Below are 144179 nucleotides of genomic sequence, written 5' to 3' on the forward strand. Positions count from 1 at the left end.
GGGATTATACCGGGTTGTTGTTGTTGTATTCGGAAACATGAATTAATAATTTCATATGGTTCCAAATAACATTTCAGTAACTTTATAAATTCTAATACCATAGTTTTAATAACACATAAACTACTGCATTCCTCAAAAGTTCTGTCGTCAGTTGTTACCGAGTGAATCGAGGACTGCGTGGAGTCTTTGTTTCCAAAGCCGAAGAGAATCCTCAGATAATGGCTCAAAAGTGAAAGTCTTCCTCAACGGAGCTCCGCCGTCACCACCGCAGCAAATTCCAGCTCCACTCTCAATGACAGCGTTGATTTTGATCCGAGAACCTTCGATGATGAACCCTAGGACATCTTTCTCAATTGATAAACACCGGTCAGGCCATCGGAGTTGTCCTCCGGCAGTCAGAGTCAACGGAACGGAAATTCCGTTTATCTGAACCCGGTTCGATAGTACGGGAGCTCCGGCGTCCTTCTGGTCCATCGTTTTCTCCTGCTAATTAAGGCTCGTCCACTTTAGCGCAGCGATTTATTTGTAAGGTGAAAAGCCGGTTCAGTGTAGAATGAAATAAGATGTAGATTTTGAGGAATTTAGCTTCGCATTGTAAATCGCGTAAATCTTCTACTCAGTGGGACCCGCAAGTTTACATGTGAACGGCAGATATTGCCGTAAAAGTCGCATAAGTTTTTGATTGACTTATTAATAGTAATACTAACTCCGTTCTAAACTTATTTCTTTTTTTGTCCGTTCCAAAAAAATAACTTATTTTTAAATTTAAAAATAATCCGGCTTAAACTTTCAAATTTAACATCAATGAGAAAGTTTTATAATCACACAAATACTCTGCAACCCATTTTAACTTGTTTAGAACCACATATTTCAAAATTTTCGTTCAAACAGTTTCACATAGATTATATTTTTGTATTACCACATGGAACGTGATAGCATTTTAGCTTTATCAGCATACTTTCCTCCAGATGTTAAACTGAAGAGAATTTCATTCAAGGCTCTTTCAAACTTGTACGCTAAAGTGAAAAGTTCCACTAACGCAAGTAATCGTTCGCTTCTCTCTTTATTTTCGTCTTTCGTTTTTTTCTAACACTTGAGATCTTATAATTTTAATTTGGTATGTTACTTCGTTACATGTTTGTTTTCTTTATTTTGCTTCGATACAATCCAACAATTTTTATGTTTCTTATTCATTATTTGTTGTTTCTTTTAATTTTTGAGTTTATACACAACAAAACTTTCAAAAATTAAGGAAAATTGATGGTGACGGATAAGATTATGTTTGAGTTCACTTAGTGACATATGAATATAGGTCTTTGAATTGAGAAGAAAACCTATGTAACCTTCATACAAGAAAACTTAGTTGGTTATAAACTCTTAATTGATCATCTTATTTGGTGATTAATGTTATTTGCTCGAGGACGTTGGGCGCTAGGTTGGGGATCCTGAAGTTCAGTATATTTTAGCTTTTGTGAGGTAGAAGCATTGATGAAAAAATATATTACTTACTGACATAAGATATTTTAAAATTCTCCTGTTGCGTCACTATAATTTTTATCAAGTCCAAAAATTTAGGAGCATATATCTATACTATATTAAAAGTACTTAGCGAAACGTCGTTCGCCTTTTTTAACCTTCAAAATTAAAGTTTACACTAGACAAAATAGTCGTTCAATTATTTTTCTATATTTAGAAATATTCATTTAATTAATTCCCTACTATTTAGGAATAGTCATTTAATTAACTTCCTAATATCTAGGACTTTAAAATTAACTAAAATTTGACTTATTAGTAAATTTTTCCTTATTTTAATTATGTAGATTAATCCCACCAAAACTTTTTTGTCTTATAAACGTGTGTAGTTAACATTATGACTTAAGGTAGTAGTCACTTTTTTTATTTTGACATTTTACTTAAACGAGTAATTAATTAAGTTGAACTTATACCATTCAAACTATTTGTTTGTAAATTTTTTCCCTTTATTCAACGTATATAGACATTAGGAATGAGCATTTGATAAGGATTTCAATGTTAGTTTAATATTGATTTATCTCCTTTATTAATTATTTTATATTTTTAGATACACATTTTATTCACGATATTTAATTATTTATTTAATATTAAAAATTTTAAATCAACTAAAGTTTTAGTTATTAAATAACTCTTTATTTGAATTAGATAAAAAATTATAATATTTTAAATTTTGAATCAATTAAGATTTTACTTTAAATAAATTATTTACTTTTTTGAAGTTTGTACCATAATTATAATACATTCCATGTTAAATGTTTTAGTATTTAGCATTTTAAAATTAATTAAAATTTTATTTTTAAAATTTTTTATATAATATTTAAAGCTACACTCAATAATTTTTGACTTGCAAACATCATCTATAAATGTATAGAATTTACTCAATAATTATAAAATAACATATAATCAATAAATATTTTTTTATTGACGTATGCAAACTTGAAATAATAGAAGATGAAATATATTCTAAATGATTTATTGTTAATTATTTTTCTTTTTCTTTTTATAAATATTCTAACAAATGACAACTCCGTATATTTTTATATATTAGTTTATTATTATAAATTATTCACTCAACAATAGTCATTTTAAAACTTAAATTTTCACTTATTAAATTTTATAGGAATTACAGGCCAACTCGTCGTGATAAAAGTAATTATTTTACTTGTTTGTTCGATATTAAGGCATAAAAATAACAAAAAATTTCATAAGATATTCTTACAAAACTTAAGTACTTTCATTGGGTTGGATTTGGGATCAATATATATACTTTTACAAAGTTATATATTTTATTTTTATTAGAACTCAAAGATACTGTTTAATATAATACTTATGTGAGTTTTTGAAAATTATTTACTTAATGATGTGGGGAACACGCGCAACGCGCATACCCTAAGACTAGTATAATTTAAATTTTTTTGGCCATATTTTTATAGTACATATACTTTTCAAACAAAGAAGATTTAATGAGCTCTCTTTTTTCAGCCTTGCTCTCCGACTACCAAAACTATCCGTGCATTACACGAACATAAAGACTAGTATCAATAAATATTTGATGATCGACCTTGAAATTGCTATAGGAGTTAATAAACTTAAATTCTTGGATCCAACTCTGACCAAAACATGACAAAGTGAGGCAAATTTAAGATTTGAAGATCACAAAATATTACTCTGCTTACCACAAACCTATCACTAGCTCCAAAGAACAAATAATGTTTTATTCGGTTCGTTCAATTTGTTTTGGATTAATTAAATTATTTCATGAAACATTCTCTTATGAACCAATTAAACCAATTTTAATCTATTATTTTAACTCAACTTCAATTAAATAAAAATTTAAAAAGAACTTAAAAACTAAAACTACATTTAAAATAAGAAATTACACTCCTTCAATCCAAAAATAATGTAATTAAATCTCAATCAAAAACAAAATGTGGTTAAAATTTTTAAATCGACAGTCGCATATTTCTTCAGCGACTTACCGTTAAATAGCGTCAGGGGATGTAATACTCCTTATACTGGGTGACATTCTTGCTCCCGAAACTCCAACCCGATTGAAAACCCTGCCCTTATTATAACCCTGAAGGTTATGAAGTTGAGCGTTGTAGATGTCTGATTACTCCCCACATGGGCGAAGCTATGTTGGCCGAAGGGTGGTCAGTTGACCACCCTTCGGCCAAAATTTATACTACGTATAAGGTAAAATATTACTTGTTATTGATTAAAAATAGACTTTGAACACCCTTGCATAGTCCACCGTCAAAGGGTGTTCAAATTTTGAGCACCCTTATTGAATTTCCTGACTTCGCCACTGGTTTCCATTATATGTAGCCTATTAACACAATATTGAAGGTTGCTCAGCTTCTGAAATTACTGTGAGCTATATACATTTTCTACTTCTTACTTGGATATTTTCTTGCTTGTTGAACGCAATTTTGAATAGACTTTGAAATACAAGCATACCGAGTGTGGATTTAATTATATATGTTTGTTCTTGCTTCACGATATTAATTATAAGGCAATTCGATAATTAGGATTTATGTATAAGTAGTCTTAGACTGTACAGTTGTCACGAATTGCTAGGGAGTAGATTTGGGACTGGCTGCCTGGTATGGTTTGATGGAAGTAAAAATGATACTCTTTCAATTCCCAAACGAATAAAATTATAATATATGAGAGTTCTAATATTTTTCCTTTGACTATTATAATTTTTTTCCCCCAAAAGCTCGTGATCAATAGAACGTTTAATATAATTTCAAATATTATAATGTTTACTTCAAATTTACTGAAGCAATGCAAAAATAAAATTTTATATCTCAACTTCAGACTTTTCATTCTTTTCATAACGAATGAAGGCATGCATATATTTTTTCCATTTATTCTTAGACGATGAAGTGAGAAATTAATATGCACATCTTTTGTTTTAATACTATGACCGTTCTTCTTTTATAACTATACAATTGATTAGGCTTACTAAAAGATTGACTTTCATTTATTCTCATTAAGTTAATCTGAACTAAAAAAGAAAACATACCTAAAACTATATGTGAGCACATTATACACGCTAAGAGAAATGGAGGCATACATGCCCTATCTTTTAATAAGGCCTATGCTTGATTCATGCCTTCTTGGTTTTAGCTTGAACTTAATCGAGTATAACCATGCATTAAGCAGGGGCGGACCCACATGGTGTCATGGAGTTCGGTTGAACCCGATTCGTAGAAAAATTATATTACGTATATTGATATATTACATTTAACAGAGAATAATTAATACTATAAAAAACGTTTGAACCCACTTTAACATAAACATGCTCCTAGTGGAGGTGGCCGAGTGGGTTCAAAGTGTGAGAGAGGTGCTAGGATCTAATCTAATTTGGGGCATTTCCTAATTAGTTTTTTTTAATCCATACTTAAATGAAGTGTGTGCAACTGAAGACCAAGACCATCTTTGTTTCAAATTAAACATCATCCTCCAAATTTATTACTCTCATGTTCTCTCCTTTGTCATTTTACTATTTCCTTGACTTCTATTTCTCTTCTCTTTTCTCTGCAAATAGCTTCTTATTAGTAACAAGGAAAACTCTAGATTTATTTAAATATCTTGGAGTTAATAAAAATTTGTTAAATTAAATAGACAAATTTCTTAGAATAGAGATAAATAATTTCTTTTAACCTTCATAAAATATTTTCAGTTTTGTTAAAATTAAAGAGTACCAACTTTAAAATGATTTCATTTTGATATTGTATTAAGAGCAAAAAAGATAATAAAATGATCAAACCCTACTTGTCATACCCGACACCAAACCACAATTTATGCTATTAGATACCTTCGTCTTTGACTGAATCTGATTGAGCAAAATTCTAAATCCGTCTTACAGTAAGAAGAAAAGAATCACTTTATCTACAATAAGAGGATATTACGGCTTCGAGTCATGAGTATGATTTTTTTTATTGACAAAGAGCGCATGTTTTTTTTAACGAGCCTCACACGACATAAATTTAAATTAATCCGAGTTTTGCTTGTTCCAATAAAATGATTGCGCGTGGGGATAAACTTAGAATGAGACGGGGAGTGGGCTAAGTTCTGCCAGGCTGCTAGCGAACTGGGCAACTGACTAATAATTGGAACCCCTATATCCCACGTCACATTATTTGACACAATTGGAACAGAAAAAGGAATCAACCTTCGACACGAAATCGAATGCAAAAATTAATGTCACGTGGACGGGATCCAACAATTATGACTAACTGTCGCTCCGTCTTTAAACCAACGACCACGATTAATCCTTACCGCCGTCCACATACTTATTTTATTCGCTGGATACGCAATTAGTCACTTAATTAATTACACCCGCCAATACATTAGCACTGCTAAGCATTGCCCACTCTCTCTCTCCCCCCCCCCCCCCCCCCCCCTTTTTTTTTTTGGGTACAAAAGGAAGTCGTAAAACATTCAATTTAATTGACTACGTTTCTTTCAAACAGAACATGAAACACAGAAGACCAAACTGGGTCAATTTTGTTGTCTGCTATAAGCCTATTTTTTTTTACAATACTTAGCAGTTAGAAGATAGCAAATGATAAAAGGGAAAATTACAAAAAGTAAATAATGTCCTCTCATGAAATTAAGCTAGCGTTTGACCATAATTTTTCAAATTTATTTTAAAAAATCTGATTTGGGTGAAGTTTGGTTTGAAGATGTAAATCTGTTTGAACATCTCCAAAAGAAAATGATAGTAATTAGTTGATGGATTAGTTGGGTCATAATAGATGATGAGCTTTTTTATAAAATACAAAAATTTGGGGTAATTTTTAAAATTGTTAAAAAATCAAATATTTTGGGCCAAAAAAAGCTCTAGACTCTAGAGCTAGTTTTGGGATTTGGAAAATTTGTTTTCAAAAACTGCCAAAACATGAATAAAATCTATAAACAAGCATATTTTGCCAAATCTTTTTTGGAAAAAACTTGACAAAATCTATTGCAAACGGAGCTAAAGGTTGTGTTTGTTTCTTTTCTTCCCAAAAAGAAAAAAGCCATTGTAAGTTTGTAACAACAATCTTTTTGGTTCCTGAAAACTAATTTGCGCCCCCCCCCCCCCCCCCCCCCCAAAAAAAAAAAAAAACAGAAACAAAAGAGAAGCAAATGAATGTATACAAATTCAAACCCATATGATTTTATTTTTCTAAATACCTTTCTTTATTTATAATTTAACCATTTTCAGTCCTTTCTAGCATCATCCTAAGCTTTTAATTTACAAACTGAAAGGAGCATTGACTAGACTCTAGAGAGTACGTAGTCCATTAACAACCAAATATTATCACCATTTATTGGCACTTTCCAATAACCTACCTCAAGTTCACGCACTTTTAAATATTAAATTACTTCACTAGCTCTAATTACTTGACTACTCGCTCAACAACATTTGTTTAAGGTAATCAATAATGCTGAATATAATAATCATTGATTGACAATTATTATTTCTAGTGTCATCAATTTTGTTGTGGAAAGCACACTAATGGTGGACCAATGGACTACTCCTTTACTTATGCATAAATTGCTCTAATAAAATGACTTTTCATATAAAATAATAAGTTATACATCTCAAATCTTAATTTAAAGACTGGTTCGAAATCTTGACGTTTATTACCTCTGATCGACATAATAGTCATATAATGACATTTGATGAAAATCATCACATTTTAAAAAAATATTTTATTGACGAAATGTCTAAACATTTGATCTAATTTCTTTTTTGACTTATCGGATCAACGTTATATCATATACACTACACGCATTTGATGAATTATTGCAACTTAGAATATAATTAGGTTTTCGAAGAAAAATAAGAGGTAAAGTAGGGATAATTTAAATTGAAAAGGACAAAAGTGACAGATCAAAATAAGCGCGTCAAATGGAAAAACCCACGCGTTAGATATATACCAGTGTACAAGCCAAAACCAAAACCAGCAGCCATCAAAATAGAAACTTTAGTTAACAGCTAGTGCCATCATACGAAAGTCCAATGTTATTTCCTTGAACTTTCCGAGAAACCTCTCTTCATCTTCTTTCTTCTTTCAATTTTTCCCGCTTTCCCCTTTTTCGCTCCTTTTTCTTTCTTTCTTTTTGCCGTTGGAATCTTATCCAGTGAAAAAAGAAAGTCCTCACTACAAACAGTTCAAAAATTAAACAAAGAAAAAAAAAAGAAACTTTAGATCAGATCTGAAAACAGATATAGTTGAAGAAGAAGAGTGTTTAGTAAGAAAATGCAAACGAGGTATGTGGACAAACGTGCTTTGGATCCAAGTAGTAGTGAGGAAGGTCAACCTGAAAGGAAAAGACCTGCTCTTGCTAGGTAATTTACACACACAAAAAAAAGCTTTTTAAATTCTTTTGTTAAGGGTTTTTTGTTATTCTTTAATTGTTCGTTTATTTTTTATTTTTTAGCAAATCTTAGTACTGTGCTCACAGTTGGTGTAATTGGTCATCATGTAAACTTTGCTGGGATTTTGAATTTGATAATAAGAAATTGTAGAGTAGTTAGTGAGGGTATTGTGAGAATTGTTGTGAAGATGTGGAGAATGATGGTTATGTTTTGTGGGGTGGTGGAAATTGTAATTTTTAATAAGAAAAATCTGATCTTAATGAATATGTTTGAGGTATGAGGTGTTATTATCAAGATACCTATAAAAAAATGAGGTATAATTATCAAGATCCTTGGATGGAAAGATAGTGAGAGCTTTCTTTATTGGTTGTTTTTAATTCTCAAGATTGAGGATAAGGATGTTGACTGCAAGAGAAGGAACATTTTAATTGAATCTGTCTCGATAAGTAGCTTGTTCTTTGTTTTGGTTCATAACTGCAAGCACTCCATTTAAAGTAGTGGTGAGGGGCTATGATACAAATAGAAGAGGTTCGTAGTGCTGTATGCTGAGAGTACAAAATGAGAAGAGGCTCATAGTGCCTAATTCATAAGCAACATTTTAAGAATTTGTGTCATTCTAGGATGTGAATTGAAAGGTTTTGAGCTTGTGACAAATGGCTCGCAATGAATATTTAAGGACGGCATCTGCCACAGTCCCACAGGACTGGGAGTGGTGCACTAGTCTGCTTTCAAATGGGATTCCTCACCGTTAGTTGTCAATAGGGTTTTCATTCTTCTCAATCATCATTCAGAGGGAGAGTTGTCTCTATATCTTGTAGCCATGGGCATACTTGAGCTTCCCAAGGGAAGTCCTCACCTGGGGTTTGTAATCCTACAAATGCTTTAGTTTCCTCTGAGTGTCTGAGTGGCAGATGCCTCTCTAACTATGGCCTATTTGTTATGGTCCATCAACTGTGTTCATCTTATCTTACGAAGTAACCAGTAAAAGCTTCTCATTTTAGAAGTCTTTAGTTCTGTTGATTGTTTGCTGTGGTGTCATCTGGTATGAAATCATGTGACCTGGATGTCTAATATTTTTTTTTTGAAAAGCTGAAATTTAGTACCTGTTATAGATTTACTCATATTTCTGTGCCTATTCATGGTAACTGTAGCACCGTTTATTGAAAAGTACATGGTTACTGCAGTGTCATTGTTGAAGCGCTAAAGGTGGACAGTCTGCAGAAACTCTGCTCATCACTGGAACCAATTCTTCGAAGAGTTGTAAGATTATTAGGCCCTTCAAAATTCTCTTCCTATTCATTGGACATTACTTATGTGAAGTTTCACTTAGACAACCAACCAATTAGTAGATATGAAAGTTCGATTCTTAATTATATAACTACTGGGGCATGATACATATTTCCAGTATGACTCAGTGCGACAGATTTTACTTCTCACGGAATAAAGCCGGTGAAAGATATTTGAGCTGGATTATTAAGTAATAGACCATTTATCTCATATGCTGAAACTTCTACTAAATATATGTGTGCTTTGATCATTGTAGAATTTTCACTGGGAACCTCTCTCTCTCTCTCTCTCTCTCTCTCTGTCTCTCTCTCTCTCTCTCTCTCTCTCTCTCAATGATCAATCAACGAGAGCTGTCTCTATATCCTGCTTATCTGCATAATTTCTGGAGTAAAATAGCTTTAAATTTTCATATAAAATGCTTACTGGGTGCACGAAATATACTTCTGTGTCTTATATTTGATAGGATAACATACTTTAAGTGTATCTGCACTCTAGTTGTTCTTTCAGTAGTTCTTTTGTTGGACTCATGCATGTTAACGTGGCCTCAACTCAAGGTTGTGCCCTTTTAGCTGTAAAAGCTGAGCTATTTATGCCTTATGTGCATGTACTTGAAACCTTTGCATCTCCATGGGCTTGTTAACCAGCCCATGAGTCTCTACATTGTTTTGAGACAGTACAGGGTGCAGAATAGTGCTCATATTTTCTGTTGGGGATGGCCAGACTATGCAAACTTGTCCATTCTTGTTGTACTTGCACAAGCTCTCTTCTATACTGGCTTTTGTTTTCTTATTTATGAACGTCCAGTTGTGTTCACAGGTTAGTGAAGAAGTTGAGCGTGCTTTGGCTAAACTTGGTCCTGCTAAACTTAATGCAAGGTATGGCTTCACATATCTTCACTAATTCTTTCAGAGCACAAGTCTTATTTTCTACACTTTTCAAGGATGTCTATATGTATGGGGAATGTTCCATTGGATGATGACAAAAAATGTGAACTAATATTCCAAGCATTAGCATGACTGAAAGCCTGGTTGAGCTTCTAATGTATTTTGTTTTAATTGGCTGTCCACTCTGTTTTGGGATTGAATTTTACGATAACCATACAGGGTTTCTCCAAAAAGAATTGAAGGACCTGATGGGAGAAATTTGCAGCTTCAGTTTCGGTCCAAACTGTCACTACCTCTCTTCACAGGAGGAAAAGTAGAAGGAGAGCAGGGTTCTGCGATACATATTGTCTTGATTGATGGAAATACAAACCATGTTGTAACATCAGGTCCCGAGTCCTCAGTTAAACTAGATATTGTTGTGCTTGAAGGAGATTTCAATGACGAGGATGATGATGGCTGGACTCAAGAAAAATTTGAGTCTCATATAGTAAAGGAGCGCGAAGGAAAAAGGCCTCTTCTTACTGGAGAATTGCAAGTGATATTGAAGGAGGGTGTTGGCACTCTTGGTGAGTTGACGTTTACTGACAACTCCAGCTGGATCAGAAGCAGAAAGTTCAGGCTAGGCTTAAAAGTTGCATCAGGTTGTTGTGAGGGAATTCGCATCCGTGAGGCAAAAACGGATGCCTTCACTGTCAAGGATCATAGAGGAGAATGTAAGCCCATATAGTGTGCCCTTTTTTGTATGGAAACTACAATTATGTTTGTTGAGGTTTGTAGTAACTCTATGTGACTGTTTCCTTGCAGTGTACAAGAAACATTATCCACCTGCATTAGATGATGAGGTTTGGAGATTGGAAAAGATAGGGAAAGATGGATCCTTCCATAAGAGGCTAAATAAAGCTGGTATACATAAAGTGGAAGACTTCCTGCGACTTGTTGTGAGAGACTCGCAGAGGCTCCGTAATGTAAGATTTTTAAACTTGACAAGTTGGAGAAATAGAATGATAAATTTAGTTGTATATTAATGTTCCCTCTTTTTTGGGTTTTTCATCTTGTTATCACAGATCCTGGGAAGTGGAATGTCAAATAAGATGTGGGATGCTCTTGTGGAGCATGCAAAAACCTGTGTTCTAAGTGGGAAGCTTTATGTCTATTATCCTGATGATATGAGAAATGTTGGTGTTGTCTTTAACAATATCTACGAGTTATGTGGTTTAATCTCTGGTGGGCAGTATCATTCAGTTGATTCTCTTTCAGAAAATCAGAAGGTTTGCAATCTGTAGCCAGTTCTCTCTTTTGTGTAATTCGGTCTCTTGGATTCATCTAAACATGCTTAAGAAAAGGAGGAAAAAAACAGGCACTCTAATTGCAACCTCCTGAATTGCCACAATAGTTGAAAGTGCTCTGAACTTATTCCTTTTTTCTCTGTGACATTTCATAACTTTGCAAAGTAGTAGTGGTGATTGGAGTTTCTGAGTGTTGCTATGATTTGCTTTAATTGACCTTTTGGATGTTATATTTTCCAAGTATGTGTGAGGAAGTGCTTAAGCAAACATCAAACAATATTTGCAGGTATATGTGGATACTTTAGTCAAGAAGGCATATGAAAACTGGATGCATGTCGTTGAGTATGATGGAAAATCTCTTTTAAGCCTGGGCCAGAATAAACCCTCAGTTACTTCTCAAAATGATCTTACAATTGGCTCTCAGAACCATTCGACCTCTTTTGATCAACAAATTAATTTACCAAGTCTTCCAGCTTCAATTTCATCGGAGCAGCCTGCTATGAATACAGGACTGAATATGGGAGGTATTAATATGCATTATTGCCTAAGATATGTGTTACTGTTAAAGTGTAAATTCTGCCTGCTCTGCTTTTACTGCTGTTTGGGCTTCTCTGTGTGATTCCTGGGTGATTGGAACAATAATTCCTCACCACCTACCATATGTTCTTCATGAATTGTGTTGAACTCTGCGCACTCTGCTTTTGTTGCTGTTTAGGGTCTTTGTGTGATTTTTCGGTGATTGAAGAATAAATCCTCACTAGACGAGTATCTTAACAAGAAGAAAAGTTTCCAAACTGAAAAAAAAAAAACATAAGCGCGAATATTGGATGCCAAGTTTTATATCAATTGATTTCCTGTGAATAAGCAGGTTGTTGAATCATATCATATTTACTCCTTTTGTTCCAAATTTACATGACACTTCCTATTTTAAGGCATCCCAAAATGTTTGATACACTTCTGAATTAATACATTACAAACTTCAAGGTCTCAAATTCTTTTAACAATTTACCATAGAACCATTATTTGATGCTCAAACCAACTTCTCAATAACTATCCAATTTTTTCGATTTTATTGTTAGTAGATAATGTATACCTTGGCAATTTGTTTAACATAGAAGGAGGTCTCTCGACCTGCACTGTTTATTGCTTTGCAGAATGTGAAGGATACCTAGTTTAAGCACTGCAATTACCTGTTTAACCAGCTCCTAAGACTTGCTGTTATTGTATGTGTCAATAAATCCTCAAGCAAGCTAATTGACCAGATATACTATGACCTCATTTGTCCCTTGGATTTTTATAGTTCTACCAATTTATGACTTCATATAACATGAATATTTCATTGTTAACAGGGTATAATGATAGCCTCAGTAGCAGATATACCATGCAGCCTCATCTAAATGGCAACATGCAGGTAAATGGTGCTTCATTTCCTCCTCAGAACCATTTGCTAGGTACGTCACAGCAAGCTCAGCCACATGGAAGTGAGAGCATGCTGGCTCTTCGCCCACCACAGCCGTCAATGTCTAGCTATTTTGCTGCTAGCACGCCTAATCCATATAGGGGAGCTGAGGACTTCTTAACAGAGGAAGAAATACGTATGAGAAGTCATGAGATGCTTGAAAATGAGGACATGCAACATCTGCTCCGTATTTTCAGCATGGGACAAGGTCATGCTTCTTCTAGTGTTGGAGAAGAGAATTACCAGTATGGATCATCATACATGCCCAACATGTCTTCTACCTTCGGTTTTGATGAGGACCGGACACGTTCTTCAGGTAAGGCCGTTGTCGGGTGGCTCAAACTCAAAGCTGCCTTGAGATGGGGCATCTTCATCAGGAAGAAAGCTGCTGAAAGAAGAGCACAAATTGTTGAATTGGATGACTCCTAGATTTGATCTTTCCCCTTTCCATAGCAACCGCGTGGATGTGATGATGTTTAAAGGCTTCCTTTAAGAAGCATATCATCGCTCTTGGAATTTGATATGACAATGCATATGCATCTGGTGCTAGGGTCGATCAGAATCTGGAAGCCTCTTTTAATGTACAGTTATGCCTGTCCGTGGAGATTTGCTCTCTCCATTAACAGAATAACATAAAGCTTATGATAGTTTTCTCAGCATATTATCTGAAGTTCAAAGACGAGAGCAGTTTTCGTGGCTCTAGCTCTGAAGGGAAATTCTCATGGTTTAGACCTGATTTCTACTACTGGGATGGACGGAATGACTTCTCTTCCCTTGTGCTAACTCAGGATTGTAGCAACATTTATTTTTATGTTTATGTTGACCGATGCTGTAATTTCTATTGTTTTATTACCATGAGTTTATTAAAGAAAACATAATGTGTTGTGAACAAATATCAAAATACGATATTGTGGACCTTCAAAGAATTTGTCATATTGAATGAATAATCGTGTTCCATTTTACTAAGAGTGAGGATCTGTTAAATCAAACAATCTCGGATCCAATTTATTTGTCAATTTTGTATCTGGCATGGCTATGAAAAGAATAGGTGAAAAATACAAATTGTTTTATATTCTTTGAGAAACATTTGGTGTCATATTTTGATTATTGTGTTGTGGAAGGGTAGAGTAAAAATAAATTATATCTGAACTTTTTTTGGGTGGTATCTAAACTGTATTTCATTCAAGGCAAATGAATAATATTTTGACACAACTTATAATAGGACAACTTAAAAATATTTTGGAATTAATGAAGTGCGTTTACGTGGCTAATTAAGTGTCTTTTTTGTTTCACTGTTTCGTGAAGGTTTAATTATGCTTCTTCAGAAAGAAAGGAGAAAGAAATATTTTTTCCATCGATCGCCTGAACATGCATTTCTCTTCTTTTTAGCCTGTAGGGCTTTGTCCAATCACTAATACAATCTTTCAACTGGAGTTTCAATGTAATTGTTTATAGCAACTGTTTAATTACGAGATGCTTAAAAATGGATGTGTATCGTTATTCCTAAGACGTCGAGCCCCAAAATGACAAACAATATGCCAAGTAAGTTGAGATCCATTTTCTTACTAAACCGAAGTTATCTCTGTGACTCTGTTGTAATCCTACAAAATCATGATTTTCTCAAGAAAAAAATCCAAAAAAAATTACGAGGGATACAACAAGAACTACACCTACAGGGAATCTACATTTAAGCTTAAAAAACACTGCCTTATCTGACCAATATCGATAGATGGGGCAGAAGAGTCAGTAAGCAGAAGGTACTGACTGTCACTCTGTATCAGAGACTTCATCTTCATCTTCATCCAAGATGTAAACTAAAGAGCGCTTTCTTGCAGCAAAAACACAAGCTACACCTCTTGATGCTGACAAAGAAATTCATATTGAAATGTCAAATCACTTACTAGGATATCCAAACAAAATTCGCAATGAGTTTAGTGTCTAGCAATTGTCATCCGTATTGTATGAGAATTGTTAAAAGATAACATCATTCGTATCTGCATGAATCATTTTAAACCCAGATTTTTATTGGCTATTTCTCATGAATGGGTTAGCCTCTATAAAGACTTCCTATATACTACCAACATTTGGAACCCGAATAGTACAAAGATAGCGAACCACTCACCACTGACTGCCAGGGGAGGAACCACAGAATGTGGAATACTTCGAGCCTTTTCACTCTCCAGTTGCAGGTATATAGCAGAATCCTAGATAATCATGCAGATTAAAAGTCAACATGACTATTGTTAAAGAATGAATGTAGACAGATTACTTGTACTATACATAGATAAAATAAGTATTGAGATTTGATAGCAGATTTTTAGGATTTTCCTTTTACTTCTTTCCACAATTAGGATCCTATGTACATGTATCACTTCATGGAATAAAACACCAACTTTGATTCTTCCATACCTTGTTTATCACATGGTATCAGAGCCGGTGTTCGGTTTGAAATCTGGCCGAGAAATAAACGGTCTCACTGGAACTTGACTGGTTTTAGGAGAGTCCTTTGGTCTGGCGAAGTAACTCTCACCATCAATCCTTTTGATATACGTGTTTCCAGAATCCGGTGGCCGGATTCATTGTTTGTGAAGCCGACGCACCGGTAAAGGAATTCTGACATAATCTGCCCCGATGGCGCGTGAGAGATCGGTTGGAGACTTGGTTCACTGTTCCTAGGTCACGTCGTTATTTTCAGCGTGTCTGGTGGTTTCTACTCGAACTGACCACGATTTGAGAAGGCTTTCTTGCTCCCAGAAGTGCTGCTCATTAACAGTCTCATCCGAAAGTCCCAGGTTACTGATTTCCATCTAAACTTTGTTTCTTCCATCTTGATTTGGTCCTTCGCAACTACCTACCTATTTGGAGTCTGAAGATAATCTGGTATTTCTAAATTTTTTTAGTGGTGGAATATACTTCATTATTCTTGGTTATATTTTCTGGTGGAGTATATTACTGGTTTGTGTGATTTGTTGGTGCATCATTGGTTCTTTGGTTTGGTCATATTTCTGGTGGAGTATATCTTTATTGACTATCTGTTTGGAACTTAGTTAATCTATTCTTGAATATATTTCGTGAGTTTTATTAGTTAGAAATATAGAATGACTATAAAAAATAAGCAAGGAGGAAATAGTGCTACAACTCCTAGTCCAACAATCTTGGTCTCGGATGAGTTTCTTGAGTTCCTTCAATATCATAAATCAATGAAGAAATCTTCTTCAGTTACTGCTTTTGCTGGGTCAGATAAGACATGTCTTACCACCTCTTCAAATAAATGGGCGATTTGATTCAGGTGCCACAAATCACATGACAGGTAATCCAAATATTTTTTCTAGCTTTCGATCATACAAAGCACCCTCTTCAGTTACTGTAGCTGATGGAACCACTTGTAGCAGTATTGGATTTGGGACTGTTAAACGAACTTCCTCTATTACTCCGTCATCTGTATTAAGTCTACCAAACTTGGCCTTTAATTTGATTTCTGTTAGTAAAATCACTAGAGACCTTAATTGCTGTGTAGCGTTCTTTCCCAATCATTGTTTGTTTCTAGATCTTATGACGAAGCAGATTATTGGTAAAGGATATTTATCTGGTGATCTCTATATCCTTGATGAATGGGAGCCACAGTCTATTGCATGCTCCAGTATCGTGTCTCCTTTTGAAGCACATTGTCGATTGGGGCATCCCTCTCTGCCTTTGTTGAAGAAGCTCTGTCCTCAGTTACAGAATATTTCTTCATTGGATTGTGAGTCATGTCGATTTGCAAAACATCATCGTATCTCGTTAGGTCCACGGGTTAATAAGCGAGCTGAGTCAGCTTTTGAGTTAGTTCATTCTGATGTTTGGGAACCATGTCCTATTGTTTCTAAAATCGAGCATAAGTATTTTGTCACTTTTGTAGATGATTTTTCCCGGATGACTTGGATTTATTTTATGAAGAGTCGCTCTGAAGTGTTTACTCACTTTTCTGCCTTTTGTGCTGAAGTCAAAACTCAATTCAATGCTTTGGTGCATATTCTAAGGAGTGATAACGCTAAAGAATACATGTCAGAGTTATTTCGGTCCTACATAAGACAACATGGTGTACTACATCAGTCTTCATGTGTTGATACACCCTCTCAAAATGGAATTGCTGAGAGGAAGAATAGGTATCTACTTGAGACAGCTCAGGCACTTTTGTTCCAAATGAAGGTTCCTAAACATTTCTGGGCTGATGCGGTCTCCACGACTTGCTTTTTGATTAATCGCACGCCATCTACTGTGCTTGGTGGCAATATTCTTTTTCCAAATAAGTCATTATTTCCCGTGGAACCTAAGGTGTTTGGAAGCACATGTTATGTTCCAAATGTTCGACCATCTGTTACCAAGTTGGATCCCAAGGCATTGAAGTGTGTTTTTCTTGGTTATTCTCGCCTTCAGAAGGGATATCGGTGTTATTCTACTGAACTTGGCAAATATCTGGTGTCAACTGATGTAGTATTTTCAGAGACTATACCATTCTTCTATGCACCTCCCGTCTCTACAAGTCAGGGGGAGGAAGATGAGTGGCTAGTATATAAAGTTATTCGTACTTTGACTGAACAATCAGATGATGTTTCTCAATCTCCTAGCTCTTCTATCGAGCACCTATCGACTATTGTGCCTTCATCACCTACTCCAACTGTGTTAGCAAGACCACCAATTGTTCAAGTTTACTCGCGGAGGCGAGAGACAAATGATATAGGTTCTGCATCAGTTCCTTCGTCATCTGATCCTCTTCCGCCTGATCCTCCAGAAGACCTTGACCTTCCTATTGCTTTACGCAAAGGTACACGTACTTGCAAATCCACATATTCTATTGCTAATTTTGTTTCCTACGATCACTTATCCCCTGCGTCTAGATCTTTGATTGCGTCTCTAGACTCTATTTCTATACCCAAAACGGTGAAAAAGGCTTTGAATCATCCTGGATGGTCTGAAGCCATGCTTGAGGAAATACATGCCTTAGAGGAAAACCATACTTGGGATTTAGCTAATTTACCAAGTGGAAAGAAAGCAGTGGGATGCAAATGGGTCTTTACGGTCAAAGTTAATCCAGATGGTTTTGTAGCGAGACTTAAGGCCAGACTTGTGGCCAAAGGGTATGCTCAGACTTATGGAGTGGATTATTCAGACATCTTCTCTCCGGTTGCCAAACTTACTTCTGTCCGCTTGTTCATTTCTCTAGCAACTTCTGAGAATTGGCCTTTGCATCAATTGGACATTAAGAATGCCTTTCTTCATGGTGATCTTCATGAAGAGGTGTATATGGAGCAATCAACTGGTTTTGTTGCTGAGAGGGAGTATGGGAAGGTCTGTCATTTGAAGAAGTCCTTATATGGCTTGAAGCAGAGTCCCCGGGCTTGGTTTGGAAAATTTAGTGAGGTAGTTCAAGAATTTGGGCTGAAAAAGAGCAAATGTGATCATTCAGTCTTCTACCGGCAATCAACAGCTGGATCTATTCTCCTGGTTGTATATGTTGATGACATTGTTATTACAGGAAATGATTATGCAGGAATCTTTCTCTCAAGTCTTTCATGTATACTAAGTTTCATACGAAAGACTTGGGACAACTGAAATATTTCTTGGGAGTAGAAGTAAATAGATGCAAGAAGATCTCAGAGAAAGTATATTCTTAACTTACTGGCAGAAACTGGTAAGTTGGCTGCCAAGCCTTGCAGTACTCCAGTGGTTCCTAATTTGCATCTTATGAAAGACGATGGCGATCCATTTAATGATCCACGTAGATACAGGAGGTTGGTTGGGAGATTAAACTATCTCACTGTGACTCGTCCAGATATTGCTTTTGCTGTAAGTGGCTGTAAGTGTTGTTAGCCAGTTTATGTCCGCTCCTACGGTCAAACATTAGGCAGCACTGGAACAGATTCTATGTCACTTAAAAGGAGCCCCTGGACTTGGCATATTATACAACAATCGTGGGCATTCTCACATTGAGTGTTTCGCAGATGCGGATTGGGCTGGATCCAAAATTGATAAAAGGTGTACTACCGGCTATTGTGTCTTTGTGGGTGGAAACCTGGTATCATGAAGAAGTAAGAAACAAAATATTGTATCTCGATCCAGTGCAGAATCCGAATACAAGGCTATGGCACAGACTACGTGTGAGGTTATGTGGATACATCACCTTCTCACTTAAATTGGGATAAAATATACTACACCAGCAAAACTTTGGTGTGATAATCAAGCCGCTCTTCATAAATCCGGTGTATCATGAAAGAACAAAACATATTGAAGTTGACTGTCACTTTATTCGTGAGAAGATTAAGGAAAACTTGATTTCTACTAGTTACGTGAAGACGAGCAGTTGGCTGATTTATTCACAAAGGTGTTAAATGAAATTCGAGTTAATCATCTTTGCAACAAGCTGGGCATGATCAATATCTATGCTCCACCTTGAGGGAGAGTGTTAAAGAATGAATGTAGACATAAAGAATGAATGTAGACAGATTACTTGTACTATGCATAGATAGAATAAGTATTGAGATTTGATAGCAGATTTTTAGGATTTTCCTTATACTTTTTCCATAGTTAAGATCCTATGTACATGTATATATATGTATCACTTCATGGAATAAAACATCAACTTTGATTCTTCCATACCTTGTTTATCACAACTATCAATGGGAAAAGATAAGGCATCTAAGAAAGCTGATCATCACGTTGAAATCAACACAAAATTAGGGGAAAAGCATCAGAGCACTTAGTTCTGATGTTCGGATAAACAAACTGTGTAGTATGTAGCATGTAAAGATACTTCTTTACCTATTTCAAATTCAGTGATGCCATGCAATGGTGTAAACTGGACAAAATTAGTCCAACCAAGATCATAAAATAGAATGTATGCCATAGGATACAGAGTGTCCAAGAAATTTATGCAAATATTTGGTGGAGTGATGATGTCATATACCTGAAGTTCGTGAAGTTTCCAAGAATTGAGAGTGTTAGATTTTGAAAGTGATACAAATGGGAGGTCACCGGCTTGTAGAATCATCATGTACGCATTTCCAGAGCTCTCAGAAGTGGTTGCAGTTTCATCTAACAGTAAAACAATTTGACCCTCCTGCTTTGAATGGTGACATGTTATATGGCAGTTGAAGGGTAGAAAACTTGTAGGTCCACAAAATTAATACCAGGTGACAATTTTTCGCTTACTTTATAAAGTGAGAGGTCAATACAGTGATATCCATCAGGAATACATAAGAGGGCTGCTTCTACTGGATCCGATATGCCCTCTAGTTTGCCTAAATCATGTGTAAGGCCCCTGACAATACCAATGCAGTTTGCGATTGAGAAACAATCATCTGGCAATTTGAAGGATATGTACCCAGTGAGTGCCTGTTGATGTATTTCACTCTCTGAATACTCATGCAAAATGTCCTGACAAATGGAAGGGATGAGAAATTACCAACTTTCAACAGCTCCAAGAATAATCAGGTATAACAAAAGCAATTCGACGGTTAGGATACACCTACAGTGAAATTAAGTTTCAGAACTCTTTAATGAGAATCAGACAACGATTATCATAATTTTATCAACATTGTTTTAGCCATTTTGGACCACGACATATCCAAACCTTGATGAAGTCTTTTTGAAGCTCCACCAAATTTTCATGAGTTATTATTACACAAAGAGCTGAGAGCAAATCATTCGTTCCAAAACATCCCTTCCGAGTTGGAAGTTTTCTTAAAGATTTGGTTTTTAATACCAAATAACCTAATTACACTAAGGGGCCGTTTGGCCATACAATTTTTTTCGAAATCATTTTTTGGCCATGAAATTTTCAATTTTCAGTTGAAGATGAATTTCAAAAAAAATTCGAAAATTTGAAAAACTCAAAAAGGCTGTTTTCAAAATTCACTTCAAATCACTCACAAAAACAATCCAAAATTGTATTCATGTCCAAGCACAACTCTAACTTTCAAGTACCATTTTCACTTGAAATTTTTCTTTCATCTTTTTCCGGAATTTTACAATTCTTATGTCCAAACGCCTACTAAATAGAGAAAAGGAAAAAATAAGGATCTTAGGAAGACCGGACAAGTACCTCATTGTAAGATACTGATGCAGGAACCTTGTAAGGCTTTAGTTTTGAAGAGGATGCAATAGGAAAAAGTGGCAGCAGATCCTCACAAAGTAGTTTTCCCGAAATAGTAGAAAATGGCATCTCAAAAGCACCTTTGAAACTGCAATTCAGAAATCAGATTAACCATTTGAACAAGGAAACAACACAAATTCGTTTAGTCATTGAACAAAAGGAAACGCCTTCAAGCTAAGTTACTTGGACCCATGTGTGGGTGTCCGACACGGGTACTTCATGATCTAAATACTAGGATTCATCAAAAAATATAGCTACAAAGATGTACATAATTATGAGACATTATATGGAAAACATACATGTAATTTGTGGTAACCGAGTCTTTTATTTTTTAAGTCGTAGGCAGGCATGTAGACAATCTCAAAATATCAAATTTTCCTACAACTCGCACAACAAAGTATTAAAATAAGATACTATAAACTTATTGAAATATAACAAATAAAAGTTAAAAAGAGATATAAAACAAACCTTTAAAAGTTAGAACTAAATAGACTAACAGAGAATCACAAGTTTTAAATAATTAGCTAGTCAAATGACCACAAGAAAGTCTTACACAAATTGCAAGTTCATAGACCAAAAATAAGTATAACATGCACATTTAAACTAAGTTAGACTTGTCGCTTGAGTACATTCTATTCAAAAGTCATCTTCTTGCAATCTTCAACTTCCTCTAAGACTCCTTCTAGTTGAGGTTCGTCTATTGACAATTCAACTAGATCATTGGTACTTTCATCAATATTAAAATGATCTCCTCTAAAACAATACCAAAATGAATTTAGAAGATTGTGAAAGGAACGTATCATACTAAAACAATTACTCAAGAAATATCAAATGATGGATATGTATATATACCTAAATCCCAATATATACTTGGACTACTTGTATATTTTTCCTTTCTTCGAGAGAGCAAGCGAAGATTATAATGGACAAAAACTAAATCTTCGGCTCTAGAAGTAGCTAGCTTATTTCTCTTGATGTTATGAGTCAATGAAAAAGTACTCCAATTCCTTTCGCAACAAGATGAAGCCGGTTGGGAAAGCAATTTGTAAGCCAAACTTTGTAAAAGTGGAGCATTTACACCATGGTTAGCCCACCAAAATAGAGCTCCACATACCCCATAACATGAGGCTCACCAAAGTAACCTTTCCCACAACAAATTGCCCCATACTCCAAAAACATTTGCTTTAAATCATTTGGATCCTTGAAATCTCTTTGAGCCTATTTTGTGAAATCTCTATATCTTCATTAGGAGCAAGTTATTGCTTTCACCTTTAAGCCACGACTCATGATAGTATTTTGGAACCAATGAATGTGTCATACAATGCAACGGAGTATTACTTTTCTTCCACCTAGCCACAAGATTTGTATCAAAAAAATTTGATTGGCCGGTAATAAGATCTTTCTCATCATGCTCAAATAAAGTCCCCTTTTCAATTATTGTATCCCACATGTCGTAAATAAGGTGCAATTTTGGACAATCAAGGTCGCACTTCTAAGCGTGGATACAATTGGTTCCGTACACTTCAAAAAGTATCCCACCATTCAATCACAAGAGATTTTATTTCACGTGCTTTATCTCCCTTATAATTCTTCCATCACTATTTTTTCCAATGACAATTTAACTTTATGAGTACAAGAAGTCATAATAATATGGGAAGCAAATCTTCTTTCCGTAACTTTCAACAAAGATAACTCAGAATGTTTTTGGAAAATGGCATGCGCCATACCGTGATTCACCACAAAATTCTTTAATCTATTCACTTGAGCAATCAACTTTAATATCCATTTGCAATTATTAAAGTGAGTTGATTTTTCTGAAGATTGACACATACTTTTTAAAGCAAGATTTAAACAATGAATGACACATGGTGTCCAAAATATGTGCGGAAAAGTTTTCTCAACAATAGAACCGGCAAGCTTCATATTACCTGCATTATCAGTGATAACTTGGACAACATTTTTTGCATCGACATCTTTTATGGCTTTAATAAACAACTTAGCAATGTATTCACCATCCTTAATAATCCCACTTGAATTGATTTCAAGAATATTGACCCGCCACTGCTCCCATTATATTTATCAATAGTCGCCTTATAATATCTGAACAAATCGATAATCCTTTTCTATGTATCTTTAATAGGTTGTAGTTTTCAATCTATATGAGCATTTTCTTGGGCCAAAGAGTTGTTCTTAATCTATTAAAAGTTGGCGGAACATAACCAAGTAAAACTTTCGCTGCCAAAAACTTTTTAAAGTAAGAAGAAGTTGCAAGGTTAAATGATAAACCTGATGCGTAGAACATATGAGCCTCCAACTTGTCGGCAGTGTTTCTGTAACAAATGTTGAAAGATTTCTCCAATGCTCCACCATTTGAACATTTTATTTTTTTCGGCTGTGATAAAACTGAGCCTTCCGGTAGAGATACATAATCTGCCTTTTTTCTTGCATTCAGTTGTGCATCTGATTTTTTCTTTTCAGCTTCTTCATCTTCATCAATGTTGCACATACTTCATGAGTAATCTTTACATACTTCATAAGTATGTGCAACATTGAAGATGGAGAATTAAGAAGCTGAAAAGAAAAAATTAGATGCACAACTGAATGCAAGAAAAAAGGTAGATTATGTATCTTAATCGGAAGGCTCATATTTATCACAACCGAAAAAAAGAAAAGGTTCAAATGGTGGAGCACCGGAGAAATCTTCTAATATTTGTAACAGAAACACTGCCGACAAGTTGGTGGCTTGTATGTTCTACGCATCAGGTTTATCATTTAACTTTGCAACTTCTCCTTACTTCAAAACTTATACAGAGTTTTGGCAACGAATTCTTTACCTGGTTATGTTCTGCCAACTTTTAATAGGTTAAAAACAACTCTTTTGGCCCAAGAAAAGGCTCATCTAGATAGAAAACTACAACCTATTAAAGATACACGGAAAAGAAAAGGATTGTCGATTTGTTCGGACGGGTGGTCGGATATTAAAAGGCAACCATTGATAAATATAATGGGAGCATCTAGTGACGGACCAATATTCTTGAAATCAATCAATTCAAGCGGGATTATTAAGGATGGTGAATATATTGCCAAGTTGTTTATTAAAGCCATAGAAGATGTCGAAGCAAAAAACGTTGTCCAAGTTATTGATAATGCAGGTAATATGAAGCTTGCCGGTTCTATTGTTGAGCAAACTTTTTCGCACATATTTTGGACACCATGTGTCGTTCATTCTTTAAATCTTGCTTTGAAAAGTATGTATAAGCCTTCAGAAAAATCAATTCACTTTAATAATAGCAAATGAGTATTAAAGTTGATTGGTCAAGTGAGTAGCTTAAAGAATTTTGTGGTGAATCACGACATGGCGCATGCTATTTTCCAAAAGCATTCAGAGTTATCTTTGTTAAAACTTGTAGAAACAAGATTTGCTTCCCATATTATTATGACTTCTCGTATTCATAAAGTTAAATCGTCATTGGAAAAAATGGTGATGGATGACGAATGGAAGAATTAAAAGGGAGATAAAGTAATTGAAGCTAAAGCGAGTGAAATAAAATCTCTTGTGATGGATGATGAATGGTGGGATACTATTGAATACTTTTTGAAGTGTATTGAAACAATTGTATACATGCTTAGAAGTGCGACCTTGATTGTCCAAAATTGCACCTTATTTACGATATATGGGATACAATGATTGAAAAGGTGAAGGCGATTGTATTTGAGCATGAGAGGAAAGATCTAATTACTGGCCAATCGAATTTTTTTGATACAATTCAAGGAATTCTTGTGGCTAGGTGGAATAAGAGTAATACTCTGTTGCATTGTATGACACACATTCATTGGTTCCGAAATACTATCATATCATGAGTCGTAGCTTAAAGGTGGGATAAGAAGACTTACTCATAATAAAGATATAGAGATTTCGCAAAATAGGGTCAAATGCTTTCAAAGATATTTCAAGGATCCAAATGATTTAAAGCAAGCTTCTTTGGAGTATGGGGCATTTTGTTGTGGGAATGGTTACTTTGGTAAGCCTCATGTGCTTGATGTTATGGGGTATGAGGAGTCTCTATTTTGGTGGGCTAACCATGGTGTAAATGCCCCACTTTTACAAAATTTGGCTTACAAATTACTTTCCCATCCGGCTTCTTCATCTTGTTGCGAAAGGAATTGGAGTACTTTTTCATTGACTCATAGCATCAAGAGAAACAAGCTAGCTACTTCTAGAGCCGAAGATTTAGTTTTTGTCCATTATAATCTTCGCTTGCTCTCTCAAAAAAAGAAAAAATATACAAGTGGTCTAAGCAAATATTAGGATTTACGTATATGCATGTATCCATCATTTGATATTTCTTGAGTAATTATTTTAGCATGATAAGTTCCTTTTACAATCTTCTAAATTCATTTTGGTGTTGTTTTAGGCGGAGATCATTTTAATATTGATGAAAGTATCAATGATCTAGTTGAATTGTCAATAGACGAACCTCAACTAGAAGGAGTCTTCTTTGAAGAGAAAGTTGAAGATTTGCAAGAAGTTGACATTGAGGAAGATGACCTTTGAATAGAATGTACTCATGTACAATGCCTCAAGTGACAAGTCTAGCTTAGTTTAAATGTGCATGTTATGTACTTATTTTTGGTCTATGAACTTGTGAACTTGCAATTTGTGTCAGACTAACTTAATTTGACTAGTTAATTATTTAAAACTTTTGACTTGTGATTCTCTGTTAGTCTATTTAGTTCTAAGTTCTAACTTCTAAAGGTATATTTCATTTGTTTTATATCTCTAAAGCTCTTTTTAACTTTTATTTGTTATATTTCAATAAATTTATAATATCTTATTTTAATACTTTGTTGTGCGAGTTGTTGGAAAATTGATGAATCGTGCCATTTTGGAGAGTGTCTACATGCCTGCCTACGACTTGAAAAATAAAAGACTCAGTTACTACACTCTACAAGGCACAAGTTACATGTAAGTTTTCCATAGAATGTCTCATAATAATGCATATCTTTATAACTATATTTTTAGATTTTTAATTTATTTTTTGCTAAATCCCCGCACCCGCACCCCTACCTAGTTTTGTATCCTCAAATCCTAAAATTTAGATCATGAAGGATCCAAACTTTGGATCCGTACCCGTGGCGGATACCCACACCCGAGGCTGAGTAACTTAGGTCTGAGATGCATATATTCAAGAGCATCCAACAATTCTTTTTCAATTTCTTGGTTTGTTGGCACTATAGGAACATCAATAAATTCAGCAAAAAATTATACACCCTACACCTGTACTGGCTATATTTGATCATGAAAAAATAACAAACAAATAAATAATAAAAATATGTGCCAAGCCCCAGGCAGTTGGGATCTTTAACAGCCATCACCGCCACAAGAATGATGCTAACAAAGATCATGCACAAAATCTAGGAGAGAGAAAACAAAGAGAAGTAAGGCGCACCAAGACTCCATTTGTTGAAATTCTTCTGCTAGTGTTCTTTTCAAATATTCTAAATCTGAAAACCCTCCGAAATGTGCTAGTTGTTTAATTCTTTGCATCATTTCCCTATTCACAAAGAACATAACATTTAGAATTACACCAATTATTCAAGAGATAAATAGGCCCAACACAATAAAAATGTGAAAACACAAGTAGATTAAACTAGTTTAGTCTGATTCCGGAGTGAGTTCGAAAGAGAATAATAGCTTCTAAATCATCCACAAAAAAATAAAGTTTAACATTGCTAATTGACAAGCAATGATCTTCAAACGAATCCCAACAGTTAAAAAGTTGAGCTTCAAGAGTTTCGAGTAATGGCTCCCCCCCCCCCCCCCCCCAAAAAAAAAACCGACTTCTATTCCCAGGCTCTTCCATTTCTCATCCAAAACCATAACTGCAATTCCATTTCCAAAGTGCCTTGATTTAACTGAGCTTTTTTAGTCAATGTTCATGGAAAAGAAACCAACTACGCAGGATAGATCTACTTTTTCAATCAAGATAGACTATTCACAGTCAACCCACAGGCACACAAGTAATCTAATATGCACCATGCATGTACAGTATAGTATTGAGTTTAAACGACTCCACCTTAAGAAAAAGGAAAAATTTGCAGTGAGGCTTTGGTTATTTTTCTCTGCCCCCCATGGGCTTGGGCTGGGGTCTTAAAGTTCGAGGAAAGTGATGCTGGGAGCAGACGAGTTTTCAGGAAAACAAAAAGAAAAGGAACATGATACATGATACATAAAGATTAAAACTTAAACAAAACATAACCATAATGGAGAATAAAACATAATAACTTTTCTCGTGCACAAACTTCTTTTTGGCGGGAATACATCTTACAGGTCTACTTCAACGCTGCTATCTCCCTCAGAAATCTCCAGTAACTGCCTTACAGGATCTTGATCATATAGGAACTTCAAGAATATAATAACAAGTTCACTGTCAAAACAAAGAAGCACAGGGAAAGACCATTCAATATTAAATCCAAGTGATTCCATTTATAAGTTGATATAAAATTCAAAAATGGTGGAAACAAGTGAGACGGTATGAAAGTTAAACCTATTAAAAGGTAGCTGATCACTTGGTTCAGCCATTAGAATCTTCACAGATTTCAAAAGCCAGCTGAAGAAATTTGAAAACTGGAAACAAGACTAATTAGAACCGCTATAATAATCAGAAGAGAAAAGGAATAAATAATTACAAACTCAGAGAAGCTAAAGCTTTCAAGAAGGCCTAAAGCGTCCTTCAGCAGTTAATATATATGGATATAACCAAAAAGAGAACAAATGTCAACAAAGCTTTGAAATGTACTCAATTTTGTTATTTCTGTTCTATATATAGTCCTCTAACACCACCAATAACATTATTAAGTTCATTTTTTCTTAGATAAGGTAAAACTTTATTACTGAGTATCAACATGGTAACAAAAAGTTACATAAAAAGGCTGGGAATATCCATATAGTCAGTTACAGCATCTCCCTAACAATTCCAGAAAGTCCATATATTGATCAATGCTTTCAGTGAGAATACTCTTACACCGAAAAAAGAAATTATGCAGACACTTAGTTTTTTATTCTAGAAATATGATTTTTCTGCCCATCAAACAAGCTCTATTTCTCTGTAGCCAAATTGTCCAGAATATGCACAAAGATATGGTTCACCAAATCTGCTTCAATGCTCTATGTGTCTTCTCATGCTGCCAGCCATTTAAGTTCATTTCTGATGCTACATAGTACATAGAGAAAAGATAGGAAACTTACCAAATAAAATTTAAAAAATAAAAATTAAAAAAGATGAACCAAAAAATTTTATCCAGCCAACAAATATCCATCTTCGCACCCCTTTCTTCTTCAGGTAATTCACTGTCAATGTGCCACTGCCACAGTTGCAACTCCCCTTGTCACTGTAAACCCTCTTCCACTCCTCTGAAGTTACCCCCTCCCCACAGCTAAGCTGAGCACACTCTTCCCCAAGGCCCATCCCATATAATTTCTCCACCATTAGCCCTCATCCACAGCCCCCTTTCACTTCTCTCCAGCCCATGTCCAGCAGCTTTGCCTACCCCCAAGCTCATGACATTGGAAAGTAGACCTTGGAGGTGGTGCTAAGAAGCATTAAGAAGATAGATAGTTAAAATATATAATAGTTCTGTTATTTTCTGGGGATTTCAGTGCTCTTCAGTCTTCCCATACTACCCTTCAGTGACATTAGGAAGTTGGCCGCTGATTGAAATAAGAACGTTTTGCAAACACATACAAAATGTTGAGGACTCTTTAAAAGAAAATTATGGTTGAGGATAATAATGCTAGTTAAAGATAACTTCTCGGTATGAAGCTAGCAGTTTACTCCTGCCCATCCTTGTGGTGATAAAATAATCTCCTCTTATTCATCTCTAACATAGACACATCTATACAGCTACATAAAGATGGCTGTTTTGGCAATCAAGATCTACTTTGGAATTTACAGCATTACTTATAAATCAGTAAAAAAGAAAGCCTTGTCTGTCAAAATGCTATTTATGTACAATGGGATCATTAGGATTGAAATCTAGACTAGAAAAATATAGAATGGCACAATTCTAGCATTCAATATTTTCATGCTTTGGTGATTTTCTTTTTCAAAGAGGGTAACAAACATTTCAAGCTATAAAGATTACATTTTATCCTCGTTATCTTGAAAAGCAAAATCAGAAATCTCGAGACAACATATTATAGTCCCTTACTGGCAGAATAAATGAGAACTGATTTTTAACCACAAGAAATATAGCGCTAAATACAAGTAACAAGCAGGCTCCTACTCTAGAAAATAGTACAACAAGGAGTAGTTAACAAATAAACAATTACCTGCTGTACAACAGAAGCTAAAACCCTCATAAAACGTTCAACCTGTACGAGTAACATGCCAGCCCTTTCCGTAGCATTATCCATCAACTTTTCATCCAAGCCGATACCTTTATATCGTGCACGCCATTTTGAAAGCCCTCTCAGTTCTCCAATTCTGAATCCAATAATTTCTGCAGCAGGCTGGAAACAGGAGCTCAGTTCTCAACGCATCAAAGAAATTGACAAAAGTAAATATAACTAAGAAACACATATTACTTAATTGATATTACAATATTATCACCAACCACCATTAGTAACGAAGTTGAGTAAATGGAGATAGATTCCATTTTGTTCAGAGCAGTTATAGAAGCTTCTCTAAATGCAGGTAGAATCAGTTCTTTGAAAAAGAAAAAGAACTAGAGCAAAATAGCCTCATCTCCTTGCATAATTATTTACCGTTAAACTTTACCCATTAAAATCAACTAATAATAGTAATCTTTTTTTCGATTCATCAGGGACAGGCACAACATATAAATACAACATGGTTACCCTTTACTCCAAAAAGCAGACAAACAGATTTTTAAAAAAATCGCCAACTATAATAAAAACAATATTGCATTCAGATTTTGAGCTGTTTCTCAAGAAAAAAGAAAGGCAACCAAACATACTAGGCCAATAAAAGTTGGTTAACCGTGTAAACTGGTTAAACCATGATAATCTACGAGACTCCAAGGCACTTTTAGAATGGGTATCATCTTAAAGTAATTCCAAGTAATAATATGGAATCAGAGACAGGATAAATGAATTTTTCGTGTAGTTCTGGCACCGTGAAAAATCTTCGTTTCACAAACTTAAAACATAGTAAAAAGTCAATGACACCTGTAAATGATCAAGAACAATTAGCTGAAGCTCTTTCCCAGCACCATTAACTGCCTTTGCTACCCGCTTGAGACCCTGGCAATAATAGTTAAATAAATAAAAATTTAACCAGTAACACTTCTCCTACTTTAAATGCTCCTGTGGAAGAGGCCATACCGCTTCACCAAGAGAATTTTCTAAAAACTGATGAAGTGGAGGACTGGCCCTGGCACCACCTAAAAGGCTTAGAAACTCATCCTGAGGAGTAGAGTCAAGTCCTTTGGAGAAATGGAAAACAAAAGTTTAACATCAATAAAGAAGAGAAGGAAACAGTTAGGGTTGAATTTTAAATTTTGAGCCATTACCATGGTCAATGATCAATGTCGATACAGTATTGAACTTCTCGTGAAATGTGTGCATAGCATCAGACCATATCTTAGACATGACTGAGAGTGATGTCCGGACGACTTCACTCAGATCTTCAATGTTGGAAGCCTGTTGGGCTACCTGGTGAAGTTCAGTTTTCCTGGCGTTGGTTGGTTACATCAGTTAAAATACATGCCGAATAAAAAACAAAACAGCAAATCACAATTCAAGCAGGTTCGTTTAAGGGCTAAATCACCTAGGATACATTCTCCAATCTCCATATTATTATACGTATATAAACCACTCTGCTTGGAGCCATGAGCCATAAAACAGAAGCATATCTCATGCGGGCCCTACACACCCAATCTTGACCTACTTAACAGAGAAAGAGTATAGGTAAGTTCGACCACTTAAGAAATTCAATCCTATGCCTAATCAAAGTAGCCAATGAAACCAGCAATGTCGCTTCTTGACAGAGCTCTCTTAGCCTCTCTCTCTCCCTCTCTCTCTCTCTCTCTCTCTCTCTCTCTCTAAAAATTGTTTTTATTTTTTTCTTCCATATCTCACCAAACTGGCTGTCTTGCTCCTTGTACAAACTTACTACTGAACCCTACTCTTTCTTCAACAATGACAAACCGTGAGAACAGTGGAAAAATTTAAGCATGCAGTACCCTTAGAAACACAATGTGTCACATATATGCTACATTCTACCCAGTCAAATTTTCAATTTTTTCCTTTTTTTTTCAAAAATTCAATAATCTTAAAACAAACTTTTCCAATCTCTTTTATCTCCGATATTCCAATTCCCTTTTATCTATTTCCTCAAAAAGCCAAAAGTCAAATTCATCGTAATTCATATATGACAATTGTCTCAGAAAGAACATTTGATGGTTGCTGCAATAGACTGTTTTCACATCTTAAAACAGGATATGAAAATTCATAAAATTGTGTTTTACAATTACCTTTTTGAAAATATTGAAGTGTTGAGGACTAAGCAGTGAAAGCCAAGTAACCCATGCTGCCCTTCACCTTGTTCAACCTCATCTGTGATTAGCTCCCCATTGCACAAAACTACTAAATGGCAAAGATCTTTAGACAAGGCCACCTTCAATGACATCATAAAAGAACACAGATATCAGCAAAAAAAGGTTAAGAATCAGACATACTCCTCTGCTATGCTCGTAATAGAAAATAGTTGACAAAGTTCATGTTGATGCTAACACATAACCTGTTCTCAGTTTATTTCTGACCATTTTTACTACCTTCTCTTCAGAGAATCAAGTTATCCTTGTCTCAGTGTTGAATTCAACCAGGAACTTATCATCGGAATTGTTCATCAGTACTTTTCTTGAATGGTAAAGCTAAGTAGCACAACTCGTTACCCAGAAGCATCAGCTAGCTTAAGTTCTACTCTTAAGTTTACCATAACTGAACAGGTTATAAATCAGTGGACTAGGAATATCTTCCTAGCACCTCAATTTCAAGAAATATTATGAATAAGACTTGCAGTGCTCCTTGTTGAATGTGCGTACCATGAAAATGCATAGTGAAATTGATGAATAGGGTTTAGGCACGATTAGGCACAATTTGTGCGAAGAATTCCCCTCACAAGTCGCATCCGAAGTGGCAATTACTAATCGTCAAACACGTCATCATTTTTTGGAATGTTTTATACTGTCAAGTTTTGAGAAACCAAAGCTGGTTCTGCATAAGCATCTTTTACTATCACTACTTTTCTTTTTAAATTACTATCACTACTTTTACCACTATCACTATTGTTTCGTGGTGTTTGAGACTTTGTTCTGTTACTATAGTGACTGTACTCTTTCCCCGGTATCCATTCAATAGAATTATTTAAATGGAAACTAAAATAAAATATCGATGTGAATAAGCAGGAAGTAGGAAAAAGTATCATTGAACAAAGCATGAATATTTCAATCCCTATGCTACTAAGAGATTATAAGACCGTGAAGAACACATACCTTACAAATGGAAGCATTCAGAAGTCGGCTAGCAGCATTGCTACTTGAGAGTGAACTAGAGACAACAAGGTTGTGTATGTTCTTGTGAGCAAGTCCGAGAAATCCACAAGAGGAAAGGAAGTATAAGATAATTAGTCAAAGAGACAGGTGAAATAAAAATATTGTTCTAAAAAGAAAAACCACCAACATCTCCAATGATAACAAACAACTTACAACTGTCCCTATTGGAAATATGCCAAAGATATTGAAGCAGATACTTCCATCCATGTCCCCGCTGCATAAAATGTTATATCTTTGATGTGAAGAATTTGATAGCTCCTGGAAAGAATCTTCTCCATCATCCATGAAGCCACTATCCCCAGGTACTAGTCCAGGCATCTTAGGAACTCTAGGGGGAGGAGGAAAAAACCGTGAAGTTCGATCTTCATAACTGGAAGTGTTACTATTCTTGTCCTAAATTGCAAGAGATAAGATTTACAAGCTCAGGAAAAGTAAAAGAAAAATATCAAGATTTAAGAAAGCACAGAAAGTGAAGCACAAAAACATATGTAGAAGCCATCTGGACTAATTAGTACAATAGCATAAAGTTCCAGGTTCTACAAAAGGGAAGTAACTGTCTGCAAGTCATCTGAATGACAAATATGCATAGCAGCTGTGGTATATCTTTTTGGGCCATTGGCCCTTGTAGACACTGTAAAATATGCTATGACATCTTTTCAGCTTTCATCACAGTCAAACATCTCAACAGAAATAACAAATATCAAAACATACAGTTCCCCAACAGCCAAATACTATACACAGTCGAGACAAGTTGTTTGATCTTGGAACTTGAGATAATACTAGGGGAAATTCAATCCAGCAAGAAATCTTAACCACTCTTAAGTTTCTTAGAGTTACTAAGAGATGAAAAGAAATCAAGACGAGCTTCATCATGGAGCATAAAGCAAATATCCAGGTGGATGCTAAATGCTGCTTTTGTAGGAAGGAATTTTGTTAAGACAAGAAAGAGAGGGCACCTTGCCTTGTAATTTTAGATATCTTTACGAGTTAGGAACTATTTTCCTATACTCGAGGTGAATCGGAATAATGCAGCTTAGTTCACAAATGGAAGTCCAAATAAAGTCAGACCTCAACTTGTTGATGTTCCTTGCACAATAAATAACAACTTGCATCAAGATTGAATAGACTTACACTACCGTTACCCAAGGAAAAGCAGTCTGTCAAAAAATGGAAGAAAAAGAAGTACAACCTTTTTCCCATGCTCTTCCCAATGGAGACACACAACATCAGTCGAGTGGGATTTTATACTTCGCAACAGCTTCCCATTCTGCAAGGAAACACCCAATGAGAAAATGGTATGTACAGAAACAGAAGAGAATGAACCAACTATATTCTGATTGATAGGGGTAATAAAGGCTCAAGTATACGAAATGAAATTCCTGCAACTCAACCTAAACCTAATGAAATCAACCAAGCCCTTGAAAATAACGTTTTTATTAGCAAAGAACTCAGTTTCAACATAGTAGTTTGTTTTCTCTAATTTGCAGCTAAAAAAATGTAGATTAAGGTTCTTCAGCAAATATAATCCTCAAGAGATAAACTAGTATTGTATTCATTCTGTCAAAATCCAAAACAAGTAATGCACATTGAATTTACATATGTGATCCTCAAAGAAGCTTTATGGACATCCTTGAAAGATGCAGTATCTTATAAGATATGTTTAATGGACCCTTGTGGTGATGTTCCTTTACTAAAATTATTTACAAGGCTTATGGGGGAAAATAATCTATCTATATTATTATAAAAGCACGAATATTAGAACACTAAAATGTTGAACGACTAAAATATCCCCGAAATATTAATCAACTTTTATGCCCTCCTAAAATAAAATTATCTCTTCACAATAGTATTATGCTGATGTACAAAACCGTATTAAAAAGTCTTGTCTTAGAATTCAAGATACTTTAGGAGTATTCTACATCTAGTAGACACGAAATTGAACTCAGGAAAGTTGTCTTAGAATTCAAAAGCATTAGGATTCTTCTCATCAAATAGGCATCTAATTAAACTAATTATTGTAGCTTAGGAGTATGCAAATTCCAAATCGCTCAACTCTCCGTAAGTATGGATTTCGTGTCTTGCCAACTCTTGTATTGACTTCAAATACAGCTGCACGTTTGTTGTTTGATCATTGACATATTTTGAGTTATTTTTTCCTCCGTGATTTTGCAGAAAATTTAGAACTTGATTTAAATGGATGTTCTTTGCTAATTTGTTGCTTATCCATTATGATGATGGTCATAGTTAAGCCTCTGGGGAGCACAATTCTGACGCTTTTTGGTGTTGGATTTGAGATCAGAATAAACAACTAATAAGCGCATTGGTTGGAATTACTAGATGTTACTGTATATTTTTCTGTTTTATTGTTATTGCAGATTTTATGAATGCTCAGTACGTTCAATAACAAAGATCCTTTTGGACAATGTTCTCTAAATTCAATACGTGTATTGTTGTGTTATAACAAGACTCACCAACTGATTATTTCAACTGTTAACATCATTATTAAATCTATTCATTCACAATGTATTAAATCTATTCATTCACAATGTATTTTTATAATAAATCAAAGTTAGGCTATATTTTTTCCAGATATTATTGAGTATGAAGTAGAACATGACACGCCCCCAGGGCCTAGCTCAAGTGGCAAAGGGTGGTGGATTTGTGTCTTAGGTCACAGGTTCAAGCCCCCACACCATGCAAAGCAAAGCCTGGTATTTAAGTGGAGAAGGGTAGAGGGGCGGGCCCATTATCCACCGAGTTTCGAAGGCTGCGGTTGGTCCAAAGGATTGGCCCCAGACGGATTTCTCGGTCATCCAAAAAAAACAAAAAAACATGACACACGTGCGAATAATCGAATCTTTGGGTTTATCACATCGGAGTTGAAGGTATGTCTTTTCTTTAATATGTTTTCATGTATATTACCTTCTAGATTATACTTGCCAGAATTATAATTTCAGTTAGTTTAGGTGATAGAAGTTCATATTTATTTCCGTTGCTAAAATTAGTATGCCCTTGTTAATTTTCTTGATTGGTAATGCCTTTTGTAGTTCATCATTCTCCTTGTGATGAAACTTTCGCCTTATTTGTATTTTGTATGACATAGCAAATTTATTTCATAAATTTGATGAGAAACTTTAGGAGCCTGCAAGAAGTTCGAGACTATACAATAATACAATATACAAAATTTATAAACACATGTCAATTTTCTTTCTTAAGAATTTTCACTTTATAATTAGCGAAAAATATACGTGCAACACACGTGCATAGAGACTAGTAAGTTCTGAAAAAGGAAAAAGATGAACCTATTGTTTATATCCCAAATTACAAAAGATTGTATCACTTCTTTCAGGAAAGACAGCAGGAGTAGGTATCTAGTCAATAGTGACAGGACACAAATATCACAAATGAAAGCAACATCCTAAACTGAGCAAGAGACGTTTGAAAAAAAGTGGAAGGGCTTTATTTTCACAGTATTCAGATAATTATTTGCTATCTCATGGCATAACTTATTTTTTCTTTGTTTTAACAAGTATAAGAAATAAAATAACCGAAAATAGATATAAGGATCATCTAATGTAAAATATCTTCAATTCGGCAGCCACAATATTTGATTAAACAGATTCTTGAAGTACTCATGGAATTAAACTAACAAATTTTTGCACCAAGAAAAGCAACCTTTGTATCACCAAACTCACTTCTACATCATGCAAGGAAATGGTGCCATCTTCAAGCCCAACTGCAATTGCTTTTCCATCAGGACGCCAACATATGGATGTTATGTTCTTTCCTAAAAGATAAAAATCCCATTAGTGGATGATCAAGATTAGGAAATTGATGTTGTAACTTAACACCTTGGACACTGAAACATGCCAAAATGATCCCGGAATAGGATCACTGTTGATATTATGATGGCAATATTAATCTTATTGCCCTTCTTATCAGGAAAATATCAAATAAGAGTCTTCACGCCCTCACAATAAAATTGTCCTAACAGCCAAACCATCAAACATCTATTATTGAATTAACTTGATATAGCAGCAATTCACAATTTCTAATATGCACACTAAATCAGTGTTATCTCAACAAAATAAAAGAAATCTTTTTACTACGTCAATTTGACGAACTTCGACTAATACATCAGGCAACTAGTTACAACCAAAAATTACAGGTATAAGCAAAAGGGGGGTACCGGGGGAAACAGTCCAAAGCCTTTGCCAATTGAAACGATGAAGAAGAAGCTTAGAGTCTTGGGTAACCATAGCAAGTAAATCTTTTTCTGGGTTCCATTCAGCTATTTTAATCTGCAAAAATACACCCCCAGAAGAAAATTGAAAATAATCGTAATAGAAGAAGGTTTACATTACATACCTTATATAAGTATACATTTTAAAAAAGAAAATAGTATATGTGAATACATTCGAAGCAATGGGTTTGTCGAACTGAAGCTGAAATGGAAGAACTCGTTGGGTTTCCTCTGTTTCCATGGCTGCTACTATATCAGGATGGCGTCTTTGTGCTGTCTGTATGTCGCTGCGCAGTGGCGCCTGCTCAAGTGTGAGAGAATTGAGGGCGGGGTTTTGGGTTTTTGTTCTTCGTAATTTGAACTGGGTCACCAAATTAAACAAGTGTTGGAATTTTCAGAGTCAAACTCTTACCATGAATTCGGACAGAATATTTGGAAAAATAATTATAACAATTCAAAATTCAAAATCCGAAGCTATCATTCTTTTTTGGTTCGAATGGAGTAATTAAAAGGGACAGTCATAGTAATATTATTTATACTCCCATTTGGTTTTTTCAACTTAATTATACTCCTACCTGATTTGCTTTCACACCTTTTTGTATTTTAATCTTGAGAAAGAAAAAAATAAAAACGTAGTGATTTCATTCTTTATACTGTTGCTGTTTTTCTAGTTGAAACTGTAGCTATTTATAGAGAGAAGGAATATCAATATATAGGTTGGACACAAATTCAAACTAAATTAAACCTAAAACATCTTTGTTGAAGTACCATTATGCGAGTTCGTCACCACCACTCCACCAGACTAAAATTTCACCGTCAAATTTTATGATGTTTTCTGAAGGCAATTGAAGTGATATCAACATTTCTATATTCAAAAATAACATAGAAAACTAAACACTCATTGAAAGCCTAATCTGAAGAGAAACTAGTATATCAAGAAATGCTTCAATTTTGCTAATTGCGCTTCCCAGAACAATTCAGAAATTTGGATTTTAAGATCAAATTTCTAAAATTACATAGAACATGTGTTCAAATATCATAGATGAATTTCAACACGGACTAAAATATTTATGATTTGACTTTATACTCCAAATCAAGAATTTGAAATACATGAGGCCACTTCTCCGTTCAAACGGCAACGAACCATCTCAACTTCAATTCGTAGCGCTACTAGTACATCTTATTTGTTAAGATTATGGCTTGCGTCAACTAAATGAGCTCGTAAGATATCAAAATGTGTCAATTTTGGCATTAATTACGTAAACTTCTCCAGAAATAACAACATAAAGAATAAGAGCTGAGGCGTTCAGAATTGCCAGGGGTTCATGCTCTCATGCAGATGTTGAATTTGGCAATCCAAGTCTTAAAACAAGAATTTCATATGGTTATATTCGAACCAAAGTTACATCCCTTCAACTCTGGGCCATTTGATTTCCACAGAAACACTATCAAATAATTATCATATAAACACATCGCCAAATAGTCAGCAACAAAAGATAAGCATGAGAATAAAGAGTCCATATAAATAGTTTCGAATAAGACAGTTACAGGAAATCTATAGGTCCAAAATCTAAGATCCACATCATACAAGAAAACGCAGATCAACTGAAAAATATTTTACCAATGGATCTCCAATCAGTAACTGACCTCAAAATGTAAACCAAAAAAAAAAAAACATAGACACTCAATAAGCCTCCAGAATTGGGAGAACAGGCTGCAGGATCTTCCTCACAGTTGTCACTTCTAAATCCAAAAGATTGTCGGACTGATGTAACTAGAAAGGTGATATTGTCGGCCTAACATGCATGTGTTTGCTAAGTTTCCCTTTCACATGAAATCATAATCATCATAACCATCATATGCATTTACCACAGCTTCATCATCTGCCTTATCAACATGTATCTGCTTCTTCTTTGCACCTGCAAGGGAAAAGTCATAAGCCCAGCCATTGGAGGTCACAATTATCATATAGACAAAATTAGGCACAGCATTACCTTTCTTTTTACTTGCATTGGCTTCCTTTTCTGCTTTAATCTTCTCATTTGCAATTGCAGTAACAGAAGAGGCAATTTCTTTAGCATCTGCACCTTTCAACGCAGTCATTGACAATCTCATAACAGACTTGAGCAACCCAATATAATGGTAGCTTTTCTGAAAAAAGACAGGCATTTAATGCCGAGTCAAAATTAAGCCCCAACAATCAAGAAATCAGAAAAGACTGAAAAGGTTAAACTTGCCAAACCTCATATGGTCGCAGCTTATGAGAAATCAACTCAGCATATTCCAAGAAATCATTCTCACTTTTGGGGATGAAATTGTCAATGGTCTTGTCATCACCACCTTTCGTGGCGAACAATTCAGCTGTGGACTTATAATCGGCTTCTTCCACAAGCCTGTAAAAGAGACGTGCGAAAAGAATTCTGAATAACTTGAGGTGTGCATGTCATAGAACCGAATACCAAATTGTATTTTGTTCACCGGGAAACCCAAGAAATTACAGACAGGGAAAGCAACACACAATTCCCGACCAGAATAAAATTCAACTTATTAACTATAACCGACCTGACTTGTTTATTTCAGTTTGTAAGATAAATTACTCCTTTACCCGTCACCCTCCCACATAATTTCACCTATACGAGAATATTGTCTTGGCATGACACCAACTTCTTATTCAGCTAAATTATTAATCCTGTATTTCTCAGTTAAAACTACTCTATTGGAGGCATGAACGGCATTAGTGACAAATATGTAAGTTCTCTAACCTTTGCTGGCGAAGTTTCTCTGCTACTGGATCTAGAGGCTCTTCCTTGGTATGAATTTCAGCTTCCTTGCCTTTCTTTTCACTAGCTTTTGCAGCAGACTTCTTGGGTGCCTTCTCAGCAGGAGGTTCTGGTTTAGGTGCCTGATCAATCAACCATAGCTTAAACTGATTAGACCAAGACATAGGACGTTTCATGCAGAGACAGTACTTGACATAGGACACATGTCACCAGAACATGAGAATCACCGAGCACGTAACATGGTGCATGAGCACGTTGAATAGAAAAATATAGGCAGTGATATGAAAATAATCTTACAGAACGCATGAAGGACAAAAATTAAATTTCTTAAAGAAAATAATATTCCACGGAAGAGAATCACCCTACTGTTAGAATTGGTTGTATGGCATGAGTAATTTTCTTCTATAAACAGCTGATGAAACATATAACAACAGGTTATGTAATAACATTGCTTTCAAGCATTCTCCTCATGGATCGGTGACAAGTGACAACACAATCATACAGGGAAAGCCTTTAATATCACATACTCAGAAGTAAATTTAAAATGGAGAAGGAAAACGGGCAGTTTTATAATTACAATGCTGAAACAGCTCTTAACAACTCTAAGCATTCTCATGATTACAAAGCTAAAATAGCTTTTTTAAGACCCTAAGCAGTCCTATGATTACATGGCTGAAATAGCTTTTCACCATGAGTATCGCAAATTCTGTTCTGCTATATTAAATGATGACAACTGCATTAATATCTTGATCAGGCTTATATCATATTCTCAGAGAAATAGACACAAAAGTGAGGGTTTCTAATCTATGAACTCATATGCAAACACTAAGGAATTTGCCATGAGTCTCCTGCACCAGCAGCAAACAATGACATGATACAGAAGCATCTGAACTGTGTTCTATTATCCCACTCAACATAGCTTTCCTTCATCTATTAGTCGTATGATAACCAAATAATTTGTGCATGCATGATGCAACAACCTACTCAAATAAATGGAATTCACCTAGTATGCAAAGCATATGACGCATAACAGAAATCAGCAAAATCCAAAAGAGACTAAAATATTACATTACACTTCCAGGTTAGCATGCAAAACACATAAATACAACCCATTGATGCAGCAACACCACCACCAAAATCACTTGGATAATTCTTCTATAAGTTAATCCAAGTAGATATTCTCCACCCAAAAGAGTAATTTCTACTTTTCAAGATACTGATAAACACACAACATTAGCAGGCAAAGAAGTGGATTATTGGAACAAGACAGTTTAACTAAGATGAATTTTTGGAATTCACGAATACTGCAAGCCTGTTCACAAAACAAAAGCAGGAAACCAATAACTAGTCAACTATACCGGAACAGGCTCCTCTTCATCTTCCCAAGATTCTTTTACATCATTATCATCTGCATCTTCATCATCCCATTTACTCCCTGGTTGCTCCTTCTTAAGAAGATCCGGAACTGGAACATCCTCTGAAACAAAAAGTGCAAATTATAGACAATCTTGCATACAATGATGTGGCTTAGAACTACAAAATTTGTCAAGTTATACCAAAACTCAGAATTCACTAGTGAACAGCCAATCAGTAAACATAGGCAATTATATCAGAAAGATTGGTAGTATCACAGATTTTAACCACAGAGGTAGTTGAGGGTAATTACATCCCTTTTTCTGCATGCACAGTAGAGTGATAGACAATGTAAATGGACAGGAAATCCAAGTTTTTTCAGAAAAAAAGATAGATGAATGAAATCCTCAATCCCTTAAATACACTGGTTTGAACATGCAATATCTTGGACAGGGAATCCAAGTCATTTCAGAAAGATAAATGAATCAAATCCTCAATCCCTTAAATACACTTGGTTGAGCATGCAATATCTCCTAAAAATAGGGACCTGACGTGCATAGTATATTGCCAAGCACCCAAGGTGTGGCCTAGTGATCAATGAAGTGGGTGGAGAACCATACAGGTCTCGTTCAAATCCCAAGAGGGACAAAAAACACAAGGTGATTTGTTCCCATTTGCCTAAACCTTGGTGGACAGATTTACCTGGTACCTGTGCTGGTGGGAGGTTGCAGGTACCCGGTAGAAGAGCCGAGGTGCGCAAGCTGTCCCGACACCAATTACTGTAGATATTTGACCACTTGACTATGGTTATTTACTTCTTTGATGCAAGCATCTATCTGTAAACGTTATGCCAAAATCATATCTATGTGACCAGTGAGTTCAAGTGAAGTGCCCTCAGCACATAGATATCAAGAATCAAGTAGAAAACTCTTACGATTAATAAAGAAAGCAGTTTACCATTGATTAGTGAAATGAATTGTTAGATAATTGTTTATTCCTTTTCCTTTCTGCACCCACAAACCCCCGGTGTGAGCAACAGGCAGTGCACATTATGAGGTTAAAACAAAATTGTTGGTGTCAAAGTATCAAGAAGGAACAAGGAAAGTTTTGAGTTAATGTGTCCTGCATTCCTACCCAACATGTCCCCATTTACATTAATATTAACACCATCCCTCAAGAAGAAAGCAAAAATAATAACAGTAATTGTTCTACGTTGCACACCTAGTTAGACTGAGGTTTGACAGAGCAATGAGGAAGTGCAGGCAACAATTGCACACCTCAAACCCCTAGCGTCCCACAACATCATGGTTATTGTGCTACATCCCAAAATTTGCTTGAATAAATAAATATCGCGAAAGCTCATAGTGCATATATCTTTCATGAATTTTGCAAAAGAGTAGCTACAACAAAAGCTGGACATTAAGTAATATTTTGCATCTTCATATTAGATTACTCCATTTCATCCACTAGTTGGAGACATATAATGGCACGGAAAATTTTGTATATTAAGGGTGTGTTTGGTAAGAAGGAAAATGTTTTCCTAGAAAATATTTTTATGGAAAATGAGTTTCCCTTGTTTGGTTGTTGCTTTACTTTTTTAAAGCAAAAACAATGTTGAAATTTGTGCTCCATAACTAAAAAAAAATACTCCTTTTTTTTGTTGAAAAAAAAGTACTATTTCTACAACATGAAAATAAAGTACTCATTTTGTTGAAATGAAAGGAAATAATGAAAAAAAATACTCATTTTGTTGAAATGAAAGAAAATACTTTTTCTACATCATGAAAAGAAAATACTTTTACTACATCATTTTGTTGAAATGAAAGAAAATACTTTTTACTACATCATTTTGTTGAAACTAAAGAAAATACTCATTTATTGAAATGAAAAAAAATAACTCTATTTATATCATGAAAAGAAAGTACTATTAATAATATTTCTATTTTGGGGCGAGGGTGGGTGGGGTTGGGGTGGGTGTAGTTGGGGTGTGGAGGTGGGTTGGTGGGGACGGGGAATGAGAGGAAGGTTGAAAAAGAGTTTTGAAAAATGTTTTCCCTTCTCTTGATAGGGAAAACATTTTTCTCCAATTGGAGAAAATGAGTTCATGAGGAAAATGTTTTCCAAAACATTTAAGCCAACCAAACATGGGAAAATTGGAAAACATTTTCTGGAAAATATTTTCCTTCATACCAAGCACACCCTAAACCATAGCCTTTAGGACATTGGTCGAACTATATCAATTACAAGGAATATACAACACCAGACAAGATCATACTACTTTTGCATGTAAGAACTATAAATAATAATTTTTTTTATAATTGTGGTGTCCCGGCCAGCTTGCGCGCACCTCGACTAATTCCACGGGAAACTTGTCACCTCCCACCAACAACAGGTAACTCTATCCACCAAGGTTGGGATAGATACTAATTCAACAAGCCACTATAAATAATACTACTTCGGCAAGGGACACATCTCCCAATATCAAAGTTATACAGAAAATCTATAAATAATAATAATCTATCATGAAACAATAGATGTCACAAAGATATGGAGTACACAAAGACTTACATTTAGTGCCTTCCAATTAAGAACAGTAAACAGCTTCCTACTTATCAAAAATGAAAAAGAAAAGAACAATAAATTGTTTCCTAAATAAAGCAAGACGTATAAGCATCAATAGTAATTGAATTAGTTTTACACAGGAAGAGTAGTAATAAGAAATTTGAGAAATATCAACATTACCCCAATCCTCCATCTCTATTTGATTCTCTTCTGTCCACAAAAACTTGTAAATTTGAGTATCTGCAAAAGAAGTAGACAAAAACTTAGTTTACCTTCAAGAGAAATCAAATTATCAGCAATGAGTACCTTCAAATTCCAGATTGATCTTTAATAAAATCATTTATACAGCATAATTAACAACTTGAAACAGTTTTATTGTGCATATGAAACTCCAAGATGAATCAAGCACATCACATCGCCCACAAGATTCTCCATTATGCAAACTTAAAAAAAACACTAAAAATGAAAGAAAAAGTGTCCATTAACATTTGTGTTCTTGCCACACATGCATTAGGTCTACTGTTTGACGGGAGTAGGTTGGACATTGTATGACAGTGTAGGGATATGTGGGAGATTTTCTTTTGATAACCCATAACCGAGGAATACCTGAGGGCCGGTGGGGCACAGTTAAGACTTGGTGGATAATAGGGGCCCCCCTCTGCCTTCTCCACTTTGCCCTCTACCTTTCTCCACTTAAATACCAGGAAAATTAGACCCGCGCCTAACCACACATCATGTATTGCATTCTTACAAGTAGACCAATACTTGGGGGCATACGTGGGAGATTTAGAGAATTCTACAAATAATTCAACAGTGCAATAAAGCAGGCTATTTGAACTGAATCGAAATTTATATAGCCGATACAACTAGTTTGGGATTGAGTCATAATTGTACAGTTGTATACCAAAAAAAAACGTTTTTGTATGAGCGCCCAATCGCCCATATAATATCTATAATCGTGGATGCGACAAGGAACTTAGCAAACTTGAAAAGAGAATGAAAATTCACATTTAATTATCAAAAATCCAAAATAGTTAAAGTGAAAATTCAGCAATAAAATAGAGATACGCTATGAATTCAACATTGCTAAAGGAAAAGGCATGTACCAGTACGATGGATGGGTGAGTCTCGCCGACGATGCGTTTCCACGGCGGATAAAGCGACCGAACAGAAAATCTCCGATCGGTGGGTCGCTAAACCCTAGTAGACTCCGCAATTCTAATTGCGCGCAGCTAGGGAGATTGAAGGTACTAGAGGAAAGAGAAGAATCCAGAAAATCTGGTCGTGTTAGGGTTAGCGTCTGGTCTCCCGTTTTAATATCCAGATTCTATTACGGATCCGGGTCTTGTTAGGAAAGGGATTGATTTATTCCTGATTTACAGTTTGTACCCTCATTTTTGGCCTAAAGGCATAGAGGTAGCATTGAGGAAAATGTGTGAGAAATAAGACCCCTAAATATTGGTTTAAATAAAATTTAGGTTTTTGTTCCATTTTTAGGTGGTGTTTGCATCAAAATTTTGAAAAACTAGTTGTGAAGAATCATTTTAATTTTTGAGTGTGGTCATAAAAAGATTTTGATCTTGAATAAACACAAGTGTTAAGTGAGGAATGACCTGTGAAGTTCATTTTTTAACATTCTCTATCTTGTATAGGTTAAGGGAATTTTATGCGTAAAATTCAAAAATAGCTAAATTTGCAAGTGATAATTAAAAAATAATCACAATTTCAAAAGTAATCGAAATTTAGTCACTTTTCATGTAAAGATAAATCTGAACGAAAATACTGTTCAAAATCCGGAAAATATTCCAGCATAATATACTGGAGTTCGAATTTTTACATGTGAACTTCCAGAATAATATACTGGAGTTCCAGTATATTTTCCATCATAGTATGCTGGAAGTTCATACACATGTACTCCAATCTCCAGTATATTATGCTCGAACTTTCCGTGTGCTGGAGTTCCAGCATAATATGCTAGAAGTTCATACACATGTGCACACCAATCTCCAGTATATTATGCTGGAACTTTCCGTATTTCAGCAAAATAGTGGCTATTTTTTAATGACTTTGCAAATGCTGACTATTTTTCAATTACCAGTCCGAAAACTAGCTAGCCCGTTCTATTTTCACAAATTTTATATGAGTTACTGATGGATCTAATTGAAGGATCAATGGCTAGAAGTGAAACATGAAGCTCTTCTTTTGATATTTCCACTAGTGAAAATTCCTATCAAGTATGTTATGATAAATTTGAAGAGACTTACAGTGAAATTAAAAGTATTGATTGCGGAACAGTTATTTTTAGATTTAAAGCGCGTGTGGGGAATCAAAGAGGATGTGTCCTTGATACTCGAAAATTTTAATAGTCATTCTCTTGTTGTTAGATTGAAGTTAAGTAATAACACTTTATTAAGACTTAAAAGTAAAAATAAAGAATAAAGATGAACCATCGAGCTAAAATCCAAAAAGACCAAACTTATTATGGTTTGGTAAGTGATTGGTTTATTTTTTAGGGGATCTTAAGCAATTACCCATGCGTCTGAAAGTAATTACCCGTCTATACCCATAAAGAATTTTTACCCACAAACTATTTACATTATATACTTATAGTAGTTGAAAAAAGTTGAAATCAACACCAATTTCAAATGAACCAAATAAAACCTTATTGTATTTCATATATGCATTACATAAATTTAAATTGGAGACAAAGTGTTGGAGGAGTTCTTTAGCTTGAAATTTTTGACCAAATCCACTTCAAATCAACTTTAAATAAACTCAAACTTCATATTCAAATTCTTACAAATATTTGCAACAAATTTTAATAATATCCATCCTCATTCAAAGTCCAAACAATTATTACTTTCAATTCCCAAACCAAAAGCTTCAAAGCTCATTTAATGGTGGACTAGTTTTGTTTTTCTTCAATTATCAGCCACCAAGTTTAGACTATAACTACGATTTTAGCTTTGTACAATAGCACCCAGATGATAAAACAATAGTTGAAGCATGTTGTTACATTATATATATATTGTATGTTATTACAATATATTATTATAGTATATTACATATTATTACACTATACCATTGCAGTATATTATATAATTAGAGTATACTATTGCAGTATAGATGTATACTCTTATAGTATATTATATACCGTAGTGTTATACTATTGGGTAACTGTATTAAGCTTTTAATTCTCAAACCATTCTTCATTGCAAGACAATTTTTATTTTTTTCAGTTATCACCAACCAAATTCGGACTATGACCATGATTTTGGCTTTTCACAAGAGCATTCGGATGATTTCACAAATAGCAGTCGAAGTTGTCACGACCCAGTTTCCTATAGTCCATGATGGCGCCCAACATCGCCACTAGGCAAGCCAACAGTGAACTAACCGTGTATCTACTCTTTTAATATTTTTGAAATAGTTGATTTTTAATTATTACATAAGAAAGAGATGAGAAAATTTAATAAAATAAAACATAACAAATTGTAAGATCAAGTATAGTAAAATAAATACTCAAAAATCATTAAGTGTCTACTAGCAAAATCCCAAGACCCTGTGTCACAAGTGTATGAGCCATTAGTAGAATACACAAAATACTAAACTATTGTCTAAAATAAAGTAGACATAAAGTAAATACAAAAGAAAGACTTCGGGTGCTGCAGAACGGCTCGGAAGGCAGCTCACCGCTAAGTCTCGATGTATCAGGAGTGCACGCCGAGATGATGTCCAAATGCACCTGCCTCAGATCCTGCATGGTTAGTGCAGAAGTATAGCGTGAGTACATAAACAACATGTACCCAGTAAGTATCTAGTCTAACCTCGAAGAAGTAGTGATGAGGGGTCGACTTCGACACTTACTATGGGCTAACAATAAAATACCGAAATTCTAAATAAGCATGAGTTATGTAAACAACCATAAATCTACATAACAAGCGATAAACAAATATTTCTTTCACTGATAATAAATCCCAAATTAATTCCCATCATTTAAATTATTGTAACCTCTCAAGCCAATAAAATCATATCAAGAAGATTAGGCTCCAAGTATTTTTACGCATGATTTATGCCGAGGTCGTACGGTCTGATCCATATATATTTTGTGTGCACTGCCGAGGTCGAACGGTATGAACCATAGATGCATCTATTAATCTGTCGAGGCGAACAACCCGCTCCCATGAGAGTAGAGAAAATTTGCCTCGCCCGTGAAAATACTTGCGACGCGAGTGAACATAGATTTCTCAAAGTTATTATAAAATTCTTCCATTCTTCCCCACACATAAGAAATTTGAATGGGAGACTTTAAATCTTAACATCCTTAATCTCAACTCTAGTTAATACATTTAATATGCATGACCAACATAATAGAGCAAACAAAGCATGGTGTAAGCCTAAGACTATCCGGACATCACATGAGAATATAGCTACGCACGGACTCTCATCACTTAGTGCGTACATAGCTCCCCACACATATAATTCACAATAAAAATACACCTAAGGGGATAAGTTCTCTTTTACAAGGTTAGACAAGAGACTTACCTCGTTCTCAAGCTCACTCCCGATCCACAAATATGCTTTAAATCCTCAACTCTTTGCCAAACGACCCGAAACTAGTCAAATGTTATATAAATAAATCAATATATGTTTCAAAGTTCATAATTTAACTATTAGAGTGATTACCCAACCCAAATTGGAAGATTCTCAAAATTCATCCACGGGCCCACAGGCCCGGATTCCGAAAATTTTCAAAGAAAGTTGTTACCCATAACCTCATGAACTCAAATATATAATTTTCACTTAATTCCCTAACCATTTTCGTGGTTAAATCCCATTTTTATCAAAACCTAGGTTTTTCATCTAAACCCATGATTCTCAATATTTTACATGTTAAAATTCACTCATAACCTATGTATTGAACTCACTTTGTATAGAAATTACTTACCTCAAAGTGCTAGGTGAAAACCCCTCTCCAAGATCTCCAAAATCGCCCAAGAGATGAAAGAAAGTGAGCCAAAATAGCCAAAGTCCCGCATTAAATGGACCATTCTGCCTCCAGAGATTTCGTACCTACGGTCACTGGGCCGCATCCGCAGTACCGCTTATGCGGAATAAGGTCCGCTTCTACAAAATTCCCTAGGCCTAGCGCTGGTCGCTTCTGCGGACGTGATCATGCATCTACTGTCACGCTTTTGCGGTCAGGGAAGCGCATTTGCGTCCTTCTCGCACATGCGGCTCCTCATCGCAGAAGCGAGTCCGCTTCTATGCACTCCCCTTCGCTTCTGTAGACCACTGGCCAACTGTTACCAAGCCTCTTCTGCGGCCAAAATCCCGCACATGCGGGCTCGCACCTACGGCCAAAAGCTCGCAAGTGCGGGCACACCAGAATTGGTGCACCAGCAGCCCTTTTGAGTCCAAGTTCAATTCGTGCATCGCCGGATTGCACCCGAGGCCCCCGAGGCCTCGCCCAAACATACCAAAAAGTCCGTAAATATGAGACAAACTTGCTTGAACCCTTGGAATGCGGAAAACAACACCAAAACTAAGATTCACATCCCAAACCGAATTGAATCAACTTATGAACTTCAAGTTCTTCTAACTTACTTCGACCGCGCTGAAACATACTTAAACTACTCGGAATGACTCCCAATTTTGCGTGCGAGTCTTAAATCATCATACAAAACTATTCCCGAGCTCGGAATCCCAAACAGACCTCGATAACACCAAAACCTACTCTAAACCAAATTTAAAGAACTTTAAAACCTTCAAGGTGCCAACTATTAATATTATGCACCGAAACGCTCCTGGGTCATCAAAAACCCGATCCGAATATACGCCCAAGTCCAAAATCATCATACGAACCTATTGGAATCGTCAAATCCCGATTCCGAGGTCGTTTACTCAAAACGTTGACTCAAGTCAAACTTAGCCCTTTTTAGCCAACCTTAAGGAACCAAATGTTCCGATATCAACCCGAACCCTTCCAAATCCCAGACTAACCATCCCCGCAAGTTATAAAACAATAAAATCACATACATGGAAGTCTTATTTAGGGGGGCATGGATCTAGAAAGCAAAATTACCGGTCGGTTCGTTACATTCTCCACCTCTTAAACAAACGTTCGTCCTCGAACGGATCTAGAATCATATCCGGAGTGCTAAACATGTGTAGATATCTGCTCCGCATGTCCTCCTCGGTCTCACAAGTCGCCGCCTCGACTGGTTGACCCCTCTACTGAACCTTTACTGCAGAAGTCTTCTTGGACCTCAACTGTCAAACTTGTCTGTCAACAATGGCAGCTGGCTCCTCCTCATAACCCAGGCTCTCATCTAACTGAACCGTGTTGTAGTCCAACATATGCGTCCTATCGGCATGATACCTACGGAGCATAGACACGTGAAAAACCGGATGAACTCCCGATAGACTGGGAGGCAAAGCAAGATCATAAGCAACCTCTCAAACTCGTCTCAAATACCTCGAACGGACCTATAAACATTAGGATCAATTTGCCTTTCTTTTCCGAACCTCATGACCCCCTTCATCGGCGAGACCTTCAAGAGAACTTTCTTGCCCACCATAAAAGATAAATCACGTACCTTTTGATCCGCGTAACTCTTCTGTTTGGACTATGCTATGCGAAGTCGCTCCTAAATCAACTTTACTTTTTTCAAGGCATCCTTCACCAAATCAGTACCATATAACTTAGCCTCGTAGGGCTCAAACCATCCGATGGGAGAGCGACATCGCCGACCATATAAAGCCTCAAATGGAGCCGTCTCAATGTTGGACTGATAACTGTTGTAAGCAAACTCGGCCAAAGGCAAGAATCGATCCCATTGCCCTCCGAAGTCAATCACACATGCTCTGAGCATATCTTTCAAAATCTGAATTGTCCGCTCCGACTACCCGTCGGTCTACGGATGAAAGACTATGTTGAGCTCTACACAGGTCCTTAACTCACTCTGTACTGCTCTCAAAAAATGCGAAGTAAACTGAGGGCCTCTATCTGATATAGTAAAGACAAGCACACCATGCAACTGAACAATCTCCTAAATATAAATCTGGGCCAACCTCTATGAAGAATACATGGTCACAACCGGAATGAAGTGTGCTGACTTGGTCAACCTGTCGACAATGACCCAAACTACATCAAACTTCTGCAAGGTCCGCGGCAAACCAACTACGAAGTCCATAGTAATGCGCTCCCATTTCCACTCTGGTATCGTCATCTGCTGAAGTAGGCCACATGGCCTCTGATGCTCACACTTGACCTGCTGGCAATTTATGCACCTCGCCACATACTCAACTATGTCCTTCATCCGCCACCACCAATAATGCTGCCTCAGGTCGCGATATATCTTCGTAGCACCTGGATGAATAGAATACCAAGAACTGTGTCCCTCCTCTAGGATCTTCTCCCTCAAGCCATCAACATTAGGAACTCTTGATCGTTAATCTTTAGATTTATTAATAAACCTTACTAGTCACAACCCTTAGTGATAAGAATATGAAGATAGAAAAAGAAAAAACAAGTGAAACACCAAACATAGAAAGAATAGGAATTGGTTAGTAGAAAAAAAGAAAAGAATTTAAGAAACCCAAAACTCACAAGAAGAAAGAAAGAAGTTACCTTAATCTTCAAGAACTAGGATCCCTTCTTTTTGTTTTCTTTCTTGACTTGGAAACCAAATAATACTTGAGTTCTAAAACTAATAACGAGCAACAACACTTTTTTTTTTTTTTTGGGGTTTTATTTCCTGTTGGCTCAAGGAACTCCCAATATTATCAAGATTGAAATCTTGATTAGCCTATCCTCTGATACCACTTGATAGCACCGCGTTAGGGGTCCGAGAATTACTAAAGAAAAATAAGAGAGTTAAGAAACATGCAGAAACTAAAAGAAAATAGGAAAACAAAAAAGAAGATAGAAATTAAAAATAGATTGAATTCAAGAAAAAGTTTCTTGAATTCAAGAAGTCTATTCTTGAAATTGAATCCTAACAATAATAATTAGCTAACGAAGAACTAATCACCTTTGGTAGAGAATTAAAAACAAGAAATAGATTGTGAAACCCGACCCTTTAGAATATCAAGAACAACAATAGGCCTAAACTTATCACCTTTCTTGAATACATAGAAGTGATCTAAGATTTCGAAGAATTCATCTTACCACCGTAAGTTGAGTCTTGAAGGTTGAAGAATAAATCTAAGAGTAGCCACACACAAGAGTGCAAGAAAAATATCAGACCCACATCTCAGAATCGGGTAAAAATCATAAAATTTGAACACCCGTTTAACCACGAGTCCATCCATACCAAAATTACTCAAATCCGATACCAAAACCTCGATAAAAATCTCAAAATGCGGCCTAAGGATTTTTCCACCTTTTCCCCCAATTTCTCAACCCAATTCCTTAACTAAATGAATAAATTAATGATAGATTAGTGGAAATTAATCAAAAATGAGTTAGGAACTCTTACCCCAATAATTTCGACCCTGGAGTCACAGAACACCATCATCACCGATAGTAACTTCCTTGGCACCACCATGTAGTACCGTCTATCTGAGAACTAACAAGTGCAAATCATCAAACCGGCGAGCCTTGATCTGCTCAAATAGTGAAGACTGAGCGATAACGCATGCGAGAACTTGGCTGGGCTCTAAAATATCCAACCTCACAAGTCTGTTAGCCAAGGACTGAATGTCCAAAGCTAGTGGCCTCTCCTCTGCTGAAATGGAGGCCAAACTACCCATACTCTCTGCCTTTTTGCTCAAGGCATCCGCAACTACATTCGCCTTGCCCGGATGATAAAAGATGGTAATGTCATAATCTTTTAGTAACTCAAGCCACCTGCACTGTCTCAAATTAAGATCCTTCTGCTTGAATAAGTTTTGCAAGCTGCGATGATCGGTGTAAACCTCACAGGACACCCCATAAAGATAATGCCTCCAAATCTTAAGAGCATGAACAATCGCAACCACTTCCAAATCATGTACATGGTAATTCTTCTCATGGGGCTTCAATTGACATGAAGCATATGCAATAACTCGCCCCTCCTGCATCAATACACATCCCAAACCAACTCGTGAAGCATCGCAATACACACTATACATCCCTGAATCGGAACGCAACACTAACACTGGTGCTAAAATCAATGCGGTCTTGAGCTTCTGAAAGCTCGCCTCGCAATCATTGGACCATCGGAATGGAGTACCCTTCTGGGTCAATCTAGTCAAAGGTGCTGCAATAGATGAGAAGCCCTCCACAAACCGACGATAATAACCTGCTAACCCCATGAAGCTTATGATCTCAGTCGTTGTAGTAGGACGAGGCCAACTCTGAACTACCTTAATCTTCTTAGGATCTACCTTAATACACTCGCCTGATACAACATGTCCCAAAATGCCACAGAATCTAACTAGAACTCACACTTGGAGAACTTAGTATATAGCTTCTGTTCCCGCAAGGTCCGAAGCACCACTCTCAAATGCTGCTCGTGCTCCTCCATGCTACATGAGTAGATCAAAATGTCATCAATGAAGACAATGACAAACGAATCAATGTATGGTCTGAACATCCAGTTTATCAAATCCATAAACGTCGTAGGGGCGTTGGTCAAGCCAAAGGACATCACTAGAAACTCATAATGGCCATATCTAGTCCATAAAGCCGTCTTCGGGACATCCGAATCCCGAATCTTCAACTGATGGTACCCCGATCTCAAGTCAATCTTAGAGAACACCCTAGCACCCTGCAACTGGTCAAATAAATCATCAATACGCGACAACGAGTACTTGTTCTTAATGGTAACTTTGTTCAACTGGCGGTAATCAATGCACAACCGCATAGTCCCATCTTTCTTCTTCACAAATAACACCGGTGTACCCCAAGGTGGCACACTCAGTCTGATAAACCCCTTTGCTAGAAATTCCTCAAGTTGTTCTTTCAACTCTTTCGGAGCCATGCGGTACAGTGGGATAGAGATAGGCTGGGTACCTGGAGCCAAATCAATACATAAATCGATATCACGATCTGGTGGCATGCCTGGAAGAACAGAAGGAAACACATCAGAAAACTCCTGGACCATGGGCACTGAATCAATCGTCGGAGTCTCTGCAGTAGTATCCCGAACATAAGCGAGATAAGCCAAACACACCTTCTCGACCATGTGTCGAGCCTTCAGGAAGGAGATAACCCAGCTAGATGTACTGACGGACGAACCCCTCCACTCCAATCTAGGCAACTCTAGCATCGCCAAGGTAACAATCTTGGCATGACAATCAAGGATGTTGTGATATGGAGACAACCAATCCATGCCCAAGATGACCTTAAAGTCAGTCATATCAAGCAACAGAAGATCTTCTCGGGTTTCATAACCACAGAAAGTAACATTGCAGGACTGGTAGATCCGATCCACAACAACAAAATTGCCCACTGTAGTGGACACATAAATAAGAGTACCCAAGGACTCCCGAGCAACACCCAGGTAATGAGCAAATAGAGATAAAACATACGAATAGGTAGACCCTGTATCAAATAGTACCAAAGCATCCCTACCGTAGATAGAAATAATACATATGATCACGGTATCTGAGGCCACTGCATCTGGTCTAGCCGGAAAAGCATAGAATCTAGCTGGAGCGCCACTTGCCTGTCCTCCACCTGTCTGACCTCCACCTCTAGGACGACCCCTACCCACCTGCCCTCCGCCTCTGGGCGGCTGGACGGTTGGTGCGACAGCTGGTGATGTAATCATGGGCTGGTGACCCTTTTGTACTACCTTGCCCTGAAGTTTGGCATAAAACCTCTTCATGTGGCCAGGATCCCCGCTCGTAACAACCCCTTGGAACAGAGGACTGCTGACCTGAAGTCTGACCTTGATGGACTGAATACCCACTGGAGGAGACCTGAATAGCTGGCAACCGGTAGGAACTCTCTGGCATGGCGCTGAAGTAGGGCTGCACGGGAGCACTCTGAGGAGGCGGCGACGCTGGATATGTGGGCCTGCTAGACTGACCCCTCACGAACTGACCCCTGCCCCCAGCCGGGGCACCACTGAACTCTCCAGAATACTGAAACTGCTTATCCCTCATAGCCTGCTCCCGACCACGCTAACGTGCACCCTCGATCCTCTGAGCTATCTCTACAACTATCTTGTAAAAAGTCCCCATCTCAACCTCTCGGGCCATAGTGTCCTGGCTAGCAGAGTTCAAACCTGCCACAAACCTCCTCACTTTCTTTGCATCGGTCGAAAGTATCATAAGTGCATGGCGAGACAACTCAGAAAATTTCTCCTTATAGCCGGTCACCGACATCTGGAGCTGCTCGAGTTGAAATCGCAACTCTTCCCTTTGAGAGGGTGGAATATATTTGTCCAAGAAGAGGCGTGTGAACTGGTCCCAAGTCATGGGAGAAGAACCTACTAGTGTGCCGAGCAGATATGACTTTCACCACCTACGGGCCCTGCCCTCCATCTGGAAGGTAGTTAAATCCACCCCATGGGACTCCAATATCCTCATGTTATGCAGTCTGTTCCTACATCGATCAATAAAGTTCTGGGTGTCCTCGTGTCGCTCACCTCCAAAGACAAGAGGTTGTATCCTGGTCCATTTGTCCAATAGCCTATGCGGATTGCCGGTCGCAGCTGGTATGGGCTCAGGTATAGCTGCTGCAACTGGCTGAGCTCTGAACACGAGTAATGCGCCCAGGGTCTGATATACGACAACTGCATACCCTGGAGCCTGAGCGGTAGAGGTCTGTGCTCCCCCTCCCGCCTGAGATATGGTTGGGTCTGCTGGAAATAAACCAGCCTCATTCATAGATCCATGAACCGTAGCATACGGCCCATGACCTCCTGGAATCCTGGTGCAGACATGAAATCCACCGGGACTGGCTCTGCTACAGGTACCTCGCCCCGCTCCTCAATAATAGAATCCTCTACTGGATCCACGGGTGGCATAACTGGAGCAACTCTGGGACGTCCTTGTCCTCTACCACGATCTGGAGCGCTCTCTCGGCCTCAGCCTCAGCCTCTAGTAATAGGGGGAGCAGCCCCTCCAGGGTCGGGTACATATGTTGCACGCGTTCTCACCATCTGTGAGAGAATAAGAGAGAGATACTTAGAATAACATCAACTTCACAATAGGAGATGGAGAAAGAGTAGTTTCCTAACACCCTATAGCCTTTCGAAGATAAGTACGAATATCTCCTCACCGATCCGCAAGACTATATTAGGCCTCCACATAACTTGTGAGACCTACGTGAACCTAGTGCTCTGATACCATGTTAACACGACCCAATTTCCTATAGGCCGTGATGGAGCCCAACGTCGCCGCTAGGCTAGCCAACAGTGAACTAACCGTGTATCTACTCTTTTAACATTTTTGAAATAGTTGATTTTTAATTATTACATAAGTAAGAGATGAGAAGATTTAATTAAATAAAACGTAACAAATTGTAAGATCAAGTGTAGTGAAATAAATACTATAAAATCATTAAGTGTCTACTAGCAAAATTCGAAGACCTGGTGTCACAAGTGTATGAGCCACTAGTAGAATACACAAAACACTAAACTAATGTCTGAAATAAAGTAGACAGAAAGTAAATACAAACTAAAAATTTCGGGTGCTGCAAAACGGCTCGGAAGGCAGCTCACCGCTAAGTCTCGATGTATCAGGAGTGCGCACTGGGATGATGTCCAGATGCACCCGCCTCAGATCCTGCATGGTTAGTGTAGAAGTGAAGCGTGAGTACCTAAACAACATGTACCCAGTAAGTATCTAGTCTAACCTCGAAGAAGTAGTGACGAGGGGTCGACTTCGATACTTATTATGGGCTAACAATAAAATACCAAAATTTTAAATAAGCATGAGTTATGTAAACAACCATAAATCTCCATAACAAGCGATAAACAAATACTTCTTTCACTGATAATAAATCCCAAATTAATTTCCATTATTTAAATAATTGTAACCTCTCAAGCCAATAAAATCATATCAAGAAGATTAGGCTCCAAGTATTGTTACACACGATTTATGCCGAGGTCGTACGACCCGATCCAAAATATATGTATATACTGTATGCACTGCCTAGGATCGAACGACACGAACCATAGATGCATCTATTAACCTGCCGAAGCTAACGGCCCGCTCCCATGAGAGTAGAGGAAATTTGCCTCGCCAACGAAAATACTTGCGACGCGAGTGGACATAGATTTCTCAAAGTTATTATAAAATTCTTCCATTCTTCCCCACACATAAGAAATTTGAATGAGAGACTTTAAATCTTAAAATCCTTAATCTCAACTCTAGTTAATACATTTAATATGCATGACCAACATAATAGAGCAAACAAAGCATGGTATAAACCTAAGACTACCCGGACATCACATGGAATATAGCTATGCACAAACTCTCGTCACCTAGTGCGTACGTAGCTCCCCACACATATAATTCACAATAAAATACACCTAAGGGGATGAGTTCCCTCTTACAAGGTTAGACAAGAGACTTACCTCGTTCTCAAGCTCACTCCCGATCCACAAATATGCTATAAATCCTCAACTCATTGCCAAATGACCCGAAACTAGTCAAATATTATATAAATAAATCAATATATGTTCCAAAGTTCATAATTTAACTATTAGAGTGATTACCCAACCCAAATTAGAAGATTTTCAAAATTTATTCCCGAGCCCACGTGCCCGGATTCCGAAAATTTTCGAAGAAAGTTGTTACCCATAACCTCACGAATTCAAATATATAATTTTTACTTAATTCCCTAACCATTTTCATGGTTAAATCCCATTTGTATCAAAACCTAGTTTTTTCATCTAAACCAATAATGTTCAATATTTTACATGTTACAATCTACCCATAATCTATGTATTTAACTTACTTTGTATAGAAATTACTTACCTCAAAGTGCTAGGTGAAACCCCATCTCCATGAGGTCCAAAATCGCCCAAGAGATGAAAGAAAGCGAGCCAAAATGGCCTAAGTCCCGCATTAAATGGACCATTTTGCCTCCAGCGATTTCGCACCTGCGGTCACTGGGGCCGCATCTGCAGTACCACTTATGCGGAACAAGGTCCGCTTATGCAGAATTCCCCAGGCTCAGCGTTGGTCGCTTCTACGGACGTGATCCCGCATCTGCGGTCAGGGAAGCGCTTATTCGAAATTCTCGCACCTGCGGCTCCTTATCGCAGAAGCGAGTTCGCTTCTGAGCACTCCCCTTCGCTTCTGCAGACCACTGGCCAACTGTTACCAAGCCGCTTCTACGGCCAAAATCCCGCACATGCGGCCAAAAGCTCGCAGGTGCGGGCACACTAGAACTGGTGTACCAGCAGCCCTTGTGAGTCCAAGTTCAATCAGGGCGATGCCCGGATTGCACCCGAGGCCCCCGAGGCCTCGCCTAAACATTCCAACAAGTCCGTAAACATGAGACAGACTTGCTCAAACCCTCGGAACGCGGAAAATAATACCAAAACTAAGAATCATAATCCAACCCGAATTGAATCAACTTATGAACTTCAAGTTCTTTCCACTTACTCCGAACGCACCGAAACATACTTAAACTACTCTAAATGACTCCAAATTTTGCGTGCAAGTCTTAAATCACCATACTGAACTATTTCCAGGCTCGGAATCCCAAACAGACCTCGATAATACCAAAGCCTACTCTAAACCAAATTTAAAGAACTTCAAAACCTTCAATGTTCCAACTATCAATATTATGCGCTGAAACGCTCCCGGGTCATCCAAAAACCGATCCGAATATACGCCCAAGTACAAAATTATCATACGAACCTATTGGAATCGTCAAATTCTGATTCCGAGGTCGTTTACTCAAAACGTTGACTCAAGTCAAACTTAGCCCCTTTTGGCCAACCTTAAGGAACCAAGTGTTCCGATTTCAACTCGAACCTTTCCAAATCCCGGACTAATCATCCTCGCAAGTCATAAAATAGTAAAAGAACATACGAGGAGTCTTATTTAGGAGAACATGGATCTATAAAGTAAAACGACCGGTCAGGTCATTACAGAAGTATACTATTGTAGTATATTGTATAATATTACAGTATATTTTTTATTATTTTTGCATATTATTATAATTTACTATTGCAGTATATTATATATTATTACAGTATACTATTGCAGTATAGCTGTACACTCTTATAGTATAGTGTATACCGTAACAATATACTATTGTGTAACTGTGTTCTTCTTTAAGATTTCAGTTGAAAAATTTATTCTCAAGTACCTCAAACCAACTCCAATTTGACCAAATTTCACCATGAACTTCCTGAAGGTACTATAAGCAATATATTACAACACTCACTTCGAATTAAACATCAAAATAAAATTTTAAATTTAGGAGCTTCATGCTCAATAATGGTGGGTCTTCAAACACACAAAAAAAATTGATATGGGAAGCTTAATATATAATCACAACAACACATGAGGTCATAAATACAAATAAATACACACAAAAAAAGTATTTGAAAAAAATAGTACTTATAGGAAAAGATAAATTTGAAATATACTAATATAAGAGTGAAACTCATGTAAAATAATATGAAAACTTGTCTTTTAAAATTTATATAGAAAATTCTAAATAAAAAGTTTGAGAAAATGGATGGGTTTGTATTGAGTTTTCATCATCCACTAAAAAGACTAAGCTATGAGTGTTTTTTGAAAGGGAAGGCAACGTTTGGGTGTGGCTATGTTTGTTTAGAGAAATTGAAAAGACAAAGGGGATTGGGTAGGCCGTGTAAATAGTTTAGGCTACATATGTAGGAAAAGTAAATCATTTGGGTTTGGGTATAAACGAGTAAATAATTTGGGCTTAATGTGCATAAGGTGATAATTTCTCTATTTTTTTATAGGAAAAAACGTTTTGATATATTACATGCACGTTTTACAAATTAACTGAAAATAGTAGAATTGTGCTTCGTTAATTAGGTTAGGTTTGACTTTTAATTTAAATTTTGATACGTGTTACTATGAAATTTATTAGTTTTTAAGAATGAGCGACAAATGTGGTAATTGTTTATTCGTAAACGGTATAATTGAATTTGTAACGTGGTTTATAAACACATGAATTAATTTGATCCAAAAGTATAAAATAATCACGTAACAGAAGTAAGTTAATTAAAACAAATTAGAAGAAAACACAAACCTGATTATGGCCTGAACTCCTCCGAATGCAATAACAAGAGCAATATGAAGAGCTAAAGAAAGAATATTGTTTCTTTGAATAAGAGCTAGTTTTGCCTTTTTACCCCATACAATATTAACGAGTTAATGATATCGTGTTTCATCTATAGTTGTATCTCTAATTAATATTCTCACTTTAAACTCATTTAGAAGCTCCTTTCAATTTATTATTTGTGCCATTCTTAATTATTATATGAATAATAATATTTTCACTTGAAATAAAATAAATATAGCTCTTTATCCAATCATTTTCAGCAATAGTGCATCATTGAAAAGAAAATACGAATATCTGTATTTTGAATACACAAGCTGGATAGTCATAATCTATCTGGATTCTTTCGACAAAAAATATGACATTCAAAATGGCGCCACACTTTCTTTTTCATTTTTCCAATTAAAGTGACATTATTTGAAATGTGATTATTTATATAATTAGAGTCGCCACTTGGGATAATTATTATGGTGTCCTAAGTCACCGGTTTATTTTAAAATCCCAAATCGAGAAAATTGACTCCGTTTAAGTCTGCAAAACCAGAAGACCGGGTAAGGAATTCTGTTAACCCGGGAGAAGGTGTGATGCACTCCCGGATTCCGTAATTTTAGCACAGTCGCTTTTAATCATATCTGATTTAATTAATTGTTTAATTACGTATTTCAGAACCTATGTGTATTTTACTTTTTACCGCTTTTAATTGTGGCGTTTATGGATTTATCTTTGAAACGGATCACATGTGCGTGACTCCATTTTATTTAGTGCGCTAAAATCATGTCACGCGTACATGTACACAATTAATCATGCTTTATTAATTATTAAGATTGTTTGACCAAAGTCGCGCGAATGCATACTTTACCTTTAATTTGGAAAATTATAACTATGTCACGCGAACGTGTACATAATCACGATAACTAATTTGTTAATACATGCCTAAAGCATACTAGTGATGTTCATAAGTTGTTTCCTAAGGTTTGGGGTTGTTGTGGAGGTCATGGTTTATGGATATTAATTTGTGGAAGAAGTACGTTTATGTAATGACCCGACTCGTCGTTTTGAGTATTACAGCCATGTTCCCCTATTTACTGCTCCGTTTGTGCTTTTATAGCTGTTGTATGACTTATCGGGTTAGTTAGTTCGAGTCCGGAGAGAATTTAGAGTGAAATGAGATACTTAGTCTCTTAAATGGAAAACTTAAGTTGGAAAAGTCGACCAGATGTTGATCTATAAGTAAACAACCTCATATTCGATTTCTGATGATTCTAGTAGCTCCGTATGGTGATTTTGGACTTATGAGCGTGTCCGGATTTTTTTTGGAGGTCTGTAGTGGAATTAGGCTTGAAATGGCGATAGTTGAATTTTTTGGAAAATTTGACCGGGGAGTTGACTTTTTGATATCGGGGTCGAAATCCGATTCTGGAAATTTAAATAGTTTCGTTATGTCAAATGTGACTTGTGTACAAAATTTACGGTCAATCGGACGTGATTTGATAGGTTTCGGCTTCATTTGTAGAATTTGGAAATTTCGAAGTTCATTAGGCTTGGATCCGTGTGTAGTTCGTATTTTTGAAGTTATTTGAGGTGATTTGAGAGTTCAACTAAGTTCGTATTGGGATATAAGACTTGTTGGTATGTTTGGTTGAGGTCTCGGGGACCTCGGGTTGATTTTGAGTGGTTAACGGATCAAGATTCGAAGTTGAAGAATTGCTGAGGATTTGCTGGTTCTGGTGTAATCGCACCTGCGGAAAAGGGCTCGCAGGTGCGATGGTCGCAAAAGCGAGGGTCTTCGCAGGTGCGGTGCCTGTTGCGCAAAAGCGCGACCGCATGTGTGGTCCTAGGCATCGCAGAAGCGATCTGGACTAGCCAAGCTATTCTCGCAGAAGCGAGGGTCACAGGTGCGACCTCTTGACCGCATCTGCGAAATTGCTGCGCAGAATCCTTTAAGTTCAAGGGTTCGATATTTTCACTCATTTTCGGATTTTGGAGTTCGGTTTGGGTGATTTTGGAGAGGAAGTTTTTCACACAACTTGGGATAAGTGTTCTTGACTCCCTTGTGATTATATTTCATGAATTAATCTTCATTTTTGGTGTAAGATTATCGAATCTTCAAGAGAAATCGAAGGAAATTCCTATAATTTCATAAAATAATTTTTTGAGTTTTGAATATCGATTTGGAGTCGGAATTTAGTGAAATTTATATGGTTGAACTTGTAATTGGATGGGTTGTCAGATTTTGTGAGTTTCGTCGGATTCCGAGATATGGGCCCCACGGGCGATTTTTGGAGTGTAATTTCGGATTTTGTGGGAAAATATTAGTATTTTGATATGGAATTAATTCCTATAAATTGTATGGAGTGAATCAAATTTATTGTGGCCGGATTCGAGCCTTTCAGGAGTTGATACACGTAGGATGGGATTTCTGGAGTATTGTTTAGCTTGCTCGGCATTAGATTCGTCTTGTTCGAGGTAAGTACCTATTCTAATCTTGGAGCTGAGGGTATGAACCCTGAATATACTCAGTCATATTCATGTCATTACATATCATATCTCAGCCTTTGTGTTATTTACTAATACATCATATCATCATTTTCGGGCTATTATCATGGCATTGTGAGCCCATGAGAGAGAGGCTGGAGAGATTGATGACTGTGTGAGGTTGAGGGCCTGATTGTGAGGATAATTATGGGATCGGGCTGCACACCGCAGCAGGCCATATTGGCTTTATATACTTTATTATTATGTGGATCGGGGCTGCCCCCTGCAGCAGGCCTTATAGGCTTTATTATAGCACGTGAGTTGTCCGTGCGGATACATATATTGATACTATAGCATGTGAGTTGTCCGTGCATCACGTGAGTTGTCCGTGCATATTATAGCGCTTGGGCTGAAGGAGCTCCTCCGGAGTCTGTACACACCCCCAATGAGCACAGGTACCTACTGAGTGCTAGTGCCGAGTACGAGTGCAGAGCGATTGGGAGGATTGAGTGACTGTGAGGACTGAGTGACTGGAAGGACTGAGTGAAATGATACTCTGCGAGTATGCATATGGTTTTATCACTGAGTTGCATCGCATTGACATGCACACTTGACATACATGCATAAAGATGCATTTTTCTCATGCTGTACAGTATCGCGTCATTCATGACTCCTCACACATATTGGCATACAGGCATATTGATGCATTTTCCATTGGCTATGTGGAAAGAAAATGAAACATCTTATTTACTGTTGAAAGGAATTTTGAAAAAATTACTATTTTCAGACTTACTCATATTTTTGGTGATTTTCGGCAAAGGATTTGAGTTTTACTGTTATACTTGAAAAGTTTATTTTCCGGAATTGTATACAAACTGAGCATTCTATTATTGAGTTATTACTTGTGCTGCTTTAAATTGTATTGTTATGAGATGTTATTGGTTATTAGAGTGGACTCTGACATTGGTGCAAGCTCGTCACTACTTTCAACCTAAGATTAGGTTTGTTACTTATTGAGTACATGGGGTCGGTTGTACTCATACTACACTTCTGCACCTTGCGTGCAGATGTTGGCTGCTGATGATGCTGTATTTGACGAGAGCTGAAATTGAAGACGTACTTGCATTCTGGTTGTAGCTGCCTCTTGTTTATGGTAGCCTTAGAATTATAAGAATCTGTTTATGTACATTTTGAACAGATGATAAATTTATTTCATACCAGATTTGTAAATTCTAATCTTAGAAACTCATGATTTGTACTACCAGTCTCTGAGGAGACAATAGAGTTAGTTAAATATTATTTGAATCAGATATTTATAAATTAGCTTACCTAACGGGTTGGGTTAGGTGCCATCACGGCTAGTTGGATTTTGGGTTGTGACAGTTTATTATGGAAGGGTGGCCTAGCTATTAATATTGAAGGCCGACTCATACATTCTTGAATTACCTTTAGAAGACTTAATGAGAAATTAGAAAAGAATAGATTAACAAAAGAACACAACAATATTAAATTATCTAGCAAAGGAACAAAGCAATATTAAATTATTGATGGTAGGTTATAATCTCATATTTTAGTCGATTATTACATTCCAATTTATTGCACTTTAGTTGAGTTTGAGCTTTAATCGATAGTGTTTTGCACTAATTGTGTGTTTTATGCCTTGTAGGAGTAATTTTGAACTATGTAGATGTTATGAAATGAATTCAAGTGCTTTGAAGATTTGAAGTCTGAGTAAAAACCCAAGGAATTAAGTCGGGATCGTATTCGGGGATCAACGGATGATAGTTAAGAACGAACGAAAAATCGAGGAGGCATATTGCGCAGTGTCTAGTAAAATGCACATAACTCTTCGCTCGGAACTCCGTTTGGGCTCCACAATATATTGTTGGAAAGCTAATTCAAAGGGCTATAAATTTTATGCTTTACGTTATTTCAAAGTCCCAACAGAACAGGGTGAAAAGTGCGCGAAAAATGTGCGGCCGTGCACTGACCGCGCATATGGGGCAGAACAGTGTGAAAAGTGCGCGGCCAAGTGCGCGGGCACACTTCCAGGTGCACGGCCGCGCACGTCCAACTCCAAAAAAGTATACTTTTTCGCATTGGAGAAGGTATATTTGTTTGGGCCCGACCCTACTTGGTATATATACATGGAAAAATGGTATTTTGAGGACTTTTGACATAATTTAGACCTAAGAAAGCTAAGGAGAAGAGGGAGAAGCAAGAGCACAAGGATTTCACCATTCATTCTCACTCAAGACAAGGGTTTGGATGTTTTATGTTTTCCTTTTACTTAAACTTAATTATGATGAATTTCTCCATATCCATGGAGTAATTCTTCTTAGGGATTGATGAATTTGGTATTTTGAGAATTGTTTGTGGATATTAACTCTAGTTTTATATATTGAATCGTTTTGGGTGTTTTTATTGCTGCATATATATTCACTTATTTATGTAATCTAAAGAGGCATAATTTGCGATGTTCTACATTATCTTATTGGTTGAATTCATTGATTCTTGTTAGTAATCGAAAGAGGCTAGTTGAATTAATGTTTAGACCTAGTTAGGAGGATAATCGAAAGAGGTTCTCCTAAGGATCAATCCACTACGAATTCTTGCATATATTCACCAAACTTGACTTAGTTCATATCGTAAGGTTGAGACTTAATCGAGAGAGGAGTTTCTACAGATTGTTTGAACATAATAGAGTGAATTCGAGAGACTTACTTGAACTATAGAAGTGAAGTAACTAGAGTTAATTCCCAAACAAGTATCTTACACCTATCCAATTAACCCCTATTTTCTCCCTTTGATATCTTCTTGCTTACTCTTGTTGCGATTGTCATTAGCCAATAGTTTAGACTTTTAGTAAATTTTAGTTTTAAATCACACAACTCTAAATTGTTGATCATCTTGGATAGTAATTAAAACTAGAAACTACGAAAACACTATTTAAATTCAATCCCTGTGGATACGATATTTCTATACTATATTCGGTTAGCGAGCATAATTTTGTGTTATGTTTTTAGCTCGTCAAATTTTGGCGCCGTTGCCGAGGATTTGCAATCAATAGTGTTTGAAATAGTTTGTAGTGCTAATTCAAGAATCTTTGTTTTATTTTAATTTTATTTTTCTCTTTTTACGTTTGGGTGTTCTTTGACTGCGCGCATGCTACAAGTTAGATTGGTGTATGACCCGATCTTCTGGGAAGGAATTGCAACTATACGAACCAGAAATCGAGAAACATCTGCGACAGTTGAGGAAGGAAAGAAATCTCTTCGAGAATATAGAAACGGTTGGGCAATCCTCAACCAAAGAAAAGATGGCAGGAGATGATGATAATGTTGATTTGGCTGCGAAAGAGGCAGTCCAACTCAGAGAGAAAACTGCAAAAGATGCTGAAGAAGCAGCACTCAGAGGTGCACAAATTGCTTATGAGGAGGAGAGAGCTCGAAGAATAGCTCAGAATCAGCCCGTGGGTGTAGACCAATTCAGAAACGTAGCTCCCGACCAAGGGAGACCACTTGGTGATTATGCTAGACCGGTATACAACCAAGGTTTATCAAGTGTGAGACCACCTCCAGTTGCAGCCAATAATTTTGAGCTGAAGCAAGGGTTACTTCAAACCCTCCAAAACAAATGTGTCTTCAAGGAAAAGATAAACGAAGATCCAAACAATAATCTAATGGACTTCGAGGAGATCATGAACACCTTTCAATACAATGGTGTGTCACAAGATGCAGTGTACTTAAGGGAATTCCCTTTCACTCTGAAAGATGATGCAAAGCACTGGTTTCGAAGCTTGCCCCAAGGATCAATTAGAACATGGGAGGAGATGACCTCAAAGTTGCTTGCTAAATATTTCTCCTCAGCTAAAACGAGCAAGTTTATAAGAGAAATCCATAACTTTTGCCAGAATGAGACTGAGACGGTGTTTGAAGCATGTGAGAGGTTTAAAGAGATTGTGCGAAAGTGTCAACACAGCGGAATTGAACTCTGGATGCAACTCCAGGATTTTTAGGATGTATTGACACCTACTTCACGCAGGACATTGAGCAATGTAGCTGGAGGTCCATTGATAAAGAAGACTCTAGAGGAGATAGTCACTATTCTAGATAAGTTGTATGAAGATGCAAATCAGTGGCCCTCGGAGATTGCTGAAAGAAGAAGATCAACTGGTGTTCACCAGGTTAATCCTAACACATTTGTGCAGGTACAACTTGATGCCATGGCAAAAGAAATAAGGAAGTTAACCTTAGCTTCAATACATAATGAGCCTCATGCAGCATGTGATATATGTGGAAAAGGATACCCTACTCATGAGTGTCAAGCTTCAATGGAGGAAGTTAATGCTGTGGGTAATTACAATTTCAATGCAATGGGTCAGAAGCACCCCGTTGTTTCATGGAGTTCACCTGGGGGTACAACAAATTCATGGAAACAAAATAACTCCAGATTTCAAGGACCTCCTGGTTTTGTGAATCAGCAGAGGCCGCAGTTTCAGCCTCAACAACCAATTCAGTCTGGGTTAGAAGATCTAATGAAATCCTTTATTATCAAGACTGATAAAAGATTAGATGCTCATGGGGCAGCTATCAAAGAACTTGGGATAGGTTTGCATAATTTGGAGAGACAAGTGGGACAAATTGCAACTGTATTATCTGAGAGGATCCCAGGTACTCTGCCTGATGATACTGAAAAGAATCCCAAAGAAACGGTAAATGCTGTGACCTTGAGAAGCGGACAAGTGCTGAAGGATCCCACTCCAATTCAAAAAGAAGTTGTGCATGAAAAAGAAAGTGGGAAGGAGCTGAAAATTGAAGATGATGATAAAAAGACTGAGAAGAAGAAAAGCAAGAAGGGAGCTGAGAAAAAGAAAAAGGAGGAAACTTCAATAAGGGAGGACACTAATGAAGAGAGTAAGCACATGCCTGCTCTACCTTTTCCTCAAAATCTCTATAGAGAAAAGCTGGACAAGCAGTTTGAGATATTTCTAGATATGCTAAGACAGGTTAATGTAAACCTGCCATTCACTGATGTTCTCTCACAAATGCCAGCTTATGTAAAGTTCTTGAACGAGATCCTTACAAAGAAGAGGAAGATAGAAAAGACCTCAGTGGTCAAGCTCACAGAGCATTGTAGTGCAATATTGCAAAATAAACTCCCACAAAAGTGTGGAGATCCAGGGAGCTTTACTATACCCTGCTCTTTAGTTACTCTTAACTTTGATAAATCTTTATGTGACTCTAGTGCCTCAATTAATCTAATACCATTGTCTATTTACAGGAAACTGGAGAAGGAGATTGGAGAGATAAGGTCGGTGCCAATATCTTTGCAGCTGGCAGACCAAACGACTATAACACCCGAGGGGATAGTAGAAGATATTTTGGTGCGGGTGCATAAGTTCATATTTTCTGTAGATTTCATAGTGGTGAATATGGAGGAGGACAAAGAGGTCCCCCTCATCCTAGGAAGACCATTTTTAGCAACGGGTAGAGCTATACTGGATATACATGATAAAAAACTCATGCTTAGAGTGGGTGAGGAGATAATGACGCTTGAGATGAATGTAGCAACTGGGGTGAAAAAGGAGAAGCAGCTGCAAGTGTTGAGTAGAAGGTGAAGAGTTCAAAAGAGAAGGCTCCAGTGATTGAGAAAGACAAGTGTGGGGTGTACCCCAAAAAGGTTGAGAAGAAGCTGTCTGCATGGATGTGTGCACTAGTTCGGGCACGTGGAATGAAGCCCGACTTTGATTCAGACCCCGACTAGAGATTCGGGGAAGTTTCCTCTACTTTTATGATTTTTAATTGTGTGTCATGGGGACATGCCACAACTTAAAGTGTGGGGTGGGGGATATTTGTATGTTGCATGTATATGTGTTAGTTTTTGCTTTTTAGTAGTTAGAAAAATATTGAAAATTCATAAAAAAAATTAAAATTTTCGTCTTTTCCTGATGATGGATATCATTCGACGGGTTTCTTGAGGGAATTAAGTCGAAAGAAAAATACAAAAAGATTTTCTTTTGTAGTTAGTGTATGAATTCCCTCTTGGTTTTTCTTTGTACTGCGGTTCTTTTCCAAGGGTTTTGTTTGAACCAGGTGTAGTTAGTTTTTATTTTTGTTAGGTGTAAGAAACCTTGTGCTTTAGTTTGAATTGAAATCAATATTTCTTGACTTGGTTATGCCTTGAGAAGAGTGAGTGCTTTGGTTGTGACGCTTAGGCTCATTTTTTGACTCTTGTGTAAGTACCTTAAAGTATATGACTTAACTTTACTTAACTGCTTTGACTAGAGTGTCTTGATGAATCCAATCTTGAGTGAGTTATGTGCCATGTGTGTGTGAGGTTTGTATGATTCTATGCATTGCATTTGATGTCTAGAACTTGCCCCGTGTATTTGCAAAACGATATAGTAGTTTAGTCAGTCTTGGAAATGCTATAGGCATTTTTTTGTTGAGCCAGCAATATGTTTTACCCACCTAACTGTTATGTATCTTAGTTAACCCCTTTGAGCATGTAATCTTGTTTCTTTGGTAACCACATTACAAGCCTTACCCTTTTGTTTGAATTGACCATCTATTTGAACCTTGTACCTCTCATGAGCACTTATAATGAACTTTGTAAAAGTTAAAGTGTGGGGTGGTTGGGTTGGCTTTTGAGTGGAACTAATGAAACAAGGAGAAATGTGCACTTTTTTTGAAAAAGTAAAAGCCACTTGAATTGAACAGGAAAAGAAAAAAAAATAGTTGTATTATTGTGAACGAGATTCATTGATAAGTGGTAACTCTTGATGTAATGGTGCTTAAATAATTTGGGGAGTTAATGCATGTTGATGTCAAGGTGGAGTATGGTTTGACATAAGTGTGGGGTTTTGAATGTCAAAGTATATGCATTAAAGTGCTTAGGGATGTGTAGTCACTCTTATATCTAAATGTATCCTACCCGTTCCGCAACCTACATTACAACCAGTTAAAAGTCCTACTTGATCCTTGACTGAATGAGCTCAATTAGTAGAGTAGTACACTACGGGCAAGCCTATGGTGCATCTTTTGTGGCACATGAATGTCGTTTCTGAGAGTGAGTGAATTCTTTCTATCTTGAGTTCCTAATTGTTCTTGAATTTTATTGTTTGTGGAACTACTCTCTATTGTTGTGTGAGGGCACATGATTTATGAAGGAAAGGTAATGTTATTGACCTCTATGTTAGAGTAAGTTAGTGAGTTGTGAATAATGCGTGGAACTTGTGAGTCAAATCTTGAGGTGAAGATGTTACACTATTGTGCTTAGTCTATTTTAAATATTCTTGGTGTGATGAGTTAGGAGAATTGCTTAGTAAGGTTGTGTCTATATAAAGTGTGGTTTGATTGCTCGAGGACGAGCAATGGTTTAAGTGTGGGGTGTTGATATTAGGCTATAATCTCATGTTTTAGTCGATTATTGCATTCCAATTTACTGCACTTTAGTTGAGTTTGAGCTTTAATCGCTAGTATTTTGCATTAATTATGTGTTTTATGCCTTGTATGAGCGATTCCGAGCTATGTAGATGTTATGGAATGAATTCAAGTGATTTGGAGCTTTGAAATATGAGTAAAAGCCCAAGTAATTAAGCCGGGATCGTGTTCGTTGATCAACGGATGATACTTAAGAATGAACGAAGAATCGAGCAGGCATATTGCGCTGTGTCTAGTAAAATGCACATAACTCTTCTCTCGGAACTCCGTTTGTGCTCCACAATATATTGTTGGAAAGCTAATTCAAAGGGTTATAACTTTCATGTTTAACGTTGTTTCAAAGTCCTAACAGAACAGGGTGAAAAGTGCTCGGCAAGTGTACGGCCGTGCACTGACCACGCATATGGGGCAGAACAGTGTGAAAAGTGTGCGGCCAAGTGCGCGGACACACTTCCAGGTGCGCGGCCGCGCACGTCCAACTCCGAAAAAGTGTACTTTTTCGCGTAGGAGAAGATATATTTGTTTGGGCCCGACCCTACTTGGTATATATACATTGAAAAATGGTTTTTTGAGGACTTTAGACATAATTTAGACATAAGGAAGCTAAGGAGAACAGGGAGAAGCAAGAGCACAAGGATTTCACTATTCATCCTCACTCAAGACAAGGGTTTGGATGTTTTATATTTTTCTTTGACTTAAACTTAATTGTGATGAATTTCTCCATATCCATAGAGTAATTCTTCTTAGGGATTGATGAATTTTGTATTTTGAGAATTGTTTGTGGATATTAACTCTAATTTTATGTATTAAATCGTTTTGGGTGTTTTTATTGCTGCATATATATTCACTTGTTTATGTAATCGAAAGAGGCATAATTTGTGATGTTCTGCATTATCTTATTGGTTGAATTCATTGATTCTTGTTAGTAATCGAAAGAGGCTAGTTGAATTAATGTTTAGACCTAGTTAGGAGGATAATCGAAAGAGGTTCTCCTAAGGATCAATCCACTACGAATTCTTGCATATATTCACCAAGCTTAACTTAGTTCATATCGTAAGGTTGAAACTTAATCGAGAGAGGAGTTTCTTTTGATTGTTTGAATATAATAGAGTGAATTCGAGAGAATCACTTGAACCATAGAAGTGAAGTAACTAGAATTAATTCCCAAACAAGTATCTTACACCTATCCAATCAACCCCTATTTTCTCCCTTTGATATCTTCTTGCTTACTCTTGTTGCGATTGTCATTAGCCAATAGTTTAGATTTTTAGTAAATTTTAGTTTTAAATCACACAACTCTAAATTGTTGATCATCTTGGATAGCAATTAAAACTAGAAGCTACGAAAACACTGTTTAAATCCAATCCCTGTGAATACGATATTTTTTATACTATATTCGACTAACGAGCATAATTTTGTATTCTGTTTTTAGCTCGTCAATTATCTAACTCATGACTCAATGCTTGTGACCTTTATGACCATAGCCACTTAGTAGAATTACATGAGCTAAACCCCTTTTAAATTAAGTCTAATTTAATACCGGTAAACCCTTACAGTCTTACCTAATTTATGTGAGCCCCAAAAAAATTGCCTTCGGGCTGCGTGAAACAAATACTTTCTACATAGATCTGATGAACTAAACCTACTAACTTATAGCACTTAGATAATAGCCCAAAGACAATAAAGCAAACACAACCATCACACTAAAATAGAGTATTACGTGGCTAATAAACAAAAGAAACAAAAATGAATGCATAGCATGATAAAGGATGGAACATAGAAGCACAAATGAACCTTGTATTGATTGAATCCGAAATTTAAAATTTCTGCAACGCAACGATCGAAACAACAACGATAGCTACAACTTGGAAACCAACAACGGCGACCTCCTCCCTCAACTCGAAAAACGCTGTTATGCGATGTGGAAAAGGAGGCTGCCTTGAGGTGTTTTTGGGGCTGAGAATTGGACGCTTTTGGATTGTGTTTTTGGCTATTTTTTCAGCAGTCTTTCAGCTGATTTCGCAGCTCTTTGGGGCTAGATTTTGGCTGATTTTTCAAATACGTTTTTGGTGATGTTTGGGATGATATTTCGGGGCTGGTTTCTGGGTTTTTGCAGGTGTTGAAGGACTGGTTTTAGGCCTGTTTTTCAGCAGTTTTTCAGCTGGGTTTGGGGTTGGGTTTGAGCTGGTTTTTGTGGTTGTTTAGGGGTGTTTTAGATCTGGTTTTGGGTGCAGAAAAGGGTGATTTACATGGAAAAAATGGAGGAAAACCCATGGAAGAAGATGAGAGAGCTCATGTGTGTTTTAGGTGCTACTACTTAGAGAAAAGAGGTCTAGGAGATGCGGTGAGGCAGTTGTTAGCCAAGAAGAAGATTGCCTAAGTTTCTCTAAAGTTCTCCTCCGTTTCTTTTCCAGCCTTTTTCGTGGGTGTGTGTGTCTGTTCCCTAATTGTGTAAGTGAGTGAGTGGAAGATATATTGGTGTAGGCATAGCGATTAATTGGTGGCCAAGAAAATAAGAGTGTGTATGTACATGTGAGTTTTGAGTGAGAGCATGTGAGTTTGTTACAAAAGATATGGAAGAATCTTGCTAGCTGTCATTTTTGTATTGTGTAACGATCCGAACGGTCGTTTTGAGCTCTAACATGTAGTTCAATGGTTTGAGACCTTGAGAAGTTTAACTTCAGGTATTATGAATTGTACGTGAGGTTGGAATTGAATTTCGGAAAATTCGGAGTTGATTTGGAAAGAAAATTATAATTTCGGAAGCTTTAAGTTGGAAGAATTAACTAAGATTTGACTTTTGAGTAAATGACTTCGGAATTGGAATTTGAAGGTTCCAACAGGTTCACATGATGATTTTGGTCTTAAGAGCGTGTCCGGATGTCGGTTTGGAGGTTTGTAGGTCATTTCGGTGTCAATTGGCGAAAGTTAGAAATTGGATGATTTAGGAAAGTTTGACCGGGAGTGGACTTTTTGATATCGAGGTCGGATTTCGATTCCGAAAGTGGGAGTAGGTCTGTAATGTCAATTATGACTTGTGTGCAAAATTTGAGGTCAATCGGACTTGATTTGATAGGTTTCGGCTTCGAATGTAGAAGTTTGAGGTTCTAAAGTTCATTAAGCTTGAATTGGGGTACGATTCGTGATTTTAGCGTTGTTTGATGTGATTTGAAGGCTCGACTAAGTTCGTATTGTGTTTTGGGACTTATTGATATATTTGGTTGATGTCCGGGGGGCCTCGGGGTGAATGTCGGATGGTTAACAGATTGGTTTTTTTGGACTTAAGAAATGCTGAAGCTGGGCAGGAGCTGGTGTGATCACTTCTGCGATGTGTTGGTCGCAGAAGCGACATCGCAGAAGCGAGGTCGAGCTCGCAGAAGAGAAATGGGGAGGGACAAGGCAGTGGTCGTAGGTGTGAAGAAATTCCCGCAACTGTGGAATCGCATAAGCGAGAAATGAAGACGAAGAAGAGGCGGGTCCGCAGATGTGCGTTTGGCAATCGCAGAAGCGCCTGTGCAGACGCGAAAATGCTTCCACAAATACGATGTCTCAGATGGGCAGTGTACTCTGCAGATGCGCATTTTGGATCACAAAAGCGAGGCCGCAGATGCGCGAATATGTCTGCAGAAGCGAAAACTGGGCAGAACATAATGGGATCGAACTTGGTCATTTCGTCATTTTTATTTGGGATTTTTGGAGCTCGGTTCTTGGGCGATTTTGAGGAGTTTTCATCATGTAGAACAAGGTAAGTAATTTTCTACTTGTTGTGAGCTTAATGTAAGATTTATATGTGGATTTAAGGAGGAAACTTTAGGAAAATTGTGGGATTTTGATAGAAAACCTAGAATTGATAATTTTGGATTTTGACTGCGATTTTAGTAATGGAATTAAGAATAAATTATATATCTGAGTTAGTAATGTTATGGGTAAGGTTTATCTTCAAAATAATTCAGAATCTGGGCACGTGGGCCTGATGGTTGACTTTATCGACTTTTTGAGGAGAGTTGGGAATTGTTTAAATTGATTAATTATGGGCATTAGAGTATATTTTGATTGGTTTGCGCCTTGTTTGACTAGTTTTGGATCGATGGACATCGGTTTGAGGTGTTAGAGAGGCTTTGGAGCCGGTTATGGAACTTCGGAGCGAGGTAAATCTCCTTTCTAACTCTGTGAGGGGGAAACTACCCCTGCAAAGCTTTTTCATTGTAGGACAATTTTTTTTTTAGTTATCACCAACCAAATTCGGACTATAACCATGATTTTGGCTTTCCACAATAGCATCCAGATGATTTAACAAATATTAGTCGAAGTATACTATTGTAGTATATTGTATAATATTACAATATATTTTTATTATTTTTGTATATTATTATAATATACTATTGCAGTATATTACATACTGTTACAATATACTGTTGCAGTATAGCGTATACCTTAGCGATATACTATTGTGTAATTGTGTTTTTCTTTAAGATTTAAGCTGAAAAATTCATTCTCAAGTATCTCAAACCAGCTCCAATGCGACCAAATTTCACTATGAACTTCCTGAAGGTGCTATAAGCATTATTTTACAACACCCAATTCGAATTAAACATCAAATCTTCAAAAAAATATATTTAAATTTAGGAGCTTCAAGCTCAACAATGGTGGGCTTCAAATACACACAAATATTTTGATATGGGAGGCTTAATATATAACCACAATAACACATGGGTTCAGAAATATAAATAAATACACAAAAGAGAAAGCGTTTGTAAATAATAGTACTGATAAGAAAAGAGAAATTCGAAATATACTAATATAAAAAAAGGATTTTGGAGTGAAACTCATGTAAAATAATATAAAAACTTGTCTTTTAAAATTTATATAGAAAATTCTAAAAACAATTGAGAAAATGGATGGGTTTGTACTGGGTTTTTATCATCCACTAAAAAGACTAAGCTATGGGTGATTTTTGAAAGGAAAAGGGAACGTTTAGGTGTATGGCTATGTTTGTTAAGAGAAATTGAAAAGGGAAAGGGCATTGGATAGGCCGTGTAAATAGTTTAGGCTGCAGTGACAAGAAAAGTAAATTCTTTGGGCTTGGGTATAAACGGGTAAATAATTTGGGCTTAATGGGCATAAGGCGATAATTTATCTATTTTTTATGGGAAAAAAGTTTTGATATAGTACATGCACGTTTTACAAATTAACTTAAAAATAATAGAATTGTGCTTCGTTAATGTAACGACCCATCCGTTCCTTTTGAGTATTACAACTTCGTTCCCCAATTTACTGCTTATCTTGTGTTCAATTATAATTATGTGACTTGTCGGGGAGGTTTCAGAATGAATTGGAATACTTAGTTCCAAGATTTAAAGCTTGAGTTTTGATGATTCCAATAGCTCCGTATTATGATTTTGGACATTGGAATGTATCCGAAAAATTAATTGGAAGTCCATAGTTAAATTAGGCTTGAAATGACGAAAATAGGAAATTGAAAGTTTGAAAGTTTGGCCGGGAGTTGACCTTTTGATATCGGGGTCGGAATTAAGTTTTGAAAATTTTCATAGGTCCGTTATGCCATTTATGACTTGTGTGCAAAATTTAAGGTCAATCGGACTTGATTTGATAGGTTTCGGCATCGAATGTAGAAGTTGAAATTTGTTAGTTTTTCATTTGGATTGAATTAGGGTATGATTCGTGGTTTTAGCGTTGTTTGATATGATTTGAGTCTTCGACTAAGTTCGTATGATATTTTAGGACTTGTTGGTATATTTGGTTGAGGTCCCGGGGGCCTTGAGTGAGTTTCGGATGGTTAACGGATCAAATTTGGACTTAGAACAAAGCTGGAAATTTGCTGCCTACTGATGCAATCGCACCTGCGGAAATTATCTCGCAGGTGCGAGCTCGCAGAAGCGAGCCTTGATACGCAGAAGCGACATTGGCTTGGCAAAGGCTGGGATCGCAGATGCGCGTGGCTGACCGCAGAAGCGGTTGTGCATCTTCGAAGGTGTGACCGCATAAGCGAAAAATGAAGGGGCGAGCTACTTCGCAGAAGCGGACAACTTCTTCGCAGAAGTGGACTCTTGTCCGAAGGAGCGAAGGCAGTCGCAGAAGCGGACGAAGAACCGCAGAATTGGTTAAAAATTCCGCAGGTGCAGAACCTCTGGACAGTGTAAAAAAATAAAGGGTTCCGAACTTTTGCCATTCTTGGACATTTTCACCACAGGTTGAGGCGATATTTGAGCGGGAATTTATGAAAAATCTTGAGGTAAGTCACTTGTGATCATTGATATTCAATAATATTGAATTATCATCGAGTATTTCGACTAGATTACATGTTTTGAGGTGAAATTCGGGGATTTGGGCCTAAGGATTTCAAAATAAGAATTTGAGATTTGGAGGTTGAGTTGATGTTGGAATTTGGTAAATTTGGTATGGTTGGACTCGTGGTTGAATGGGTGTTCATATTTTATAACTTTTGTCGGGTTCCGAGACATGGGCCCCACTGACGAATTTCGATTCGAATTTCAGATTTTGTTGGAAATTTTAGTATTTTCATATGGAATTAATTCCTATAATTTGTGTTGACTGTATCGACTTAATTGTGACTAGATTCGAGGCGTTCAGAGGCCGATTCGCGAGACAAAGACATATTGGAATAAAGAATCGCACGGTTTGAGAAAAGTAACACTTTTAAACTTGGTTTTGAGGGTATGAATCCCTGAATTACGTGTTATGTGAATTGTTTGGAGATGAAGCACATGCTAGGTGACAAGCGTGTGGACGTGCACCATAGAAATTGTGACTTAAATAAATTCCGTAGAGTTACATAATCAAAGAATCATGTCATTATTCACATGTTCCCCACGTGTTAGAGAAATCAAGCTGAGGCTCGTATTAGAGATCATGTTTAGGCTATTAATTATTTTAATATATAAATTTCATACTCAGTCATGTTCATCTATTGTGAGGATATTTATGGGATCGAGTTGCACGCCGCTGCAGGCCATATTATATTTATTATTATATGGATCGGGGCTGCACGCCGCAGCAGGCCTTATAGGCTTTATTGTTATGGGATCGGATTGCATGCCGCAGTAGGCCATATTGGCTTTATATAGCGCTTGGATTGTAGGAGCCCTCCGGAGTCTGCACCCCCCACAGTGAGCGCAGTTGATGTTTTATATTTGGGATGGACTTCCCAGGGCATGGAGTTGCCTTATTTATTTATTTATCTTAGGGATGGATCTTCGCTGGGCATGGATCTTGCCCGAAGCATTTATATTTTTGGGTTTGATTGGCCTTATACAGTACTGAGTGACTAACCATCAGTATATATATATATATATATATATATATATATATATATATATATATGGGGGATGGATCTTCCCTGGAATGGATTGACCATATACAATACTGAGTGATTGAGTATTTTGAGATTGTGAATACACGAGGTTTCCATTGAGGTGCATCACATACAACATGTACATTGGCATGTAGATATAGAGATGTCATATTCCTCATATCATTTAGAATTGATCTATTTTACTTGTACTGAGTTTAACTATTGAACTTGAAAGTATGCCTACATTTCTGTACTGTTATTTCTATATTAGACTATACATGTTGAGCTCGTCACTACTTTCAGGCCAAAGGTTAGTCTTGTTACTTATTAAATACATGGGGTCGGCTGTACTCATACTACACTCTGCACTTTGTGTGCAGATTCAGGTACTTCCGGATACAGCGGTTGCTAGATTTTGGGGTTTCATCTGTTGGAGACTATCGAGGTAGCTGCTTGGCATTCGCAGACCTTGACTCTCTTTCCTTTAAGTTAATTGTAATGTTCTACATTTCCAGACAATGTTTGTATCAGTCAGACTATGTTATCATTTAGATGCTCATGTACTCAGTGACACCGGATTTTGGAAGTGTATTTATATCAGTATTTATAGGATTTTCTATTGAATTTAAACATTATGTTTTCAAGCTTAAAAAATTATTGTGATTTATTGAGGTTATCGGCTTGCCTAGTATTGAGATAAGCGCCATCACGACATGCGGATTTTGGGTCGTGATAAGTTGGTATCAGAGCCTAGGTTACATAGGTCTCACGAGTCATGAGTATGTTTAGTAGAGTCTTGCGGATCAGTACGGAGACGTCTGTACTTATCTTTGAGAGGCTGCCGAACCCTTAGAAAAAATTTCACTTTCTTGTATTCTGTCGTGTGAATTTGTTGATTCCGAAAATTAAATTTCTGTTATTCTATTCTCTCACAGATGGTGAGGACACGTACTACCGGATCAAATGGTCAACCACCAGTGCCACCAGTTAGGGCCACGAGAGGTCGGGTCCGTAGTAGAGGTCGAGGTGTAGCTCGTACAGCAGTTAGAGCAGCACCAGTAAAACCACCAGTTGCTCCAACTCATGAGCAGGTTCCAGATATAGTTGAGCCGGCGAGGCAGCTCAGGCACCAGCTATGCCTATTGTGATTCCAGGCCTCCAAGAGGCTTTAGCCCAGATATTGACTGTTTGCACTGGCCTGCTTGGGTGGTTTCAGCTCAGGCCGCACCGGCCACTTTTCAGGCCGGGGGAGGTACTCATACCCCTGGCGCCCGTACTCCAAAGCAGGTAGTGTAGGGACTTCAGATACCGGGGACACTACCAGTCCAGCCGGTTGCAGCTGCTTAGGCCCAGGTGGGTCCTATTATGAATGACGAAGAGTAGAAGAGACTAGAGAGATTTGAGAGTCTCAGTCCTCCGTCATTCAGTGGGACTGAGTCAGAGGATGCTCAGGATTTCTTGGACAGATGTCAGCGGATTCTTCGTACAATTGGTATCCTGGAGACCAGTGGGGTCTCATTTACTACTTTTCAGCTGACCAGAGCAGCCTTCAGACGGTGGGAGACTTATGAAAGGAGAAGACCAGTTGGTGCAGCACCACTTTCATGGCATGAGTTCTCCGTATTATTCCTGGAGAAGTTTGTGCCATAGACCCGCAGAGAGGAACTGCGCAGGCAGTTCGAGTATTTATATCAAGAGGACCTGTTCGTGACTCAGTATGAGATGTGGTTTTTAGAATTGGCTCGTCATGCCGTTTGGTTGGTTCCCACTGAGAGGGAGAAGATCAGGAGGTTCATTAATAGCCTCAACCATCAGTTCCATTTTATTATGACTCTGGAAATGTAGCAGGTGCTAAATTCGACGAGGTAGTTGACAGTACTCGACGGTTAGAGATGGTCCGTACTCAGGAGCGTGAGGAGAGGGATGCCAAGAGGTCTCGTGGTCCGGGTAATTTCAGCGGAGTTTCTTATAGGCCCACTCAGATGGCTCATCCATCTCATCGTGGCACATCAGCTAGCCATGGTTCATACAGTGCTCGACCGAGTCAGCATTCTCTTAGTGCACTTCCAGCTCAGAGTTCATCTCGTGCACCATCAGTTCAGGGTTCATCTGTACCAGGTTCTTTTGGTAGTTATTCTGGTTCTCGAGGTCCGCCTCAGAACTCGCCACCATTCTTCGAGAGGTATTGCTATGAGTGAGTATAGCTGGGTCATGTGAGGAAATATTGTCCCCGCCTTTCGCGAGGTCCAGTTCAGTAGAGGAGTCAGGCTACGACTCCAGCACCAGCTGCTATGCCACCCACCCAGCCAGCTCGGGGTGGGGCTCAGGCAACCAAAGGTTGCCCTAGAGGGGGAGGTCGATCAGGTGGCGGTCATGCCCGATTCTATGCTATTCCTGCTAGACCAGATGTCATTGCTTCCGATGCAGTGATCACATATTTGTATGTATCATCATATTTTGTTCATTATCTGGATATGCCCCGTGAGTCCTTAGTTTTACCTGTTCGTGTGTCTACGCCAGTGGGCGATACTATTATTGTGGATCGTGTGTATCGATCGTGTATGGTAACTATTGGGGGATTGGAGAATATAGTTGATCTCCTGTTGTTTAGTATAGTTGACTTCAATGTGATATTGGGTATGGATTGGTTGTCCTCATGTCATGATATTCTGGACTGTCACGGAAAAACCGTGACGTTGACGATGCCGGGGTTGCCGAGGATCGAATGGAGATGTCCTCTAGATTATGTTCCCAATAGAGTAATTTCTTATTTGAAGGCCCAACAGATGGTTGGGAAGGGGTGTTTGTCATATTTGGCTTTTGTGAGAGATGTTTATGCAGACTGTTGATACCCAATTTTCCCCTCATATTTTCCAAATATATATATATATATATTCCTTCAAAATAGCGCATATGCATCATCATTTGATTTACAAGCATACACAAGTATTTTTCATTATTTTCCATAATTTCTAAAGACTTTAAATCAATTTATTTCTGCATTTTTATTATATAAATATCCAATAATTGTAATGACCCAACCTGTCATTTTGACTTTTAGAAACCCGTTCCCTAAAATAAAACTCCTCGAACATGCTTTTATTAATTTATGACTTGCGGGGATGATTGATTCGGGATTTGGAACCGTTTGGGTTGAAACCGGAACACTTGGTTCCTTAAGTTAGCCTTAAAAGGCCAAGTTTGACTTCAGTCAACATTTTAAGAAAACGACCCCGGAATCGGGATTTGACTGTTCCAATAGGTTCATATGATGATTTTGGACTTGGGCATATGTCCGAATCAGGTTTTGGATAACCTAGGAGCGTTTGACGCTTAATAGTAAAAATCAACTATTTTAAGGTTTAAAATTCTTTTAATTTGGTTTGGAGTAAGATTTCGAGTAATTAAAGTCCATTTGGAATTTCGAGTTTGGGAATAGTTCCGTATAGTGATTTAAGACTTGCACTCAAATTTTCATGTCATTCCGAGTAGTTTAAGTATATTTCGGCGTATTGGAAGTAAATTGAAGAACTTGAAATTTCTTAAGTTTGAATCAATTTGGTTTAGGGTATGATTCTTAGATTTGATGTTGTTTTACACGTTCCGAGAGTTTGAGCGAGTCCGTTTTATGATTTCAAACCTTTTGGTATGTTCGGGCGGGGTCCCGGGGTCCTCGAGTGTCAATCGGACGAGGCTCGGACCAAGTTGGAAGTTGGAAGCCAAAACAGAAGCTCCCAGCTACTGTCAGAATCGCACCTGCGCTTGAACAGTCGCAGGTGCGACATTCGCAGATGCGACAGAAGCTCGCATGCGCGGAACTTGCAGATGCGAGATTTCTTCGGAGAGGCAGAAAAGGGAAGGGGAGGCCATCGCCGCAGATGCAGAATTTTGGCGCACCTGCGATCGCGCATGTGCGAAGCAGTGTGCGCAGATGCGAGTTTGGCCAAGGCTAGGGCACCTGCAAGGATTTTCTGCAGGTGCGGAAGCCGCAGGTGCGGTACACTGTCCGCATGTGCGAAAATCACGGTTGGGCAGAATGTGTTAAAAATCGGGGCCCAGTCATTTTGAGCCCATTTTCTTCCATTCTTGGGCGATTTTGGAGCTTTTTGAGAGGAGATTTCAACTAGCAATTGAAAGGTAAGTTAATTCCACACTCCTTGAGTTAAATACATAGATTATAGGTAGATTATAACTAGTAAATCTTAGAAATCAAGGGTTTAGGTGAAAAACCTAAATTTTTATAAAAATGAGATTTTAACCACGAAAATAGTTTTGAAATTGGGTAGAAATTATATATTTGAGTTCTTGAGATTATAGATAACGTTTCCATCCAAAAAATTTTAGAATCCGGGCACGTGGGCTCGGGGTGAATTTTGGGATTTTTACCATTTTGGATAGGGTAATTTATTTAATAGATGAATTTCGAATTATTGAACATATATTATTTATTTTATATAACTTTTGGATAGTTTCGGATTTTTCGGCATTGAATCGAGAATTTTACGCGACGCGATAATCGAAAATTGGACTTTGAGACCAGGTAAGTCTCTTGTCTAATCTTGCGAGGGGGAAATTACCTCATAGGGATTAAATTGAATAATTATTGCTAATTTCGGGGGCTACGTATGCACGAGGTGACGAGAGTCCGTGTGTAGCTACTATTAATGCTAAAGTCCTGGTAGTTTAGGACTCAAAGCATGAATTACTCGTGTACATTGTATTCTTTGTTTAATTAATATTAATGGATATATATGAATATATTGTGAATTGTTAGATAAAGATGTTAAAGGATGGAAATCTTATATATGCTTGATTTTATGTTTAAATTAATTAATTAATTATTAAAAGAAATTGTTCTTCCTCCCGAATTTATCTTATAATAAATATACTCTCCTTCCGGAGGCACATAAGAAAATGTCCTCCTTTCTTGTGGAGCGGGCCGAACGCCTCGGCAGGATAGATGCATCTATGGATCGTGCCGCACGTCCCTCGGCAGTGTACACGACACTCTGGATCGGGCCGTACGTCCTCGGTAGAAATCGTGCTTAATAATAATAATTATACGATACTTTAATAGTTTATTTCAGCTTGCGAAGCTAATTGATAAATTGAAAAATCCTTGAAATTTAATGAATTATTATTCCTGCTTGTTAAGGAATTAATTATTATTCCTGTAAATGAGATTTAATTGATAAATTGGAAATTATTTAAATTGAAGAAATTTAATTAATATATTGAGAATTGTTGCATTTGAAGGAATTTGATTATTCCTGCTGGTTAAATAAATTATTGTAAATTCTATGAATCATGCTGATTTAAATATTCTAGTTGTATTTCAATTATTATTATTGACCCATAGTGAGTGTCAAAAGTCGGCCATCTCGTCTCTACCATTTCGAGATTAGGCTTGATACTTACTGGGTACACGTTGTTTACGTACTCATACTACACTTGCTGCACTTTTTGTGCAGGACCTGAGGTAAGTACTAGTGGGGGACCTATCGTCTTACATCCACGTTATCCAGGGACATAGTGGTGAGCTGCCTTTCTGAGCCGTTCTGCAACTACTTGTGTCTCTCCTTGTATTTTTTTATTCTGTCTATTTTTATTTCAGATAGTATTTGAGGTTTTTTATAATCTACTAGATGCTCATACACTTGTGACACCCGGTCTTGACACACACATTGGTAGAATTTGGTGTATTATTATTTTCTTGGTTTTAAATTTGGTCAATGTATGCTTAATTTATCAAGTTGGCTTGCCTAACTGTAGTGTTGGGTGCCATCACGACCTATAGGTGGAATTGGGTCGTAACAACATGGTATCAGAGCACTAGGTTCACCTAGGTCTCACAAGTTATGAGTAGGCCTAATAGAGTCTTGCAGATTGGTACAGAGACGTCTGTACTTATCTTCGAGAGGCTATAGGGTGTTAGGAAATTACCTTTCTTCATATTCCATCGTGCAATTGATGTAGTTCTAAATATCCTTCTTTTATTCTCTCTTAGATGGTGAGAACGCGCTCAAATGAGGTTCCAGGCCAGGGAAGAGCTACTCCCCTAGTTGCTAGAGGCCGAGGCAGAGGCCGAGGGAGGGCTCCAGCCCATGGTAGAGGGCGAGGACGTTCCAGGACTGTTCCAGTTATGCCGCCAGTGGGTCCAGCAGAGAACCCCATTATTGAGGAACATGATGAGGTTCCTGTGGAAGAGCCAGCTCCGGTGAATTTCACACCTGCACCGGGATTTAGGGATGTCATGGGTCGTATGCTGCGGTTCATGGACAATATGACTCATGTTTATTTTCGGCAGACCCAGCCACATCTTAGGCGGGCGGGGGAGCACAGACCCCTACCACGTAGGCTCATGGACATGCAGCTGTTGTATATCAGACCCAGGGTGCACTACCCATGGGTGGAGCCAAGCCAGTGGCAGTAGCTACACTTGAGCCCAGGCTAGCTGTAGCCGCCGATACTCAAAAACTATTGGACGGATGGACTAGACTACATCCTCTTGTCTTCGGGGGTGAGCGACATGAGGATCCACAGGGCTTCATTGATCGTTGCAGGGACAGACTGCACAACATGAGGATATTGGAATCTCATGGGGTTGACTTTGCTACTTTTCAACTAGAGGGCAGGGCCCATAGATGGTGGCAGTCTTATGTTCTTAGCAGACCAGCAGATTCTCCTCCCATGACTTGGGATAGGTTCACTCGTATCTTCTTGGACAGATATATTCCACCCTCCTAGAGGGAAGAATTGCGGTTTCAGTTTGAGCAGCTCCAGCAGGGTCAGATGTCAGTGACCGATTATTAGGCGAGGTTTTCTGAATTATCTCGCCATGCACTTACGATACTCCCTACTGAGGCGGAGAGAGTGCAGAGGTTTGTAGCCGGTTTACATACTGGCATTCAGGCCACTATGGCTCGAGAGGTAGAGATAGGTACTTCTTATGAGCTAGTTGTGGAGATATCCTAGAGGATTGAGGGTGTGCGTCAGCGGAACCAAGAGCATATTATAAGAGATAAGCGGTTCAGGTACTCTGGAGAGTTCAGAGGTGCTCCGTCTGGGGGCAGAGGTCAGTTTGTGAGGGGGCAGTCCAACAGACCCCCATTTCCAGCACCACCACCTCCTCAGGGTACTCCAGTGCGACCTTATCTCAGTGCTATACCAGAGAGTTCTTACCGCCCACCAGCTATTCAGGGTCCTCCTAGTTGGTATTCTGGTCCCCAGGGCCAGACTCTTAGTCAGCAGCCCATCGCACCGAAGAGTTATTACGAGTGCGGGGATCCCAGTCACATGCAGAGGTTTTTCCCCAGGCTTTGGGGTAGACCAGTACAGCAGGGTCAACAGCCTATGCTTACCGGACCAGTTGCTCTACCAATAGTCCTACCACCAAGAGGTGGAGGACAGGTGGGTAGGGCCGTCCTAGAGGTGGAGGTCAGCCAGGCGGAGGCCATCCAGTTGGCGCTCCAGCTCGGTTCTATGTTTTTCCGGCTAGACCAGACGCAGAGGCCTCAGATGCTGTGATTACAGGTATTATTTCTGTTTGCGGCAAAGATGCCTCAATATTATTTGATCCAGGATCCACGTATTCATATGCGTCATCTCTATTTGCTCCATTCTTGGGTGTCTCTCGTGAGTCCTTGAGTACTCTTGTTTATGTGTCCACTCCTATAGGCGATTCTGTTATTATGAACCGGATCTACCGGTCTTGTATTATTACATTTGGTGGTTATGAAACTAGAGCACATCTCTTATTGCTTGAGATGACCGATTTTGAAATTATTCTGGGTATGGACTGGTTATCTCCATACCATGCTATTCTAGATTGTCATGCTAAAACTGTTACCTTGGCTATTCCATCTTTGCCTAGGCTGGAGTGGGAGGGTTCGTCGGTTAGTTCATTTAATCGGGTTATTTCTTTTATAAAGGCTCAACACATGGTTGAGAAGGGTTGTTTGGCTTATCTAGCCTATCTTCGGGATACTACTACAGAGACTCCGGCTATTGATTCAGTGCCAGTAGTTCGGGAGTTCTCCGATGTATTTCCTTCAGATCTTCCAGGTATACCACCTGATCGGGATATTGATTTCTGTATTGACTTGGCTCCAGATACTCAGCCTATATCTATTCCACCGTATTGCATGGCTCCAAAAGAATTGAAAGAGTTGAAAGAACAACTTGAAGAGTTACTAGACAAAGGGTTCGTCAGACCGAGTGTATCGCCTTGGGGTGCACCAATATTATTTGTGAATAAGAAAGATGGCACAATGCGAATGTGTATTGACTATCGCCAATTGAACAAAGTTACTATTAAGAAAAAGTACCCGTTGCCGTATATTGATGATCTATTTGACCAGTTGTAGGGTGCTAGGGTGTTCTCTAAGATCGATTTGAGGTCGGGGTATCATCATTTGAAGATTCGAGATTCGGATGTTCCGAAAACTGCTTTTCATACTAGATATGGTCATTATGAGTTTCTGGTAATGTTTTTCGGTTTAACTAATGCCCTGACAACGTTTATGGATCTGATGAACAGGGTATTCATGCCATATATTGATTCGTTTGTCATTGTCTTCATTGATGACATTTTAATCTACTCGCGCAGTAAGGAGGAACATGAGCAGCATATGAGAGTAGTGCTTCAGACATTACGGGAACAAAAGCTATATGCTAAGTTCTCTAAATGTGAGTTTTGGCTAGAGTTTGTAGCATTTTTGGGAAATATTGTATCGGGCGAAGGTATTAAAGTTGATCCCAAAAAGATTGAGGCAGTTCAAAATTGGCATCGTCCCACTTCGGCGACTGAGATCAGGAGTTTTCTGGGTTTAGCAGGTTATTATCGTCGGTTCGTGGAAGGTTTTTCATCTATTGCAGCACCTTTGACCAAATTAACCTAGAAGGCTGTCCAGTTCCGATGGTCCGATGATTGTGCGTCAAGCTTTCAGAAGCTCAAGATAGCATTGACTATAACACCAGTGTTAGTGTTACCTTCCGGTTCGGGAATGTATAAAGTGTATTGCGATGCTTCACGCGTTGGTTTGGGTTGTTTATTGATGTAGGAAGGTCGAGTTATTGCATATGCTTCACGTCAGTTGAAGACCCACCAGCCGAATTATCCGGTACATGATTTGGAGTTAGCTGCGATTGTTCACGCCCTTAAGATTTGGAGGCCTTATCTTTATGGGGTGTCTTCTGAAGTTTATACTGATCATCGCAGTTTGCAGTATTTGTTCAAGTAGAGGGATCTAAATTTGAGGCAGCGCAGATGGTTGGAATTACTAAAAGATTATGATATTACTACCTATATCATTCAGGTAAAGCAAATGTAGTTGCATATGCCTTGAGTAGAAAGGCGGAGAGTATGGGTAGTTTGGCTTTCATTTCAGCAGAAGAGAGGCCATTAGCTTTGGATATCCAGTCCTGGGCCCAACAGACTTGTGCGGCTAGATATTTCAGAGCCTGGCCGAGTTCTTGCATGTGTCGTAGCTCAGTCTTCACTATTTGAGCAGATCAAGGCTCGCCAGTATGATGATCCATACTTAATGGTTCTTCGAGAAACGGTACTACGAGGTGGTGCCAAGGAAGTCACTATTGGTGCAGATGGTGTTCTGCGACTCCAGGATCGTCTGTGTGTTCCTAATGTGGATGAACTGAGGAAAAAGATCCTGGAGGAGACACACAGTTCTCGGTATTCTATTCATCCAGGTGCTACAAAGATGTATCGTGACTTGAGGCAGCATTATTGGTGGCGACGAATGAAAAAGTACATAGTTGAGTATGCAGCTAGGTGTCTAAATTGCCAGCAAGTTAAATACGAGCACCAGAGACCAAGTGTCCTACTTCAGCAGATGACTATACCAGAGTGGAAATGAGAACGAATTACTATGGACTTTGTAGTTGGGTTGCCGCGGACCTTGAGGAAGTTTGATGCAGTTTGGGTGATTGTTGACAGGTTGACCAAGTCGGCACATTTTATTCCTGTTGTGACTACGTATACTTCAGAGAGGTTGGCCCAGATTTATATTCGGGAGATAGTTCGGTTGCACGGTGTGCCAATTTCTATTATATCAGATAGAGGCCCTCAGTTTACTTCACATTTCTGGAGAGCAGTACAAAGTGAGTTGGGGACCCGTGTAGAGCTCAGCACATCCTTTCATCCGCAGACCGATGAGCCGTTAGAGCGGACGGTTCATATTTTGGAGGATATGCTCACGGCATGTGTGATTGACTTTGGAGGTCAGTGGGATCGTTTCCTGCCTTTGGCCGAGTTTGCTTATAATAACAGTTACCAATCCAGCATCGAGATGGCTCCATTTGAGGCTTTATATAGCCGTCGATGCCGTTCACCTATCGGATGGTTTGAGCCCGGTGAGGCTAAGTTATATGGTACTGATTTGGTAAAGGATGCCTTGGAAAAGGTAAAGTTGATTCAGGAGTGACTTCGTACAGCACAGTCAAGACAGAAGAGTTACGTGGATCAGAAAGCGCGTGATTTATCATTTATGGTAGGTGAAAAAGTTCTCTTGAAGGTTTCGCCGATAAAGGGAATTATGAGATTGGGGAAGAAGGGCAAGTTGAGCCCAAGGTTTATAGGCCCATTTGAGGTTTTGAGACGAGTTGGGGAGGTTGCTTATGAGCTTGCATTGCCTCCCAGTCTATTGGGAGTTCATCCGATTTTCCATGTATCTATGCCCCGGAAGTATCATGCTGACCTATCACATTTGTTGGACTTCAGCACAGTTCAGCTAGATAGAGTTTGGGTTATGAAGAAGAGCCATTTGCCATTGTTGACAAACAAGTTCGCCAGTTGAGGTCCAAAAGGATTTCTGCAGTAAAGGACCAGTGGAGACGCCAACCAGTCGAGGAAGCGACTTGGGAGGCCGAGGAGGACATGCGGAGCAAATATCCACACTTCTTTAGCATTCCAGGTATTATTCTAAACCCGTTCGAGGATGAACGTTTGTTTAAGAGGTGGAGAATGTAATGATCCAATCGGTCATTTTGACTTTTTGAAACCCGTTCCCTAAAATAAAACTCCCAGAACATGCTTTTATTAATTTATGACTTGCGAGGATGGTTGGTTCGGGATTTGGAAGCGTTTGGGTTGAAATCGGAACACTTGGTTCCTTAAGTTAGCCTTAAAAGGTCAAGTTTGACTTCGGTCAATATTTTGGGAAAACGACCCCGGAATCGGGATTTGACGGTTCCAATAGGTTCGTATGATGATTTTGGACTTGGGCGTATGTCCGAATCGGGTTTTGGATAACCCGGGAGCGTTTGACGCTTAATAGTAAAAATCAACTTTTGAAGGTTTAAAATTCTTTAAATTTGGTTTGGAGTAAGATTTCGAGTAATTAAAGTTCATTTGGAATTCCGAGTTTGGGAATAGTTCCATATAGTGATTTAAGACTTGCACGCAAATTTTCGTGTCATTCCGAGTAGTTTAAGTATACTTCAGCGCATTGGAAGTAAATTTAAGAACTTGAAATTTCTTAAGTTTGAATCAATTTGGTTTAGGGTATGATTCTTAGATTTGATATTGTTTTACACGTTCCGAGAGTTCGAGCGACTCCGTTTTATGATTTCAAACCTGTTGGTATGTTCGGGCGGGGTCCCGGGGCCCCCGAGTGTCAATCGGACGAGGCTCGGACCAAGTTGGAAGTTGGGAGCCAAAACTGAAACTCCTACCTACTTTCAGAATCGCACCTGCGCTTGGCCAGTCGCAGGTGCGATATTCGCAGAAGCGACAGAAGCTCGCAGGCGCAGAACTCGCAGATGCGAGATTTCTTCGCAGAAGCGCAAAAGGGAAGGGGAGGCCATCGTCGCAGATGCGGAATTTTGGCGCACCTGCAATCGCGCATGTGCGAAGTAGTGTGCGCAAATGCGAGTTTGGCCAAGGCTAGTGAGACTCGCACTTGCGAGGATTTTCCACAGGTGCGGAAGCCTCAGGTGCGGTACACTGTACGCAGGTGCGAAAATCACTGTTGGGTAGAATGTGTTAAAAATCGGGGCTCAGTCATTTTGAGCCCATTTTCTTCCATTCTTGGGCGATTTTGGAGCTTTTTGAGAGGAGATTTCAACTAGCAATTGAAAGATAAGTTAATTCCACACTCCTTGAGTTAAATACATAGATTATAGGTAGATTATAACTAGTAAATCTTAGAAATCAAGAGTTTAGGTGAAAAACCTAGATTTTTATAAAAATGAGATTTTAACCACGAAAATAGTTATGGAATTGGGTAGAAATTATATATTTAAGTTCTTGAGATTATAGGTAACGTTTCCATCCGAAAATTTCCAGAATCCGGGCATGTGGGCCCGGGGTGAATTTTAGAAATTTTATCATTTTGGATAGGGTAATTTTTTTAATAGATGAATTTCGAATTATTGAACATATATTAATTATTTTATATAACTTTTGGATAGTTTCGGATTTTTCCGCATTGAATCGAGAATTTTACGTGATGCGATAGTCGAAAATTGGACTTTGAGACGAGATAAGTCTCTTGTCTAATCTTGTGAGGGGAAAATTACCTCATAGGGATTAAATTGAATAATTATTGCTAATTGCGGGGGCTACATACACACGAGGTGACGAGAGTCCGTGCGTAGCTACTATTAATGCTAAAGTCCGGGTAGTTTAGGACTCAAAGCATGAATTACTTGTGTACATTTTATTCTTTGTTTAATTAATATTAATGGATATAAATGAATGTATTGTGAATTGTTAGATAAAGTTATTAAAGGATGAAAATCTTATATATGCTTGATTTTCTTTTTAAATTAATTAATTGTTAAAAAAAATTATTCTTCCTCCCGAATTTATCTTATAATAAATATACTTTCCTTCCGGAGGTACATAAGAAAATGTCCTCCTTTTTTGTGGAGCGGGTCGAACGCCTCGGTAGGATAGATGCATCTATGGATCGTGTCGCACGTCCCTCGGCAGTGTACACGATACTCTGGATCGGGCCGTATGTCCTCGGCAGAAATCGTGCTTAATAATAATAATAATAATTACACGATACTTTAATAGTTTATTTCAGCTTGCGAAGCTAATTGATAAATTGGAAAATCCTTGAAATTTAATGAATTATTATTCCTGCTTGTTAAGGAATTAATTGTTATTCCTGTAAATGAGATTTAATTGATAAATTGGAAATTATTTAAATTGAAGAAATTTAATTAATATATTGAGAATTGTTGTATTTGAAGGAATTTGATTATTCCCGCTGGTTCAATAAATTATTGTAAATTCTATGAATCATGCTGATTTAAATATTCTAGTTGTATTTCAATTATTATTATTGACCTATAGTGAGTGTCAAAGTCGGCCATCTCGTCTCTACCACTTCGAGATTAGGCTTGATACTTACTAGGTACACGCTGTTTACGTACTCATACTACACTTGCTGTACTTTTTGTGCAGGACCTGAGGCAAGTACTAGTGGGGGACCTATCGTCTTACATCCACGTTATCCAGGGACATAGTGGTGAGCTGCCTTTCTAAGCCATTCTGCAGCTACTAGTGTCTCTCCTTGTATTTTTTTATTTTGTCTATTTTTATTTCAGACAGTATTTGAGGTTTTGTATAATCTACTAGATGCTCATACACTTGTGACACTAGGTCTTGACACACACATTGGTATAATTTGGTGTATTATTATTTTTTTAGTTTTAAATTTGGTCAATGTATGCTTAATTTATCAAGTTGACTTGCCTAGCTGTAGTGTTGGGCGCCATCACGACCTATAGGTGGAATTGGGTCGTGACAATAATTACCCTACAAATTATTTTTATGATGATTTAATCATCTAAATTTATCATTTATACCAATATGAGGTTTTAAATATTTTCAGTGCATTTATCATAATTACATTTGCATTTTTTAGGGCCAAATTGCATATTTTGCATTAATAGCCCATATGCATATATAATTACATTATTCATACAGAAAATAACTTTTTATATTTTTATAATGTTAAGTAATTATTGTTAATCATTTTTATGCACAAATGATATTTTTATTATTTATTAAGTATTTTATAAATTATTTATTTGTTAAATAGTGGGTATTTAAAATCTAGCACTAAAATCCCCTATTTTCGGATTTAACCCAACACCCTTACACTAGCCCAATACCCATTAGCCCAATCCCCATACCCATTTAAACATCCGACCCAGGACCCCTTTAAATCGTGACCGTTGATCTCTAAGATTAACGGTCCACGTTACACCCTCCCCTTTAAACCAACCTAAACCCCTAACCCTAATCATTCTATACCACCTCGCCGCCCTGGAATTCCCTCATCTCTCATCTCTCATGAACCCTAGCTGCCATTCCTATCAAACCCCCCCAAATCCGGCCCCAAAACAGAATCCACCATGGATTCCCTTACCTTATTTAGCTCTCCTCACCACTGGCCACTCGTCTGTGATCTTACTTAGTTGCTTGACTAACATGGCAAGCAAATCTTGCCAAAATCGAACCAAATCGCTTCACACCTCTAATTTCTGTGGCTATTCCGCCTATGTTCATCATTGATTCTTTGTTAGAAACGAATATTCTTCATATCTGTTGATGATTCTTACCTACCCCAAATTAGGGTTTTCAAACCCTTTCAATCGGACCAAAATAGGTATGATTTTCTAATTTTTTAATGTTATTCCGCTTCTATTCATCTTATTTTGTGCGATTTTTACTTTATTTTTCACTGATTTCACACTTTTCCTAAAACTAGGGTTTGAAACTTTCTCTTTTTCTTACCGATTCTGGTGAATCTTTCCTTATATTTTCCTTGATTTTTTACTTTAATATTTGTTTAAATATTCTGAATAATTTTTGTTTTGGTATTATTTGTGTTTCCTTTAATATTTGTTTAAATATTCTGAATAATTTTTGTTTCGATATTATTTGTGTGTCCTTTAAAGTCTGCCTTAATAAGTCTGAACGATTTGTGTTTTGGTATGTCTGTGTATTTACCTTAAATATTTTGAATAATCTCGGGTGTTTCCTTGATTTGTTGAATCCCTTGATTTGTGCCCTAAATTACCTATAACTGATTCTGAAATATTTTCTGGCATATGACTGATTTGTTTCCATGTTTATGTGCTGATTTCTATCACTATATATACTCTTCCCCCATTCCCTTTTGAAAGGACCTTGGACTACTTTCTGAACTCACTATAGACTTACTAGACCTAAGGTTATTCTGTTTTTGCATTCTATACTCTAACTTTGGCCGGCTGGAAGCCAAGGCCAGTCAGCTCCGAAATCTTGCTATATACTGTGGACTTCCATACTTTGTGCATTTGTTTCGCTTAATTGGTGAGTCACCTAACTTCTGCACTTTCATTCTTACATGCCCCTGATTTGTATATGTGATTACTATTGAATTTGTTATTAAATATGCTTTGGAAGGGTGTTTAAGTATAACTCTTTCAAATTTGTATGTCTTAGTCCCTTTAACACTTAATTGCTCCTAATGTTACCCGTGCTGAAGTTATTTGAACTTGTTTAAGGTCTATCCAGTTAGTGTATCAATCTTGAATGCCTGTGAACATGTTTATCCCCTTACCCTAAATCCCTACAGTGAATGCCTCACATCTGTGACTCTTATTACTAGTTATAATCTGCCTCTTTGCTATTGTGTTAACATGATCACTCGATCCCACACCCCCTCTAGTATTTGTTTGTAATTTGGAATAGTTGTCTCATCATGTTCGAATTGCTACTTTATCCTTTGATACAAAATGGACCTTCTTTGGTTAGATCATTATAACAAAGTTACGTGCTACTTAACATGATTTTACTAAGTGTGTGTGTCTTGACTTATGACTGTAAGCATGATGCCCTCCCCCCCTTCTATTATGTTGTTCTGATTTTCTTGATAATAATACTAGGTTATGTACTTAACATGATTCAGCATGCTTTAACTCATTATACACTTATGACTTTGCCAAACTTGCAAACATGTTCTTTGCCAATGTTTAGCATGTGACTGTTACTGTGCTGAGTTTGAAACCTTTTTATCAGTTTCATTAAACTAGTTCTTTTTTTAAGTTCTATTTAAGTGTCTGCTTGTTGACTCAATTTGGTCATGTCTGTTTAAATCCTCAATTCCTATCTTCTCAATTTTGGTCTTTCTTTCTCTGTCACCTAAGCTCTTTTACATCCTATTCTTAGCCAATGCTGCCCAAGTTCTGTCCTTTGGCCTCCCTAGTGTGAGCACTACTCAGGGTTCATTAGAGACCCTTGTGAACTCTGACACACTAGGATTTGGTCCCTAATCCCTCCTCTGAACTATTCTTGTTAACCACTCTAGTGTGAGCACTGCCCTGGGTTCTTGAAGCCCTTGGGAACTCTGACACACTAGGGCCTTGGTTCTATATGCTTAACTCTATCTTGTGCTCACTAGGTGAATCATTCAATTCCTGGCTGCTGTATGTCTATGAGTGTGTAACTTGGAGACTGTTGTGATTTGTGAGAATAAGGGCCAGGCCTGTCCAGGTATATTTTGGGCCTGCTGTAGGCTCCCTATAGTTATTCTTTTATGTAATTCATGCTATTCATTCTGGGTCTGTAATAATTATTGTAATAAAATTTGGGGTATTCGTGAAATTAGAAAAGGGATTTTTATCTTATATTTTGCAATAAATGGGGTAAAAATCCTGCCTATAGGTTCAATAATGTGTGTTTGGTTATCCTGTTTTAGAAATCATGCCTATAGGTATCCTATTATGTTCAGTCATTATATGTTAGCAATCCTTCCTATGGTTTCAATACTTGATTCAATTGTGTTCTATTTTTGCTTATTAGAAACCATGCCTATAGGGAATTGTATGATTCAATATGTGTTTACATGATGCCCTATTCACAAATTGTAGTGATCATGTCTATAAGATCTAAAATCGGATTAAATTGTAGAAAGCATGCCTATAGGTCTGAATCAGTTTAATTATCATCTTGCTCGTTTATTCAGGAGTTCTCGACACTATGTCATTATTATCACTAGAAAATATGCCTATAGGACTAAATAAGTAATTCTGAATATCCTTACGTAATTACCATTATTTATTATTGAGTATAACACCTAGACATCATTCCTATAGGTTTAATCCCCTTATGCTTAAAGTCAGTAGGCAAATTATGTAGGTTTCTGGAAATTGTATTTAGGAAATGGCTTTTGCGTGTAGCTGTCTGCTCATTAATTTTGTATCATATAGAGATCATGCCTATAGGATTCTGCAACCTTAACTCATTAAAATCTGTCAATTTTAATCAGTTTGGCTTGCATTTGTTGTCTAAATGCGGAGGCTAACTTGAGCCCTTATTTGCTTATATGTGAAAGTCCTAAATATTTTGCTTGTCGCCTAGTATTTTCTCTTTTGAGCAACCTAAGTTAAAGTCTAGAACCACCTTGAAATAGAGGTCCAAATGCCTCCTGGACCATAGGCATGGGACGGGTAGTGCACACATAGAGTACGACTTAGAATTGACTAGCGCGCTTTAGGTAAATAACTTAAAGATAGTAATCAGGTAGCAGAAGATGATAGTCTGTGTTCACTGAATAATATGAGTAACATCCCATCTTGAGGGAGTTACGAAGTATTATTTATGTTGCACGGGGTAATCCTTTAGGCTTAAAAACTTAGGAACCCCCCACATTTGTTTAAAGTCAATCATTTTATTTGCCCAAATTGCTTCCCTTCTCTTAGACTAATTCATATAATTCGAGTTCAGTCGGGACCCACCGTTGTGGACCTCGAAGAGTGCCTAACATTTTTTCCTCAAGGTAATTTGAGTCCTTACCCGATCTTTGGTGATGCGAACTGGTTAATCCAGAGTTATTTGCAAAATAGGTGCCCTAACGCACCTTAATCCGTTAGGTGGTGACTCTCTCTTTTAGTACCCTTACTTTAAAAGAGTTGTCACGACGTCGAAGCCCAATTTCGCGAGAAAGAAGGGGTGCGACAGCATGGCGACTCTGCTGGGGATATTTTTAGGCTCTTACCATAGCGAACTTGGTCTATATGAATTAGTCTTCTTTGATGAATGTGTTTCCTTGTTCTTTATCGTTACATGAATATCCCGCTTCCATTTTCCCTTTTTATGGCTAGATGCACACCCTTTCCCCTATTTCCCTCTATTTTGAATTTGTATGCAAATCTTTGCTTAATTTGGTTACAATGTGAGTTTTCCTTTATTTCCTAGTCATGTTCACCTGTTCCGAATCATATTTAAATTTGCTACATCATGTCTCTCTCCCTACCCCTACCCTCTTTGCTTGCTTTATTACAATTCTTTCATATTGCGTGAACTAACTTCTTCCTTGTTTTTCTTTCTTTTTATGTCTTTACGTTTCATTTAATACTGCATTTACCGTCTTCATCATGCAAAATACTTGACAACATGTTGTTTTATCTTTGCATAAAGCATGCTCCATATCATATTCCACTCGTGTGCAATTAATACCATAGCGGCGCTTGATGAGTGTCCGCGCTCTTCCTAAATCACCCTTTTAAATTTGGAAAGGCTTATTTGCGATAAAACTAGTCGATCAGCTGTGCAATCGACGACTCCGTGCCTTCCCCTATCAAGTTGTCCACTTGAGGGTACCGGTCTAGACTCTTCTAGAAACCCCCACTCTAATATTAAACTGTGCATGCATCATGTCTAAACCTAATATGGGTTAGAACGCTGTCCGCGTAATAACTCTCTAAGGCAAGCCTTGTCCAAAGCCCGCCGGGATTTCCTTAAATCCCAATGGATACAATCATGATATGTGCATTATTTGGAGAAAAAGTGACGATATGCTAATCATTAATGTGTAAATAGTCGAATCCGGAGGGGGGAGGGTGGGGAGGGCAAACTTTATTTATTTTGCAAAAATGAGGCACGAAGTCCCCAGATTCGGCATGGTTCAAAGTATCCCACCTTTGTTGCTAGATTGGTGGGAAAATCTCTCGCCAAGTGACAAAAACCATGTGAAAAGAGTTCTCAGGAATTTACCTTCTTTGTTAGATATTCAACCGGACAATGTGTTAATTGAGGCTGCTACCATGTTCTGGGATGAGAAGAGGGCCGTCTTCCGTTTTGGTGATATAGAAATGACTCCCCTTCCAGAGGAAATAAGAGGCTTCGCTGGGCTCCCATGGGATAGCCCTAGCTTGTTGGTACCGGAAAATCGTACTTCTCGAGGTTTCCTAAAAATGATGGGTTTCAGGAAAAATGATGAGTTAGTCTGTCTGAGGAAATCTTACATACCATTCGACTTCCTTTACGAGCGTTATGGTCACAGCAAGTCATATCGTCTTTACCATGATAAATTTGCCATCACTTCTTTGTGTTGGACTCACCGGCGGGTTTTTGTATTCATTGTCTATTTTTTGGGGATGCTGATATTCCCGATACAAGGGGAAAGGATCCACACTCACCTAGCTATGGTCACTAAGACCCTAATGGAAGGAATTGAGGGGCAAACTTACACTATTGTCCCAATGATCGTGGCTGAGATGTACCGAGCCTTGGACCATTGCAAAAAAGGATATTGGCATTTCGAGGGTTGCAATCTATTTCTGCGAATATGGTTGTTGGAACATCTTCAGAGAGGACAATACCGTCAAGAATATCCGCGATGACCATAGAATGACCACATAGCTTATCACCATCTGAAGAGAATGACTTTTATCCCATACAGGTTTGCACAACCGGGAAACGCTGTGAGGTGGGTACATTTCTTTAGCAATTTGACTGATAACAAGGTACATTGGATATTCGAGTGGTTCCCTAGCAGTGAATTCATCATCAGGTCGAGAGACGTTCCTCATCTAGTTCTAATCGGATTAAGGAGAATCTATCCTTATGCTTCTATCAGAGTCATGAGGCAAGCTGGGAGAAAACATGTTATACCACGAGTTTCCAAAATGGTTCATTACAAAGCAGACTTCCAAGGGAATGTCATTCTATTCAAGTTCGAGGCACAACACATGTGGCATCAAAAGATTATTTTGGAGAAAGATACCATCGAGCCAGACAGGTATCGTGCCGGCTACTTCTACCCATCATGATTGGTCGATGACATAGCAAGAGAGGTCAAGCCAGGGATTGATTTGAGAAATAGGGTCATAGATGACGCTACTGAAGCGCAAGTCAAATACATGAGGTTGCACAAAAGGGTCTTTGAATTTGAGTCCAGGCATTTGGAACAGCATAAAGTGGACATGGAAACAATCAATGAATGGAGGGGAATCGCTACTAAATCAACAAAAAGGTTGGAGTATTTGGAGCAGGGTTTGATGGAACTTGAGGGAAATATGAGGAAAAGGGTCTCGGATTGTCAGAACGCAGAGAGCAATGAAAGAGGACATCTAGCAAGGGCGTATCTGCTATTGGACATGCGCGACCTGGGGAATTTGATTGACGGGGCTAAGAAGGCCAAGCTTGGAGAAGGTCCCTCTGGGACCAAGTAGATTAAGGGTGATGTTTTCTAGATTAGTTTTAGAATTTGATTGTCGTAAGGAAAATGCCACTAGTGACTCTTTATAATTATTGTCGTTTTAGTAAAGATTTGGTCTATTTATCATATTAATGAAATGATGCAGTTATCGGCATTGAGTTTTCTCCAAAGCTATATGTCGCTAGGCCTACCTCGAGCACGATGAGGTCCCCAAATTAGGACGCGAATTCCGCAATACATGTTTAAATATCATAAATATCCTTTTAATACTCTTTACTGACTTGTTTACCTTTTGTTTTTCTTCTTTTCTTTGTTTATTCCCATCCCTTAAGGTTGGTTTGTGCATACTGGCATCATCGGCATATCATATCAGATCTAGAGGTCCTCTTCCTCCTCCTTCTCCTCCTCCAAGTGATCCTAAGAACAAAGGAAAGGCTAAGATGGATGATCTGAGTGGTATCAGGAAAGACAATGCTACACATGCAGAGAATGTTAAGACTTCGGATGGTCGGAGTACTCAACCAACAACCAACAAAACGCCCAAAACTCAACACCTCCTCAAAACATACAAAACCAGCACCCGCAAAATCCTCCCGCACCTCATAAATACGCCATGCCTCCGCAAAATCCTAATCCTCCACCAGAACCAACTCCTCCACAGCATCATCATCATCCGACCCAGTACCCACAAACTACCACATACCACACTCCTCAGAATGTACCACAGCCTACTCCTGACCCGCAAAACTCAACCAATGACCACCATTACGCCCAGATTCCCGGAGTCTACCAAAGCAATCCCATATATATGGAAACCTTACCCCACACCCCACAATAGATCCTATACATACCCGAATCCGAGAAGGAACTGCTCATCAAGAACATGGCAGAGGAACTCAAGAAACTTACCGGCAGGGTTCAAAATGTCGAAGAGGGCAAAGGCGTTGAGGGTTTGAATTATGAAGATTTGTGTATTCAGCCAGATGTAGAACTTCCAGAGGGTTACAAACCTCCTAAGTTCGAAATGTTCGACGGAACTGGTGATCCGAAGGTGCACTTGAGAACATATTGTGACAAGCTTGTAAGAGTTGGCAGGGATGAAAGAATCCGCATGAAGTTGTTCATGAGAAGCCTCACTGGAGATGCCCTGTCTTGGTACATCAGTCAGAACCTAAAGAAATGGGTTAATTGGGTAAGCATGGCATCTGATTTCATGGATCGGTTCATGTTTAACACAGAAAACACACCAGACGTTTTCTAATTTCAAAATCTCAAGAAGAAGCCAACGGAAACTTTCCGCGAATATGCTACTCGGTAGAGGTCTGAAGCTGTAAAAGTAAGGCCAGCGGTGGAAGAAGAACAGATGAATAATTTCTTCGTCAGAGCTCAAGATCCGCAATACTATGAAAGATTGATGGTTATTGAAAATCATAAATTTTCTGATATCATCAAGTTGGGAGAGAGAATAGAAGAAGGGATCAAAAGAGGAATGGTGACAAATTTTGAAGCACTTTAAGCCACAAATAAGGCCATGCAGTCAGGAGAAATCTCTAAGAAAAAAGAAGTAGGTGCAGTAATGGTAGCCCAAGGTCCAAAGTCTCCTCTCACAACCTTCACCTCCCAGATACCAACAACCTGCCACCACTTACCATACCTATAACACCCAACCCGCATACTACCACTCACCACCAGCCCGCCAAAACTACCAAAAATCTAGACCAAAGTTTGACCGTAGACCACCCAGACAATACACCCCAATTGCTGAGCCTATATACCAACTATACGAGAGACTGAAGGTTGCCAGTTATATCACTCCCATTCCCGCTATTGCCATGAAAAATTCCTCTCAATGGGTCAATCCAAATAAGACATGTGCCTATCATTCAGGCATGAAAGGTCATACTATTGATGAGTGTCGTACTTTGAAGGATAAGATTGAGACATTAATTGACACCAAAGTCATGCAGGAAAAGGAGTCTACACCCAATATCCGTAACAATCCTCTCCCGAATCACAGGGGCGGAGGGGTAAACATGATAGAGACTGATGAAGAATAGGACTCAGAGGGGTCAATTGGACTCATTCGAGAAGGGGATAATCCTGAAACATCTCCAGTCACTCTCACACCTATCATGGTACAAACTCAGGAACTAATTGAAGTTGAGATAGCTGCACCAACTCCGTTTGAGGTTGAAGTAACAACACCCTTCATCGTGATGGTAGCACCTACACCGTCTTATAATTTTAATGCTATACCATGGGATTATGTTGCGGAAGCAAGAAGGAAAGGAAAGGGGAAAATGGAAGAAACTGGTGTAGCACAAGGTATGACCAGAACTAGTAGGGTTTACACGCCCGAGCATTTGGGGGGAACAAGTAAAGAAGCCGCTTCCAGGCAGCCCATCATTGAAACCGGCCCGGATGATCTTTGGAGAAATGTGCAAGCAGGGGAGTATTCTGTGGTTGATCATTTGAACAAAACCCCTGCTCAGATATCCATTCTATCACTACTGCAGAATTCTGAGGCACACAAGAATACGTTGATGAAAGTGTTGAATGAGGCTTATGTACCCAACAATAGTACCAGTGGAGAGATGGCCAATATGATCAGATAAGTGTTGGAAAGCCACAAGATTACTTTTCATGAAGACGAGCTACCGCTATAAGGACTAAGTCACAACAGGGCACTGCATATCACAGTACAGTTTGAGGATAAATTCATTGCCAGAGTCCTGATAGATGGGGTTTCGAGTCTTAACATATGTCCACTAACTACTCTGAAAAGATTGAGTAAAGGCCTGCATGAGATACAAGCAGGAAGTATGAATGTGAAAGCATTTGATGGGTCTCAAAGGGCCATAATTGGGGAAACCAACCTCAGCATATAGATGGGCCCAACCTGGTTTGATGTTGAGTTTCAAGTGTTGGACATATATGCTACCTACAACCTATTGTTGGGACGACCTTGGATATATGCCGCTGGGGCCGTAGCTTCTACTCTACATCGGGTCATGAAGTTTGAGTGGAACCATCAGGAAGTGATCATCCATGGGGACGGAAGTAATCCCATTTACACCAGTCAAACTATTCCGATCATCGAGAATAGAAGGAAGTTGGGTGGAGAAACATACCATCACATCGAGCGCGTCAACACAATTGAAAAGTACAAATGGTGGTGCAGTAAGATAGAAGGCATATTGGCATGGACATGGTATAAGCTTGGCAAAGGTATCAGTAAGAATCTCCAGGGGATCACCAAACTAATACAGCTAAAGCGTCACGACACAACTTTTGGGCTTGGATATGAATACACCTGACACGAGTATCAGAATTGGTAGCCACCATGGCGTGGTCCTTATTACCCTCTAGAGCAACCAGTACCACATTTGAGCCAGTCATTTCATCAAGCTGACGTGATGTGGGAGTCCTAAAAAGATAAAGTTCTAGCCGGTATAAGAAATCTATTTCTGGATGATGAAGACATGGATTGTAGTGCAATAGTTGAGGAGGAGGAGGAGGAGGAGGAGGAAGGAGGAGGAGGAGGAGGAGGGGGAAGGCTTCATTATTCAGACCGCGGAGAAGGGAGCTGCTCTCAAGAACTGGACTGTTGCACCATCAAGGGCCCATCGAGTTCCTGGGTAGCCTGGCAATTAGCATCATTTATTTTAAAAGCAATTTTTATGAGCATTTAAGATATTTTCAGTATTTTGTTTTAAGCATGTTTTATTTCAAAATAATTGCTCGGGTCATCGAGCCATACCTGTTTGATGTTTTCAAGATTTATCTAAATGCATTGTTGTTTTTACTATTTATTATTATTCTTTATGTTTTTTCTCTACAGCATTATTATTACCTATCCCGATGAACTTATGACTGTGACATGTAATGAGACAACGCAACATAAGGATAATGATTCAGAGGATCTGGAAAAGGATATAATACCCGAGGAAATTGTCAGAGAAGTGGAAAACTTTGAAAACAAGCCTAAGTCCAATTTGGATGAGACTGAAACAGTTAATCTAGGAGACTCCAAAACAGTCAAGGAAACACGTGTAAGCATTCACCTTTCACCATTAGAGAAATAAGAATACACTCGTTTCCTGAAGGAATATGAGGATATCTTTGCATGGTCCTATGATGATGTGATCGGTTTGAGCACGTCCATAGTGGCTCATAAACTACCTACCAACCCAATGTGTCCACCGGTAAAGCAGAAGCTCAGAAAGTTCAAACCAGATATGAGTTTGAAAATCAAAGAAGATGTCACCAAGTAGATCAAAGCTAAGGTTCTCAGAGTGGTTGAATATCCAACTTGGTTGGCTAACATCGTGCCAGTTCCGTAGAAGGATGGGAAAGTCAGAGTATGCGTCGATTATCGGGACCTAAAAAAAGCAAGTCCCAAAGATGATTTCCCGTTACCCAACATACACATACTGATCGATAACTGTGCCAAGCATGAACTTCAATCCTTTGTGGATTACTTCGCGGGATATCATCAGATCTGGATGGATGAAGAGGATGCCGAAAAGACAGATTTTATCACACCATAAGGGGGTGTACTGCTATAAAATGATGCCGTTTGGTCTGAAGAATGCTGGGGCCAATTATATGAGGGCCATGACAACTATTTTCCATGACATGATACATAAGGAGATAGAGGTATATGTGGATGACGTCATCATCAAATCCAATAAAAGTACAGATCACATAGCAGACTTGAGGAAATTCTTTGATCGGCTTTAGAGGTACAATTTGAAATTGAATCCTGCAAAATGTGCCTTCGGGGTCCCCGCAGGAAAATTATTAGGATTCATCGTCAGCCGTCGAGGAATTGAGCTAGACCCATCAAAGGCCAAGGCTATCCAGGATTTGCCACCTCCAAAGAACAAGAAAGACGTGATGAGCTTCTTGGGACGTCTTAATTACATCAGCCGCTTCATAGCACAATCAACCGTGATCTGTGAGCTGATTTTCAAAATATTAAAGAAGGATGCTGCAACCAATTGGACTAAAGACTTCCAGAATGCTTTTGACAGAATCAAAGAATATTTGTCCACACCGCCAGTCCTGGTCCTGCAAGAACCTGGTAGACCACTGCTACTCTATCTCTCCGTGTTAGATGGGGCTTTCGGTTGTGTCTTAGGACAACACGGCGAGACGGGAAGGAAAGAACATGCCATATACTATCTGAGTAAGAAATTCACACCCTACGAATCATGGTATTCTTTGCTGGAACGCACCTGCTGTGCTTTGACCTGGATAGCCTAGAAACTGAGGCACTACTTCTGTGCCTATACCACATATCTCATATCAAGTATAGTTCCTCTGAAGTACATCTTCCAAAAACCCATGCCTACAGGGAAGCTGGCAAAATGGCAGATATTGTTGAGTGAATTCGACATCGTCTATGTGACTCAGAAGGCGGTTAAGGGACAAGCATTAACGGATCATCTTGCGGAAAATCCTGTAGGAGGAGAATACGAACCACTAAAAATGTATTTTCCTGATGAAGAAGTATCATTCGTAGGAGAAGATATCACCGAAGCCTACGACGGGTGGAGAATGTTTTTCGATGGAGCTGCAAACTTCAAAGGAGTGGGTGTTGGAGCCGTTTTGGTGTCAGAAACAGGTCAACATTATCTGGTATCCGCGAAACTCAGATTTCCATACACCAATAATATGGAAGAATATTAGGCTTGCATATTGGGACTCAATTTGGCCGTTGACATGAATATCCAGGAATTACTAGTAATTGGTGATTCAGATCTTCTTGTACATCAGGTTCAGGGAGAATGGGCTACAAATAATACCAAGATATTACCATATCTATATCATGTGCAAGAGATGATGATGAGGTTCACGAAGATAAAGTTTAGACATGTCCCGAGAATCCAGAATGAGTTCGTAGACACATTGGCCACTTTGTCCTCTATGATACAGCATCCGAACAAGAATTTCATCGAACCCATTCCGGTAAGGATTCATAATCATCCAGCTTACTGCGCTCATGTTGAAGAAAAAGCAGACGGGAATCCATGGTTCCATGATATCAAGGAGTACTTGGTAGAAAGAGAGTACCCGGATCATGCAAATCATACTAAAAAACGCACGCTCTGAAGATTGTCCAACCATTTATTCCAAAGTAGAGGAACTATGTACAAAAGGACTCCAAACTTAGGATTATTACGGTGTGTTGACGCCAAGGAAGCTTCCAAACTGCTCGAAGAGATACACTCTGGAACTTGCGGACCACACATGAATGGTTTCGTTTTAGCCAAGAAGATACTGAGGGCAGGTTATTTTTGGATGACTATGGAAACAGACAGCATCAGGTATGTCTAGAAATGTCATCAGTGCCAAATACACGCAGATATGATATGGGTGCCGCCAAATGAACTCAATGCAACGAGTGCACCTTAGCCTTTTGCCACTTGGGGAATGGATGTCATTGGACTAATCGAGCCTGCCGCTTCAAACGGGCACAGGTTCATTTTAGTGGCCATAGACTATTTCACAAAATGGGTTGAAGCTGTATCCTACAAAGCTGTAACCAAGAAAGTCGACGCAGATTTTGTCAGAGATCGTATTGTTTGCCGATTCGGGGTTCCAGAGTCCATCATCACCGACAATGCCGCTAATCTCAACAGTGACCTAATGAAAGCTATGTGCGAGACCTTCAAAATCAAGCACAAGAATTCCACAGCATACAAGCCTAAAATGAATGGAGCCGTGGAGGCCGCAAACAAGAATATCAAGAAAATACTGACAAAGATGGTAGACAACCACAAGCAATGGCACGATAGGTTACCATTTGCCTCATTGGGGTACCGGACCACAACCCGCACATCAACCGGGGCAACTCCCTATTTGCTGGTCTACGGTACCGAAGCTGTCATTCTTGCCGAGGTTGAAATTCCTTCTTTAAGAATTATACAAGAAGCTGAACTCAGTGATGCATAATGGATAATAAGCCGCTATGAACAATTATCTCTCATTGACGGGAAAAGAATGAATGCAGTGTGTCATGGTCAACTCTATCAGAATAGGATGTCCAGAGCTTTCAACAAAAGGGTCAAACCTAGACAGTTCGCACCGGGGCAGCTGGTACTGAAGCGGATTTTCCCGCATCAAGATGAAGCCAAAGGAAACTTTTCGCCCAATTGACAAGAGCCCTACATGGTTCACCCAGTACTAACAGGAGGAGCACTCATACTCGCAGAAATGGACGAAGAGGTTTGGCCAAAGCCTATCAATTCAGACGCAGTCAAAAGATATTATGTTTAGAATATTCGCATTTCGTCATCTGATGTAATTGAACTACGCTTGACCTGATTCCCGTTTAAGAGGGGATACATAGGTAGCCCTGAGGGTTCGGTCATAATTCAATAAAATTCTCATTTTCCCCACAAACAGAAACTGGGGCAGAATTTTGAGGGGGACCCTTAAAATTTCGGGGCAAGCTCAGTCAACGACACTGTGTGCGGAATATCCAGAAAATTGTCTGAATAATCCTCAAAATTCTGTGGAAAGAAGGTCGCAATGTCTCTGATAATGTCACAGTTACTGGTTCATCTAATTTATTTAATATTACTGTGTTTTAAATAACTATGCACACATATTTTTCGGAAAGCTTTATTTTTAGCCAGATGCTACCCATGGTAACTCGAGCAGGATTTCAATGCAGAGCAAAGCAAAGCAAGAAGGCGGAGGCACAAACCGACCTCCCCATAAAACTCACAATTTTCCTTTGGATACAGGAACAAGGAATAGCTGCGAGTACGTGTGCACCTTAGAATCACTATCTTCATAACATCAAAGCTACCGAACGCAAACATATCTCCAGCTAAGAAATACTCTGCTATCATTTATTATCTAATCATTGCATGATACTAAGCATTGTCTCCATTTTGCATGAGGCTAAGCTCTGCCTCCTTAATTGCACAAGGCTAAGCTCTGCCTTTCCTATCGCATGAGACTAAGCATTGTCTCCCATCTTGCATGAGGCTAAGCCCTGCCTCCTTAATTGCACAAGGTTAAGCTCTGCCTTTCCTATCGCATGAGACTAAGAATTGCCTCCCATCTTGCATGAGGCTATGCCCTGCCTCCTCAATTGCACAAGGCTAAGCTCTGCCTTTCCTATTGCATGAGACTAAACATTATCTCCATTTTGCATGAGGCTAAGCTCTGCCTCCTTAATTGCACAAGGCTAAGCTCTACCTTTCCTATTGCATGAGACTAAGCATTGTCTCCCATCGTGCATGAGGCTAAGCCCTTCCTCCTCAATTCCACAAGGATAAGCTCTGCCTTTCCTATTGCATGAGACTAAGCATTGTCTCCCATATTGCATGAGGCTAAGCCCTGCCTCCTTAATTGCATAAGGCTAAGCTTTGTCTTTCCTATTGCACGAGACTAAGCATTGTCTCCATTTTGCATGAGGCTAAGCCCTGCCTCCTCAATTGCATAAAGCTAAGCTCCGCCTTCCCAATGCACGAGACTAAGCACTGTCTCCAATCTTGCACAAGATTAAGCATTATCTCCCATCTTGCATGAGGCTAAGCCCTGCTCCTTAATTACATAAGGCTAAGCTCTGCCTTCTCAATGCACGAGACTAAGCATTTTCTCCAATCCTGCATGAGACTAAGCATTGTCACCAACCTTGCACAAGACTAAGCATTGTCTCCAATCTTGCACAAGACTAAGCATTGTCTCTCTTTGCATAACCACAAATGCTGTGCTATTCAAAACCTTGCATTATTCTCTTCTCTCGGGGCTAAGCTCTTCCCCCAGCTCTACACAAGACTAAGCTTTGTCTTATTTCATCTTAAGCATCATGTCTTTGCATATCATGGGCTGAAGCATAGCAAAATTTTTCGAAGGCGTCATAGTCCGAAGGCATCATCCTCATAGCCGGAAGACACCATGCCATGGCCCGAGGATCTCTCAATATTGCACATCATTATTCAAAGACATCATAGTTCAAAGGCACCATCTTCATAGCCCGAGAACATCATTTCATGGCCTGCGAATCCCCTATCTCACAATTCATAGCTCGGGACATCATCCTCACCATCAAAAGACGATCTCCATAGTCCAGAGGGAATTTGCATCATGATTAAATTTATGAAATAATCTATATGTATTTGTATTCATCGTATTTTGAGTTTGCAGGTGATCCAAGAAGTAACCGTTCTCTTAACTGGAGCAATCTTCGCTCCGGTTTCCATTCAACGTTCATGTCCAGCAATTATTTCAAACGTAACCAACCACCGCCTGTTACCTATTTTCATCTGATAACCATTCAAATATCCATAACCATTCCCAGATACATCCGTTTACAATCCCGATATCGTCATATCCAGAATATCTTGTCCGTTCTTATAATAACTCCATCGATTTATTCCACCGTTGGATCCAGAACTACACATGGTCCGATTCCTGTAAAACCAGGGATATATAGGCAGCTCAGAAACTAGGGTCTGGCCTATATTTTTCAAAATCACCCCGTTCGATCTAAATCGATCATCATTTCTTTACCCGATAACTCTTTCATCCTTCCCGGGTAAAGATGGGCAGCTGTTGATACCCAATTTTTTTATATATATATATATATATATATATATATATATATATATATATATATATATATATATATATATATACCTTCAAAATAGTGCATATGAATCATCATTTGATTTACAAGCATACACAAGTATTTTTCATAATTTTTCATAATTTCTAAAGACTTTAAATTAATTTATTTCTGTATTTTTATTATATAAATATCCAACAATTACCCTACAAATTATTTTTATGATGATTTAATTATCTAAACTTATCATTTATACCAATATGAGGTTTTAAATATTTTCAGTGCATTTATCATAATTATATTTGCATTTTTAGGGCAAAATTGCATATTTTGCAATAATAGCCCATATACATATATAATTACATTATTCATACAAAAAATAAATTTTTATATTTTTATAATGTTAAGTAATTATTATTAATAATTTTCATGCACAAATGATATTTTTATTATTTATTAATTATTTTATAAATTATTTATTTGTTAAGTAATTATTATTTCTTGCCAAAATCGAACCAAATCGGTTCACACCTCTAATTTCTGTGGCTATTCCGTCTATGTTCATCATTAATTCTTTGTGAGTAACGAATATTCTTCATATCTGTTGATGATTCTTACCTACCCCAAATTAGGGTTTTCAAACCCTTTCAATCGGAACAAAATAGGTCCGATTTTCTGATTTTTAATGTTATTCCGCTTCTATTCATCTTATTTTGTGCGATTTTTACTTTATTTTCCACTGATTTCACACTTTTCCTAAAACTAGGGTTTGAAACTTTCTCCTTTTCTTACCGATTCTGGTGAATCTTTCCTTATGTTTTCCCTGATTTTTACTTTAATATTTGTTTAAATATTCTGAATAATGTTTTTTGGTATTATTTGTGTTTCCTTTAATATTTGCTTAAATATTCTGAATAATTTTTGTTTCGATATTATTTGTGTGTCCTTTAAAGTCTGCCTTAATAAATCTGAACGATTTGTGTTTTGGTATTTCTGTGTATTTACCTTAAATATTCTGAATAATCTCGGGTGTTTCCTTGATTTGCTGAATCCCTTGATTTGTGCCCTAAATTACCTATAACTGATTCTGAAATATTTTCTGGCATATGACTGATTTGTTTCCATGTTTATGTGTGATTTCTATCACTATATATACTCTTCCCCCATTCCCTTTTGAAAGGACCTTGGACTACTTTCTGAACTCACTATAGACTTACTAGACCTAAGGTTATTCTGATTTTGCATTCTATACTCTAACTTTGGCCGGCTGGAAGCCAAGGCCCGTCAGCTCTGAAATCTTGCTATATACTGTGGACTTCCATACTTTGTGCATTTGTTTCGCTTAACTGGTGAGTCACCTAACTTCTGCACTTTCATTCTTACATGCCCCTGATTTGTATATGTGATTACTACTGAATTTGTTATTAAATATGCTTTGGAAGGGTGTTTATTTCAAATCTATATGTCTTAGTCCCTTTAACACTTGATTGCTCCTAATGTTACCCGTGCTGAAGTTATTTGAACTTGTTTAAGGTTTATCCAGTTAGTGTATCAATCTTGAATGCCTATGAACATGTTTATCCCCTTACCCTAAATCCCTGCAGTGAATGCCTCACATCTGTGACTCTTATTACTAGTTATAATCTGCCTCTTTGCTATTGTGTTAACATGATCACTCGATCCCACACACCCTCTAGTATTTGTTTGTAATTTGGAATAGTTGTCTCATCATGTTCGAATTGCTACTTTATCCTTTGATACAAACTGGACCATCTTTGGTTAGATCATTATAACAAAGTTACGTGCTACTTAACATTTGTGTCTTGACTTATGACTGTAAGAATGATTCCCTCCCCCCTTCTATGATGCTGTTCTGATTTTGTTGATAATAACATTAGGTTATGTACTTAACATGATTCAGCACGCTTTAACTCATTTTACACTTATGACTTTGCCAAACTTGCAAACATGTTCTTTGCCAACTTTTAGCATGTGACTGCTACTGTGCTGAGTTTGAAACCTGTTTATCAGTTTCATTAAACTAGTTCTTTTTTTAAGTTCTATTTAAGTGTCTGCTTGTTGACTCAATTTGGCCATGTCTGTTTAAATCCTCAATTCATGTCTTCTCAATTTTGGTCTTTCTTTCTCTGTCACCTAAGCTCTTTTAAATCCTATTCTTAGCCAATGCGGCCCAAGTTCTGTCCTTTGGCCTCCCTAGTGTGAGCACTGCTCAGGGTTCGTTGGAGACCCTTGTGAACTCTGACACACTAGGATTTGGTCCCTAATCCCTCCTCTGAACTATTCTTGTTAACCACCCTAGTGTGAGCACTCCCCTGGGTTCTTGAAGCCCTTGGGTACTCTGACACACTAGGGCCTTGGTTCTATATGCTCAACTCTATCTTGTGCTCACTAGGTGAATCATTCAATTCCTGGCTACTGTATGTCTATGAGTGTGTAACTTGGAGACTGTTGTGATTTGTGAGAATAAGGGTCAGGCCTATCCAGGTGTATTTTGGTCCTGCTGTAGGCTCCCTATAGTTATTCTCCTATGTAATTCATGCTATTCATTCTAGGTCTGTAATAATTATTGTAATAATATTTGGGGTATTAGTGAAATTGGGAAAGGGATTTTTATCTTATATTTTGCAATAAATGGGGTAGAAATCCTGCCTATAGGTTCAATAATGTGTGTTTGGTTATCGTGTGTTAGAAATCATACCTATAGGTATCCTATTATGTTCAGTCATTATATGTTAGCAATCCTTCCTATGGTTTCAATACTTGATTCAATTATGTTCTATTTCTGCTTATTAGAAACCATGCCTATAGGAAATTGTATGATTCAATATGCGTTTACATGTTGCCCTATTCACAAATTGTAGAGATCATGTCTATAGGATCTAAAGTCGGATTAAATTGTAGAAAGCATGCCTATAGGTCTGAATCAGTTTAATTATCATCTTGCTCATTTATTCAGGAGTTCTCGACACTGTGTCATTATTATCACTAGAAAATATGCCTATAGGACTAAATAAGTAATTCTGAATATCCTTACGTGATTACCATTATTTATTATTGAGTAGAACACCTAGACATCATGCCTATAGGTTTAATCCTCTTATGCTTAAAGTCAGTAGGCAAATTATGTAGGTTTCCGCAAATTGTATTTAGGAAATGGCTTTTGCGTGTAGTTGTCTGCTCATTAATTTGGTATCACATAGAGATCCTGCCTATAGGATTCTGCAACCTTAACTCATTAAAATCTGTCAATGTTAATTAGTTCGGCGTGCATTTGTTGTCTAAATGCGGAGGCTAACTTGAGCCCTTGTTTGCTTATATGTGAAAGTCCTAAATGTTTTGCTTGCCTCCTAGTATTTTCTCTTTTGAGCAACCTAAGTTAAAGTCTAGAACCACCTTGAAATAGAGGTCCAAATGCCTTTTGGACCATAGGCATGGGACGGGTAGTGCACGCATAGAGTACGACTTAGAATTGACTAGTGCGCTTTAGGTAAACAACTTAAAGATATTAATCGGGTAGCAGGAGATGATAGTCTGTGCTCGCTGAATAATATGAGTAAAACCCCATCTTGAGGGAGTTACGAAGTATTATTTATGTTGCACAGGGTGATCCTTTAGGCTGAAAAACATAGTACCCCCCCACCTTTGTTTAAAGTCAATCATTTTATTTGCCCAAATTGCTTCCCTTCTCTTAGACTAATTCATATAATTCGAGTTCGGTCGGGACCCACCGTTGTGGACCTCGAGGAGTGCCTAACACCTTCTCCTCAAGGTAATTTGAGCCCTTACCCAATCTTTGGTGATGCGAACTAGTTAATCCAGAGTTATTTGCAAAATAGGTGCCCTAACGCACCTTAATCCGTTAGGTGACGACTCTCTCTTTTAGTACCCTTCCTTTAAAAGAGTTGTCACGACGTCGAAGCCCGATTTCACGAGAAAGATGGGGCGCGACACAGACACTCCTACTATTGATTCTATACCGGTAGTGTGAGACTTTTCGGATGTATTTCTTGCAGACCTGCCGGGTATGTCACCTGACACGTATATTGATTTTGGTATTGACTTGGTGCCGGGCACTCAGCCCATTTCTATTCCTCCGTATCGTATGGCACCAGCTAAATTGAAAGAATTGAAAGAGCAACTTCAGGAACTTCTTGATAAGGGGTTTATTAGGCCTAGTGTGTCGCCTTGGGGTGCGCCAGTTCTATTTGTGAAAAAGAAAGACGGTACTATGCGGATGTGCATCGACTACATGCAGTTGAACAAAGTTACAATCAAGAACAAGTATCCTTTGTCTCGTATTGATAATTTATTTGACCAGTTTCAGGGAGCGAGGGTATTCTCTAAGATTGATTTGAGGTCTGGGTATCATCAGTTGAAGATTCGAGATTCAGATATTCTAAAGACAACATTTAGGACCCGATATGGTCACTATGAATTTCTCGTGATGTCTTTTGGGCTTACCAACGCCCCAACAACATTTATGCACTTGATAAATAGTGTATTCCGGCCGTATCTTGATTTATTTGTCATAGTATTTATGATGATATCCTGTGTACTCACGTAGCCAGGAGGAACATGCACAACATTTGAGTATTGTACTACAGAGGCTGAGGGAGGAGAAATTTTATGCCAAATTCTCTAAGTGTGAGTTCTGGCTTAGTTCGGTGGCATTCTTGGGACACATAGTGTACAGTGAAAGAATTAAGGTGGATCCGAAGAAGATAGAGGCAGTTCAGAGTTGGCCCAGGCCTTCTTCAGCTATTGAGATTCGGATTTTCTCGGCTTAGCTGGTTATTATCGTAGCTTTGTGGAGAGCTTCTCGTCTATTGTGGTGCCTATGACTAAATTGACCCAGAAAGGTGCTCCATTCAGGTGGTCAGATGTGTGTGAAGAGAGCTTTTAGAAGCTTAAGACTGCCTTGACCACAACTCCAGTTCTAGTTTTTCCTTCATCGTTGGGTTCTTATACTGTATATTGTGATGCTTCTCAGATTGGTATTGGGTGTGTCTTAATGCAGGAGGGTAGAGTGATTGCTTATGCTTCGTTCCAACTGAAGCCACATGATAAGAATTACCCTGTTCATGATTTAGAATTGACATCCATCATTCATGCATTGAAGATTTGGAGGCACTATCTCTATGGTGTGTCTTGTGAGGTATTTACAGATCATCGGAGTCTCCAGCACTTGTTCAAACAGAAGGATCTAAATTTGAGGTAGCGGAGATAGTTGGAGCTTCTAAAAGACTATGATATTACTATTTTGTATCATCCCGGGAAGGCCAATGTGGTGGAGGATGCCTTGAGTAGAAAGGCGGTGAGTATGGGTAGCCTTGCATTCATTCCTCTAGGTGATAAACCTCTTGCAGTTGATGTTTAGGCCTTGGCTAACCAGTTCGTGAGATTAGATGTTTCGGAGCCCAATCGGGTTTTAGCTTGTGTGGTTTCTCGGTCTTCCTTATATGACCGCATCAGAGAGCGCCAGTATGATGATCCCATTTGCTTATCCTGAAGGACACAATTCAATGATGGGATGTTGAGGATGCAAGGTCAGATTTGTGTGCAAAATATAGATGGAATGTGTGAGTTAATTCTTGAAGAACCCCACAGTTCGCGATATTCCATTCATCTGGGTGCCGCTAAGATGTACCGGGATTTGAGACAGCATTATTGATGGAGAAGGATGAAGAAAGATATAGTGGGGTTTGTAGCTCGGTGTTTAAATTGTCAGCAGGTGAAGTACGAGCATCAGAGACCGGGCAGATTGCTTCAGAGACTTAAAATTCTGGAGTGAAAATGGGAGCGTATTACCATGGACTTCGTAGTTGGACCCCACAGACTTTGAGGAAGTTTGATGCTATTTGGGTAATTGTTGATCGGTTGACCAAGTCCGCGCATTTTATTCCAGTTGGGACTACTCACTCTTCAAAGTGGATGGCTGAGATTTATATCCGCGAGATTGTTCTCCTTCACGGTATACCAGTGTCCATTATTTCAGATCGGGGCACGCAGTTTACATCACAGTTTTGGAGGGTAGTACATCAAGAATTAGGCACACAGGTACAGTTGAGTACAACATTTCACCCTCAGACGGACGGACAGTCTGAGCGCACTATTCAGATATTGGAAGATATACTATGTGCTTGTGTTATAGATTTTGGGGGTTCTTGGGATCAGTTTCTTCCACTTGCAGAGTTTGCCTACAATAACATTTACCAATCGACCATTCAGATGGCTCTGTATGAGGCTTTGTATGGGAGATAGTGTCGGTCTCCGGTGGGTTGGTTTGAGCCGGGTGAGGCTAGGCTATAGGTACTGATTTAGTTCAAGATCTTTTGGAGAAGGTTAAATTGATTCAGGATCGACTTTGCAGTCTAGACAGAAGAGTTATGCCGACCGGAAGGTTCGCAATGTTGCTTACATGGTAGGAGAGAAGGTACTACTCCGAGCTTCACCTATGAAGGGTGTTATGAGATTTGGGAAGAAGGGCAAGTTGAGTCCTAGGTATATTGGGCCTTTTGAAATACTTAAGAAGATTGGAGAGGTGGCTTATGAACTTGCATTGTCGCCTAGTCTATCGGGTGTTCATCTAGTGTTTCATGTATCTGTGCTCCGGAAGTATGTCGGAGATCCGTCTCATGTTTTGGATTTCAGTACAATGCAGTTGGATGGTAATTTGACTTATGATGTGGAACCGGTGGCCATTTTGGACCGGCAAGTTCGAAAGTTGAGATCAAAGAACATAGCTTCAGTGAAAGTACAGTGGAGAGGCCATCCATTCAGAGAAGCTACTTGGGAGACTGAGCGGGAGATGCGGAGCAAATATCCTGTCATGACCCAAAATCCGTTAAAGGTCGTGATGGCACCGGACACCACTGTCAGGCAAGCCAACACTAAATAGTCAATTAAATTCGCATTTTAATATTTTTGAAATCGTAAATTTACTTCAATTTAACTAGTAAAAGATGAATTTACAGAATAGATAACAATATTTTCCAATTTCAATACTGAATATCCCATAATCATCCCAGAACTCGGTGTCACAAGTGCATGAGCCTTTTCTAGGAATTTAAAATAAAATACAATAACTGTCCGGAATACAAATTTGGACAGGAAAGAAAATACAATACTCTGAAGGAGACTCTGCTAGTTGCGGGTCGTACATAAGATGTAGCTCATCTAAGTCCCCGTAATAACTGCACCTCTACGCCCACAAGGCCACTAGTCAGATATGTACCGGCACAAAACGTGCAGCAAGTGTAGTATGATTACGAAAACAACGTGTACCCAGTAAGTATCCCGCTTAACCCCGAAGAAGTAGTGGCGAGGGGTCGACTCAGACACTTACTATGGGCTATAAATAAAATATCAATGGTATGATTAAGTATGGATTTCGTAGAACGGCTGTAAGCTTATTATTTTGAAGTAAGTAAGCAATTCTTTTATAATTAAGGAATCTCCAAATTTATTTTCATATTTTAACAATTTAAATCTCCGGCAAGTGAGGCCATATCAATTGTACTAAATTTCAGGGCACGCAATACAAGCATGCGCAAATCATATCGAGGTCGTACGACCCGATCCAACATAATATTTCAACTGTGCACTACCAGAGGGTCGAATGGCGCAAACTATAGATGCATCTATTTAATCTACCGAGGCGTTCGGCCCGTTCCACAAAAGATAACACATTCAAATAATCAATCAAGAATTCATCAAGGGGCAATTATCCAAGGAAAAGCCAATTTCTCTTTTAAAAGTCAAGAAAACAATATCTAGCTTTTTAGAAATTTATTAACAAAGTTCGATACGATTTAAACATTTTAAATTGACAACAAGATTGCAAATATTACAAGTAAAGCATGCTTTGGGGTGCTAGACTACCCGAACTTAAGCATAATAGTAGCTACGCACGGACTCTCATCACCTCGTGCGTATGTAGCCCCCACAAATAGGAGCACACATTGATTTATTTTACCTATGGGGTAAATTCCCTCTTACAAGGTTAGAAAGGAGACTTACATCGCTCCAAAATTCCATAACCGACTCCAAAGCCTACCTAACACCTCAAACTGATGCCCGTCGCTCCAAAACTAGTCAAATTAGTTGCAACCCATTCAAAATATACTCTAATACTCATAATTAATCAATTTATTACAATTTCCAACTTGAAAAGTCGATAAAATCACCCTCAGGCCCACGTGCCCGGATTCCTAAAATTTTTGAAGATAAACTTTTCTCATGACATCACGGACTCAAACATATAATTTATTCTCAATTCCATGTCCAAAATTCGTAGTAAAAGTTCAACAATACAAATTTCTAGGTTTTTCTTCAAAACCCCAAATTTTTATAAATTTTCATGCCTAAATCCATGTATAAACCTTGTATGTAACTCACAACTAGTACAAATCACTCACCTCATGCTTGATGATGAGATCCCCTCTTCAAAAGCTCCAAAAATCACCGAAGCCGTGTGAAAATGGGTGAAATGAACTCAAACCCCACTTTTAAAACATTCTGCCCAGCCCCGTCCTTTGCACCTGTGGTCAAGTAGCCGCACCTGCGGCTTCGCAGGTGCGAGAAATCTCCCGCTTCTGCGCGTGCTTCTGCTTCTACGAGGCACTTTCCGCTTATGCGCTTGCGTAGATGCGACCAAAAGCTCCGCACCTGCGGTCCTTCATCTGGCCAGCCTGCTCCGCACCTGCGACTCTAATGTTTCTTCTGCGCCCTCCGCACCTGCGGTCAAAACCTCACAGGTGCGGGTACACCAGATATCAGCTGCCTCAACTCTTCTTTAAATTCCAAATTCAATCCGTTAACCACCCGGAATGCACCCGAGGCCTCGGGACCTCAACTAAATATACCAACACGTCTCAAAACACATTACAAACTTAGTCGAGCCTTCAAATCACATCAAACAACGTTGAATTCATGAATCGCACCCCATTCCAAGCTTAATGAAATTTAGAATTTCAACTTCTACATTCGATGCCGAAACCTATCAAATCACGCCCGATTGACCTCAAATTTTGCACACAAGTTATAATTGACATTACGGACCTACTCCAGCTTCCGGAATCAGAATCCGACCCCGATATCAAAAAGTCCACTCCTGGTCAAATTTCTCAAAATTATCCAAATTTTCAACTTTCACCAAATGACCCCAAAATGACCTACGGACCTCCAAATCCACTCCCGGATGCGCTCCCAATACCAGAATCACCATACAGAGCTATTTCCAGGCTCGGAATCCCAAACGTACATTAATAACATTTAAATGCACTTCAACCCAAATTTATGGAATTCTTCCAAAATGCTAACTTCCACAATAGGTGTCAAAACGCTCCCGATGCATCCAAAACCCGATCCGAACATACGCCCAAATCTAAAATCATCATATGAACCTGTTGGAACCTTCAAATCCCGATTCTGAGGTCGTTTACTCAAAATTCACACCTTAGCCAATTCCTCCAACTTAAGGCTTCCAGAATTAGAAATTTCCCTCCAAATCAACTCTGAATTTCCCGTAATTCAATTCCTACCATACGCACAAGTCATAATACCTGAAGTGAAGCTGCTTATGGCCTCAAACTGCCAAACGACATGCTAGAGCTCAAAATGACCAATCAGGTCGTTACATATCCACACCTATTTGAGACTCTAGGTATGATTCTAAACCTGTTCAGGGACGAACGTTTGTTTAATAGGGGGAGAATGTAACCACTCGGTCGATCTTTTTGAGTATTACAGCCCCGTTCCCCTATTTACTGCTTATCATGTGTTCAATTATAATTATGTGACTTGTCGGGGAGGTTTCAGAATAAATTGAAATACTTAGTTCCAAGATTTAAAGCTTAAGTTGAAAATAGTTGACCGGATGTTGACCTATGTATAAACAACTCCGAAATTGAGTTTTGATGATTCCAATAGTTCTGTATGGTGATTTTGGACTTAGGTGTGTGTCAGAAAAATTAATTGGAAGTCCGTAGTTAAATTAGGCTTGGAATGGCGAAAATAGGAAATTGAAAGTTTGGAAGTTTGACCAAGAGTTGACCTTTTAATATCGGGGTCGAAATTAAGTTTTGAAATTTTTTATAGGTCCGTTATACCATTTATAACTTGTGTGCAAAATTTGGGGTCAATCGGACTTGATTTTATAGGTTTCGGCATCGAATGTAGAAGTTAGAATTTGTTAGTTTTGTATTTGGCTTGAATTGGGGTGCGATTCGTGATTTTAGCGTTGTTTGATATGATTTGAGGCTTCGACTAAGTTCGTATGATGTTTTAAGACTTGTTGGTATATTTGGTTGAGGTACCGGGGGATTTGGGTGAGTTTCAGATGGTTAACGGATCAAATTTGGACTTAGAACAAAGCTAGAAATTTGCTGCCTACTAATGCAATTGCACCTGCTGAAATTATCTCGCAGGTGCGAGCTCACAGAAGCGAGCCTTGATGCACAGAAGTGACATTGGCTTGGCAAAGGCTGGGATCGCAGATGCGCGTGGCTGACCGCAAAAGCGGTTGCGCATCTGCGAAGGTGTGACCGCATAAGCGAAAAATGAAGGGGCGAGCTGCTTCGCAGCAGCGGACAACTTCTTCGCAGAAGTAAGTCCGCAGGAGCAAAGGCAGTCACAGAAGCGATGAAGTACTGCAAAAGCGGTTGCGCAGAAGCGGTTAAAAATTTCGTAGGTGCGGAACCTCTGGACAGTGTACAAAAACAGAGGGTTCTGAGCTTTTGCCATTCTTGGACATTTCCAACACGGGTTGAGGCGGTATTTGAGCGAGAATTCACGGGAAATCTTGAGTTAAGTCACTTGTGATCATTGATAGTCAATAATATTGAATTATCATCGAGTATTTCGACTAGATTACGTATTTTTGAGGTGAAATTCAGGGATTTGGGCCTAGGAATTTCAAAATAAGAATTGAGATTTGGAGGTTGAGTTGATGTCGAAATTTGGTAAATTTGGTATGGTTGGACTCATGGTTGAATGGGCATTTATATTTTATAACTTTTGTCGGGTTCCAACACATAGGCCCCACTGACAATTTTCGAGTCGAATTTCAGATTTTGTTGGAAAATTTAATATTTTCATATGGAATTAATTCCTATAATTTGTGTTGATTGTATCGAATTAATTGTGACTAGATTCGAGGCGTTCGGAGGCCGATTCACGAGACAAAGGCATATTGAAATATAAAATCACACGGTTTGAGGTAAATAACACTTCTAAACTTGGATCTAAGAGTATGAATCCTTGAATTATATATTATGTAAATTATTTGGAGATGACACATATGCTAGGTGATGGGCGTGTGAGCGTGAACCATAGAAATTGTGAATTAAATAAATTCCGTAGAGTTGCATAATCAAAGAATCATGTCATTATTCACATGTTCCCCACGTGTTGGAGAAATTGAGCTGAGGCTCGTATTAAAGATCATGTTTAGGCTACATGCCGATATTTTTGGACCCACAGGGCCGTGTTGCTGTTGAATTAATTACTTTAAAATATAAATTTCATACTCAGTCATGTTCATCTATTGTGAGGATATTTGTGGGATCGAGCAGCATCCCGCAGCAGGCCATATTGGCTTTATATTTATTATTATATGGATCGGGGCTGCACGCCACAGCAGGCCTTATAGGCTTTATTATTATGGGATCGGACTGCACGCCGCAGTAGGCCATATTGGCTTTATATAGTGCTTGGGCTGAAGGAGCCCCTCCGGAGTCTGCACCCCCCACAGTAAGCGCAATTGATGTTTTATATTAAGGATGAACTTCCCAGTGCATGGAGTTACCTTATTTATTTATTTATTTATCTTAGGAATAGATCTTCCCTGGGCATGGATCTTGCCCGAAGCATTTACATTTTTGGGCTGGATTGGCCTTATACAGTACTGAGTGACTGACCATCAGTCGATGTATATATATATGGGATGGATCTTCCCTGCGCTGGATTGGCCATATACAGTACTGGGTGATTGAGTATTTTGAGATTGTGAATACACGAGGTTTGACTTTTAATTTAAATTTTGATACGTGTTACTATGAAATTTATTAGTTTTTAAGAATGAGTGACAAATGTGATAATTATTTACTCATAAACGATACAATTGAATTTTTAACGTAGTTTATAGACATGTGAATTAATTTGATCCAAAAGTATAAAATAATCACGAAACAGAAGTAAGTTAATTAAATAAATTAGAAGAAAACACAAGCTTGATTATGGGTTGAACTCCTCCGAAACCAATAACAAGAGCGATATGAAGAGCAAAAGAAAGAATATTGTATCTTTGAATAAGAGCTAGTTTTGCCTTTTTACCCTATACAATAATAACGAGTTAACGATATCGTGTTTCATCTATAGGTGTATCTCTAATTAATCTTCTCACTTTAAACTCATTTAGAAACTCCTTTCAATCTATTATTTGTGCCATTCTTAATTGCTTATATGAATATAATATTTTCACTTGAAATGAAATAAATATAGCTCTTTATCCAATTATTTTCAGCAATAATATGCCTCATTGAAAAGAAAATACGAATGTCTGTATTTTTGAATACACAAGTTGGATAGTCATAATCTCTCGATTCTTTCGACAAAAAAACATGAAAATCAAAATGGTGGCTTACTTTCAAATTGTTTTCTTTTCCACTTGATGTTTTATCATTCAATATTAAAAATTCTTATATTTATGCTAAATGTTGGTAAGAGATGATCATTTATAATCCATCTGCCAAACACACAATTTAAATCACTATGAAGCTCTAAAAGAAAATGCCATAACTAGAAGCCTAGAACTATTTGTGTTAAAAATAATCAATACAATATTTGCAACAACAAACAAAACTAAGTGAATTTTCACGAATAAGATCTGAAGAGGGTAAGTGTATACACGAACTTTCTCAATACAGTTTCAAATAAATTAATCGGTAAATAGACCCGCCCTCATCCAATGTAGTTGGCTAAAGAAAGTTCCATCAACTTTAGTCGGTTGTATGGGTGGCCAAGGGTCCAATGTAACTAGCGGCATGTGCAACTATAGATTGATCTATAGATGGTTCATTTGGTTTCACTTTTTAGATATCCATCCATTTTGTTTCCATTCTCTTGGTTGGACCACAAGTATATATAATATAAAATGTTTTTCTTGTTATCTTATTTTTTAGTTTTTCAATTCATTAAGTTTTTTCTTTTCAATTATTTGTTGTGAGATAATAGGAAATACACTATAAAGTAATACGAATAGGTGGAAAAAGCATAAAATCGAGTTCCTATATGATTTCTTTGTTAACTTTTACCTCATAATTGTGTGCATACATTCAGTAAAATGCCGTGTCCAGATAGTATAGATAGCTACAAAAATGGTGCGTCTACATTCATTAGTGCCCCTAAACATCTGTATTTAACTAATTTGATGAATATTATGACATACACAACACAATGTAATATGAATCTATCTATTATTAATAGGAAGGAAGTCAGCCATGATACAATGTAATATGAATCTATCTATTATTAATAGGAAGGAGTTCAGCCATAAGAATTTGCAAGTGTCACATGTAGAAAATGTCATATGGCAATTTTAAGACAATATTAGTTAAGTTAGGTAAAATTAGTTTATTTTTTAAATTTGAATTTTAAAATAATAAAATATCTATATTTTTTTTAAGGAAATAATAATTTTCAAATTAAAATTATATTCTTAAGCCCACCTATCATATAACTTCTCCCTGCGCGTCTTTGACCTAAAACATATCAATACCTACCGATTCGGCTTTCATTCCCACGATGCTCTGCCAGTACAAACTCAAACTACTTAGTCAAAAACTTTTTTGCTCTTTTCAACAGAAGTTAGTCTATTTTTGAAATCCCACTTTCCATTAGTGCAAATCATCAAACCACTTCATCTTCCTTCCAATTTCTTTCAAAAAAGGCATACTAATCCAACTTCACTAATCCTTCTCCACGGAGTATCAAAAAAACCCCATTCCAGACCAAGCGAATGCAATATACATAATCAGAGACGGCGCAAAACAATATCTGTAACGATTCGGCCGGTCGTTTTGATTGTATTATCCTCGATCCTCTATTTATTATTGTCCCCGTATCTGTTTCTCCTTATGTGATTTGCCAGGAGGTTTTATTTTTGGTTTCAGAGTGATTTGGGACACTTAGTCCCTAAAACAGAAGCTTAAATCTTAGAATTTTGACCGTAGTCAGAATTGTATGAAGACGACTCCGGAATGGAGTTTCGTCGGTTCCGTTAGCTCCGTTTGGTGATTTTGGACTTAGGAGTATGTCCGGACTGTGAATTTGAGGTCTGTAGCTAATTTAGACTTGAAATGGCGAAAGTCGAATTCTTGGAAAGTTTGATCGGGGGGTTGACTTTTTGATATCGGGGTCGGATTCCGATTTTGGAAGTTTGAGTAGGTCCGTAATGTTGAATATGTCTTGTGTGCAAAATTTGAGGTCAATCGGACGCGGTTTGGTATGATTCGGTATCGTTTGTAGAATTTGGAAATTTTTAAGTTCATTAAGTTTGGATTGGAGAATGATTCGTGTTTTTGTTGTTGTTTGACGTGTTTTGAGGGCTCGACTAAGTTCGTATGGAGTTTTAGGACTTGTTGTTAAATTTTGTTGAGGTCCAGGGGGCCTCGGGTGTGTTTCAGATGCTTAACGGTTTGAATTTGGACTTAGGCATATGGCTAAAGCCTTCTGATATCTAATGGTTTCGCACCTGCGGTGGGGAGACCGCAGGTGCGTACTCGCACGTGCGGAGGATGGAGCGCAAAAGCGGGAGTAGAGGAGATGGCCAGGGATCGCAGGTGCAGGGGTGTTTCCGCATCTGCGAGCCCGCAGATGCGCCTGAAGCTCCGCAGATGCAGAAAGTGAGATAGAGGGGAGGATCACAGAAGCGGACTTTTGTCCGCAGGTGCTTACAAGCAGGTGCGACCACTTGATCACAGATGCGGACCCAGCCCTTTAAGTCATTTCTGCACATGCGAGGAAAATTTTGCAGGTGCGGCGTCGCAGGTGCGTCAGTGTGTCCGCAGATGCGGAAGAACTGGGCAGAAAATGGGATTTCGATGGTTTGATTTCCATTTCGATTTTGGGACTTTGAGAGCTCAGTGTGAGGCGATTCTTCGAGATTTCTTCAAGAAGATTGTTGGGGTAAGCGATTCTAACTCGGATTGGACTATATTTCATGAATCTATCGCTATTTTCATCATCTAATTAGGGATTTGAGTTGTAAATTTGGAAAAATAATGGTAGAAACTTCATAGTCTAAAATTTCGAGTTTTGGAAGGTGATTTGAGGTTGGATTCGAGTAATTCTTGTATGGTTGGACTCGTGAGTGGATGGGTGTTCATATTTTGTGACTTTAGTCGGATTTCGAGACGTGGGCACGGGAGCCGAATTGAGCCTATTTTGGATTTTGGCTTATAGTTTCATATTTTTCTTGTGGAATTGATTCTTTTAGCCTATATTAATTATATTATACTGCTTGTGGCTAGATTCAGGGTGTTTGGAGATTGATTCGAGGGGCAAAGGCATTGCGGAGTAGGAGTTTGCTCGGGTTGAGGTAAGTAACAATTTTAAATCTGGTCCTGAGGGTATGAAACTCCGAATTTTGGTATGATGTGACTATTTTGGAGACACCAATGTTAGGTGACGGGCATGTGGGCGTGCACCATGGGGGATTGTGACTTGGTCTATCCCGTGATACTGTAAAGACGAATAGCCTTTTGTTAATTACATGTTCTCTCAGTGTTATAGAAATTTGACTGCAATCATATTAGAAATCATGCTTAGGCTATGTGATGGTACTGTTGGGACCCGCAAAGGTCGAGTCCTTATTGAAGTATTTGCTAATTGTTGTCTTGTACTCAGTCATGATTTTACTTGCGTATCATATCTCAGTCTCTTCTTGATTCTTGTTGATACACTATGTTATTTTGTTTGGGCTGATCTTTATAATTTCTGAGAGCCCGAGAGACTAGAGAAGTTGGTGACTGATTTAGGGCCGGAGTGTCGAGCTATGAGCTATATGTATGTATATGGATCGGGTTGTACGCCGCAACGAGCCTTAGGGCTGTATATATGGATCGGGTTGCACGCCGCAACGAGCCTCCGGGATGTATATATATGGATCGGGTTGCACGCCGCAACGAGCCTTATGGCTATTTAAATGGGATCGGGTTGCACGCCGCAGCGATATAGCGCTTGGGCTGAAGGAGACCCTCCGGAGTTTGCACACCCCCAGTGAGCGCATGTACCTATTGAGTGTAAGTACTGAGGGCTGAGAGCCGAGTGATTGAGTTGTTGTAACAAGTTGAGTGACTGTTGCCTGAGAGGCTGTACTTGTTTTTTTTTCATTTGTTGATGCACTTAGTTGCTATCTATCATTGTCGTAAAATTTCTGAAAGATTCTATATCCGGATTTACCTGCACTTTAACTGAATAAAATCGATTTGATTTGAACTGCCAGATTTAAAAGCATGTCTATTCCTTGCTGAAATTATTGAAAATGAACTGTATTGTATAGCTCGTCACTACCTTTTCAGTTCCTTATTTATTTCTGTTACTTGCTGAATTGGTTGTACTTATGCTATACCCTGCACTTCATGTGCAGATCCAGGTGTGTTTGATCACGGAGGTCGTTGAGTTCGTGCGCGATCGAGTATTGGAGACTACTAGGTAGCTGCCGGCGTCCACGAACCTTGTCTTTCCTTCTATGTTTTCTTTCTTTTTTCTGTATTGATACTTAGACACTGTTTGTATTAGACTGGATATCTAAATACTCATGACTTAGTGACACCCCGATGTCGGGCTATCTTTCTGCACTTATGCTTTGAGTTTTACCTCTTTTTATGAAAGACTTCGGTTATTTTTAAATATATTAATTCATTTATGTTAAATGTTGAAAGTGTTTTGGAGATGTCGGCTTGCCTAGTATCATGATAGGCGCCATCACGACGGGTTAGGTTTTTTGGGTCGTGACAATATCAGTTATCAAAGGTTTGTTCTTTGATTACTATTACTCTCTCTTAAATAATTTTTATGTATTTTTGATATGCAAGCGTATAACTATAAGACCATTAGACTAAATCTCTGATCTTCTTTGTAAATAAATGGTGGAAGAAGATAATTCTGGTGATAATGGTATATAAAATTCAGGTATAAGTTGCATTCGCTATTGTGAATGATTTACCGCAAAAGAGTAGAAAAAAGTATTCTAATAAACTACGCTTCTAAAAAGACTTGAGCACATGAAGTTTTAATTGATATTCTTAAGATCGCGTCGCAAAGTGTTGCAAAGTGGAGAATGGAGTGGAACTATGTGTAGAAAATAATTTTTATATATTTCTAAACACTTATAAAATCATATGTTACAATTACTTTGAACTGTAACTTTTTTTTTTTAATGATTAATCTTTTAATTGATAAATCTTTGAATGTTATCACCGAAAAATGAATGGGTATGTGTTAATTTTCATTTCAGATATGAAAAATAGTTCTTTTTTTATTTGTGTCGCTGCTGCTGCTATTTCTTCTAAAAAAAATTTTATTGATGAAACTGTTTGCTTTCTTATTCACTTTGATTTACCTTCCTACTTTCAATGGGAAATTCCGGAATTGAGAGAATATTAAGCAAATTGTTACCTTCATCTTCTTGTGCTTAATATTAAAAAAAAAATGAAAAACACTCTACCATTTTAGTTTTTTTGGGACAAATAGGATCTGTAATAGAATTAGTCTGTAGATTATTCAAAGTAATTTTTCCTTTATATGTATTGTTACTTCTAAAACCTGATTTAAAATAACATACAAATCAATCTCTTCTACAGACAAAGTTGAACCTTCTAAAAATAAAAACTATTCAGTCGAAAGTGAAGAATTATTGTCTCCTTTGTCTGATATAACAAATGGTGAGTGACAATATCATCAATTTACTATATTTATAATTGTGTTATTAGAACTTACTTTACCATAAATTATTCTTATTAGAATGTTTGGTGAAGTTGGATTAATAGTTATACAACTAACGATTATGTAGACATGACAACACATCATCTTCTTCCTGATTTAAACACAATTCCTATATAGCAAGGTTAGTACCCCAGAGTGTTCTTTATTTAAGACCTTTATCATATGCACTTTTATTCACTTATCTTGTTCTAGCTGTATTATTTATAAACATTACACAATTTCATCATAGTTATTATCGATGACAACATATAAATTTAGCTTCTAAAATAACTTGATCCTGCACATGGTGATTTGATTTAGACATCGAAAGGTCAGCTTCTTAGCAGGTTATCCAAAAATAAAATGTGCAACAGATATGACATGTTGAATAGCAGAGGAGCAGCATAATTTTTGATGTATAACAAATAATTTATATATACTCCTAAACACTTTATCTGTGATGATCCGATAGGTCATCTTTAAGTTTAATATTCATTTCTGTATTCTGAAACCTCGAGTAGTACCATTTATCATTCTCCGACTTGCATGCGCAGTCCGTAAATTTTTCCAGAAAGTTTTTATGTAAAAAAATTGATTAAAATGTGAAATGGAGCTTCAAAACTCATTTGAGTTGACTTCGATCAATATTTTGAGTAAACGGATCCGGATCAGTATTTTGAAAGTTCTGGTAGGTCTGCATCATAATTTGGGACTCCCTAGTGTCACTCCCTCATTTTTTCCTCTCAAAAATCGGGTTTCGACATGTGACAACTTTTTTAAATGAGGCATTTAAAGAGGAGAGTCGCCACCTAACGGTTTAAGGTGCGTTAGGGCACCTATTCGCATATGACTCAGGTTTGACTAGTTTGCATCACTAAAGATCGGGTAAGGGCTCGAAATTACCTCGAAGAGAAGGTGTTAGGCACTCTTCGAGGTCCACAACTGTGGGTCCAGGCTGAACTTGAATTATATGAATTAGTCGGATAAATAAAGACAGAGAAAGCAAAAAGTTTGAGAAATTTTATTATTAAAAGGCTTTGAGGAAATACAAATACTTGATTCAAATATAAAAAGGGAATAAGATGAGATGGGGGATCCTAAGTTTTTTAGCCTAAAGGATCACCCCATGCAACATAAATAATACTTCGTAACTCCCTCAAGATGGGGTGTTACTCGTATTATTCAGCGGGCACATACTATCATCTCCTGCTACCCGATTACTATATTTAACTTATTACCTAAAGCGCACTAGTTGATTCTAAATCGTGCCTTATGCGTGCGCTACTCGTCCCATGCCTATGGTCCAGGATGCATTTGGGCCTCTATTTTTGGGTGGTTCTAGACTTGACTTAGGCTGCTCAAAAATATTAAAACTAGGCAACAATTCAAAACAAATAGGACTGCACTTAAGGATAGTTAAAAGGCTCAAGTTAGCCTCCGCAGTTAGACAGCAAATGCACACAAAGAAATTTTTACGTTAGGCATTAGACAGTTTCAGACTTGAGGAATATTGAAGTCATTAAGCTCTATAGACATGGTTTCTATATGATCTGATCCAAATGTGCAAACAGTTTTAGATGCATGGCGCCACGTTAGACCTATGATTTCTAAATTACTAGTTTGAGAGTATCTGATACTGCTAAGTTGTTTATTGAGATTACAGATTGTAAGTTAATAAAACCTATAGCATGATCTCTTAGTGGTTTACACAGTAAGAGACAGTAAATATTATTAGAAATGCTCAGACTTTGCTCACGCTTTCTAATAGTGGCGTGGCTAAGCAGTAAACAACGTTTGAAGAGTCCAGTATCAGCACTTTAGGGCGAGTAGTAATACCCTATAAGCAGGATTTCTAAGGATTGACGATTGGAACCGATTTTTATATTTAGCTCCTATAGGCATGTGTTCTAGGTGCAATAGCGAATTAAATAATTAAAATCCTATAGGCATGATATCTAATGAATATGGTGCAGTTATGCAAATTGAAGGACAGTTATTGGCATTTATTTCCTATAGGCATGCTGTCTAGCGACACATAGTAGTAGACATGGGATAAATAAAGCACTTATGCTTTGATAGCATACAAGTTGTGTGAGTGTGTGATTTTCCTAATGGCATGATTTCTAATAGTGTACATAGAGAGTGAACGACACATATAGCAAATACATCATTAAGTCCTATAGGCATGCTATCTACCCATCGCATATGGATATTAAATCTACCCCATTCCCTTTTACTATCAACCCCAATTGTTTATACAAAGATTATTACAGGCCCAATAGTGAGTAAAATAGCAATGTCACATAACAGTGAACATGCCCACAGTAGGCTCAAATAAATACCCAGCATTGTCTGGGCCTTCAACATCTCCTACAGCATACCCAGGCCTTCAACAGAGAGTCGCGTTCAATACATGACTCAAGGGTCCATAGAAGGATCCAAACCAATTTACTTAACCACAACACCAAGTGTTGCGCCACTTGAAACAACCAAATTCAGACACACAGTACATGTCAAGGGGAAATGGAATAGTAGGAACAATTTTGGAGGTTGAAGGAGTGACTAAGGACCAATCCCTAGTGTGTCAGAGTTCAAAAGAGTCTCAATTGGACCCCGAGCAGTGCTCACACTAGGGAGGCCGACAACAGAACCTAGATAGCCTTGGCTTTCAGCCGGCTAAGAATAAGAATTCAGAATAGCATGAGTGGTAAATAAGGAGAGTAGATAGTGATAGAGGGACATAAATTAAGTACTACACCAAGTTAAGCGTACAAAGCAACTAATTAAGCAGGCCAGCAGGTTCAGCAAGACAGCAAAGCACCACATAGATAGTCTCATATTGAAAGAAATTGGGGAAGCAACAAGTTTGCAAGATATACATAGATTATCATTCATGACATTAAACCAATTGAGACCTACGAAGTTTGGATTAAGCTAAGCATGCGTCTTAGGGTCATACTAATCAGTATTTAGACATTGTGATAAACACTGAAGAGACAAGACATTAAAAACAGACTGGAAACCCATATTAGCATGGGAGCAAGATCATAGTTGAGGCAGAAATGAATGTTTATCTTAACATACTAAGTGATGCTAAGGAAAACATGTTTAGAGTGAACCTTAAAGCAGTGTTCTATATAGTTGTGGCTAGTACACAAAGAACAGTCAATCATACACAAAACTTAGCACTAAATGATTCATAGAGGGAGATTTCCATAGAGTTGTAGTAGTATCCAAAGCAAGGTATGAAGAAAGTCTATAACTAACAACATATAGTCGCAACAGTCAGATTAAATCAAAATAGGCACGCATTGAAACTCAAAACTGAAACATATTCAGATGCTAGAGATACAAGACTGATTCCAGAAGAAAACAAAGAACCAACATAGAAGTGCAGACCAGCCTAACACAAACTAAGGACAAAGCAGTAAACTATCTCATGCATTCAACTATCATAGGATGACAAAAGGGTATCGAGCATTATCATAATAGTTCTATATCAGGGATTCACAAACTAAATCATACTCATATAATTCAAACACATATAAGTATGCAGAAGGAAAGAAAGAAAATTAACATTGCAGGGGTTAAAGCACTAACTAGTAGCAAAAATTATACGAACAGAAGGATAGTAAAGAGTTTAATAGCAAGAACCCCAGATCTCCGATGCTTCAGAGTTCACAAGAGCCTCGAGAAGGGCTCCGAGCAGTGCTTGCACCGAAGGAGGTCGTTTAATAGCCTTGGCTTTCAGCCGGCCCAGAATTTCATAAAATATTCGAGTGTAACAGAGTGAATGAGTAAGTGAAAGGAGGAGAATAATGAGAATAATTGCAGTGATTAGGAGATTCCGAGGTCTCAACGAGGGGTTTTAGGGGAGGGGTTTATATAGTGTAGAAATCAACCAAGTAAACATGAAAAATAAATTATTCAAACACAAATAAGGAAAGATATATTATAGTCAATTTGAATCGGTTATTTTTAGGGCATGAACAAAGAGGTTCAGTAAATCAATCGGGAATAACAACTATCACGCAAATAATACTAAAAATAAAGGAATACAGAATATTAAACAGAGAATAAGGAAAATATCATACCAAAAATCATTTAGAGTCAGATTTAGGGCAAAATAAAGTTGAAAATAGGAAAAGAATAGTCAAACATGGAAAAGGAAAAGTATCAATCAATCGAAAAATCAGTAAAGGAAAAAAAGGAAAGTCTCAAACCCTAGTTGGGACTGACGACTTGAATCGAACCAATAATGCAAGAATCGTTCAATATAATATGCATATAGACGAAAGATCATCCAGATCCTCACAGAATCAAAGTAAATGGGTCCGTTCTTGAGAAGTAGTTCTTGCCAAAAATAGGGCAAGAACTAAGTAACAATGGGAAAGATCTAAGTAACACCGTAAACATGCGTATAATGATAGAGTATCACAAAATAGGTAAGTAGATCATAGATTAATTCCATGTTTGAGTCGGAATCGGAGAGGATTAAGGGTTACGATGGCTAGGGTTTAATCAGAGAATAAGAGAGATGAGAGTGTTTGGGGGCGGCGGGTTTAGGAAATAGGGTTATGGTTTGGGTGATGGGTAGTTAATTAAAACAGGGGAATGGCTAGGGGTCGTTCATCATTTGTGATCAACGGCCAGGATTAGAAGAGAAGCGGGTGGGTCGCGGACCAGGTCTCGACCAGGTTATAACTAAGGGGTCGTTTGGTCTTGGGCTAAGGGTTGGGCTAAAGATATTGGGCCAATTTGGTTCAAAACATTAGTTTAAAGCTAGGCTATTATTTAAATACACGAAAATAATTTATAAAAATGCTTGACAAATAAGTAAAAATATTATTTGTATACTAAAATGCTTAAAAATAATAACTTTGTATTATAAAAATATAAAATGTTATTTTGACACAAGTAATATAAATAAAGAGCATTTCTGTACATATATAGGCTATTACTGCAAAATTGTTCAAATAGCTTAACAATATTAATGTAAATTCATAAAATGAAGTAAAATATTTGAAACATGTATTATAGGTGCGGAAAGAGTAATTTTAAATAGTTAAGTCATCATCAAATACTTTGAAGGAGTAATTAATAATTATTCGAGTAATCAACTTAAAAGCTCTAAAAATTATAGAAAATGCTTGTATAGGTTTGTAAACTAAATGATGATGCAAATATGCCATGTTGAAAGTATATATGCATTTTTAGGAAATATGAGAGAAAAATTGGGTATCAACAGCTGCTCATCTTTATCCGAAAATGGTGAAAGAGTTGTCGGGTAAAGAAATGATGACCGATTTTGACCGAATGGGGTGATTTGAAAAAAGGAGGCCGAACCCTAGTTTATGAGTTGCCTACATATCCCTGATGCTACGGGAATCAGGCCGTGTGTTGTTCTGGATCCAACGGTGAACTGAACCGATGAAGTTGTTGTAGGAATAGTCGTATGCTTCGGAAAGGCTCTTTTGGGTAGTACAATATCAGATGAATTTGCGCGAAATCACGAATGTGAATATGAAATGTTATGGCTGTACCTAAAAATGAGTATCTGAACAGTTATCAAGTAAAAATGGGTAATTGATGGTGGTTGGTTGCGTTTGAAATAATTGCAGGATGTGAACGTTGAATAGAAACTAGAGCAAAAATTTCTCCCGTTAGGAGAACGGTTACTTCCTGGATTACCTACAAAACTTAAACACGATGCATGCAATTATATATGGATTATTGCAAGAATTTAAACATGATGCAAATTCCCTTTGGATCATGAAAGTTGTCTTTGGATGGCGGGGATGATATCCTTAGATCATGACGTCATGTGCCATGAGTCATGTGATAGGGGATTCGCAGGCCATGAGATGATGTCCACGGGGCATGAAAATGGTGCCTCTGAACCATGACGCCTTTGAATAATGATGTGCAATACTGAGAGATCCTCAGGCCATGGAATGGTGTCTTCCGGCTATGAGGATGATGCCTTCGGACTATGACGCCTTTGGACAAATGGCGATATTTCAGCCTATGAAGTGCAAACATGTGACTCTTGGTCGCATGAGAAGATGAGACAAGACAAGGCTTAGTCTTGTATATGATGAGGGCAGTGCTTAGACCTAGGTGAACAGAGGATAATGCTAGGTCTTAGGTGGCATAGTGGGGATAGTATTTAATCCTGAGGAAAAGGCAGTGCTTAGCCGTATGCAAAATAGGAGACATCGCTTAGTCCCATGTGAGTAAGGGAAGCGGTGCTTAGCTTCATGCAAAATAGGAGACAATGCTTAGTCTCATGCAAAGAAGGCAGTGCTTAGCCTTGTGTAGTTAAGGAGGCGATGCTTAGCCTCATGCGAATAAGAGACAATGCTTAGTCTCATGCAAAGAAATGAGACAATGCTTAGTCTTATGCAGATAAATGAGACAATGCTTAGTATCATGCAAAGAAAAAGAGATAGTGCTTAGTCTCGATGCAAGGAAAGGTAGAGCTTAGCCTTATGCGATTAGGGAGGCAATGCTTAGCCTTATGCGAAAGAGGAGACAATGCTTAGTCTCATACAAAGAAATGCGATGATTAGCCTTATGCAATTTATGGAGGCAATGCTTAGTCTCATGCAAAAATAGGAGAAAATGTTTAGTCTCATGCAAAAATAAGAGACAATGTTTAGTCTCATGCAAAGAAAAGAAGACAGTGCTTAGTCTCATGCAATTAGGAGACATTGCTTAGTCTCCTGCAAGGAAAGGCAGAGCTTAGCCTTATGCGATTAGGGAGGCAATGCTTAGCCTCATGCGAAAAAGGAGACAGTGCTTAGTCTTATGCAAAGAAAAGCGATGCTTAGCCTTATGCAAGGAGATGAGACAGTGCTTAGTCTCATGCAAAGAAAGGCCGAGCTTAGCCTTATGCAATTTATGGAGGCAATGCTTAGCCTCATACAAAATAGGAGACAATGCTTAGTCTCGATGCAAGGAAAGGCAATCCTTAGCCTTATGCAATTCGGGAGGAAATGCTTAGCCTCATGCAAAAATAGGAGACAATGCTTAGTCTCGATATAAGGAAAACGATGAGTGATAGTAGAGTGTTTCTTAGCTGGAGATGCTTGGGATAAATAATCCGCTATCTTGAAGGTAGTGACCTGATGTGTCTGCAGATATTATTGTCTTACTGTGCCTGCATCCAAAGAAAAATTATGAGTTTTGTAGGGGAAGGTTGGTTCGCACTTTTGTCTTTTGCTTTGCCTGTGCTCCTGTTTTGAGATCATGTTTGAGTCACCCTGGGTAGCATCTGGCTGTTTATAGAAAATAAAGTTTTTCGAAAAAAATGCGTGCATTTGATGAATGCAGTTATTTGAGATATAGTAGTATGCAATATCAACTAAGTTAGATGAACCAATGATTATGACATATTTTAGAGACATTGCGACCTCCTTGCTTTAGAATTTTGAGGGTCTTCCTCAAAATTCTTCCCCAGTTTAAAAGTAATTCTTTGATTGTTCAGTGTATGACGATGTCGGCTGAACATGCTTTAGAATTTTGAGGTCCTCCTCAAAATTCTGCCCCAGTTTTCTGATCCTGGTAAAAATGAAGACTTTATTGAGTTGTGACCGAAGCCACAGGGCTGCCTAAGTATCCCCTCTTAAAGGGGAATCAGGTCAAGCGTAGTTCAGTTACATCAAATGAAGAAATGTAAACAATCTAAACATAGTATCTCTTGACTACGTCTGAGTTGATAGGTTTTGGCCAAACTTCTCCGTCCATCGCTGCGAGTATGAGCGCTCCTCCTGTTAGCATTTTGTGAATCATGTAGGGCCCTTGCCAATTGGGTGAAAATTTCCCTTTGGCTTTATCTTGATGCGGGAAGATCCGCTTTAGCACCAACTGTCCCGATGTGAATTGTCTAGGCCTGACCCCTTTGTTGAAAGCTCTAGACATTCTGTTCTGGTAAAGTTGACCGTGACATACTGTGTTCATTATTTTTCCGTCAATGAGAGACAGTTGCTCATAACGACTTCGTATCCATTCTGCATCACTGAGTTCAGCCTCTTGTATGATTCTCAAAGAAGGAATTTCTACTTCGACGGGAATGATGGCTTCAGTGCCATAGACCAGCAAATAAGGAGTTGCCCCCGTTGATGTGCGAACCGTGGTACGATATCTAAGTAGGGCAAATGGTAACTTCTCGTGCCATTGTTTGTGATTGTCTACCATCTTCCTTAATATCTTCTTAATGTTCTTATTGGCGGCTTCCACAGCTCTATTCATTTGAGGCCTGTATGCTGTGGAATTCTTATACTTGATCTTGAAGGTTTCACACTTAGATTTCATTAAGTCACTGTTAAAGTTGGCAGCGTTGTCGGTGATGATGGATTCTGGCACCCCGAATCGACAGACAATACAATCCCTAACGAAATCTGCGACGACCTTTTTAGTTACAGCCTTGTAAGATGCGGCTTCAACCCATTTTGTGAAATAGTCTATGGCCACTAGAATGAACCTATGCCCATTTGAAGCGGTGAGTTCGATTGGACCGATGACATCCATCCCCCAAGCAGAGAAAGACCAAGGTGTACTTGTTGCATTGAGTTTATTGGGTGGAACTCGTATCATATCCGCATGTACTTGGCATTGATGACACTTTTGGACATACATGATGCAGTCCGTTTCCATAGTCATCCAGAAATATCCTGCTCTTAATATCTTCTTAGCTAAAACAAAGCCATTCATGTGTGGTCCGCAAGTTCCGGCATGTATCTCTTTGAGCAATTTGGATGCTTCCTTGGCGTCGACACACCGTAATAATCCTAGATCTGGAGTCCTTTTGTACAGAATTCCTCCACTTTGGAAGAAATGGTTGGACAATCTTTGGAGTGTGTGTTTCTGAGTATGATTTGCGTGCTCCGGGTACTCTCCTTTTGCCAAGTATTCTTTCATGTCATGAAACCACGAATTCCCATCAGTTTCTTCTTCAACATGAGCACAATAAGATGGCTGATTATGGATCCCTACTGGAATAGGATCGATGAAATTCTTGTCTGGGTGTTGTATCATGGAAGATAGAGTGGCCAACGCATCTGCGAACTCATTCTGGATTCTCGAAACATGTTTGAATTCTATTTTTGTGAACCTCTTCATCAACTCTTGTACGTAGTACAAATATGACAATATTTTGGTACTCTTTGTAGCCCATTCTCCTAAAACTTGATTTACCAAAAGGTCTGAATCTCCAATTACCAGCAATTCCTGAACGTTCATGTCAATGGCCAACTTGAGCCCCATGATGCAAGCCTCGTATTCTGCCATATTATTGGTACACGAAAATCTAAGTTTTGTGGATACCAGATAGTGTTGACTTGTCTCTGATACCAAAACTGCTCAAGTACCTACTCCTTTGAAGTTTGTAGCTCCATCGAAAAACACTCTCCAACCGTCGTAGGTTTCGGTGATATCTTCTCCTATGAATGATACCTCTTCATCGGAAAAATACGTTTTCAGTGGTTCGTATTATCCGCCCACAGGATTTTCTGCCAGATGATCCGCCAACGCTTGTCCCTTGACCGCTTTCTGAGTTACATAGATGATGTCGAACTCACTTAGTAGTATCTGCCATTTTACCAATTTTCCTGTAGGCATGGGTTTCTGGAAGATATATTTTAATGGATCCATTCTTGATATGAGATATGTGGTGTAGGCACAGAAGTAGTGCCTTAACTTCTAAGCTATCCACGTTAAAGCACAGCAGGTGAGCTCCAGTAAAGAGTATTGTGCTTCGTAGGGTGTGAACTTCTTACTTAGATAGTATATGGCATGTTCCTTTCTTCCCATCTCGTCGTGTTGTCCCAAGACACAACCAAAATCCCCATTCTGTACAGATAAATAGAGTAGCAGAGGTCTCCTAGGTTCTGGCGGGACCAGAACAGGTGGTTTGGATAAATATTCCTTGATCTTGTCAAAGGCTTTCTAGCATTCTTCAGTCCAACTTGTTGCAGCGTCTTTCTTTAACATTTTGAAAATCGGTTCACAAATCACAGTTGATTGTGCTATGAAACGGCTGATGTAATTGAGACGCCCCAAGAAACTCATCACATCTTTCTTGTTCTTTGGAGATGGCAAATCATGGATAGCCTTGACCTTTGACGGGTCTAGCTCAATTCCTCGACGGCTAAAGATGAACCCTACAAGCTTTCTAGCGGGGACCTCGAAGGCACACTTTGTGGGGTTCAGTTTCAGGTTGTACCTTCGAAGTCGATCAAAGAATTTACTCAAATCTATTATATGATCTGTGCTTCTTTTGAATTTGATGATGACATCATCCACGTACACCTCTATCTCCTTGTGTATCATGTCGTGGAAAATGGTTGCCATGGCCTTCATATAAGTGGCTCCAGCATTCTTTAGGCCAAACGACATCATTTTGTAGCAATATACTCCCCATGGTATAATAAAGGCTGTCTTTTCGGCATCCTCTTCATCCCTCCAGATCTGATGATATCCCGCGAAGCAATCCACAAAGGATTAGAGTTCATGCTTGGCACAATTGTCAATCAGTATGTGTATATTGGGCAACGGGAAATCATCTTTGGGACTTGCTCTATTTATGTCCCGATAGTTGACACACACTCTGACCTTCCCATCTTTCTTTGGAACTGGCACAATGTTAGCCAACCAGGTCGGATATTCAACCACTCTAAGAACCTTAGCTTTGATCTGCTTGGTGACTTCCTCCTTTATTTTCAGACTCATATCTGGCTTGAATTTTCTGAACTTCTTCTTTACAGGCGGACACATAGGGTTGGTAGGTAGTTTATGAGCCACTATGGACGTGCTCAAACTGGTCATATCATCATAGGGCCATGCAAAGATATCCTCATACTCCTTCAAGAACCGGACGTACTCTGCCTTCTCTGATGGTGATAGATGAATGCTTACACGTATTTCCTTGACTGTTTCAGAGTCTCCCAAATTAACTATTTCAGTCTCATCCAAATTGGACTTAGGCTTGTTTTCAAAGTTTTCCACTTCTTTGAAAATTTCATCGGGTATTATATCCTCTTCCAGATCCTCTGAATCATTATCCTTATGTTGCGTTGTCTCATTACATGTCACAGTCGTAAGTTCATCGGGATAGGTAATAATAATGCCGTAGAGAAAAACGTAAAGAATAATAATAAATACTAAAAATAACAATGCATTAGATAAATCTTGAAAACGTCAAACAAGTATGGTTCGATGACCCGAGCAATTATTTCAAACAAAACATGCTTATAACAAAATACTGAAAATGTCTTAAATGCTCATAAAATTGCTTTTAAAATAAATGATGTTAATTGCCAGGCTACCCAGGAACTCGACGGGCCCTTGATGGTGTAGCAGTCCAGTTCTTAAGAATGACTCCCTTCTCCATGGTCTGAATAATGAGGCCTTCCTCCTCCTCAACTATCACACTGCAATCCATGTCTTCATCATCCAGAAACAGATTCCTTATACCAGCTAGAACTTCATCTTCTTCGGACTCCAACATCATGTCAGCTTGATGAAATGACTGGCTCAAATGTGGTACTGGTTGCTCTAGAGGGTAATAAGGACCACGCTATGGTGGCGACCAATTCTGATACTCATGCCAGGTGTATTCATACCCAAGCCCAAAAGTTATGCCGTGACGCTTTAGCTGTATCGGTTTGGTGATCCCCTGGAGATTCTTATCGAGACCTTTGCTAGGTTCATACCCTGTCCATGACAATATGCCTTCTATCTTATTGCTCCACCATTTGTCCTTTTCAATTACGTTGACGCGCTAGATGCGATGGTATGTTTCTCCCCCAACTTCCTGCTATTCTCAATGACCGGAACAGTTTGATTGGTGTAAATGGGATTACTCCCGTCCCCATGGATGATCACTTCCTGATGGTTCCACTCAAACTTCATGACCTGATGTAGAGTAGAAGCTATGGCTCTAGCGGCGTGTATCCAAGGTCGTCCCAATAATAGGTTGTAGGTAGCAGATATGTCCAATACTTGAAACTCAACATCAAACCAGGTGCCCATCTGTAGGCTGAGGTTGGTCTCCCCAATTGTGGCCCTTTGAGACCCATAAAATGCTTTCACATTCATACTTCCTGCTCGTATCTCGTGCAGACCTTTACCCAACCTTTTTCAAAGTAGTTAGTGGACATATGTTGAGACTCAAACCCCCATCTATCAGGACTCTGGCAATGAACTTGTCTTCAAACTGCACTATGATATGCAGTGCCCTATTGTGACTTAATCCTTCTGGTGGCAGCTCGTTTTCATGAAAAGTGATCTTGTGACTTTCCAACACTTACCCTACCATGTTGGCCATCTCTCCACCGGTGATGTTGTTGGGTACATAGGCTTCGTTCAACACCTTCATCAGGGCATTCCTATGTGCCTCAGAGTTTTGCAGCAGTGATAAAATAGATATTTGAGCAGGGGTTTTGTTCAGATGATCAACCACATAATATTCCCTTGCTTGCACCTTTCTCCAAAGGTCATCCGGGCCAGTCTTAATGACAAGTGATTTAGAAGCAATTTCTTTGCTCATTCCTCCTAAATGCTAGGGTGTATAAACCCTACCAGTTCTGGCATGCCTTGCGCTGCACCTGTTTCTTCCATTTTTGCTTTTCCTTTTATTCTTGCTTCCGCAACATAATCCCATGGTATAGTATTAGACTTATAAGACGATGTTGGTGCTACCATCACAGTGAAGGGCGTTATTACTTCAATCTCAAATGGAGTTTGTATAGCTACCTCAACTTTAATTGGTGCATGAGTATGTACCATGATAGGTGTGAGAGTGATTGGAGATATTTCAGAATTATCCCCTTCCCAAATGAGTCCAATTGACCCCTGTGAGTCCCATTCTTCATCGGTCTCTATCACGTTTACTCCTCCACCCATGTGATCTGGGAGAGGATTGTTACGGACATTGGGTGCAGCCTCTTTTGCCTGTACGACCTTGGTGTCAATTAATGTCTGAATATTATCCTTCAAAGTATGACACTCATCAATAATATGACCTTTCATACCTGAATGATAGGCACATGTCTTGTTTGGATTAATCCACTAGGAAGAGTTATTCATAGCAACATAGGGAATGGGGGTGATATAACCGGCAACCTTTAATATCTCGTACAACTGGTCTATAGGTTCAACAATTGGGGTGTATTGTCTGGGTGGTATGCGATCGAAATTTGGTCTAGGTTTTTGGTAGTTTTAGCGGGCTGGTGGTGAGTGGTAGTATGCGGGTTGGGTATTATAGGTATGGTAAGTGGTGACATGTTGTTGGTATCTGGGAGGTGAAGGTTGATATATGGGTGGAGGTGTTTGGTTTGTGAGAGGAGACTTTGGACCTTGGGCTACCATTACTGCACCTACTTCTTTTTTTTTGGAGATACCTCCTGACTGCAGGGCCTTATTTGTAGCTTGGAGTGCTTCAAAATTTGTCACTATTCTGCTTTTGATCCCTTTTTCTATTCTCTCTCCCAACTTGATGATATCATAAAATTTATGGTTTTAAATAACCATCAATCTTTCGTAGTATTGCGGATCCTGAGCTCTGACGAAGAACTTATTATTCTGCTCTTCTTCCAGCGCTGGCCTTACTTTTGGAGCTTCAGACCTCCACCGAGTAGAATATTCGTGGAAATTTTCCATTGGCTTCTTCTTGAGATTTTGAATATAGAATACGTCTGGTGCGTTTTTTGTGTTAAACCTGAACCGATCCATGAAATCTGATGCCATGCTCACCCAATTAACCCATTTCTTTGGGTTCTGACTGATGTACCAAGATAGGGCGTCTCCGATGAGGCTTCTCATGAACAGCTTCGTGTGGATTCTTTCATCCCTGCCAACTCCTACAAGCTTGTCATAATATGTTCTCAAATGCACCTACGGATCACCAGTTCCGTCGAACATTTCGAACTTAGGAGGTTTGTAACCCTCTGGAAGTTCTATATCTGGCTGAATACACAAATCTTCATAATTCAAACCCTCAATGCCTTTGCACCCTTCGACACTTTGAACCCTGCCAGTAAGTTTCTTGAGTTCCTCTGCCATGTTCTTGATGAGCAGGTCCTTCTCGGCAAACTCGAGTATATATAGGGTCTGTTGTGGGGTGTGGGGTAAGGTTTCCACATATATGGTATTGCTTTGGTGGACTCCGGGAATCTGGGCTTAATGGTTGTCATTGGTTGAGTCTTGCAGGTCAGGAGTAGGCTGTGGTGCATTTTGAGGGGTGTGGTATGTGGTTTGTAGGTATTGAGTTAGGTGGTGATGGTGTTGTTGAGGAGTAGGTATCGGTGGAGGGTTATGGTTCTGAGAAGGTGTGGCATATTGATGTGGTGCGGGAGGATTCGGTGGCGGGTTTTGATTCTGCGTGTTTTGGGGAGGTGTCGGGTTTTGGGTATTTGTGTTTTGTCGGTTGATGTCAGGGACGTTTAGGGTGAGGGAAAGGTTTGCCAAGTTCTGGACCTGCTCAAGTTCCCCTTGTAGTTCTAATATTTTCTGTTCCAGACGTAGGACCAATTCGTTCTGTGCTGGAATATTCCGACCGTCCGAGGTTTCAACATTCTCTGCGTTGTCCTTTCTAATACCGTTTAAATCGTCCATTTTTTCTTTCCCTTTGCTTTTGCCTTTAGGATCACTTGGTGGAGGAGGAGGTGGAGGACCTCTAGATCTAGTATGAAATGCAGATGATGCCAGTATGCACAAACCAACCTTTGGGGAATGGAAATAAACAAAGAAAAGAAAAACAAAAAGGTAACCAAGTCAGTAAGGGATATTGAAAGAATGCTTGCAATATTGAACATGTGTTGCAGAATCAGTAAATAAATTCACATCCTAATTTGGGGGACCTCGTTGTGCCCGAGGTAGGCCTAAGCGACACACAAACTTGAATAAAATTGATGCCAATAATTGTGTCATTTCAATAATGCGAAAATGGATCGAATCCTTACTAAAACGACAATAATTAGAAAGACACTAATGGCATTTGCCCTATTACATTCGAAATCTAAAACTAAGCTAAAAAGCAGTAAAGAACAACATTCCCTAATCTATTTGTCCCCGGAGGGACCTTCTCTATTCTTAGCCCTCTTGGATCCATCAATCAAGTTCCCTAGGTCGCGCATGTCCAATAGTAGGTAAGCCCTTGCTAGGTGCCCTCCCTCACTACCTTCCGTATTCTGACAATCCGAGAGCCTCTTCCTCATCTTCCCTTCGAGTTCCATTAACCCTTGCTCCAAATATTCCAATCTTTATGTTGATTTAGTAGCAATTTCTTTCCAATCGCCGATAGCTTCCATATCCACTTTGTGTTGTTCCAAATGTCTAGCTTCAGACTCAAAAACCCTCTTGTGCAGTATCCTATACTTGACTTGTACTTCAGCAACATCATCGATATCCCTATTTTCTAGATTAATCCTTGGTTTGACATTTTCCGCTATATCATCGACCAATCACGACGGGTAGAAGCATATATGGCTGGCATGGTACCTGTCTGGCTCGATAGTGTCTTTCTCTACAATGACCTTTTGATTTCACATATGCTGCGCCTCGAACTTGAACGGAATGATGTTCCATTTAAAGTCTGCTTTATTTTGGACCATGTTGGAAACTCGAGGTATAACCTGTTTTCTTCCCGCTTGCCTCATTACTCTTATAAGAGCATAAGGATAAATTCCTCTTAACCCGATCATCACTAAAGGAGTGGTTTCTCTGGACCTGATGATGAACTCGCTGCTAGGGAACCTTTCAAACATCCAGTGTACCATTTTGTCAGTCAAATTGCTGAAGAAATGCACCCAGCTCACAGCATTCCCAAGTTGCGCGAACCTATATGGGATAAATGTCATTCTTTTTGGATGATGGTAGGCTATGTAGTCATTTAATTATCACTGCAGAAGTTCCTGACGATATTCACCTCTCTAAAAATGTTCTAATAACCAAACCTGTAGCAACAGATTACAGCCCTCGAAATGCCCATACCCCTGCTTGCATTGATCTAGAGCTCAATACATTTGCCAAGATCATGGGGATGATAGTGTAAGTTTGTCCTTCAATTCCTTCCATTAGAGTCCTAGCGACCATGGCTAAACGAGTGTGGATCCTCCCCCTTTCATCAAAAATATCAGCAACCCCAAGAAACAGTCAATGAACACAAAAATTCGGTGGTGTGTCCAGCCCAAAGAAGTAATGGCAAGTTCATCACGGTGAAGGCGATATGACTTGCTATGCCCATAACGTTCATAAAGGAATTCAAATGGTATGTATGACTCCCTCAGACAAAGTAATTCATCATTCTTCTTGAAACCCATCATTTTCAAAAAACCCGCGGGGAGTGCGATTTTCTGGTACTAATAAACCCAGACTATCCCATGGCAGCCTAGCGAAGCCTCCTACTTCCTCTAAGAGAGGGGTCATTTCTATATCACCAAAGCGAAAGACATGCTATCGCGCCCCCATTTTCCCTCTCGAAAATCTAGTTTCGACATGTGACAACTCTTTTAAAGGAGGCATTAAAAGAGGAGAGTCACGACTTAACAGTTTAAGGTGCGTTAGGGTATCTATTTGCATATGACTCAGGTTTGACTACTTTGTATCACCAGAGATCGGGTAAGGTCTCGCAATTACCTCGAAGAGAAGGTGTTAGACACTCTTCGAGGTCCACAACTATGGGTCCCGACTGAACTTGAATTATATGAATTAGTCGGATAAATAAAGACAGAGAAAGCAAGAAGTTTGAGAAATTTTATTATTAAAAGGCTTTGAGGAAATACAAACACTTGATTCAAATATAAAAAGGGAATAAGATGGGGGGGGTCCTAAGTTTTTTAGCCTAAAGGATCACCCCGTGCAACATAAATAATACTTCATAACTCCCTCGAGATGGAGTGTTACTCGTGTTATTCAGCGGGCACAGACTATCATCTCCTGCTACCCGATTACTATTTTTAAGTTGTTACCTAAATTGCACTAGTTGATTCTAAATCGTGCCTTATGAGTGCGCTACCCGTCCCATGCCTATGGTCCAGGAGGCATTTCGACCTCTATTTTTGGGTGGTTCTAGACTTGACTTAGGCTGCTCAAAAATGTTAAAACTAGGCGACAATTCAAAATAAATAGGACTGCACTTAAGGATAGTTAAAAGGCTCAAGTTAGCCACCGCGGTTAGACAGCAAATGCATGAAAATAGATTGTTACGTTAGGCATTAGACAATTTCATAATTGAGGAAGATTGAAGTCATTAAGCTTTATAGACATGGTTTCTATATGATCTGATCCAAATGTGCAAATAATTTCAGATGCAGGGCGCCACTTTAGACCTATGATTTCTAAATTACCAGTTTGAGAGTATCTGATATTGCTAAGTTGTTTATTGAGATTCATGATTATAAGTTAATAAAACCTATAGCATGATCTCTAAGTGATTTACACAGTAAGGGACAGTAAAAATTATTGGCAATGCTCAGAATTTGTTCATGCTTTCTAATAGTGGCGTGGCTAAGCAGTAAACAACGTTTGAAGAGTCCAGTATCAGCACTTTAGAGCGAGTAGTAATACCCTATAGGCAGGATTTCTAAAGACTGGCGATTGGAACCAATTTTTATATTTAGCTCCTATAGGCATGTTTTTTAGGTGCAATAGCGAATTAAATAATTAAAATCCTATAGGCATGATATCTAATGAACATGGTGCAGTTATGCAAATTGAAGGACAGTTATTGGCATTTATTTCCTATAGGCATGCTGTCTAGCGACACATAGCAGTAGACATGGGATAAATAAAACACTTATGCTTTGATAGTATACAAGTTGTATGAGTGTGTGATTTTTCTAATGGCATAATTTCTAATAGTGTACATAGAGAGTGAATGACACATATAGCAAACACATCATTAAGTCCTATAGGCATGTTATCTACCCATTGTATATGAATATTAAATCTACCCCATTCCCTTTTACTATCAACCCCAATTGTTTATACAAAGATTATTACATGCCCAATAGTGAGTAAAATAGCAATGTCACATAACAGTGAACAGGCCCACAGTAGGCTCAAATAAATACCCAGCATTGCCTGAGCCTTCAACATCTCCTACAGCATACCCAGGCCTTTAACAGAGAGTCGCGTTCAATACATGACTCAAGGGTCCATAGAAGGATCCAAACCAAATTACTTAACCACAGCACCAAGTGTTGCGCCACTTCAAACAACCAAATTCAGACACACAATACATGTTAGGGGGAAATGGAATAGTAGGAACAGTTTTGGAGGTTGAGGGAGTGACTAAGGACCAAACCCTAGTGTGTCAGAGTTCACAAGAGTCTCAACTGGACCCCGAGCAGTGCTCACACTAGGGAGGTCGACAACAGAACCTAGATAGCCTTGGCTTTCAGCCGGCTAAGACTGAGAATTCAGAATAGCATGAGTGGTAAATAAGGAGAGTTGATAGTGATAGAGGGACAGAAATTAAGTACTACACCAAGTTAAGCATACAAAGCAACTAATCAAGCAGGCCAGCAGGTTCAGCAAGTCAACAAAGCACCACATAGATAGTCTCATATTGAAAGAAATTGGGGAAGCAACAAGTTTGCAAGATATACATAGATTATCATTCATGACATTAAACCAATTGAGACCTAAGAAGTTTGGATTAACACTGAAGAGGCAAGACATTAAAAACAGACTGGAAACACATATTAGTATGGGAGCAAGATCATAATTGAGGCAGAAATGAATGTTTATCTTAACATACTAAGTGATTCTAAGAAAAACATGTTAAGAGTGAACCTTAAAGAAGTGTTTAATATAGTTGTGGCTAGTACACAAAGAACAGTCAATCAGACACAAAACTCAGCACTAAATGATTAATAGAGGGAGATTTCCATAGAGTTGTAGTAGTATCCAAAGCAAGGTATGAAGAAACTCTATAACTAACAACATATAATCACAAACGTCAGATTTAGATCAAAATAGGCACGCATTGAAACTCAAAACTGAAACATATTTAGATGCTAGAGGTACGTGACTGATTCCATAAGAAATCAAAGAACCAACATAGAAGTGCAGACCAACCTAACACAAACTAAGGACAAAGCAGTAAACTATCTCATGCATTCAACTATCATAGGATGACAAAAGAGTATCGAGCATTATCATAATAGTGCTATA

General features: G+C 38.3%; 5 protein-coding genes and 2 long non-coding RNA genes across 10 annotated transcripts in view; 3 read left to right on the top strand and 4 right to left on the bottom strand.

The window, feature by feature from the left end:
• Nucleotides 1–564, bottom strand: part of LOC104086954 (sphingosine kinase 1-like) — a 9460-nt gene extending 8896 nt beyond the window's left edge. Inside the window, exon 1 of the mRNA XM_070195620.1 lies at nucleotides 159–564. Within this exon, the coding sequence (XP_070051721.1) occupies nucleotides 159–474 (316 nt within the window). The 5' untranslated portion in view covers nucleotides 475–564. The remainder of the gene's footprint in view (nucleotides 1–158) is intronic.
• A 6925-nt stretch (nucleotides 565–7489) lies between these two features.
• Nucleotides 7490–13797, top strand: LOC104086953 (calmodulin-binding protein 60 B-like). 2 transcript variants are annotated; one of them, XM_070195619.1, is made up of 8 exons: nucleotides 7490–7885; nucleotides 9100–9175; nucleotides 10007–10077; nucleotides 10306–10799; nucleotides 10891–11051; nucleotides 11151–11354; nucleotides 11659–11896; nucleotides 12722–13797. In XM_070195619.1, the coding sequence occupies exons 1-8, from the start codon at nucleotides 7797–7799 to the stop codon at nucleotides 13258–13260; spliced, it is 1872 nt and encodes a 623-aa protein (XP_070051720.1). In that variant the 5' UTR covers nucleotides 7490–7796; the 3' UTR covers nucleotides 13261–13797. The 2 variants fall into 2 exon arrangements, with proteins under 2 accessions (XP_070051720.1, XP_009589610.1); XM_009591315.4 differs by having other exon boundaries at nucleotides 10019–10077.
• A 570-nt stretch (nucleotides 13798–14367) lies between these two features.
• Nucleotides 14368–37278, bottom strand: LOC104086952 (anaphase-promoting complex subunit 4). Of its 3 annotated transcripts, XM_009591314.4 has the most exons (19): nucleotides 36955–37278; nucleotides 36729–36840; nucleotides 36235–36326; nucleotides 33729–33806; nucleotides 32693–32932; nucleotides 32480–32560; nucleotides 31460–31602; nucleotides 30497–30657; nucleotides 30309–30409; nucleotides 30153–30227; nucleotides 29295–29474; nucleotides 27511–27590; nucleotides 27292–27390; nucleotides 26413–26517; nucleotides 20912–21050; nucleotides 20020–20244; nucleotides 19775–19927; nucleotides 14954–15035; nucleotides 14368–14693 (listed from the first exon to the last, which is right to left on the bottom strand). In XM_009591314.4, the coding sequence occupies exons 1-19, from the start codon at nucleotides 37021–37023 to the stop codon at nucleotides 14599–14601; spliced, it is 2310 nt and encodes a 769-aa protein (XP_009589609.1). In that variant the 5' UTR covers nucleotides 37024–37278; the 3' UTR covers nucleotides 14368–14598. The 3 variants fall into 3 exon arrangements, with proteins under 3 accessions (XP_009589609.1, XP_070051718.1, XP_070051719.1); XM_070195617.1 differs by lacking the exons at nucleotides 36729–36840; nucleotides 36955–37278 and having other exon boundaries at nucleotides 32693–32867; nucleotides 36215–36327; XM_070195618.1 differs by lacking the exons at nucleotides 36729–36840; nucleotides 36955–37278 and having other exon boundaries at nucleotides 36215–36327.
• A 1003-nt stretch (nucleotides 37279–38281) lies between these two features.
• On the bottom strand, nucleotides 38282–44766 carry LOC104086951 (uncharacterized). The gene is made up of 7 exons (XM_009591313.4): nucleotides 44584–44766; nucleotides 43658–43717; nucleotides 40921–41039; nucleotides 39545–39684; nucleotides 39025–39175; nucleotides 38777–38933; nucleotides 38282–38701 (listed from the first exon to the last, which is right to left on the bottom strand). Exons 2-7 carry the CDS (start codon nucleotides 43668–43670, stop codon nucleotides 38610–38612), a joined length of 672 nt encoding a protein of 223 aa, XP_009589608.1. The 5' UTR covers nucleotides 43671–43717; nucleotides 44584–44766; the 3' UTR covers nucleotides 38282–38609.
• Nucleotides 43057–43508, bottom strand: LOC138906557 (uncharacterized). The gene is made up of 2 exons (XR_011414011.1): nucleotides 43371–43508; nucleotides 43057–43208 (listed from the first exon to the last, which is right to left on the bottom strand). It is a non-coding gene; the product is annotated as an uncharacterized lncRNA (long non-coding RNA).
• A 20718-nt stretch (nucleotides 44767–65484) lies between the features above and the next one.
• Nucleotides 65485–67785, top strand: LOC138905115 (uncharacterized). Its single transcript, XM_070193618.1, has 2 exons — nucleotides 65485–66113; nucleotides 66210–67785. The coding sequence occupies exons 1-2, from the start codon at nucleotides 65485–65487 to the stop codon at nucleotides 67783–67785; spliced, it is 2205 nt and encodes a 734-aa protein (XP_070049719.1).
• Nucleotides 67786–71388: 3603 nt separating this feature from the next.
• Nucleotides 71389–77513, top strand: LOC138906558 (uncharacterized). The gene is made up of 3 exons (XR_011414012.1): nucleotides 71389–73355; nucleotides 73688–73758; nucleotides 77324–77513. It is a non-coding gene; the product is annotated as an uncharacterized lncRNA (long non-coding RNA).
• Nucleotides 77514–144179: the final 66666 nt, after the last annotated feature.

Source organism: Nicotiana tomentosiformis, chromosome 2, assembly GCF_000390325.3.
Source record: "Nicotiana tomentosiformis chromosome 2, ASM39032v3, whole genome shotgun sequence".
NCBI classification, from domain to species: domain Eukaryota; kingdom Viridiplantae; phylum Streptophyta; class Magnoliopsida; order Solanales; family Solanaceae; genus Nicotiana; species Nicotiana tomentosiformis.

Excerpts from the sequence above, each read along its gene's own strand:
- LOC138905115 (XM_070193618.1), top strand. The coding sequence starts at position 65,485 with ATGGCAGGAGATGATGATAATGTTGATTTGGCTGCGAAAGAGGCAGTC. Across the intron at positions 66,114-66,209 it reads GTGTTTGAAGCATGTGAGAG|GACATTGAGCAATGTAGCTG; the intron begins GTTTAAAGAGAT and ends TACTTCACGCAG.
- LOC104086953 (XM_070195619.1), top strand. The coding sequence starts at position 7,797 with ATGCAAACGAGGTATGTGGACAAACGTGCTTTGGATCCAAGTAGTAGT. Across the intron at positions 7,886-9,099 it reads AAAAGACCTGCTCTTGCTAG|TGTCATTGTTGAAGCGCTAA; the intron begins GTAATTTACACA and ends TGGTTACTGCAG. Across the intron at positions 9,176-10,006 it reads AACCAATTCTTCGAAGAGTT|TTGTGTTCACAGGTTAGTGA; the intron begins GTAAGATTATTA and ends ATGAACGTCCAG.
- LOC104086952 (XM_009591314.4), bottom strand. The coding sequence starts at position 37,023 with ATGGAAACAGAGGAAACCCAACGAGTTCTTCCATTTCAGCTTCAGTTC. Across the intron at positions 36,327-36,728 it reads GCTTTGGACTGTTTCCCCCG|GAAAGAACATAACATCCATA; the intron begins GTACCCCCCTTT and ends TTTATCTTTTAG. Across the intron at positions 20,245-20,911 it reads CATCAGTATCTTACAATGAG|GACATTTTGCATGAGTATTC; the intron begins GTACTTGTCCGG and ends TCCATTTGTCAG.
- LOC104086951 (XM_009591313.4), bottom strand. Across the intron at positions 39,685-40,920 it reads ATGAAGAGGAGCCTGTTCCG|GCACCTAAACCAGAACCTCC; the intron begins GTATAGTTGACT and ends TTGATTGATCAG. Across the intron at positions 39,176-39,544 it reads GAGAAACTTCGCCAGCAAAG|GCTTGTGGAAGAAGCCGATT; the intron begins GTTAGAGAACTT and ends TCTCTTTTACAG.